General features: G+C 39.2%; 1 protein-coding gene across 3 annotated transcripts; it reads right to left on the bottom strand.

Annotated features, from left to right (window-relative positions):
* Positions 1-42566: 42566 nt before the first annotated feature.
* Positions 42567-137035, bottom strand: CA8 (carbonic anhydrase 8). Of its 3 annotated transcripts, XM_055286317.2 has the most exons (9): positions 136522-137025; positions 135189-135380; positions 120495-120619; positions 86661-86756; positions 81094-81156; positions 78711-78759; positions 76831-76943; positions 62939-63108; positions 42567-43940 (listed from the first exon to the last, which is right to left on the bottom strand). In XM_055286317.2, the coding sequence occupies exons 1-8, from the start codon at positions 136619-136621 to the stop codon at positions 62974-62976; spliced, it is 873 nt and encodes a 290-aa protein (XP_055142292.1). In that variant the 5' UTR covers positions 136622-137025; the 3' UTR covers positions 42567-43940; positions 62939-62973. The 3 variants fall into 3 exon arrangements, with proteins under 3 accessions (XP_055142292.1, XP_055142293.1, XP_055142295.1); XM_055286318.2 differs by lacking the exon at positions 86661-86756 and having other exon boundaries at positions 136522-137035; XM_055286320.2 differs by lacking the exons at positions 42567-43940; positions 62939-63108 and adding an exon at positions 76483-76539 and having other exon boundaries at positions 136522-137029.
* Between the last annotated feature and the right edge of the window lie 7144 nt (positions 137036-144179).

Here is a 144179-nt window from a genome sequence, read left to right as displayed (position 1 = left end):
GAAACAGTACCCTTCATACCAGTAGACTCAAACTTCTTTTGCATAAGGACATCTAAAAGATGGTAAACATGCAGTTGCCAACCAAATTCCTAAGCATTTGATTCAGGGAGTCTACAATTTTAATGTGTACTCTTTGGACCATACTTTAAGAAATATCATTTAGACATCGATATTGTTCAATGTCCTTCAAATATTTTACCCATTAAAGACTGCTAAAGTGAGGTTGTAAGGTTTTGGTAAAGTCTCATTAAATATTTATAAAGATACTGCCCTCCCTCCAGAAGACATCTACTCACTATCTCTCTCTGGCCAAACCACACTAACTTTGCTTACTCTTTAAGCTAGGTACGAATGTGGCTACATTTCACTAAGGCTAATGAAGAATTCTGAGATGAGCTTAGAAGAGCAAAATTCACACACCTTAAGGTATTCTTTCCCCACAAACCATGCTTTGAGAAGTGGACATGTTTAATATAACAACATTTAAGAGGGACAGACATAAACATTTCATTTCATTACATTTCACATTTTATTACTACCTTATCATTGTATCAAAAAAAGTTATCAGGTTTATATGACCATTGATTTGTTCTTAATAAACCCTATATAAGCCTATATCTCAATTCATTTGACTGTAAAATCCTGAATAGACTATAAAAACAAATTTCTAGAGTTAATGAACTAAAAAATTACCGCTAATTGAAGTACAAGCATTTATTTCAATTAAAGAATGTCACAATATTTAGTTTACATCTCACAGCTACCACCATAAATCTAATCAATGGCATAATTTATACTGAAGAGCAATTTGAATAATTTAATACACTGTATTTAATGCTGGTCATTACACGTAATTGCAAATGTATACTATTATAAATGCAATATGTGCTGTAACATTGTTTATTCTGTTTATCTCCTGTCATATGACTTATTAATGTTACTATTTATGAAAAAAATATAGGAAACTATTCCTTTCTTATCAAATAGCCTCAGAGAAAGTTTAATCAGTTTAAGCCCCCTGGGCAAAATCCATCTTTCATAAATAAACTCATAAAAACAACAGACTTTATAAATATTTAACATGCAATTACTCAGGATTATTAAATAAACTCTATTATCTATATTCCAATTTCTCCTTTTGTGCCAATCAGCTTTTGTTAAAGTATTAGTCAATTTCTACAGAAGAAAAGTAAAAAGCAAATACATGATTGCAAATCTAAGATTTACCTAACACAGCCTATTTCAAACACTCCCTTCTTCTAGTAATGAAGGTTAAAGTTAAGGTTAATATCATCATTACCTATGATGACAGCATGTACCTTTTATATGATATGGTGAGAACGGCACTTCATCTCTGTGATCTTCCTCAAACCACAAGCCCAGCCAAACCATAAGGAAAACATTAGACAAAGCCAAATTGAGGGACATTATATGAAACAGCTGACCAGTACTCCTCAAAATTGTCAAGGTCACTAAAAACAAGGAAAATCTGCTCTCTAACTCTCATCTGAAGACTGTTCCAGAAGAGCTCTGGTTATATCTAGAATACTGAATGCTTTGGTTGGAGGGAATTATTGTGCAAGTAATTTTGCAGCACTAAAGGATCCAGAAGAGAGGCTGCAAAAAATAAGGCTATATGAGTATAAAGCACAGCTATTTTCTGTTTAGTTAATACAGAAAATTTAGATACACAGATGCTTCTGTATTATTTCTTAAAACATTTACCAAATGCCTACTGTGTACAAGATACTTTACTAGGTGATATGCTGAATACAAAGTTATATATTATGTAATCAGGTGGGATAGGTACATGTTGGAACTTGAAGCAATTCCAGCAGTTATACAGTGTTTGGGCTGTCTCTTTTTGCCTGAAAATCCTCAATGGCTTATTCAGAAAACACAGACTCAGAAGGCCTAAAGAATTTTATCTCAGATGCATGGTAACCAGACCACTGATGAGGAATATGACAGCATCATAAACAACATTGAAGAAGAGGAAAAAAGAGTTTGGCTCAGCTGAACCTGTGATTTTCAGAATGCTGAGTTACCCCCCAATTTGCAGAGCTTTAATTGTAGATTGTGACCTACAAATTTCCCAATAGTTCTCGAACATTGATACCATCATGCGAACCCAGATGTTGGAGTTATTAGGCAACTACTTTAAAGCCCCTATTATAACTACGCTCAAAGAGACATAAGGTAATTTGTTTGTAATAAATTAAGAGATAGAGAATCTCAGAACAAAAATAGAAACTATGAAGAAGAACCAAATGCACGTTTTACAACTGAAAATAGAATTCCAGAACTAGAAAGTGTACTGAATGTGCTAAATAGCAGAATGAAAACAATAGAAATCTTTCAGTCTGAAAAAGAGAGAGAAAAAAGGTATTTTTTAATGAAGAAAGCCTTAGAACATGTGAGACAATTTCAAAATGTCCAATACATAGGTAAATGGAGACCCAGATGAAGAGGAGCAAGATAATGAAGGAGAAAATAATTCAAGAAATAATGACAGAAACTTCTCAAATTAGGTGGAAGAAACATACGGACAGATTTATAGATTCAACAACCTCATCAATCTACAAACAGGATAAATTTGGAAAAATGGATGCCTGAGCACATTATATTCAAATTGGTAAAAATAAAAATAAAAAGATTTAGTCATGAAAATAACCAGAGAAAAAGATACATTACAGAGGAACAATAATTTGGAAAACTACATAGTTTTATAAGAAATCATGGAGGCCCAAGACTGTGGAACATCTGTTTAGTGCTGAACAAAAGAAAGATTTTTTTAAAAACCTGTCAACCCAGAAGTGTATATTCAATGATAATAACCTTTAAGAATGAAGGTGCATTTAAAACATATTCATATAAAGGAAAACTAAGAATATGCACCACCAGTCTTGCACTACAAAATATGCTAAAGGAGATTCTTTCTGATGAAGGGAAATAATACTGGGGGAAATTCAGAGCTTTAGGAATTGAAAAGAGCACTAAACATGGTAGAAATGTCTAAGTATACATAAAAGACTGGTTATTTTGATTTAAAAATTGCAACACTGTTTGAAGCATAATTATAATACCATCATGGAAAAAATACAATATAATATGACAACTATAACATGAAGAACAATAAATGTAAATGAGCATATATATACTGAAGTTCTTACATTTTATAAGTGGTAAAATATTATAATACAAAAAGTTAAGATTTGATATATATTAATTCTTAGAACAATTATTTAAAAATAATACCACAAGGTATAGCTAAAAAGCCAATAGATAAATTAAAATGGAATTTCAAAATGCACTCAACTATTGAAAAAGAAGGTAATAAGATTGAAACAAAAGAACAAAAACCAGAGGGAACAAACTGAAAATAGGTGTGGTCACATCAATAATTACATTAAAGGTCAATGGAATAAACACCCCAGGAGTCAGGGAGAAGACCTTACAAGCTTCCAGAAATGGAGAAAAAAAGTCATGTCACAAAGGATCAGAATGACATTAGACCTCTCAAAAACAACACTGGAGGCTGTGAAACATGGAACATTGTCTTCAAACTTCTTTTTAGAAAATAGTTATTTTTTCCTAGAACTTTACATATATCCCAAACTATTGATCAGATTTGAAGGTAGAACACAGATGTTTTCAGATATGCAAAACTTAAGAAATACTTCTCACGAAGCTTTTCTCAGGACAGTCCTGGAGGATACATTCCTCCAGAAAGAGAAAGGAAGCCAAGAGAAAGAGAAATGTAGCAGGGAAGAAACAAGGGATCCAATATAGCAATGGAGTAAAGGCAAAGTCTAGGACAACCAGCGAAGAAGGCAGCGTATGTAACAGATGGTTTCTGAAGATTCTTCTTGAGGAAGATGACAATAATAAAGCTCTTGATGAATGAAGGTTTTTAGTTAACTGACAAAGAATTCAAGGTTGAATTAGTGGTAAGTATGTAGAAAACTAAGCAAACAAAACAAAAGGCAATTATCCCCTCAATGGGGTGGGGAGGAAGTTGCATAAGAAAGGATAGTAATGTTGGTACAATATAAGACTCAATTGCCATTATCTTTGACATATTTGAATTATTTAGAAATACTGACTCTTGGCATAACTGAAATTACAATATACTAGTACTAAGAGTATGAGAAGGTACCTGTTGGACAGTGGCAAGGAGTAGTAACCGAGAGCTAAATCCTAATCTTCTCAGGGGGGTAATTATTAGAAACTGCTAAAACTTTTTTTGAAAAGCACCCACATAGATGCAGACATAGAGGTAAATAAAAATGAAAGGAAAGTGGCAGTGGCCTCAAAAATAGGTAAGAAGTGATGTAGGGAACTAGCATTACCAGGTACTTATATGGCTTTTTTAATAGTAAAAACCAAAATTGATATAAAAGTGATTAAGGAATAAGAAGTTATAAAGTTCCTGAACCTTAACTTGTAAGCTTTTGAACATTTCTTTACCTTCACTTGAAAATTAAGATAATTATTTTATTTAATAAGTTTTTAAAGCAGGTGGGTGAAAAGTATTGATATATTGCCATTACATATTATAATAATTTAATATATGATAAATAATAATTTATCATATGCATGTAGGACACTTGACTTATTCATTCCTGTGGTATGCTGTATGTCATCTCCCTAATATATATGAGGATATAAATAAATACTGAACAATGATAAAAGAAAAAAAGTCTCAGTACATGTCACAGTTGAGAGGAGGCTAAGGAAACTTGATGACTAAATGTAACTTGATATTCTGAATGAAATTCTGGAACAGAAAAAGGATGCTAGAAAAAGTTAATAAAATGTAATTAAGCATGAACTTTCATTAATAATAATGTAGTATTGATATTGGTTCATTTATTGTGACAAAGGTACCACAATAATGAAAAATGTTAACAATAGGAGAAACTGGGTGAGGGGTGTATAGGAACTCTCTGTACTACCTTTACAACTTTTCTGTAAACCAAGCAGTATTTTAAAATGAAATAATGATTTCAAGTTGGAAAAAACCAATAATATCAAGTGATAATCTGGAAGAAAATATTTGCAACATAATAGGCAAATGATTTGTGTCCAGAATGTAGCCTACAAATTGACTAGAAAAAAGACCAGAAAAAAATAGAAAAGTGGGAAAAGCACTAGGACAGGCTGACATAAATACAAATATCCAGTAAACATAAAATTATAGTAAGCCTCGGTAGTGATCAAGGAAACAAAATTTAAATGACCACCTTTTATCCATCATGTTAGCAAATGTAAATTGACTACATCAAAGTCAAAATTAGAGAAACTGCACTGCTGGTAGAGCTGTAAATTATTACAGCCTCTTTGGAAAGCAATTTGACAGTATATATTAAAATTATAAATGCTTATACACTCAGACCCAGAAATTCCTAATATTAATATCATTATTTACTTTCGATGCACAGTGGCACGAAGGCAGGTACAGAAACATCCACTGCTGCATTGTTTGTAGTGGCAAAAAATTTAAAACTATGCACACATTCATGAATAGAGCAACTGTTACACAAATTAACCTACATGATAGTATATGTACATCATATGTATGAAATATGGAATATTATAGTTTTTAAAGTGAGGCAGATATGAGCTAACATAGATCTCTAAGATTTTGCTGAGGGAGTAACAAAGCAAGCTATAAATCGACAAGTTTATGGTGACATTTTAAAAAATAAAGGGAAAAAATTGCTAACAATGTTAAATGTTTTATTGGGAACCCCAAAATAAATGTAATACACAGGAGGTGACATAGGAGATGCACACAAGCTTGATGGTAAATCTTGGGAGTGGCAGGGCTGGACGAGCATTCTAGTCCGAGAAGAACCCAGCCTAAGGTTGCTGATAAAGCTTTAGCCACCTGCTCTCCCTTGGCTGTGTCTGCTGATTTCTGGGGAGTAAATACACCAACTGTAGATGACTTAATGGCTCATAAAATACCTAAAATTTTAACAACCGTATTTTCCAAGCCATACAAGAAGACTCCAGCACTTCACTGACTCTAGTCTTACTCCTGTTTTTAAAACTTGTGTAGTTAGAAATATTTTTTAAACTTAAAAAAATACTTTATCTGAATGATTCTGGAGTACTCCAGAGGAAGAAATCTCCCAAATTGTATTAAAATCTTGAAATGCCACTAAGAGCTTCCGGTGTCACTTAAATGTCTATGTCAGCAATTGCAGTTCCAGGATCCTGAATAGTACATGCTGTCTTTCTGAAAATAGGTATAAATAAACTTAAAATAATTTTAAACAAATGCTTTGTCTACTTTGTCAGCATTGGCTTCATGATCCAGCTGAATGAAGGGAGAGATTAATGAAGGATGTTTGTATTAGTTCTCTCTTCCATTCCTGCTGCAACGAATGACCACAAACTTAGCGGCTTAAAACAAGCAAATGCATTATCTTATAGTTCTGTAATTCACAAGTCCAAAAGGGTATCACTGGGCTGAAATCGAGGTGTCAGCTGAGCTGAATTCCTTTCTGGAAGTTCCAGAGTAGAATCCACTGCCTTGCCTTTCCCAGCTTTGAGAATCCACCCCCATTCCTTGACTGTGGCCTGCTTCCTCCATCCTCAGAGCTACAGCAGTAAATGGAGCACAGATGGCCCACTGTATCTATGCTATGCTGACTGGGACTAGGGTTGGGCAATGGAGTTCTTTGGCCAACGAAGTGTTGAAGCCTGTGCATCTCTTGCCTGTTAACTATTCTCTAACACACTAGAAAGAAGGAATACTTTGTCCAGACTTGAGTACCAAAGGCATTACAGTGGCAATAACAATGGATCCCACAAAGGCAAATGTTATACAACAAAAGCTCTAATGGCACTAAGTGAGAAATCAGTGATGTGTTTATGAAAAAACTGAGGGGAACAGATATAATTAAAGGTTCCCAAATTCTTTCAGTACCAATATGATGAATACACATTGACGTGTATGGATAATAGGTAGGATACAGGAAGGTTAATCAAGTCAGAAGGAAAACAAAGGACTAATATTATTCCTTCCACATACAGAAGGAACTTGGCTCTGTTGTGGGGTGGGGGGAGGGGGGAGGATAGCATTAGGAGATATAACTAATGCTAAATGACGCGTTAATGGGTGCAGCACACCAACATGGCACATGGATACATATGTAACAAACCTGCACGTGTGCACATGTACCCTAAAACTTAAAGTATAATTTAAAAAATACTATCTTGTGTTTCTAGTTCATTGCTATAGATACAATAATAAAATCTAAGCCAATGGATGAGGATCTTTTGTATCTTATATAGTTGGCTAATAGTCCGGCTAAAGTACTCAAAGAGTTTCAAGTTTGTGAGTTATAGAATTTGTAAGTGAGGACCAGATCATAAACCCAGGAGTTGAGTTTCTCACGGTGTTAAGGCTCAGCTGCCTGACATAGCATCTGGAATCCGGACCTAAGGCTCTAGGTCTGGCTCTAGCTGGAAACTTCACTGGACCTTAGGGAGTCAGAGATCTTCCGAGGCATAATGAAGTATAATCACAGCCCCCTGGTTAGATGGCTTAGACAGATACCTCCTTCTTTCATTCCTCCTCTTTTTTATACCCCTGTGACCTTTCCAGGGATTCTTGTTTCATGAAAAGACAAAAGTATTAAAATGATCTGAAATAAAAACTTTACAGAAGACAAAAACTCTTTAAATTTTTGAGAACACTAATAAAAATGACTATTTCTGTTTCCAAAAAACACCAAAGTGAGAAATTACTACTCTGTTCTACCAACAAGAAAGTACAATCAAAGGAAAGCTAAATTACTTTCTCCCCAAAGTAGGCCAAAATACAGGGCTTTTTAATGTATGCATGAAGGAAAAAAACATTCCTGCATCTACTCTTTCCTTTTTGTTTTATTTTGTTTCAATACAGAGTCATTATGAGGAGGAGCTAGTATGATAAAGAGGTATGGAGTGGAAAGGAAGATAATAGATTCAAAATAATTTTAATTCCCTCATGTATATATATTCTGCTCTTATATTTAAAGCTTGGATATGATTTTGTCCCCTGTGGAAAAAAGAGAAATATATCTGATGATCCATTTATGAAGACACAATATTTGTTCTTATGTTTCAAAACAAATAAATTTTAAGTAAACTCATATATATACTACTGATTTGTGTAATATTATATTTCTAATTCTGGAAGCACTTGGAAAAATGGCATAATTCAAAGCCTCTTTTTCCCCAAAGGAATGAGGTTACAATCAGAAGCATAAATGTAAAATGCTCACGGTTAGATGTAATAAAGCTGAAGAAAGACTTAGAATAGAATAGGATGCCAGACTGGCAAGAAATGGGAGTGAGAAGGAAAGAGGAATTTTTATGACTTACTTCAATTTGGCTTTATCTTTTTATTGGAATGAATATTGAATTCAAGAAGGAACAATTACCAGCAGCTCTTAGAAAAGGTATGAGTTCAATGCTTGATGATTAATAAACTTAAATTATTTCAAAGTAACTTCCAAAAGTTATTTCTTTTATCTAGAGCTTTCCGTGATATCAGGCAGGCAGATATTGGAGAGATTCTCTAGGGGACTACATCACTGTGGTCAAAATCTCTCTAATTCTATAAGATTCCATCAATATAATCAGGACAAATTAGAGAGTAGTATCTGTATGGCTGTATTTTGCAAAATTATTATTACTGTCCCATTAGTTTCACTGTCAATTATCTTCTAAAGTAGTGGGAACAAATAAAAATCACATATAAACTTTTTTTAAAATGACATGGTTTTTAAACTCAGACATATAAATACATTTACTAACTAATTAAAACAAAAAGCCATGTGACCCAGATTGTTAAATACGGAATGTTTTTAAAGTGCTTGCAGTATACAAGAAGCCAGAATGTTAATTAAATCCATTTTAATCAAATACGCAAAAAACGAAATATTAATGTCTTATTTTAAGGTAGCTATTAGAACAAGTTAGCTTCCCCAAGTTAAGGAATGTAATGATATAAATAGATAGATTAAGGCAAATCTATGCATACATTTCTCAACAATACAATAGAATCTCATTAATTTGTAGCTCACTAATCAACTCACATAGATTCTACAGTATTTTATTAGAAGCCATAAAGCTATTCAAAAGAGGATTATATCATCTGCAGTCTCAAATTATTCCTATAATTTCAATGTCCAACAGGGTCAGAGATAACCAAGCACACAAGGAAACAAGATCTTATGAACAAGGATTTGGAGAAATAACAGAAAACAGAAATAAACCCACAGGAACTCTAGATGGTGAAATTATTGAACAGCCTGTGGAACAACTATTATATTTGAGGAAATAAAAACCACACTTAAAATTATCAGCAGTGAGATAGAAACTATTAAAAAGTGAAATACATGATTTGGAGAAGATCCAAATAGAAATTATACAACTAAAAAAATTCAATAACTAATATTAAAAACTCAATGAAAGGGTTTAGCAGATTATACCCAGTTGAAAAGAGAGTTAATGAACCAGAAGACAGGTTAGAAGGAATTAGCTGAATAAAACATGGAGAACCAAAAAGGTAACAATTTGTTTAAATATAGAACATATATACAGTAAGAAGGTCTATCACATGCTTAATTAGAAACCCAGAAGGAGAGAACAAAGAGAATGAAACAGACAGTATTAGGATAAACAATGGCTAAACATTTTCTAGAAATGATGAAGGATATCAATTTCTATATTTGTGAAACCTAATGAATACTGAGCAGAAAAATGTAAAAAGAAATACACACTTACAGCGAAACTGCAGAAAATTTTTTTTAAATGTACAATTTTAAAAAGAACCAGTGAATAAAGGGTAAGTTTACCTTAAATGACACAAAAAAATAAAGAAAGACTCTCATCTTGTTTTTATTGGTCTGAAAAAGTCTTCATTTTGCCGTTATTTTTGAAAAATATTTTGCTAGGTATAGAGTTTAGCACTGGTTCTTAAGGGGACAATGCTTTCATCAAGGGACACAATAAGATGTCACTGAAATTTCTACCTAGTCATTCTGGTCTTCTTAAGCCTCTGAACCAATAGATTTTCTTTAAAGTTTTAGTCTGTTGGCTGGAGTGATTGATCCCAATTACCAGACAAAACTGGATTGCTACTATAAAATGGAGGCAAAGAGAACTCTAGTATCCAGAGGACCCTTGGAAATGCCCTTTAGCACTTCCATACTAATATTCCATGCCCAACAGTAAAAGTTATTTTAAAACTACAATAAAAGCAAAATGACTGAGGTCTCACACCATTCAGGAATGAATGCTTAGTAACCTTCCCCAGATAAAGAGCCTAAAGTAACTGAGGTTCTGAATGAAAGCAAGGAAAATATTTAGAACAAGCCCTTGAAAAAGGATGTCACAGATATTAACTACAACCTCATTATCCATTACAGAGATGAGGACTGTATTAGCTTGGCATATTTTCTGTTTGTTATGTGCATCATATGCTTGTTGGTATAACCTAGCCACCTTCCTTTTTCTTCCCATTTTTATTTCATATAGAAATTATTAGAAGTTAACTTTAACCTTTACCTTTAGGTAACAAAATATTCAACGGGTCTGTGACTGAATTTGAGGAGGAATTAATGTGGTCAGCACTGAATACAATGACTATTGGGACTGTGTTTCTTCTTTTTGGGTAATAGCTACTTACAGCTTCCTGTTATCTGTAGAGTTCTCTTCACTTCTTACTAGCCAATTCCCCATTACAATGAATAATCCTTTGTATTAAATTTTCCTGTTCAAATTGTGGTGTGGCTTCTCTCTTTTAACTGGACCCTGACTGAAATACTCTGCTTTTCTTTATTCTTATTTTTCTTGGTGATTTTGTCGATTTTCTTGGATCTTAAAATATTTTTTTCTGTAAAACTAACTCTTTCTCCTCTAACTCTGAGACTCTTATTAAATATATGTTAGACTGCTTGACATTATACTATAAGAAGTCACAGAGATTTTGTTTTTTTCTTACTTTTTACCTCTATGCACTTCATTTTGAATAATTTCCATTATTTTTTCTTCAAGTTCATTGCTCTTTTATTCTGTTGTGTCTAATTTGTTAATCTTATTCAGTCCATTTTCCTTTGTGGATGTTGCATTTTTCATCTCTCAATGTTGTATTTGGTTCTTTATCAGGTCTAGCATTTCTTGTATCATGTCCATGTTTTCTTTCATATCCTTGAACATATTTGTTATTTTAGGAACTTTGTCTCCTTAATTACTTCATCTCTGTCTTTTATGGTTCTTTTTTTATTTTTTTTGAGACAGAGTCTCACTCTGTCACCCAGGCTGGAGTGCAATGGCACAATCTCAGCTCACTGCAGCTTCCGCCTCCTGGGTTCAAGAGATTCTCCTGCCTCAGCCTCCCAAGTAGCCGTAGCTGGGACTATAGGCCCACACCACCACACCCAGCTTTTTTTTTGTATTTTTAGCAGAGATGGGGTTTCACCATGTTGACTAGGCTGGTCTTGAACTCCTAACCTCAGGTGATCCACCCACCTTGGCCTCCCAAAGTGCTGGGATTACAAGCATGAGCCACTGCACCTGGTCTTTTCTGGTTCTTTTATGTGATTTGACTTTCATCCTGATCATTGAGAAAATTTTCCTTCTCATTTGCAAGCAGAGTTATTTTTATCATTTATTGGCCTTTGTGAATTTTATGTGATTGAGTGTTAAGTTCAGTTGTTTACTTTTAATGTGTATTTGGCATTGTTATGGCACTTTTACTGGCACATCATATTGACCCATTCAAGGCTTGCCGTTAAGCTTTATCAGGGTAGGTCCAAAGCCAACTTCACTCTAGGGCTAACTTAGTCCTATAGATACCCCACACAGCACAAGATTTCTCCATTCAGTGTAGCAAGAATGTTAATCATCCCCAGTCCTATTGTGTCAGGAACTGGTGGGTTCTTGGTCTCACTGACTTCAAGAATGAAGCCGTGGACCCTTGCGGTGAGTGTTACAGTTCTTAAAGACAGCGTGTCCAGAGTTTGTTCCTTCTGATGTTCAGATGTGTTCGGAGTTTCTTCCTTCTGGTGAGTTCGTGGTCTCACTGGCTCAGGAGTGAAGCTGCAGACCTTAGCGGTGAGTGTTACAGCTCTTAAGGCAGTCTGGACCCAAACAGTGTGCAACAGCAAGATTTATTGCAAAGAGCAAAAGAACAAAGCTTCCACACTGTGGAAGGGGACCCAAGCAGGTTGCCACTGCTGGCTCGTGCAACCTGCTTTTATTCTCTTATCTGGGCCCACCCACATCCTGATGATTGGTCCATTTTACAGGGAGCTGATTGGTCTGTTTTACAGAGAGCTAATTGGTCCGTTTTGACAGGGTGCTGATTGGTGCCTTTACAATCCCTGAGCTAGACACAAAAGTTCTCCATGTCCCCACTAGATTAGCTAGATACAGAGTGCTGATTGGTGCATTCACAAACCCTGAGCAAGACACAGGGTGTTGATTGGTGTGTTTACAAACTTTGAGCTAGATACAGAGTGCCTATTGCTGTATTCATAATCCCTTAGCTAGACATAAAGATTCTCCAAGTCCCCACCAGACTCAGGTGCCCAGCTGGCTTCACCCAGTGGATCCCGCACCAGGGCCGCTGGTGGAGCTGCCTGCCAGTCCCACACCATGTGCCCGCACTCCTCAGCCCTTGGGTGGTCTATGGGACTGGGCGCCCTGGAGCAGGGGGCCGTGCTTGTCAGGGAGGCTCAGGCTGCGCAAGAGCCCAAGGTGGTGGTGGGGGGCGGGGTGGGGGGAGGGGGGAGCGGGGTGGGGGCTGGGGGAGGGGGGTGCTGCAGATCCCAAGCCCTGCCCGGCAGGGAGGCAGCTAAGGCCCAGCGAGAAATCAAGTACAGCAGCTGCTGGCCCAGGTGCTAAGCTCCTCAATGCCCGGGGCTTGCGGCCGGCCCACTGCTCCCCCTGCCAGGCCCACAGAGCTCATGCCCACCCAGAACTCGCACTGGCCTGCAAGCACCGCATGCAGCCCCAGTTCCTGCTGGCATCTCTCCCTCCACACCTCCCTGCAAGCAGAGGGAGTCAGCTCCAGCCTCAGCCAGCCCAGAAAGGGGCTCCCACAGTTCAGCGGTGGGCTGAAGGGCTCCTCAAGTGTGGCAAGAGTGGGCGCCAAGGCCTAGGAGGTGCCAAAAGCGAGCAAGGGCTGTGAGGGCTGCCAGCACGCTGTCACCTTTCACTATGTGAGTTCTGGGAATTGTTTGGCTCGCTGCCTTGTAGTAGTGTTTCCCTTAGCCTGAGAAGGTTTATCCCCTCTGTGTGCAGATGAATATTTAGCCAAAGACTAAAAGGGGACCATCTGCAGATATCTAGAACTTTCTGTCTCTGCAGCTGTCTGTCCCTCCCCTCTGGTACTCTGGCCACAAATATTGACTGCTTCTGCCTCCCCAAACTACAACTTCTGTCTCTACAAGTCACAAACCCACTGACGCCATTTGGATTCTCCCTGTGCAGCAAACTGGAAACTGCCCCTCAGTGGTAAACTGGGGCAATTATACTGCCCACTCCATTTTTTATTTCTCTCAGAGATCACAGTCCCTAGGTTTTCTAGGTTTTATGGAAGGAAAACAATTTCCAACGCATTTCTTCCTTCGTGGGCAGAAGTGGAAGTATTGAAATGTCTTTTTCTAATGTTTTCTTAGTAATTAATAGTGCAAGTGTTCTCTATGTTTAAAACTATTTAAACAGCATATGCCAACAAGTATTTATTTCCAAGACTTTAATAGCCACAAACAATTGTTTTCATTTTAGCAAAGCGTCTCTTCAAGAGATATTAACAGTACACTGTTATTTGTGCAAATGCATTCTTTGGAATTAATATGTCTGACTTTCTTTTCAAATATCCTAGTAGAAGAGCTTTGTGTTCGTTCACCCAACCACTGCCTTTCTAAATAGCATTAACTTTTATGTCTGAAACTTCAATCAGTATATTTGCTACCTGTTGAAGTTCTGGAAGGAAAAAGAGACAGAAAAAAGGAAATTGATGTTTGACTGTGGCAAAATGTGAGGATTTCCCTGCAGATTTCATATGTGTATAATAATAGCTAACTTTACTGATAGGAACATAGGGGTGGGTACTTGGCCAAAGTCTCATAACTAATGAGAGGCCATTGTGATTCTGACTGCAAGTTCAAATCCTTCAAGCCACTATACTGCCTATACTGACCACCCTGCTCATTGCAATGACATTTAGCACCTACAACAGGAAGAGAAAAGTAAATTCTTTGTTTTCACTGCCTCAACTACTTCACTGACTGATGATCCACCCTCAGAGTCATACATACTCCCCATACAATGGGGAGAGCAGCTGACATGCACTGAAATACCATCTTGCTACTGGTGAGATCTGTGTGGACTCATGCATACCTCAGCTTCCTCTTCACACACTAGATAGAGACAGAGTAGTGAAATTTAAAAGTTAAGTAGAGATACAAATATAAATACCTTGCTTATTTGTGTATGAGAGTTTTAATCCAATCAAATTCTATGACAAAAACTGAAGCATCCAAGGCTTTCTCCCACCTCCCTACCCTGTCACTCATCACTATTACCTCTTTTGCTCCTTCAAATATTTGCTTAACTACCTGGCTACCATCATAAAATATTCAATGAGAGGTCTGACACATGGTGGAATGAATGTGTGTTGTATGCAGTAGGCTGCCTGCTGCCCCCATTTAGGAAGTAATTAGGAAATCTTATCTGCCATGGTCTGGATGGTCAGGTGTTAAAGATTAGCAATTCTGTTTCCAAATGACAATACATTACTTGTCACTTCCTGAATCAAAGTCATTCATATCAGCCTGATAGTTGACATTTTAAAGAATAGATCTTTCTCTGTGATTTTTTCCATGAAATTTATTTCTGCTATTTTTGAGGAAAGCGTCACGGGAATGCAATATGTATGTTTATCTTCTGAATAACCATTCTGGTGAAGGCTCTAATGGAATGGGATGTGAGCTATGAGTAGACCCATTGTGGGAGGGGTTAGGGACACATGGAAGAGTAGGGGGAATTGAGGGGAAAGGCCACAAAAGAAACTTTGAAAACTTAGCAAAACAAAACACCATCAATGCCAAAACACTGAAGAGAATTTTAGCATCAATATAACACTACCACAGAAGGAATTCTAAAATTTTAACATTGTGTCATAATCTTTCCTATAATACAAAATTTTGAAATATTATATGTCAGGAAAATTTTCATACAAGGGCAAAGATGTATATTATGACATGTTTGGATGGAGGCAATCTAAATGACCTCAATTAAGGAATAAATAAATTGTGGCAATAAAATACTGAGATTCTCTGAAGGAAGCAGACTGCTCCTACAGGACCCGGGAGACACCCTCGAAACTGTGAGTGCCCCAACTGAGGAAGTGGGAAAGGGAGACCCTCCTTTCCCGAACACACACCCCCCACTGGAGAAGCTGAAGGTCTGTTTGTGGGAGAAGTTTCTGACTTTACCTGGAGCTGAGTCAATTTGGAGAACTCAGCTAAATACGGGGTAAAGGAAGCAGCAGAAAGCTCACTGGGAGCTCACTGGGTCCCCTATCAGGTCATTCCTGCTTGGCACCACACGGATCTAAGAGGAGAGGAGCTGGGGGGTGAAACTCCACAGTAAGAAGGAAATCTATAGCTGAACACTGTAACAATTTGAACAGGTTAAGAAGCCTTCTAGCCAGAACTCCACAGACTCCACAGGCGGGGGAAGAACCAAGCCCTTTTCCTTCACAGCTGGGAGGCAGGTAGCCTGGGGCAGGTTTTCAAGGCCATATAACTCTCCACCTAGAAACGGTCTGGGAGCTGTTGGGAGGGGCACAGTGAGAGTGAGACCAGCCCTTCTGTTTGCATGGGAGCTGGTTGAGGCCTGTGACTGCCAGCTTTCCCCCACTTCCCTGCATGACAACCTGCATGACACAGCAGAGGCAGCCATAATCCTCCTAGGTACACAACTCCAGTAACCTGGGAATCTCACTCCCATCCCCCACAGCAGCCACAGCAGGACCCGCCCAAGAAGAGTCTGAGCTCAGATACACCTAGCCACGCCCCCACCTGATGGTCCTTCCCTATCCACCCTGGTAGCAGAAGAAAAAAGACATATAATCCTGGGAGTTCTAGGGCCTCGCCCACCACCGGTTCCTCCCTATGCTACCACAACTGATGCTTTCTGGAAAGCGCCACCTTCTGGCAGGAGGTCAACCAGCACCAGCACAAAAACAATATTAAACCACCAAACCACCAAAGCTAAGTACCTTCATGGAGTCCATTGCCCTCCCCCCACCACCCCCATCACCTCCACCAGAACAAGTGCTGGTATCCATGGCTGAGAGACACATAGATGGTTCACATCACAAGACTCTGTGCAGACAACCCACAGTACCAGCCCAGAGCCGGGTAGACTCACTGGGTGGCTAGACCCAGAAGAGAGACAACAATCACTACAGTTCGGCTCACAAGAAGCCACATCCATAGGAAAAGGGGGAGAGTAATACATAAGAGGGAACATTCTGTGGGAAAAAATAATCTGAACAACAGCCTTCAGCCCTGGACCTTTCCTCTGACAGAGACTCCCCAAATGAGAAGGACCCAGAAAACCAACCCTAGTAATATGATAAAACAAGGCTCTTCAGTACCCCCCAAAAATCACACTAGTTCACCAGCAATGGATCCAAACCAAGAAGAAATCCCTGATTTACCTGAAAAAGAATTCAGGAGGTTAGTTATTAAGCTAATCAGGGAGTGACCAGAGAAAGGAGATGCCCAATGCAAGGAGATCCAAAATATTATACAAGAAGTGGCAGGAGAAATATTAAAGGAAATAGATAGCTTAAAGAAAAAACAATAATTCAGGAAACTTTGGACACACTTTTAGAAATGCAAATGCTCTGGAAAGTCTCAGCAATAGAATTGAACAAATAGAAGAAAGAAATTCAGAGCTCAAAGACAAAGTCTTCAAATCAACCCAATCCAACAAAGACAAATAAAAAAGAATAAGAAAATATGAACAAAGCCTCCAAGAAGTCTGGGATTATGTTAAATGACCAAGCCTAAAAATAATCGGTGTTCCCGAGGAAGGAGCAAATTCTGAAAGCTTAGAAATCATATTTGGAGGAATGATCAAGGAAAACTTCCTGGCCTTGCTAGAGACCTAGACATGCAAATACAAGAAGCACAAAGAACACCCAGGAAATTCATCACAAACCACTCATCAACCACATTGTCATCAGGTTATCCAAAGTTAAGACAAAGGAAAGGATCTTAAGACCTGTGAGACAGAAACACCAGGAAACATATAAAGGAAAACCTATCAGATTAATAGCAGATTTCTCAGCAGAAACCCTACAAGCTAGAAGGGATTGGTATCTTATCTTCAGCCTTCTCAAACAAAACAATTATTAGCCAAGAATTTTGTATCCAGAAAAACAAAGCATCATATATGAAGGGAAGATACATTCTTTTTCAGACAAACAAATGCTAAGAGAATTTGCCATTACCAAACCACCACTACAAGAACTGCTAAAAGGAGCTCTAAATCTTGAAACAAATCCTGGAAACACATCAAAACAGAACCTCTTTAAAGTATAAATCAACAGGAGCCATAAAACAAAAATACAAGTTAAAAAGCAAAAACAGAAAACAAAACCAAACTACCTAGGCAACAAAGAGCACAATGAAAGCAATAGAACCTCACATTTCAATACTAACATTGAATGCAAATGGCCTAAATGCTCTACTTAAAAGATACAGAATCATAGAATGGATAAGAACTCACCAACCAACTATCTTCTGCCTTCAGGAGACTCACCTAGCACATAAGGGCTCACATAAACTTAAAGTAAAGGTGTGGAAAAAGGCATTCATGCAAATGGACACCAAAAGCAAGCAGGGGTAGCTATTCTTATATCAAACAAAACAAACTTTGAAGCAACAGCAGTTAAAAGAGAAAAAGAGGGACAGCATATAATGGCAAAAGCCTTGTCCAACAGGAAAATATCACAATTCCAAACATATATGCACCTAACACTGGAGATCCCAAATTTATAAAACAATTACTAGTAGACCTAAGAAATGAGATAGACAGCAACACTCTAATAGTGGGGGACTTCAGTCCTCCACTGACAGCACTAGACAAGTCATCAAGACAGGAAATCATCAAGACAGGAAGTCAACAAAGATACAATGGATTTAAAATATACCTTGGAACAAACGGACTTAACAGATACATACAGAACATTTCACCCAACAACTGCAGAATACACATTCTGTTCAACAGCACATCTCCAAGAAATGGAGATGTGATAAGCCATGTGATAAGCCATAAAACACACAATAAATTTAAGAAAATTGGAATTATGTCAAGCACTCTCTCAGACCACAGTGGAATAAAATTGGAAATCAACTCCAAAAAGAACCTTCAAAACCATGCAAATACATGGAAATTAAATAACTTGCCCCTGAATGAGCACTGGGTCAAAAATGAAATCAAGATGGAAATTTAAAAATTATTCAAACTTGATGATGACAATAACACAACCTATCAAAACCTCTGGGATACAGCAAAGGCAGTGCTAAGAGGAAAGTTCATAGCCCTAAATGCCTACATCAAAAAGACTGAAAGAGCACAAACTGACATTCTAAGGTCACACCTCAAGGAACTAGAGAAATAAGAACAAACCAAACCCAAACCCAGCAGAAGAAAGGAAAGAATCAAGATCAGAGCAGAACTAATGAAACTGAAATAAGCAAACAAAAAATACAAAAGACAAATGAAAGAAAACCTGGTTCTTTGAAAAGATACAGTTGATAGATCATTGGCAAGATTGACCAAGAAAAGATGAGAGAAAATCCAAATAACCTCACTAAGAAACAAAACAGGAGATATTACAATTGACACCACTAAAATACAAAAGATCATTCAAGGCTACTATGAAAACCTTTACACACATAAACTAGAAAACCTAGAAGAGATTGATAAATTCCTGGAAAAATGCAACCCTCCTAGCTTAAATCAGGAAGAATTAGATACCCTGAACAGGCCAATAACAAGCAGTGAGATTGAAATTGTAATTTAAAAATTACCAACCAAAAAAGTCCAGGACCAGGCAGATTCACAGATAGCTCTTATTATTTTGAGATACGTCCCATCAATACCTAATTTATTGAGAGTTTTTAGCATGAAGCATTGTTGAATTTTGTCAAAGGCCTTTTCTGCATCTATTGAGATAATCATGTGGTTTTTGTCTTTGGTTCTGTTTATATGCTGGATTACATTTATTGATTTGTGTATGTTGAACCAGCCTTGCATCCCAGGGATGAAGCCCACTTGATCATGGTGGATAAGCTTTTTGATGTGTTGCTGGATTCGGTTTGCCAGTATTTTATTGAGGATTTTTGCATCAATGTTCATCAAGGATATTGGTCTGAAATTCTCTTTTTTGGTTGTGTCTCTGCCAGGCTTTGGTATCAGGATGATGCTGGCCTCATAAAATGTGTTAGGGAGGATTCCCTCTTTTTCTATCAATTGGAATAGTTTCAGAAGGAATGGTACCAGTTCCTCCTTGTACCTCTGGTAGAATTTGGCTGTGAATCCATCAGGTCCTGGACTCTTTTTGGTTGGTAAGCTATTGATTATTGCCACAATTTCAGAGCCTGTTATTGGTCTATTCAAAGATTCAACTTCTTCCTGGTTTAGTCTTGGGAGGGTGTATTTGTCGAGGAATTTATCCATTTCTTCTAGATTTTCTAGTTTATTTGCATAGAGATGTTTGTAGTATTCTCTGATGGTAGGTTGTATTTCTGTGGGATCAGTGGTGATATCCCCTTTATCATTTTTTATTGCATCTATTTGATTCTTCTCTCTTTTCTTCTTTATCAGTCTTGCTAGCGGTCTATCAATTTTGTTGATCTTTTCAAAAAACCAGCTCCTGGATTCATTAATTTTTTGAAGGGTTTTTTGTGTCTCTATTTCCTTCAGTTCTGTTCTGATTTTAGTTATTTCTTGCCTTCTGCTAGCTTTTGAATGTGTTTGCTCTTGCTTTTCTAGTTCTTTTAATTGTGATGTTAGGGTGTCAATTTTGGATCTTTCCTGCTTTCTCTTGTGGGCATTTAGTGCTATAAATTTCCCTCTACACACTGCTTTAAATGTGTCCCAGAGATTCTGGTATGTTGTGTCTTTGTTCTCGTTGGTTTCAAAGAACATCTTTATTTCTGCCTTCATTTCATTATGTACCCAATAGTCATTCAGGAGCAGGTTGTTCAGTTTCCGTGTAGTTGAGCGGTTTTGAGTGAGTTTCTTAATCCTGAGTTCTAGTTTGATTGCACTGTGGTCTGAGAGACAGTTTGTTATAATTTCTGTTCTTTTACATTTGCTGAGGAGAGCTTTACTTCCAACTATGTGGTCAATTTTGGAATAGGTGTGGTGTGGTGCTGAAAAAAATGTATATTCTGTTGATTTGCGGTGGAGAGCTCTGTAGATGTCTATTAGGTGGGCTTGGTGCAGAGCTGAGTTCAATTCCTGTGTATCCTTGTTAACTTTCTGTCTCGTTGATCTGTCTAATGTTGACAGTGGGGTGTTAAAATCTCCCATTATTATTGTGTGGGAGTTTAAGTGTCTTTGCAGGTCACTCAAGACTTGCTTTATGAATCTGGATGCTCCTGTATTGGGTGCATATATATTTAGGATAGTTAGCTCTTCTTGTTGAATTGATCCCTTTACCATTATGTAATGGCCTTGTTTGTCTCTTTTGATCTTTGTTGGTTTAAAGTCTATTTTATCAGAGACTAGGATTGCAACCCCTGCTTTTTTTTGTTTTCCATTTGCTTGGTAGATCTTCCTCCATCCCTTTATTTTGAGTCTATGTGTGTCTCTGCATGTGAGATGGGTTTCCTGAATACAGCACACTGATGGGTCTTGACTCCTTATCCAATTTGCCAGTCTGTGTCTTTTAATTGGAGCATTTAGTCCTTTTACACTTAAAGTTAATATTGTTATGTGTGAATTTGATCCTGTCATTATGATGTTAGTTGGTTATTTTGCTCATTAGTTGATGCAGTTTCTTCCTAGCCTTGATGGTCTTTACAATTTGGCATGTTTTTGCAGTGGCTGGTACCGGTTTTTCCTTTCCATGTTTAGTGCTTCCCTCAGGAGCTCTTTTAGGGCAGGCCTGGTGGTGACAAAATCACTTAGCATTTGCTTGTCTGTAAAGTATTTTATTTCTCCTTCACTTACAAAGCTTAGTTTGGCTGGATATGAGATTCTGGGTTGAAAATTCTTTTCTTTAAGAATGTTGAATATCGGCCCCCACTCTCTTCTGGCTTGTAGAGTTTCTGCCGAGAGATCAGCTGTTAGTCTGATGGGCTTCCCTTTGTGGGTAACCCGACCTTTCTCTCTGGCCGCCCTTAACATTTTTTCCTTCATTTCAACTTTGGTGAATCTGACAATTATGTGTCTTGGAGTTGCTCTTCTTGAGGAGTATCTTTGTGGCGTTCTCTGTATTTCCTGAATCTGAATGTTGGCCTGCCTTGCTAGATTGGGGAAGTTCTCCTGGATAATATCTTGCAGAGTGTTTTCCAACTTGGTTCCATTCTCCCCGTCACTTTCAGGTACACCAATCAGACGTAGGTTTGGTCTTTTCACATAGTCCCATATTTCTTGGAGGTTTTGTTCGTTTCTTTTTATTCTTTTTTCTCTAAACTTCTCTTCTTGCTTCATTTCATTCATTTCATCTTCCATCGCTGATACCCTTTCTTCCAGTTGATCGCATCAGCTACCGAGGCTTCTGCAATCTTCACGTAGTTCTCGAAACTTGGCTTTCAGCTCCATCAGCTCCTTTAAGCCCTTCTCTACGTTAGTTATCTTAGTTATACATTCATCAATCTTTTTTTCAAAGTTTTTAACTTCTTTGCCATAGGTTTGAATTTCCTCCCATAGCTCGGAGTAGTTTGATCGTCTGAAGCCTTCTTCTGTCAACTCGTCAAAGTCATTCTCCGTCCAGCTTTGTTCCGTTGCTGGTGAGGAACTGCATTCCTTTGGAGGAGGTGAGGTGCTCTGCTTTTTAGAATTTCCAGTTTTTCTACTCTGTTTTTTCCCCATCTTTGTGGTTTTATCTACTTTTTGTCTTTGATGATGGTGATGTACAGATGGGTTTTTGGTGTGGGTGTCCTTTCTGTTTGTTAGTTTTCATTCTACCAGACAGGACCCTCAGCTGCAGGTCCGTTGGAGTTTGCTAGAGGTCTACTCCAGACCCTGTTTTGCTGGGTGTCAGCAGTGGTGGCTGCAGAACAGTGGATTTTCATGGACCGCAAATTCAGCTGTCTGATTGTTCCTCTCGAAGTTTTGTCTCAGAGGAGTACCTGGCCGAGTGAGGTGTCAGTCTGTCCCTACTCGGGGGTGCCTACCAGTTAGGCTGCTCGGGGGTCAGGGACCAACTTTAGGAGGCAGTCTGCCCGTTCTCAGATCTCCAGCTGCGTGCTGGGAGAACCACTACTCTCTTCAAAGCTGTCAGACAGGGACATTTAAGACTGCAGAGGTTCCTGCTGTCTTTTTGTTTGTCTGTGCCCTGCCCCCAGAGATGGAGCCTACAGAGATAGGCAGGCCTCCTTGAGCTGTGGTGGGCTCCACCCAGTTTGAGCTTCCTGGCTGCTTTGTTTACCTAAGCAAGCCTGGGCAACGGCGGGCACCCCTCCCCCAGCCTTGCTGCCGCCTTGCGGTTTGACCTCAGACTGCTGTGCTAGCAATCAGCGAGACTCCGTGGGTGTAGGACCCTCCGAGCCAGGTGCAGGACACAATCTCCTGGTGTGCCATTTTCCAAGCCCTTTTGAAAAGCGCAGTATTAGGGTGGGAGTGACCCGATTTTCCAGGTGCCGTCTGTTACTCCTTTCTTTGACTAGGAAAGGGAACTCCCTGACCCCTTGTGCTTCCCAAGTGAGGCAATGCCTCCCCCTGCTTTGGCTTGTGCACGGTGCTTTGCGCCGACTGTCCTGCACCCACTGTTTGGCACTCCCTAGTGAGATGAACCTGGTACCTCAGATGAAAATGCAGAAATCACCCGTCTTCTGCGTCGCTCTTGCTGGGAGCTGTAGACCAGAGCTGTTCCTATTGGGCCATCTTGGCTCCACCCCCAAAAAACTGAGATATTTCTAAACGAGTTTTATTTAGTTATTGAAAATTTTATTTAGTTATTGAAAGAAAGAAATATATACATATTTGAAAAATAATGTAGCATACAATGTGTGTGTATGTATATATATATATATATATATATATATATGAGGCATTATTTAGTTAGTTTATAAGTAATATTTGAAATATCTCTGATTCTGTGAACCCTTTATAATAATCTGTGGACCCACCCTCCTCCCATCAGGTTATGGCAAAATAGAGAATTTTTCACTTTGGGTGTAAGATGACTGGAATAAATGGAAAAACAATAACCCTACAGAAATTGGTAGCATAAGTTCAGGAAAGTCTTCTAAAGACATAAAAATAGATAAAGCTTATTTTCCAAATGGTAAGTGGTAGAGCAAGGACTCAGATTGATCTGTTTGGATCAAAAACTTGCACTTTTTCTACTGAACATACCACTTGCTTTTTGAACACCACATTCTCCACACAATGCTAGGATGAGTAAAACAGGTTGAAGCCAAACTCAACACAAGCCCTAAAGCAAAGATTTAAACTTTAGTTAAATCAGCTGATGCATTATGTTGGTAGAGGGTTATTTTTCATTATTCCAAGAAACATCTTTCTGGTAGTATGAGGGGAAGCAACCTAGTGCATTTAATGTGGCAACCTGGCAATGAGCAGGGGGCAATGCTAAGCGCACAATGTTCTTATCTGTCTTGCTGTCTCTGCATTAGTGGATGCCTCTGTCATGGATCCTGAGGCCGTCTGTAAAATCTCCCCTCCCATTTTGCCAAATTTATTTATTTTCATGATTTTAACCACCTCAGCCAATAATTCACCTAGCTTTCATGCTTACCTTTCATGAAGTGTTTTTATTTCTTAATAACATATTAAATTGACTCCTACTATTCTAGAAGGAAGTTCAATTTGAGATACATGATATTTTTGCTGCTCCCTTAATTTTGAAGAATGCACATTCTGGAAAGGAGAAATACAGAAATAGAAGACCAAGAAAAGATAGTTTCCCTACATTTTGGTTAATTTTATGTTCACTCTTAGTCTTTTTTCAAACAGTATGGTTTGTTAAGGTCCTGATTATATGAATTCTTTCTGAAACAGTCATTAACTTTGGATACATTTATATTAGTGAGGCAGATTATTTACATTTATATATGTATACATGTATGTATTGCATTTTTTCTTGCTCCCTTTACTCTCTGTATGACATTATTTTCTCAAAAGTGATATAAAATTGGAGACTCCATTCATATTCAAATATACACAGTTTAAAATGTGGATTCACGAAATTATCATGCTCATGGGTTCTATTTCCTAGGGACAAGTGAATGAATGAAATTGGGTTGAGTTAAATATATGTGGACATGATAACTGTATCAGAAGAAAATCTGAAGTTTAGATATATACACATACACACACATATATACACAACATATATATACACAACATATATATACACACAACATATATATGCATATATATGTTGATGTATTATTATACTGGTAGAAGGTGGTTTTTCATTATCCCAACCAAGATCCTTGCTAACTCCTCATTTCAGGAAGCTTCAGCAAAATTCCTGGATTGGCCTAGTTTGGGTCATGTGCCCATCCCAAACTAATCACTATGGCCACTTGGCCACTATGTATATAGAGTATTTAGATTGCCTTGCCTGAGTCATATTATGAAGGAGGTATTCTATGATTCAAATATCCCCTCCAAAATCCATATTGAAGTGTAATTGCCATCATGGTGGTATTAAAAGGTGGGATATTTAAGAGACAAATAGGCCATAAGGGTTCTGCCCTCATGAAGGAATTAGTGTTATCACAAAAGTGCATTAGTTGTCCTGGGAGCAAGCTCGTTATAAAAGCGAGTTTGGCCCCCTCTTGCACTCAGGTTGTCACACACTCTTGCCCCTCTGCCTTCTTCCATAGGATAATGCAGCATGAAGGCCCTTGCCAGATGCTGACCCCTTGATATTGGACTTCCCAGTCTCCAGAACCATGAAAACTAAATTTCTTTTCTTTATAAACTATCCATTCTGTGGCACTCTGTTCTGGCAACACAAAGCAGACTAAGACAAATACACACATTTTAGAGATAGAGTCTCACTCTGTCACCTAGGCTGGAGTGCAGTGGCATAATCATAACTCACTGCAGCCTTGAACTTCTGGGCTCGAGTGATCCTGCCATCTCAGACTCCCAAATAGCTTGAACTATAGGCATGTGCCACCATGCCCAGCTAATTGTTTTTATTTTTGTAGAAACAGAGTCTTGTTATGGGAGCTCTCAGCCTCCCACAGCACTGGGATTACAGGTGCGAGCCATCACACCTGGCCACAAGGTAAGATATTAACAACCTTGCTAAGTTCCAAACACAAAATTCCATAGCCAGTAGGAAGCTGAACACTTGAGTTCATAGCACATAAATATTTGCTGAAAAAATAAACTTGAGCCTGTGTTCTGAATCCCAAAACCCATGCTCTTTCTGCTACAATGTGCAGCCTCCCCATTTGAGCAAAATGTTAAACTACCCCAAAATTCTCAAAGTGAATGGGATTTACCAGGTGGACTGACATAAAACATTAAAACATAAAATGATAATTCTTGTAAGAGCAATGTTCCATGATACTTCCCTATTGTCAGACACTTTCTATTACTCTTGGTTGTAAGGATTTAGTAATTGATATCACTAATACTTTGAAAATGAAGCATTTTCTGTGCACTCAGCCCACCAACATCAGAGACAGTTTAGCTCAATAAGAATGATAGAATAGGCTTCCTTAAGAGATGAGGAACAGGACCATTATGCTGCTACTATTTCGGTGTCTTTCATCTATTGTGTTTCATCTCCTCTGGTTCCTCAGATTCTATCCTATAAGGACTCTTGATTTGAATTAGTGAGAAAATTAGTGGATAGTGTATGTAAAACATTTTTAAAATCTGTTTTATCTTTTTAAAGTCAAAATGACTTTTACTTTCCCTTTAAAGTGAAAAAGAGAGAGACAAATCTGAAAAGTATCAAGCACAGATGGAGACATTTGCATTTATTCTCTGACAATAAGGTATTTTTCTAGTGTCAACAAATGGAGAGCTTTATTTTAAATGTTGCCAGGTCCTTCCTCAGCTCCATTTTTCCATCCTGGCCAACTACAAAAAGTAAAGCCCAGACACTCTTTTCATTCTTAAAAAAATAATGTAGGATTCCTGGGGAAAGACTGAGGCATCTTTTCTGGCTTTGAGGTAAATGTGTGACTTTCATTAACATTAATGGGAGTTCTTCCCACTGGAAGAACAGACTCCATGTTTTTAAATGCTTGAGTAAAGATTCACACAAAGCTGGAAAAAAAAGCTTTTTTGTTTTACGCAGCTATGCCCACTGTTGCAGTACTAGGATTATGAATCGCAGTAGGCTGTCCTTTTAAGACAGTTCATCCATCCAGTCATTTCAGAAGGCCTGTGAAGAAAAAGATGGCATGACAAAGCAGGGCAACATGAAGAGAGAAGGCTTTCAGGCAACCCTCTCGTTACAACCATTTTTGTAAAAAGTCTAAGCTAATTGAAAAACTACTTGGGGCTCTATCTTTTCTCGGATAGGTTCAAAGTAAAAGAATAATAATAGCATTGCTCTTGGCATTTGCAAAGACTGAAGAAAACTCACCGAAACATGTAGACACAACAAACTAATCCTGTCAATTTTTTATCCTGAATTTAACACATAAACAGAATAAGTTTCTTTTTTATGTTCACTTCCAAATAAAAAATATAACTTCATAAATTTTAAGTAAAATAATTATGGAACAGGATGAAATATTTTTTAAAGATCTAATGAATCATCTAAATTGTCTTTCAAAGTTCCGTCTGTGTGAGTTGCTAAAGATATGAAGAGAAGAAGAAATGATTGAAATTAATTCTGAAGACAAATCCCCATCAAAATGAGAAAAAGCGCGCTAGCTTACATTAAATGAAAAATCACTCATGTGGCATAAAGCAGGTAGAATAAATCAATTTTTTAAGAAGAATACAAGTATTCAACAGGAGTGCTGTTTTAAAAACGAAGGAAAGGGTTGAAGACTGCAACACTGACAAGGCAGCGGGTCGGCCGGGGCAGTGCACAGGGAGGGCTTGCTAACAACTCTCGTGGGCTTGCCCTGAGTCTCGCGAGTACCAGCATCGCCCCGCCCCTGGATGGGCTCCTGCTTCCCAGCGTCCCAGCGTCCCAGCGTCCCACCGTCCTACCACCGTCCCGGTGTCCCAGCGCTTCTATTAAACCAGCTGCTCTCGCCAGCTTGCCCCATGCCGCCCCCTCACCTTTGCCCTCTGCATGCCTTTCTCCAAAGTCCTCTTAAATTCGTCTTACACTGCATGGATAAGACTGCATGGGCCTGGAGAAAATGGAGCCCTACACGGTTACAGCATGCCAGGAAGAGCTGAGGACGGCCCTGGGTGGGGCAGCTGACCCATGCAGCCTCTTAGTGAATGCTTAGAAACCAGAAATAACGCTCAGAAGCTAACAGGACAACCACATATCCGTTAGGTTTTATCAAGAAGACACTCCCATCCTGAGTGTATGACCTGAACAGCTGTGTTGTTAGCAAGTTGGAAAGAAAAAGGTTGCTACGGCTTTAGGATCATATTAAAGGCCATGAAGCCGCTGAGTACTTTCCATATTACAAGCATTTGTACCATGAAATCATGGATTCAGCAACGACTGCTGAGAAAAGATGGGAAAATGTACACACAGAGACAGGTCATAGTTTACATTTCCACAAAATAAGTAAATTTTTATTTAGTTGTTACTGAGGTTTGTTTGTTTCTGGTAATAAGTTCGGAATCTTTTATCTCGTTAGGAAATCTACCAGGGAACAAAGGTGTATGGGGGAACCATATGCTGTGGGAATTACCGAAGAGATCAAAAGCACAGTGCTGGAGGTGCTTAAGCACTACCTGAGAGAATCAGACATGGTCACAAAGTTTTTAAAGGACAATTTACAAGCAAGGTATTAAAGATAAGAAGATGTTTTTGTATTTCTTGGAGCCTAAAGAGAAATGAAAAACATTGCAATTAACTAAATAACTCCCCCAAAAAAGTAAGCTGAGAATCAGCAGCTTACTCATGTCTGGACTTAATCTGTTAGAGGAGTGACTTAGAAGAAAGGCTTGGGATGAGGGGAAGGAGGCAGCCTCATACACAGCTGTCAGCCCTGGAAGTGAAGCAGGCACCGTCCTACCTTGTTTGTTTCTTCCATTTCGCTTCCACCTGCCCACACACCTCTGGGAGTTAGGATTGCCTGCCTTCCATTTTTCCCCATTGCAGTCCACCATGAATAATGTGTGGGGCTAACCTCCAGAAAACATCAGTTCTGTTAAAATTCTGCCAGGTCTTCTCAGTGCTTTTATTTGAGGTTAAATGGCAGGGTCTTATTTATCCTCAAATATCTCACTGTCTATTATAATGTCTGCTACTTAAGTGCTCAGTCTTTAACTTGTAAAATGGATCCATTATCTTCTATAGGTAGGTGAAGGTCCAGTTTCGTAATTTAGTTCTCAAAGCACTGTTTGATTCCTTCATCCTGTCTTTTATTGTCACCTCTCTCCACCTTCTTGTATATATTTAGATTCAGTCCGTCCACCAGCTCTCTGTTGGGTTTCCTGTCTCCCCCTCACACCTTTCCTCCAGCTAGTCTACACACCTGAATCCCTTCTCCTCACCTGCCCTCTCCAACCTTAAAGTCATATGTCACCTTCCCTGATCACCTCAGCATATTCTTTGTTCTTCTTTGAACCCACACATGTGGCATCCACTCACATAATTCAGAGCACAAGATACTCTGAATTATAATTAGGTGTGTGTAGGGCAAGGATTGCATTTTCCTTAGCCCCAATGCAGTAATTACACATAATAAGAATTCAATAAGCATTTGTTGAATAAATATATGACAGCATAGCTTACTGTCCCCCTCGCTGCCAAGAAAGAAATATCACAATGTTAGCAATCATGTGTAACTTACAACAATAGAAAAGGAAGAAGAGAGGCAAGTCAGATGGGGGAGCTTAATGACTGCACTTGGCTTTACCCATTTTTCCATACCATCCACAGCCATCCCTCACATACCCTTCTCTGTCCAACAGCCCCTGCACTGGTGGATACAGACACCTACTCACCAGACATAAAATGCACATCAGGATATGCAACATATTAAAGACAACAACAAAGTTTATGGCAAGGTCTAAGTGAAATCATCCTAATGGGTTTTCTGATCCCAAGCAGCCTGCAAATCTGATTTTATTCAATTTTTTGCCTCTAAGTGAGCTCGCCATCATTCCAGGAGGCATCTCAGTAAGCAGTAACGCTTACATGCTTGCATTTAGGGACGTCTGATAGTGGCACTATTCTTCAGAAATCTCAGAATTTCTAAAAAAGGACAATGCATTGATTCAATGCATTCTTAAAAATACTTTCTTCAGGAATTGTTTCAATTATTATATGGGGACATTTGTCGAGGATTTCTGATGGGCTGAAATTGAAAGGCAAAGAATATATTGCTACCTAAAAAAATTGCACTGGTCCTGACTGGAGGCTGGGTATGGAAATAAATGGAAGGTGTACACTGAGAAAACATCAGTGGTGACTAAATTGGGGTTTTGTGGCATAAGTGAATAAAGGAACATAAAATAAGGCAATAGTTCAATAGAGTGGTATTAATTAGGAATGTGGGGGAATAGAATTAAAGGGACTACTGTTAACTCACACTTATGTTCTGGATCACCTCCCACAAACCTACATCCTGTCCAAGAAAGGACTTGCCCATTGTGTAAGTGAATGAGAGTTTTAGTCCCTGAGTGACCCTCAAGTCTCCTTGTCACTTAATTCTGTACTCAATATGCCACTAGAACCCTGCCCATTTCCTAACTGTGCAATTCAATCATACAGTAATTGTTGATTTTTTAAGCAGTGAAAGAACCTTGTCTAAAATCTAGTTTAAATAAAACTATTAGCATTTTAATGTATTAATACTAGAACTAGATCAAATTCGTTAGTCTATCGTTTATATGAATCAAAAGACCATTTATTTATCTGCTTGAGGTTCTCTTGCTAGAGTGTTGTTACGTAGCTATGAAATGATTCCAAACACTAACATTGCTCCGTGAATGATGTATGTTTTGCCATAATAAGAACTTGGAGTGTATTCTTTCCTCCCTTTGAGAATGTGACCTCTTATCAGATCCCATATGTGAGAACTTGGAGTGAACTCCCCCTTCTCTTCAGGACTATGACTTCAGACCTTATCACACACCACATATGAGCCACTGACCCTGAACCACAAATCAGACTTCACTTTCCCCAGAAGTCTGCTTCTATCCTAATTGAGTAACTTGACTTTATAAAGTTTGAAGCCCATACCTATGTGGTTAATGCACCTCATCTATCCAGTGTGTTCCTGGTGAGGTTTCTTCATGTTATTCTCCCCCTCTTTAAGCATTATGAACCTAAGAAAAAAGTTTCTCTTTGACCAGATACCATGTGATTCATGAAATCATATCATACCTTGATCATCTCCCTATTTTAACCATACAGACCAAATGTTTTCAGGCAGAAACTGTGGAAGGCTCTGTTAATGTCATATATTTGCTTGGCGGCTGAAGGGCTGCTGAAAATCTGGCTGTGTGGGTTGAAGAGGTTTTTTGCACACACCAAGATGAAGCAAGTGGTCCATGCGTTGTCTTTGTTTGCCTTTGCAGCTCCATTATTATATATAAACAACAACAACAACAACAAATTTATGAAGGTAGATGGGCAATTGAGGAGCTTCCTTTCATTCAGCCATCTGGCCTTAAGAGATGCCTCTTTACTGTGGGCAATGAACAGGCCACAGATGAGATCTAAATGCTAACTCGACATTGGAAGTAAAAGCAATGAGTGGTGATATTTGGTGAATATAGGAACAACTCCATTTATCTCCACAGTGTTTTCAATTCCTTATCTAAGTGTGTCATGGAAACAATATTCTTTCTATTCCCATTAAAGATAGGAAAAGCTAGGAATTCTTAACCTAATAAATTTTTTCAACTTTCATGCAGGTTTGTTACATGAGTATACTGCGTGATGCTGAAGTTCGGGGTACAAATGATCCTGTCACCCAGGTGGTGAGCGCAGTACCCAATAGGAAGTTTTTCAGCCATTGCCCCCCTTCCTGTCTCCCCCTTCTTGTAGTCCCCAGTGTCTTTTGTTCCCATCTTTATGTCTGTGTATATCCAGTCTTGAGCTGCTGCTTATAAGTGAAACATGCAGTATTTGGTTTTCTGTTTCTGCATTGATTTGCATAACATAATGAACTCCAGCTGCATCTATGTTTCTGCAAAGAACATGATTTCATTCTTTTTTACTTAACCCGGTAATTCTGTAACACGTACAACACTTGGAATTAATTGATTAAAAAAGAAAGCCCACATCACCCACCCAGATTTAATGTTATTGCATAGGAAGTCTAGTGTGTTGTGAGGAAATATGGGAGATTATTCCAGTCAGATCCAAGCAGAAAATGACTCTTTCTAATCAAACAGGTGATAAGTGTTTCATCATCTATCATTACATTGTAAAGAAGGCTGGTGTCACTGTAGAGAAAGAAGCTGCTATAGAGAACAGTGATGCAGCCACAGGACAGAGAGAGGCAGAGAGTGGGGACTCCTGCAGCCATTTTCATCAACAAGTCCATGAGGCACCATCACCTCACAGAACATTCTGGTGGAAAGACATCTCCCGGAGAAATCTCTTGAAAAAGACTCAGGACTTCAAGACTGCACTTTGGGGCAAGTACATAAAAAAAGACCAAAGAATTATCTGTGATGAGAAAGACATTATCACGAGGAAAATTCAGAAGAGTTGGCTTGGAAGAGAACAATGTGCAGCACAAGGAGGGGCCCCAGAGGAAGCGCGTGTGTTTGCCTTCCACATGGCTCAAGGCCAGTGACACGACCTTGGTGAGGAAGAGCTGCAGATGTGCATCCAAACCCACTGCATCTTCTTTATAGTGTGTTGTATGTAAATAGAGGTCACACAGCTCTTACTTTTTTTAAATGAAGCACTTGTACCTCCACATATCCTTTTTAAATTATTTTGAAGAGACAGAGTCACTCTGTTGCCCATGCTGAAGTGCAGTGGTTCTATGATAGCTCACTGAAGTCTCAAGCTTTGCTCAAGTGATCCCCCGACCTCATCCTTCCGAGTAGCTAGGACTGCAGGCATGTGCGACCATACCCAACTAATTTTATTTTATGTAGAGATGGAGTCTCCCTATACTGCCCAGGCTAGTCTCAAACTCCTGGCCTCAAGTGATCCTCCTGCCTCAGTCTCCCAAAGTGCTGGATTACAGGTGTAGGCCAATGTGCCTGGCACACATACTCTTATTAATAGGAGGCCTAAGCACCCTCTTGGGGGGTCTCTCTCCCTAAGCTGTCCCCAGTCCCCTCTCCTGCCCCAGAAGACCTGCCCCTTCCTGTGAGTGCATTGCTTTGTCATGCCCTTCCCACGTAGTGAGCTCCCAAGGTTTTACTCATCCTTCATGAATTATTTCATCTTCCTTCAAGAATTCTGATATCCAGCACCTATTTTAGGTTGATCCTTCCTAAGCAGTGCAGTTACTTTTGATGCCTAGTGTGCAGAAAGAAAAAAAAAAACGGTGAGAGGCACCTCAGGTGTCTCTGCCTTGATGAGTTTGATATTCCTCTCCTGGTACCTGAGCATGTATCAATACAGGCATGGGCTGCAGAGAGCGATCCATGACTGTCTGTGCAGAGGGCTCCCGTGGAGCTGATGGGCCCTGGAATGATTATCCTTCCAAAAAGAAAAAGTGAGTGAGAAAGAAGAGAAGCAAGACAGTGGTTGTATCAGTGGGACCTTGGGCAGTTTGCACCAGCAGCCCAGGGCTCTTAGCCACTGGCATGTGGCAGTGCTTCCTCTATCTCTGAACATGTGGGCCTGCCAACAATCACTAGGGGAGCACAGAACCACAAGGCTGGTCCCTTCCATTCTCATGACAGAATTAATACAGGTCATAGAAGGTGAGGTAACGAAAGCACCACAAAATTCCTCAGTCTTTAGGCCCTACTTAAGGTCATGAGTTTTCATGTTTGCTGTTTTGTCATGTTACTATTAAAGATCAGAGAAAACCCACATTTTGGTGTTCTGACTGAAGAACGAGAAGCTGTAACTGGATGTCATCCTTGTCAATCATCTTGGATAGGAAATGAGATCTGGAAAGATAAAAGGGATCAGGCCCTTTGGTGCAGTGGAGCCTGGGATGCTGATAGGCTAAACACAGAAGAATGTGGTTTGTAAAGTTTCCAGGAAGAGTGCATAATGGGTTGGCGAGCCTAGGTCATCCAGGTAGCCTACCCACTTAAGGTCTATCAACCTCATGAGGGTAGAGATTACATCGGTCCCATTCATCCCTGTTACTCTTTCCTAGCACAGTGCCTGGAACTTTAAAAAATGCTCAATAAACAGTTGTGGAATCAGTATTTTTGTAAACTACTAAAGCATAACTGTAGGATAAAAGGGCTTTTCTAATGTTTTCGATATTCCTACGGATGATGAAGTAAAATAGCAAACACTTATTCAAATATATTCCCATGAGTACTAAAATACAAACATCTTAAGATTCATGTCTTGAGGTTAAAGATGAAGAAACTAAGGCCAAATAAATTAAGTACATTGCCCAAGGCACACATTGCTGGGAGGACTCAGAGCCAGGATTTAATACAAGGAGTCTGGCTCCAGTCTATGCCCTGAACCTCTATATTGCAGGCCCATAGGACCATATGACACAATGTGACCACATGACTGCATTACTTGGAGTTAGTCACAAAACTGTGTCCAGAGAACAGTGTTACAAATATCAACTGGATTCATTTAAAGTACTGACCTGTGTCTTTCCCAGTTGTTACTCCACTGGGGATCTGGCTGCATTGAAATCCTCTACTCCTTTTGTGACATCTCTCATCGCTCTTGCCGCTTTCATTTCTGCACCTACCCCAGGCACGTTCTCTTATAATACATCGGCTCCTGCTTAGAGGCACTGTTTGCCCTCCACTTGGTTGTGCTGAGGCACCCCTTTCACATTTCAGCTGGAGGAGATGTGCCACAGCTTCCTGTTACTGATTTTCCTGCCTCTCAAGGTGATGGGGGAACTGGTGATGTTGGGGGAAATTTGTTGTTGTTTTTTTTTTTAACCAGTATTGTGCAAGTCATAGGAAAGATCCTAAATGAATTCAAAATCTAAATAATTGTTCTTTGACAACAGACACCCTTAACACACTTTTCTTTCTGGTCAAAAGAAGTAGAAGATTTCCTTTGGCTAAATTAGAGGGAGTACAGAATTAAGAAATCCACATATCCATTAGAGAAATGCAAATCAAAACCACAGTGAGATAACCATCTCACCCCAGTCAGAATGGCTATTATTAAAAAGTCAAAAAACAACAGATACTGATGAGTTTGTGGAGAAAAAGGAATGCTTTTACACTGTTGGTGGGAATGTACTTTAACCATTGTGGAAGACAGTGTGGTGATTCCTCAAAGATCTAGAGGTAGAAATACCATTTGACCCAGCAATCCCATTACTGGGTATATACCCAAAGGAATATAAATCATTCTATTATAACGGTACGTGTATGTGTATGTATGTTCTTTGCAGCACTATTCACAATAGCAAAGACATGGAATCAAACTAAATGCCCATCAATGGTAGACTGGATAAAGAAACTGTGGTACATATACACCACAGAGTATTATGCAGCCATAGAAAGGATCGAGATCATGTCCTTTGCAGGGACACAGATGGAGTGGGAAGCCATTATCCTCAGCAAACTAACACAGGAAAAGAAAACCAAACACCACATGTTCTTACTTATAAGTTGGAGCTAAAGATAAGAACACATGGGCACAATGGCAGGGAACAACACACACTGGGACCTGGGGGCAGGTGGGGAGAACATCAGGAAGAATAGCTAATGGATGCGGGGCTTTATACCTAGGTGATGGGATGTTCTGTGCAGCAAACCACCATGGCACACATTTACCTGTGTAACAAACCTGCACATCCTGCACATGTACCCCTGAACTTAAAAGTTGAAGAAAAGCCTTGATTAATTCTGTCATCTTATCTGGCGAGTTTTTAAAAGACAATTTAGAAAGAAAGAAAAAAAACATTACTGGCTCACACATTGTCTTGTCTCCTTTGAACTCATTTCTACGGTATAATGATTTGATAATAAGCATGTATTTGACAAATACAAATGCATGTGATGGTAAACATAAGTAAGGCCTCCCAGGGTGGCACTGAAAATATGTGTTCTCTTTCCAAAGATGTGTAAGTTAGCAATAGACTTAAAAGCTTTCTCAGGGAGGCTCTGATACAGAGGAACACAAGGCTGGAGCCCGAGGGTCAGAACTACATTGAGAAATAGCAGGTGTAATCAATATCCATGAAATGCTTCTAATACATAGTTTTGTGCAAGCACTAACAGTAATAACAGTCCTAACCTAGGTGAGATGTACTGTTCCTTGAAGTTAACTGCTCACCTGCTACTCGTCTCTCCAGCAGAGTGCCACTTAGACATTACCTTATACCTGTATAAATGAGAAAGTCAGCCAGGGGTGGTGACTCACACCTGTAATCCCAGCAATTTGGAAAGCTGGGGAGGGAGGATTGCTTGAGGCCAGGAGTTCAAGACCAGCCTGGGCAACATAGCAAGACCCCATTTCTAAAAAGAACTTTTAAAATGTAGCCAGGTCTGGCAACACATGCCTATCGTCCTAGCCACTCAGGAAGCTAACATGAAGAATCTCTGGAACCCAGGAGTTCAAGGCTATAGTGAGCTATGATCATACCACTACACTGCAGAGTGGGAGACAAAGCAAGATACTAATTCTAAAAATAAAAATTTTTAAAAAGAGAAAAGAATCTCCTTGTGCACTAGAAGCATTAATTCCTCTTCCTGGGAAGACCAATTTACCCACAAGAACTGTGCTCACATTTCCTTTCTGTGGACTCAGAAAATAATCTTTGGAATTACAGGCTTCATATTTACTTCCTCCCTGTCTTTCTTAAACTTCTTCCTGTTTCTGAGTATGTACGAGGCTGAGCTTGGCTATCATGACTACAGAGCCTAAGAGCGGAGGCAGTTCCCTTTCTGCAAAACCATCATAAAAGACTTCACTAGACTTGAGCGTGATTTTTTAAATAGAGTTCCAAATATTTTTCTTGAGTATCTGGAACTATTTCATATGAAGATAATTTCCATAAGTGAGTAAAAAAATGAAAAAGAAATCATGTATATTATAGTTTCATATTAAGAGATTATTTCATTCAAGTGAGATTTGTTCAAAAAGCATTTGCAAGAAAATTTATTTAATATGACTAAAATTGCAAGGGGTCTGCTTTCATCCCAGTCTTGTGCTATAATACAATAGATTCCTGTATGCCATAAAGAAGTATCTTCATGTTATAATAGATAAAATGTTTTCATGCAATGTATAGACTTCGATCTGCATTTTTGAAAAGTCCCTTTGGGCCAGATTCTATTATATTTTCATAGGAAAATTCCTATTGAGGCTGATTGAATTCCAGTATAATTTGAAAGCAATTAAAGTCCATCAAAGGAATGGCAATACAGTTATCTTGGAAATGAATCAGTCCAAAAAGTGTAAAACAAGCCAGTCTAGATCTTTAGAGCAGCTCTAAGAATTTTCTTAAGTTTTACTGACTCACTACAGCCACTGTTCCAGTGCAGGAAAAAGCTGTATCACAGGCTCCACTCAAGTTTCAGAAATGGAAAAGTTTCTTCAAATTCAATAGCATCATTTCCAAATGGGCATTCTGTGTACCCTGAAGTATAAAACCTCTAGTATGCTTTATCAAAACTTGATCTAAATCTGATATAGCACAAGATTTCCAGTTAAAAACCTTTGCTTCTGTGTTGTTGTTTCCTAAAAGTGTTTGAAGGGTCAGTCACGTCTCACCATCTCACATCCTCAGTGAGTGCCAGGTAAGAGTTTCATACAAAAGTGCTACAGGAAAACAGCTCCACACAAAGGAAGGAAACATAAAAAAAAAGAAAAGACTATTTCCTTATACATATCCTTAGGGCTGCATTACATCATTGGTGGATAATGACTCATCTTCTTCATAATTCTTTATGACCCAAGATTATAAACTATATTTAATAGCCTGCTTTTCATCAATCAATATTTGCTATATTAATATGTTTTACTAGAAACAAATGGACAGCATTCTAAGGAAAATGAGGTTTTTCTAGGTATCTATTTTACAACTGTGCCATGTTGGAGTTGTTTGTGAAGACTTAAAAATCATTAATTGGCACACTCTAATTGTCTTTAGTTAAAATATAGAAATAAAATTTCAGAGTAATTAACTCAATAAGTTAACGACTAATATTAGGTTATGTCAACTTCATTTTCATATTAAGAAACATTCCCTTTTAAACTTTAAGCTATCAAAAAGCATGAGCCCACCCTTAATTATAATACGATACAAAATTTTGAGAAATATGCTTACTCAAGAGAAAATTCCAAAAAAGGACTGATAGCCTGACATTTTGAGTATCGTACTATCTTAACTGACAGAAAACTACATCCGGGATAGCTGTGTGAGGATCTCCACAGACTTGCTCTCCAGTGAAAAAAACTGTGGAAATTAAAATAAATAAATGTCTGAAAACTGTCCTAAGGATATATAGCAAATGGAAAAACATTTACTCAAGAAAATCTACTAAATCTCAGTAGGAAAAGTGAGAGTATTTGATTTGAAATTTGAGCCACAAATTCACTGCCTCTCTTCTTCTACCCCAGCTTAGTATGATTAAAACTCCACTCTTTGGGAAATATGATCAAGAAGATGGGGCTCCCTCTTCCCTCAGCTCCCAGTCAAGGGATACTAATAGGTTGCAGAGGTTAAATCTCTTGGGGTTATGACCCAGAGGTCATAAGCCCTTTTCCTTTACCCAGTCCCCACTAACAGAGCAGAAGTTCTATGTCTAATCCTGCAAAAGGGCCCAAATATAATTGAATCAGATGTGGAGCAATTTATGTCCCATGGCATTGCCAAAAACAATAGAATAATTAGCTAGCAATTAGTGAAACCTAACAAGTAGGTGTAATACCAATGGAAGCAAAGAGCCAGGCAGAGAAATCAAGGAAAGATACAGAGAGAGCCCTACTAACTTACTGTCATCCCAGAGTGACTGTGTACATGCTCAGGGCAGTGCTCTCTGAGAAACCACATTATAGGGTTCACACTACAAGAGTAACAGATTCAATTAAAATAGTACAGCCGCTGGGCGTGGTGGCTCACGCCTTCAATCCCAGCACTTTGGGAGGCCAAGGTGGGTGGATCACGAGGTCAGGAGTTCAAGACCAGCCTGGCCAACATGGTGAAATCACATCTCTACTAAAAATACAAAAATATTAGCTAGGCGTGATGGCAGACACCTGTAATCCCAGCTACTCGAGAGGCTGAGGCAGGAGAAAACCCAGGTAGAGGAGGTTGCAGTGAGCCGACATCCCGCCACTGCACTCTAGCCTGGGCAACAAAGTGAGACTCTGTCTCAAAAATAAATAAATAAATAAATAAAATAAAACAGTACAGCCAAGTCACTGAACAAATAAACAATCAAAAACAACAAAAGCCCCAGAGGGGTGGTGTAAGATGGGGCAAAAATGAACAGAAGATCAGGGAAATATGAGACTCTATTAAGTGCATTAATACATGCATAATGGCAGTACCAGAAGAAAAGGAGAGAGAGAAAGAAGTAGAAATGAATATTCAACGAAATAATGGCTCAAACATCCCAAATTTAATTTTTTTCTAAAAAAAAATCATTCATCTACATACCCAAGAAGCTCAACAAATTACAAGCAGAATAAACACAGACTCACACCCAGATACATCATAGTACGAATTCTGGGGTGGGGAAAACATTTTTTTTTTGAAAGCAGAAACAGAAAAAAGGATTTGCCTTGTAGGAGGAAACCTCATTAAGCTTTATAGCTGGCATTTCAGCAAATGCTGAGAAAACAAAAATAAAAAAAGAAACTTTTCACTAGGAGTTTTAGATTTAGCAAAACTATCTCAAATAAGGTAAAATAAAGACAGTCCATATAAACTAAAGATTTGTCCCTGTCAGATTTGCCTTATATAAAAATATACTAAAAAAAAAAAGGACTTCTGCCTGGAATGAAGTGACCCCAGATATTAATTTGAATCCATTCCAAAAAAAATAAATAAATAAAGGGCACTGGCAAATGTAATTATGTAATTATAAAAGACAGTATAAATGCATTTCTTCCTTCTCTTAAAGAGCAATTGTATAAAATATCATGTAATTACGCTTTAGACCCAGAACATATACAAATGTGACATATTTGACAATGACAACACAAAGGAGGTAAATAAGAACAAAGAAGTACTGGAGTAAGAAATGACACCAGATGGTAACTCAAATTTACAAGACAAAATGAACATAACCAGAAATGGTAAATTAAAAGCTTACTAGAAGAAACTCTATAAATATAATTTGTTCTCCTTTCTTTGCTTGCTTCTTTAATATACATACAATTATATAAAAATTATAACAATGTATTGTTGGGCTTACAGCATGTATATATGTAACATGTATAACAATAATGGCACACAAAGGGAGAAGAGAGTTCAGAGCTATTTAGTAGTAACTAAATAACTCACTGTAATAGTTATTATAAATCTGAACTAGATTCTGATAAATTAACAAGTATATGATATGCCCTTTAGCAACCACTATGAAAATAAACTCAAAAAAGTGAAAAAAATCATTAAAGCAATTGAAATATACTAGAAAATATTCACCTAATTCAAAAAAAAAAGCAATAGAGGAGGAATAAAGGAACAACACCAAAAAGACACAAGACATGTAGAAAACAAAAAGTAAAATGGCAGACACAAATCCAACTATATCAACAATAACATTAAATGTAAATGTGTTAAATAATCCAATTAAAAGGCAGAGAGACTGTCAGACTGGATTTCAAAAAAACAAAAACAAGATCCAACTAAAAGCTGGAGACACATTTTAGATTCAAAAATATAAATAAGTTGAAAGTGAAAAGATGAAAAAAGCTACATCATACAAATAGCAACTATAAGAAAGCTGGGGCAGCTATATTAATAGCTGACAAAGTATATATTAAAATAAAAAATGTTACTAGAGATAAAGATGGACAAGAGTCCCAAAATGAATGTAGAAAAAAACTGACAGAATTGAAGGAAGAGATCATTCAACAACAGTCAGAGAATTCAATACACTACTTTCATAATAGACGGAAATAGGCATATCAACAAGGAAACAGAAGACCTGAACAACACAACAGGCCAACACTATAGACCTAACAGCCATCTACAGAACATAGCATCCAACAGCACAATACATACTCTTAAGTACACATGGAATATTCTGCAGGATAAACCATATGCTAAGCCAGAAAGAAAACCTCAATAAATTTAAGACTGATATCATATAAAGTATGTTTTCTGACCACAACAGAAAAAAATTATAAATCAGTAACAAATTTGGGAATTCATAAATATGTGCAAATTAAACAATGTACTCCTAAATAACCATTGCATCAAAAAGAAATTAAAAGGCAAAGTATTTTCTAATACCTTGAGATGAATGAAAAAAACATGGCATACTAAAACTTATTGGATGCAGCTAAAGAAATGCTCAGAGGAAAATTTATAACTGTTAATGCCTTTATTCAAAAAAGAATTCAAATCAATAACCTAACCTTCCACCTTAATATACTGGAAAAGACACAAACTAAATACAAAGCAAGCAGAAGTTAGAAAATAGTAAGATTTGAGCAGAGTTTGATGACATAGAGAATAGAAACACAATAGAGAAGACCCCAAAATCCACTTTGGTTCCTTGAAAAAGTCAATAAAATTGACAAGCCTTTAGCTAAACTGACCAACAAAAAAAGAGTAAACTCAAATTATCTTAATTGGCAAATCTTCTGACAACAGTGTTACTTTATATATCATCAGGTACATTAGTTACCATGAATCAGAGGCACTTACATGTGTATAAGCTACATGAAAAATCATTTCAGTTTGCTGCCTTATTAAATTGTTTCATAAACAAAACGAACCCTAAATTAAATTTCAAGATCTATGACATTTGTCACTAATTCTCCCCTACTTTTTCTTTGGGATATTCCTGCCCCAATTACAGGGTCCATCACATAGGTTTTATTTTCTTTCCTATCACACCATCAAAACAGATTTGAGATTAGTTGTTGTGCTTTTGTTTACTGACAAACTACCTTTCAAATTCATCCCTACAAAAGCATATTATAAACAGTATTCATATTCTGAATCTGAGGTAACTAACTGTGGAATTAAAAGATTTTCCATATAAAGAATATTAAGCCTCCGAACAATCTCACCAATGGACACCATGATCTGAACCAAGTAGTTCATTTCAGTCTTTTACTCAGAAAATATACAGTAAGTAAATTCAAACTGCTTCAATATACAGACATAAACACACATACACACACAAACACACACACACACACACCTGTGAAGGGTGAAGCCTGAACAACTAGATGTTATCCTGAAAGTCATTTAATTACTATTTGTTATTGTATTTGTTTATTTTGTGTATTTCAGAGAAAGATGAAACTGCAAGAAGCATCAGAAGTCTAGTTCAAGAACAATCCCTGACTGTTCAGCACCAACCCGGTCACGAGTGGCGAGGCTGGTACCTGTGCAGTGTTTTGTTCCAGGAATGCCATATGAATGGCCTCTCATTCATGGAAGGCTTCAGATCTAGTCTTTTGATGTTAATTACAAATAAGGCTACACATGTGCAGCCAAAGTTTGGCATGTGAGTGGTAACTGCTAGATGTAAATATTTTTGTCACAGTTTTGTAACCCTGCTTCACCATTTCCTCATTGTTGGACACTAGGAACTGTTATACACAAGGGAAGTCCAGGACCTCTCTCCACTTTCAGAGGCACTGCCTGGTGCTGACCCCATGTGATCCAGGGCTACCAACAGATCTCAACCCTTAGCAAGCCCCAACTTTTCCTCACATTGCCATAACCCTAGTCCTTTCTCTTGCTGCCCAAGACTAGATGATGAACTTTCTTTGCTTCAATTTCAGGGATATCTGGTGTGATTTTCATTTGTATTTAATGCTTCCATTATTACCATCTCTACTCAACACATCTAAAAACTCTGAACATATACTTATTCCACCTGTCTTCCATTTCTATAACTTAGATATTCTGCATCACAAAATCCCTCGAAACTGGGACTGTGTTTTTGAAGTCATTCATTTTACAATTTTAACAACAATAACAATAATATTTATTGTTTGCTTTGTGCCAGGCACTGTACTGCTTTACATAAATTATCTCATTCTGTCACATCTAATGGCAACTAAGTATACGCTTACATCTGCTAGTAGCACCTAAAATAAGGATATTGTTGGTCATCTTTAAAGAAATGTCTTAACATACCAAGAAGTGGAATCAATGGAATAAAATATTTAAGTCTTACAAAATGTACGACACTAAAGTAATACAGGATACCATTAAATTTATATTTCTATTTATGGAAAGTAAAGCTATTCCTGGTACATGGTGCTGACCTTCTTTTTATCCTATTTCTTACACCTTTCGCAAATTCCTATTAAACCACAGCTTCCAATATGTCAAATAAATATAATTGGATCCACACATTCAGTTAAATCCTTTAACTATGTAGTAATACCTAAAGTGAGTATTATGTTGCTGCATTAACGCCAAAAAATGTTTCCCATGGCAATCCAGCCTAATATTAATTGTGGTAGCGGTGCTGAAAAAATAAAATGAGACATAATTTTACTAATCATTCACTTTGCATTTTGAAGCTCTATGCTGTTCTTAATCAAAACTCTTATTTTAGGCCGGGCACGGTGGTTCACGCCTGTAATCCCAGCACTTTGGGAGGCCGAGGTGGGCAGATCACGAGGTCAGGAGATCGAGACCATCCTGGCTAACACGGTGAAACCCCATCTCTGCTAAAAAATATAAAAAAAATTAGCCGGGCGAGGTGGCGGGCGCCTGTAGTCCCAGCTACGCGGGAGGCTGAGGCAGGAGAATGGCGTGAACCCTGGGGGACGGAGCCTGCAGTGAGCCGAGATCGCGCCACTGCACTCCAGCCTGGGTGAAAGAGCGAGACACCTTCTCAAAAAAAAAAAAAAAAAAAAGAAAAACAAAAAAACTCTTATTTTATTATCAAGAATTACACTAGTTCTAAAATGAGTGAATTTTCTGTTGGAGACAGGAAATGAAGTACTACTAACACGGGGAATGTATTTTTCCTTTCTCAATATTAACACATGATATATATTCATATTAATAACAACTCTGGAAACTAGTTTCATTCCTTCTACACATAAGCAATAAACAGTATGTGCAAATATGAATCCTAGCAGCAGTAATGTGGATATACAATATAGGGTTTCTTTGGAATATACAGCCATTTCTAATATTTCATTTCAGCAAGTGTACAGGCAACCATCACAGATGTCCATCAAAGCTGGATTAGATGAAGACAAACAACGCAGGCTTTGAGGATAAACTGAAGGTGCAGCTCAAAAGTTTCCTTTTCTTATCCAAGGGCATTATAGGACCATTGTCTTCCTCCTTTAGGCAAAAAAAAAAAAAAAAAAAGAATCGATTATTACTGATATTCTTCCACAGCAGACTGAAAAGTCTTTTTACAGTACAAGAGATAGTAAAAACTAAAAATTTCATAAGAAAACGTGGAAATTTCAAAAATATCTTTGTGCTCACGTTTGTTATCTCTGCAATTTTTCCACAAAGTTTACCATAATTTTATTTCTATGGGAGACCTATTAATGCAGGATTTCAAAGAAGCAAATACTTTTATCCAAAATAACGCTTGAACTATTTTACAAACAAAAAAATATGTATATCATGTCAAATAATAAAAATAAAGCTTTAAGTTCTTGTCATTCATTTCACATATAATAATCGGATGGTAACTCAAGAGCACACAGACCCCTTCATTCCTAATTCCCAAATGACTTACAATTCTATTAAATAAATAAATAATAAATGCAGAATATATATATATATATATATATATATATATGACAATAGTACTTGTTTGAGATAACAAATAATGTGCTTCTCATATAGGAAAACAACATCAGCTAAGATTTTAGTTCAATGATACCGAACTTTTTGATGTTGAACTAGCATTGCCAGCAATGGCAGTGGGCAACTTGCAGTCTTATTAGTTGCCTAAGGTAGGTAATAAATCTCTATTAAAATTTAGAACACATATACTTTTGGACTTGGAATTCTAGGAACTTATAACAGACATATAATTATCCAATCATACAAAGAGTCTATGTGTAAGGATATTCACTGCAAAAAGAAACTGGAAACAAACTAAATGGCCTCCTTCTGGGCAATGTCCTTTGGAAAAAAAGAAAAAATAATAAAATAGCCTCCTTTCCTTAATAAATTATATTACTATGCAGTATTTCAGAATTATGCATATATAGCATATATGTATCTGTGGACACACCTGCACACACACACACACTATATATATATATACATTTCTATATATGCATACATATATAAACATAGATACATACAAATATATAGAATGTCTGGAAAAATTTATTAGAAAATATTTATAATGCTGGGTTATGTATTTCCAAACTATATTTTTTTTTCTGCTCCCACTCTACCAGGACCAAACTACATTTCAAATATGATAGTCACAATAAAATCTTTTTAAATTTTTTAATCTTTTTAAATTGACAGAAAATATTGTAGATATTTATCATGTCAACAAAATGTTTTAAAATATGTACACATTGTGAAGTGGCTAAATTGAGCTAATTAGCATGTGTATTACCTGACATAGTTAAAAATATACTTTTAGCACTTTTCAAGAAAGTGACATGAAACTGATTATCAAACTGTAAAATCACACCAATTCAGAGTTAACGGGGCCTAAAGGTCACAATGTATGAATTTTCTGCAAAAGGAAATAACCTAGGGTCCAGTGTTTCCCAAACTGTGTTCCATAAAAAACTACAAGCTGGTTGAAAAAACGAATCCATGTTAAAAAATACTGTATCAACTCTGTTAAAATATGGTTCTTTAATTCAAAGCCATTTCAGAGGCTCTAACATGCTGATGTGCATTGCAAATCTCCAAAAGGAGGATATTATTACGTCCAGGATTCTCCAGATATATGTGAACAGTCACCTCTTGATTTAACACACATTTTGGAGGACCAGTGCGCTGCAGAACTCATTTAGGAGAGGCTGGTCTAGAAGCATATATCGTAAGTTTATGAAATTTCATTATAAAGAATATATCCAGCCTTCTAAATATTAAGCTACCATTGCCCAAAACATGAAATAAAATATGGGTAGGTAAATACACAGTCATTCTAATCATACGAGGTCAGGTCTCAAGCCAAAGCAGAATTTAACATTTAGTATACATCCACAGTGCAACAGATGCACATACATGTTGGTGTCCTATTCATTTTTGAAGCTCTCAGGGCATGATTCAGGAGGTTCTTGGTAAATGCTGAATGAATTCTAATTTACCTACATGTAGAATCTGCTGGTGAATTTGCATACTCACTCAGTTCAAATCTCCCTCACATGGGGAAACTCAATACCCTATGCTATTGAGCTTTTCTTACTTATATATTTTTCAAAGAAATGACACCTACCTATGCCAAGGCTCTCTGAAGATGATCTTTATATTAGCTTTACCTGCCTCAAAAACGTACACTTGATCTTGTTTACTGCAAATACCAGATTAACTGAAAAAAATGTTTCAATCAATCACAATCTGGGGTACGGATTTGGAATGACGGAGAACCAAGTCCAAATCCCAGCTCTTCTATCCAATTTGCTGTAAGATTTTAGGCAATTTACTTGCCCCTTCTGAGACTCAGGTAATATCTACTTCTTAGGGAATGTGTGGGACTGTAATGACAGCAGGTATCATGTGCTGAGCATAGTACTGTGAGTAATAATTTTGGTTAATTTTAAAATCATCTCACTAGCTAAAAATTAAACTACAATACTGTGCTCCAACATAAATGTGAAGTATGGCCCATTATTTTTATGCCATGTGTTAGAAGTTTACTTTTCAGTGTTTTAGAGAAAGTTTGCAAGGATAAAGTAATGCTTGGTCTCATCTGCTCTGTATTCCCAAGCTCCAGCCCAACACCTGACCCAAAGCACTCAGAAAATGTGTGCGTGCATGCATAAATAAGCGCAACAAAATGACAGCAGCAATTGCTAATTTTATTTGTATCAAAATTATGCATGCATATAAAGACTTAAAGTTTTTAAATGTTTGTTATGAAACTATCAGTCCCTTGTCCTATGTGTCACCAATTTCCTCCTCCTTAACTCTTTTAGCTGATTATTTTAACACTGGAGAGCTAAATGGCATGATTGTATTGCTACCTTTCAATTTTATTTCGGTATTATGTATAAGTTTTTCCTTTGGAGAATGAAGATTTGACCCTCTTTCCTCCTGTCAACATCATGCACACACACACACACACACACACACACCACCCCATATGAACCCTTCCCATCTTCCCATCACCCCATCCTCCAAATATGGCTACATAGTAAATTTGGTTGAATCAATTATGCAACTTCCATTACTGTAATGATGTAAAAGTATTCAGAGGTGAGATACATGTGTTAATTTTTCTTTCCTGCACAACAATTTGTTTTTTCTGGAGTGATAAATACCTTGGGTTTTTCCACCTAAGTATTCTATGTGCTCATAACTGATTCAATGCACAAATACCTACCCATTGCCTAACTCTCAAGAAGTGAAGATACACCATGCATTGTATCAACTTCACCATTCCTGAAGAAAGCTCATCTAGAACCTTCTCACCTGCTCACATCTGGACTGACTGCCTGCTTTGCCTATGATCTCATTCCACTGCCATTCTGGGCATTTATTCATCCCCTTGGTTTTTCTCCTTTGCTGGGTCTCCTGTTTCCTGGATCCCACATCTTTTTCCTTAGCTTACTCCATTTTGGTGTGGCATTATCCAGTAGCTTCTGGGAAATAAATTTGTGGTGGCTTTGATATCTAAAAATGACTACTGTAACCACACACTGGGTTAAAAGTTTGACTAGGTAAGGAATTTGGTGGGTTGTAATTTTCCCTCAGAATTCTGAAGGTCATGCTCACTGCCTTAGCTTCCAGCGTTGCTTTTGAGAAGTCTGGTATTCGAATTCCAGATTCCTTGATTTTGACATGTTTGTTGCTTTGGTTTTTGCCATTCTGGAATTTCTCCCTCCATGTTCTGAAGTTTCACAATGATGGTGTCTTGGTGTGAGTGTGTTTTGATCTACTTTGCTGGGAATTCAATGGATTCTTTCCATTTGTAACTTTATGCTCACGAGTTCTGGGGAAATGCTTTGGATAATTTTGTTGCTTGATTCCTCTCCTCCACTTTCTCTGTTCTCTCTCTAGCTTATTATGTAGATGACAGACCTCTTAAACTGGTCCTCTAATTTGCTTACATTACTCTATTTTTCATCTTTTTGCCTTTTGCTGTAATTTCTGAGAATTTTCAATTCTGCCTTCTGATTCATCTGTAGAAGTTCTCATTCCTGCTATTATGCTTTCAGTTTCCAAAAGCTGTTTTCTAAATATTCCTTTTCTTAATAGCACCGTTTTTTTGTGAATGCAATTTCTTTCCTTACCTCTCCAAATATATGAGTGACAACTTCTTGACAGTTTTTCTCTTCTTACAAAGTATTTATGTCTTTTAACTCACTTTATTGTCTGATTTGGGTTCTTTCATTTACAGTTCTTCTTCAAATATCTATAACTCTTCATATCTGGGACTGGCAAACAACCACTACAACAAAACCAGAGTGGAGGCGGAGGGCACAGTGGAGGCCTCCTTATTACACCACCACCACTGGATGAGCCCGTTGGTCCACTTCTGCAGAGAAGTCACCTGGGCTGGTCAGACCCTCCCCAGAAGATACTTCCAGCTTCATCTGGAGAGTAGGGGCCTTTCTGCCAGTGTATGGGAGGATGACATGAGGTCTCAGGATGTTATTTACTCCCTCAATTGTGTCTGTGTCCCCAAGTACAGAGTCTCTCTCTTAATCATCTCCAGAAGACATGTATCTCCAGTCCGCCAAGGCTTTGGAGGGGGCTGAGAAATTAAGTGCTTCTTAAATAGCTTTCAACCAATACAGATGTCTTTAGCCTCCTTTTACTCCAGCCTCCAGATGATGTCTGTTGCCACCAATTCCTGGGAATTTGAGAGATTCTATCATGCAAACGGGTTTGCTCCTCACATCTGCTAAATCTGTTACAAGACCATCTGCTTCCAGCTTCCAAAGTATTGTGGCTGTTTTCTCCTCTCTTGCTTTCTGTATCCTTGAGAGGCAATGCACTTAAAAAAAATCTCTTTCCTGTTATTTTAATGCAGTCTGTGGTGGAAACAAAATTAATTGCCTATCTTCAATTGATGGTCGTTATTTGAAACAGAAGTTCATTTTTATGCCTTTGTGTATTTTCTAAAGTTCCTACAATAACTACATTACTTAGTAATCAGAATACAAATTTATTTGGTAAAACAACCTAAAGAAGTAATACTTTGAATATATAAAGTTAAGGCTGACCTCCTCCCTTTGGGATTTTCTCCAAATATTCATTTATCTACATCTAAATAATACGGAAGCTTACTCATAAAGAGAAATTTTCTATTATACAATGATCATTGTTCATAATGATGACCTCAAAGTATGGCCACATCCTAAGGAGTCTTCTAAATCATCAGCTATTTCAATATAATTATAGCAGATGCCATCTTTCACATGACTTTTTCTTAACCTTGAATTATCTTTTATGAAGAGGCCCAAGGGAATGAGTGCAAAGCAAATCACTACCGGAGAATTTCCTGAAAAGCTACCAAAAATTTAAAAATCACGTGTTCACACATATCTTACTCCTGAGAGGTTGCTGCAGGTCACAGTACTGATGTAAGTTCCAGTGATTTTGGCTCAGCTCATTGATAACTAACTAAAGTATCCCTCTTTAAGTACAGTAATTCAGTGTGACATCTCCGAAATAGAGTCTTTTAAGAAACAGCAATATGCTAGAAATAAGAACTCTCCTCTTCAGAGGGGGCTCTTTGTCCTGTACACTAGTGGAACACTTCCTCAGGCAGTTTGTACATGCTGCTCTGACCTGGAGTTAGCTGTGTGTCTGATTTACCCATGACACTAGGCTGTGAGCTATGTCAGGGGAGAGCTGATCTCTGGTTATGTTTATTTTTCACTCAGCCCCTAGAATACTGCCATACACCAAACAGAAGGTTAAAAATAAATGCCCTTCCATTACAAGCAACGGCATATAGACACCTTCTTTTTCAACATTCTCACTCATGACGCCATCAGGTCATGAGAGAAGGAAACAGAGGAAGAGGTCAGGAGTGTCAAACACTTTTGAAGATTCAAAAGAGAAGAGGGAAACATGCCACTGGATTTGGAAATAGAAATCCAAGCACATGAGACATTTTTAAAAGGGTGCCAGATATTACTGTTAATTATTTAACATTATTCTGGAGTACTAGATAATGAAATGAAATAAAATCAGAAAGAAGGAGATAAAACTGTCATGATCGTTGGGTGTTATCAGTGTCTATCTGGAAAACTCAAAATAATCAGTGGAAATCTTACTGAAAACTATATAAAGGTTAATAAGCAAGCTAGGGACAAATCTAATCCATTGTTTTTTCAATAAAAAAATTAACCAATGGAAAAATCTATAGCTTGTCAAAATCTATAATGATAATAATAGTAATTGCTCACATTTAATGCTAATCCTCCACAAAGCACTGCGATGTGCATTTTACCACAGCTCATGAAATCCTCACAACATCCCTAAGAGGTTATAACTCTTACTATATCCACTTCATAGATGAGGAAACTAGGGCTGAGAGAGAATCAAGTTTGCCCAAGTTGTGGAACAGCAAATAGAGGTGCTGTGTTCCCCAACAAGCCATACTCAAGCTGACTCCAGAGCCCAAATACGAAAGTTGGAGTAAATATTGTGAGAGTAGAGAATTATAAAACGCATGACAGACATAAAAAACCTTAATAAGCATAGACCTATGCATTTTTCCTTGATATAAAGATTCAATATTGTAAGGTATTAATTCTCCTTAATCACTCTATAAAATATAATGCAAATTAAAAATCCTAATAGGATTCCTTTTTCTCTTTTATTTTTGTCTTTCATTTTCTTTTTCTCAACCTCTCTTTTCCTCTTTATTTCTATCCTTCTGATAGAACGACTTTATGGTTTATCTGAAAAAATGAAACATGTAAAAATAGCCAGAAAAATCCTGCAGAAGATACCAGTACAGAGGGTCTTGTCTGGTCAAACACTGAAATATACACTGATGCCACATACATTGTAGTCGATGCACATGAATAGACAGATAAATGGAACAGAATAGGGAAATCAAGAATAGAACCAAGTATTTACAGGACATGATATAATGTAAGGAGCCATTTTTAATGAGATTGGCAAGGATGAAAAATTTAAAATATTCAACACTGGTGAAGGAGAAAAGTGTAATCTGACACATAGTTACTGGGAACATAAACAGAACTCTTGGGAAAAGCAATCTGCATATGGATTACAATAAAACTCTTTGACCTAGTAATCTCATTTCTAAGAAGTTTTTAAGGAAATGGGTAAGTTAACCACAGTATTATTGATGACAGCTCATCAAATTTTGGCATATACTTAAAAGCAATGTATGTAAAACCATTTTTAAAATAACTATTCAATGACATGAAAAGATATATCATCAAGCTGATTGAAAAATAGCATGCACAGTATAATCTCATAAGGAACATTACATATCTACGTAACCATATGAGACACATATATAAAGAGAGGTCAATGGACAATCATAATGATAAAGGTAACATTTTTGAATCCTTACACTGTGGACAAAAAAAATGTTAAGCACTTTAATTGCATTATCTCATTGTTATCTTCACAACCACCCTATGAGGTAAATATCACTACAGCCTTCTTTTAAGTGACGAAACAAGAGACAGTTATCAGTTAACATTTTCAAGGTCACACAACTAATTACTGGTGGAATCTGAATGGAACCTGAGCCATCCCTGCTGTGCTCCAGAGCCTCCATATCCATCACAACCCCCAGTGCTGGGGATGCTATCACTAAGAGGAGAGTTTGAGAGACGTTTGCTGCTGCTCCATTTTATTCTGTACTGTTTGAATATTCTGCTATGAACATGTGCTATATGTGGAGACAAGGAAACAAAAAAGCAACCAGAGAAATCAAAGGTGACCTTTGCCACAACAATTTCAATAGGTAGGAGATGTAAACTGAAGAATAAAAAGATGAGAAAGAGATGTAGAGTATATTGAACGATTGGTTAAAAAAAAAAAAAAGGCAAAAATGCCTTCTATAAAATCCCCAATCAACAGTGCAAGCACAAATTAGCATAACCCTTGTAGTTGTAGAGGGTACTTCAGCAAATATGTTATGAAAAAATGAAAACATATGTGTTTCTTCCCAGGAATGTCATTCCTAGGAATTTATCTACAAGAGATAAGAAGGCAAAGATAAACACAGTGCATAATGTTCTGCACTTTGCTGTTGTGAAATGTGGTGTCATGAAAAGAGCTCAGCATTGGGAGTGGGGCCCACTTGGGTCTGAATTCTTGCTCTGCACTTTACTGGCTGTGACCTTCAGCAAGTTACTCAATGCCTCTCAGCCTCAGTTTCTTTATCTCTAAAATGAAAAATAAAAATACGGGCCTCACAGGATTGTTATGAGGATTAAATGAGACAAAATACAGCATCATGTCTGAAATATAAAAAAGCATTTGTTCTTTTTGTTCCCATCACTCACTAATATGTGTAACTTAGAATGAATAAATAAGCTTTGATCAAAACTCAAGGATAAATCATAAAAGTTGGTAATATTATAAAACACTAAACTTAGCTTTTAAAGTTATTCAGAAGTAAATCTGTGTTAGGATACTTTGACACTTTCTCCATCTCAATTAGCACTAATTAGCAAAACTGTTTTACACACTACAATGAGTCACATTTTTCTTCCTTCTTCTGTAATCCCTGGTGTGTTGTAAGGGTGATTGACTATCTAATTATTTCTTAATTGAATGCACATATTACACATTTTTCACTAGTTCAAGCTTAATATTTTTAGTCCAGAAATCAAAGTCAATGAAATTAAGTTGAATTGGGATTTGGGCAACTATTATAATGAGAGAAGGTTTGTATTACATCTAATTGTAAGTAAATGTGTGTTTTAGCCTTATTTCCTATGGAAATATTTCAGGTACAGGAATGTTCCATACACAACTAATTTAGATGATTAATAACACTGTTATTCTTATTTACCATTCTTTATTCCTCGTTACGATGATTTTATTGCTAAGATCCACTAAATATAATTATTGTTTAAAGAAAAGATGCCATTAGAGAAACATTGGTTGTATACATACTAAAATCCGAATGAACATTCATACCTGCAAAAAACTGCATTAAGTTTCTCTGCAACACAAAGGTTGTAGGAATTTTCACAGGCTGCTAACAAAAGGAAAACAAAAATCTTGGAATGCTTCAAATACAACCAGTTACATTCATGAAAAAATGTTTATTTAGAAAAAAACTAAAAATATTACCAACAAAATAGTACTCCAACTCAGTTAACACTTTACAGGTAGACTATCTCATAAAAGATTTTTTTTCCCTTTGGGTATTAGGCAGGAGTAAATGCTGAAGGAGATATTATCAGACAACAAAGGTTTATTGCTTCGGTTTTTTTCTAGGTATGCGGAGTAACCATCTGGAATAATTTAGTTGAAGACCTCTTCAGGCAAAAACTAGATTAAAGAACTTCTTGAGATACAATTCCACTCCATGCTCCTAAGATGTCTCTGAAAATATGTTCTCTGGACAAGCCCTAAAGACATTTATGAGTTCCTAATAAAACTCATAAAAGAATGAGCAATAAGAATTCAGAGCAATAACAGCAGTAAGAACTCAAGAGATTCTGAAGGGGTTTTAAGAAGCACTGAAATGGAGAACAGACCCATCTGAAACCAATGTGGTTTTATAGTTTTAACAATTAATTTATTACCTGGTGCTACCTGGTGGCAAACTTCTTGATGGAGAAATCTCCATATTATCCAATAAATATTTCAGATTCTGGGCATTATCTAGATTATTTTAGATAATCTGGGCATTATCTAGTACTGGGCATTATCTAGATTATTTTAGCTTTGCATGTAATGAAAACAAGTTTTAACTGCAATGTTTAAGTAAAACTGAAGTAGCCCAAAGGATGAGGCCAATCTATATGTACCAACATAAAAATATCTCAAAGACCTTTAGTTAAAATGAAAATTTTTGTTTCTAGTATATTCTTGTTAAAAATATTTTTAAATATCATGTTTCTCACCTTTCTGAGGGTTGTCAGTGTTTACCTTTCTCTTACACGGTTTCTTCTCTAACCAGAACTCCTATGTTAAAATCTTAACCACTAAGGTGATGAGGTGAGGCCTTAGAGAGGTGATTATATCGATCACGAGGGCTCTGCCCACATGATTGGGATTACTGCCCTTATAAAAGAGACCCCAGAAAACCAGGAGGCCCCTTCTACCATGTGAGGACACAGTGAGAAGGCACCATTCTACAAAACAAGGAGTGGGCCCTCACCAGATACCAAACCTGCTGGTGCCTTGACCTTGGACTTCCTAGCCTCTAGAACTGTGAGAAATAAATTTCTGTTGCTTAGATGCTAGTTTACGGTATTTTGTTATAGAGGACCAAATGGAAGACATGTAACCCTTTCCCTTCTTCGGGAGATGGCTTCTACCCCCAATAAGGGGGTCTGGGCAAATTACTCCACACTACCATAATCCTTTCCTCACCCTTATGTAATTTCATTTCCATGCTGAGATTTTAGATTCTCTAGTTTTTGCCGTATGTAAGCAATTTGCCATACATAAGCATCAGAACCATAACCTATATATAAATGAGGTAAAATAATAACAAGAAGGTAAATCAGGAGATGTCAGTAATTTTATCATGTTTCTGTGTTTCCTCAATAATTGCTAACAGCTAGCTACATATCAGTAGATCTAATGTAGCTCAGTTTTCCAGGGCCCATTTTTAAAAGACTTCATATAAATAGCTCAGATATTTAAATCAAATGCCAATAATACTACCTTATTTTGTGGATGACAATAACGAACCACCACACTCCTCCCCAGCAATTCTATCACTCCCACTGTGCTCAGATGTGGATTCAGATCCTTCTCAACACTCTCCAGACAACTGGTACCAATCAACCAGAGCTGGCATGCAAGGTTGAGTGCTATATGTCTTCTTGTCTTTTATTATTTTACATATTTTTTATTTAATCTCGTATTTAATCTTGTATTTATTATCTTGTATTTAATCTTGCCATAACAGTACTATGTAGAAGAGAGGGGAGATACTCTTGCAACAGTCATGAGGAGATGATGCTAACTTTATGGGTTGTGATGACAAAGATGGAAACACATAGATGGCTTTGAGAGCTATCAGAAGGCAAATCTGCAGAACTTGACGATAAATTGGAAATATGGGGTAAGGTAAAGAAGAGAGGTGTCATGCACGACTCAGGTTTCAAAGAAAACTGGAAAAGAGGCAAGTCTGTGAAGGAAGACAATAAATTCCATATTGTATATGTTGAGTTTGAGATGTCTTTGACACATCTAAAAGAAAAGTTCTACAGACAGTTGGGCATTCCATTCTAGAAGTTAATTAAGAGACCTAGTCTAGGAATGTAAATGAGTCATATGTTGCTAGTGGTGACAAGCTGTGAGAATGGATGAGTTCACCTACAGAGACAGCCCCAAAGGCTGAACTATGAGGACTCCAACATTAAGTAGCCTCCTAAAAGAACATTCGTGCAGCATGCAGAGTATGAAAGGTGATGCAGGTAGAAAGAAAACTGGGTATATGGACACCAAAATAAGAACGTAGCAAGAAGGCAGGCAGTATCAGAAGCTGCTGAGAGATCCAGTAAAATGAGGTCTAAAAATGCCCCCTTAAAAGTTACTGCCCTTAAAAAATTTATCATTTTTTGGTGAGGAAAAAAAATGAACATTCCTTTTGTCGCATCACTATATAACAATAAAATATCTAAAATATGTAAAAGACAACCTACAGTCATACTTTCATAATTTACAAATAATTCCAAGATAAATATGAAGTTCACAGAAGTAAGTAAATACTTTCATTTAATTGACAAATATTTATTTGTAAGGTATTAGATGAGGCTCTAGATTGGTCAACTAGGTTTACTTCAATATTTCCTAACCTAGAAGTTTTAAATTTCATGTTGTACTTTAATGCAACTATAATCATCTCCTTGAAAGCTGAAAGCTGTTCAGAATCAGAACTGACAAATATAACAAAATAAATATCTGAATTTTTAAGGGCATTATTTTTAAAAGACTGTTTCCATCAGTTTCATTGGTTGTATAATTTGATAGCTTTATGTACTTTGGGAAGACAAACTTTCTGGGACTCAGTTTCTTTTTTTTTTTTTTTTGAGACGGAGTCTCGCTCTGTCGCCCAGATTGGAGTGCAGTGGCGTGATCTCAGATCACTGCAAACTCCACCTCCAGGGTTCACGCCATTTTCCTGCCTCAGCTGTCTGAGTAGCTGGGACTACCGGCGCCTGCCACCATTCCCGGCTAATTTTTTTTTTTTTTTTTTTGTATTTTTAGTAGAGACAGGGTTTCACCATGGCCAGGATGGTCTTATCTCCTGACCCCATGATCTGCCTGCCTCAGCCTCCCAAAGTGTTGGGATTACAGGCATGAGCCACCATGACTGGCCAGGACTCAGTTTCTTTATTGATAAAATTTTCAAAAAGCAATGTCCATCTTGAAGAGTTGTCCTGAGGTGAAATGAGACATACATGAACCGCCTCTCATAGTTCTTGGCACACTATGGCACACTACAATTTATTACAAACAAATTATTATTACTACTGGAGGGTTACCATTAAGGGTTTGTTAGCCTTTAACTCAAGTATAAAATTTAAAAACTATTTTTTAATTTATGCTTACTTCATGCTGTGTCTAAGATAGCTTAACAAGATCTCAGCACACATCTAGGATTCAAGCTCCCATCCCTAAAGGGCATGTGGAGGAGAGGCCGGGGCATCTATGGGCTCTGGCCCCCACCTGTAGACTCTACCATACTCCCTGTTTTAGGTCCCCCAAGATCACAACAAATGCTTTGGATCATTCCAAAGAACTTACCAAAACATATTCTGCAGTCTCGTATTGTTCTCTGGTTAAATAAATTTGTGAAATGCTGTATACTATACCATACCCTCTTGGAGCTCACATAGGTCCCTGTCATATTAAAGGTTCTCAGAAGTCTTGCATGAAGAAAACCTGCTTAATGAAGTATGTTACAAACTTGTTTGACTCTACTGCATAGACATTTATAGTCTGGTGGAGTAAGTGAAACTAAAACTGCTAAGTGCAGTAGAAAGCAAAAAAATAATAATAATTTAAAACTAAACTAACATGGTACTAAACTCAGAAAGCAAAGAAAGATTAGTAAGGCCAGTTTACTTGGGAAAAAGACTTCATGGAGTTAAAACCTGGTCCTTCAAATATCAACAGCATTTAAATAGAGAACAGAGAGGAGAACATTCTAGACTTTAGGTTAGTAGATTTCTAGGAGTGACCCAAAAAAGGCAGACAACTAAAACAAATTGTCAAGGTGCTAAGAGTAGAGATACAAAAAAGAAAAATGAGATGCTTACAAACAAAGCTGAAGGTCAGGTAAAATTTTACAGAAAGAAAAACTTCCCTGATTGTCATTACTCTTACAGTCTAATATGAACTCTTTGTAACTGCCTAGTAACAATCTAGTTTTTAATAGAGGTTCGATTCCTTAACCCCTTATTTTAATCTGAATGAGGTAGACTTTTAGGCAATGCTCTCCGTTTTTCCAATTGAAAAAATAGTAATCTCAGTATAAATCCTATTTTGATTCTATTTTCCCTCTATTTTTAAGATTTTTAATCATAATGAAATGCTGACATAAAAGCTTTGATACTACTGCTTCTATAATACCCTCTTTTAAGAGGTACAGAAAATATTAAAACAAATTTATTCAATGTTTTTTTTAAAAAGTATCTCCTTATACTCCTGATTAAAGTATAGGTGATTTCCAATGATTTCTGCACTTGTTTTTTTAGCATTTTTAGTAATTTCTTCAGATGAATTTTTAAGCTTTATGTTTCCAGTTGGAGACTTACTAACAAAACCTCATTCATAAAAAACATTCATTTCATTTTCCTCCTCATTTACCTGCTTCCTGTTCTCTCTGGTTTCTCTTTTCCATGATAAATTTAATAGAGACACAGGGAAGCACATTCATCATAAACCAGGGAACTATAATATCCAGTGCTCGAAGGGCCCTTGTGAGGTCTGTTGGAACATTTCCCCAATCCCTGTCCAGGCAGGTTCCCACCTAAACCACCTAGGAGCCTCAAGTATTTAATGCCTTAGTCTTCCTCGAAAACCCACTCAAGATTTAAACCACCTACTTACAGGAAAGGTCTTTCTTGTAGCCTCTAGAAATAAATTCTTTCCTTAGCTAATTCAAAGCCTTTTGCTGATACTTAAAAGCCATTTTTTTATGTCTGCTTTTGAGTATCCATGAGGTAAAAGGCATGAAAGAACATGTTTAGATGACAAACCGGTCACAGTGATTTCCTTATGGAAAAATATATTCTTTAGGTTTAAAATCATGAAATCTACTGTATCTAGGGTATCAGAACATATTAACATTCAACATACAAGTTGGCCCATGACTGCAAAACATTCTTCCTCCCAAACACAATTTTGTTTTAATTCATAGTGGGAGGAAAAAATCATTCTGAAATTTTTATCCATGATAAATTATTAACATTTCTAAAACATAAAAAGGAAGAGACATATTTTAAAGCAGGAGTTATTCTCTTTGTTTAGTAATCTTGAAGAGAGCTCATACAGCTCTTGTATTTTTCATTGGTGGGTTAATAATTTTTATATCACATAATCAAAACATAACAGGTATTCTGAGCATCCTTGGTGTTTTGGCATTTTACTGAAACCATTTTGAGATCTGGTAGGAAATCCATTCCAGTTGGAGGAAATTCTATGAGATATAATAAATAGAAAACAGCTACATCTACAGAGCCTTCAATTCTCACCCTAACACTGTGCATCACGTTAAATTATCAGAGGAGAGTCAAAGTTCTACTGACTGAAAATATGGCTTTGAGCTTCCATTTAATCTGGAAGGATAATAGCTTTCAAATATTTGGTCATTCAGAGTGAACATTCTCACTTTCCTCACACAGGCACCCCCTTCTCTATAATGCCTTATCCTTTTCTAACCTATAACTCTTTAAGGTTATCAAAGAAGACTAATATGAAATTGATACTTGTATAGCTTTATTAAAGCTAAGAAGACAATATTATTAACTGCAAAAGTACAAGCAGGGAAGAGTTCCACAGTTGAGGATAACTTCAAAGATCCCAAAAGAAAAATAAGGGCAAGTTTGACAATGGGACTATTTGGAGATGCTTGCTGAATAACCCCATTTTTCTGGCTTTGTTTCTTTTTTAACGTATTTAGGGCATTCTTATTTTTCACCTTTAAGGCAGAAAAAAAGAGAAACTAAAGAGCCATATGACATTGCTTTTTACAGAAAATAATCATAATTCATTATAGTTACTGTAAACATGTATACAGCTTAACAATATTTAGGTCACAAGCGAGACAGTTTTGAGCAGTCAGAATAGCTTTTTAAAAATGGGCTAACACTTTATGAAATAAAAAGGCAAATAATCAAATAATCATGTTTGCTGGAAGATGAGTACCAATGTCATGATACCAAAAGTAACAAGTAAACTGGATCTTAAACTTGTTATATCATTTGTTCATTGTTATTAAAATACATTTAGTTCTCCTGCATCATATAGAAAATTCAATGGGTAAAGGATCATTTAATATCAATAGGCACCCATAAATCTGAACTAGCACCGCTGAACCAAAGAATTTCCGGCACCTGGATGAATTACATACTAATTCTTTAAACAAGTATAATACAAAATCATAGTTCATACTTCTTAAATGGTAATATAAAGTCACAGATTACTCATGGGAATAATAAAGCTTGGTTATCAAAGTCTTCCAGGTGCCCAGACATGTCATTTTTTAAAAAATCTGTCATTTTCAGTCTAAAAACTAAAGTTATTTCAATAAAACATAGCTAAAATAAATCTGAATTATTTTAAACATTTTTTAGAGAACAGCTACCAGAGAAATGTCTTTTCCTTTTTAGTTCCAAGAGCTTAAATGAAACATTCATGCATTAAATTCAAAGTCTGACTGTCAAATCATTTCACTTTAATAAAAATTTGAATTACCTGCCTTAGGGCATTATTAAATATCAAATAAAAAGTACACACACATAAGTCTGATTCCCAATATAATTTTTACATAGAACTCTTGACTAGATTTGTATTACACATTTCAAGATAAAAGGATAAAAACAGCATTCATGAAAAAATGAAATAAGAATTCATCACCTTAGAATTCCTGTACCATTCTTAGGAATCTGGGAGCAAATTACCCCTTTAAGTAATCTCAGCCACCAAGATAAGGACACAAATATATTTTCCTTTTAGAAATAGTACCTAAATTGTAATTAACTCAAAATTTTGAAAAACTACACATTATTCATCTATCATATAAAGAATATGAAGTATGTGAAATATACAAAACCTCATAAACAACGTTTCTCTCTCTCTCTGTGTGTGTGTGTGCGTGTGTGTAAAAGAGAGAGAGAAAATAATAATAGTCATTTAGATATTTAGAGAATGGCAACTCTGGTCTAGGACCAGATACAAACCAAACATTCAAGGGAATAATCTCCCTTCATTAAAAGTATCATTTATGCCGGGCGCGGTGGCTCACGCTTGTAATCCCAGCACTTTGGGACGCGGAGGTGGGCGGATCACGAGGTCAGGAAATCGAGACCACAGTGAAACCCCGTCTCTATTAAAAATACAAAAAATTAGCCGGGCGTGGTGGCGGGCGCCTGTAGTCCCAGCTACTCGGAGAGCTGAGGCAGGAGAATGGCGTGAACCCGGGAGGCAGAGATTGCAGTGAGCTGAGATTGTGCCACTGCACTCCAGCCTGGGCGACAGAGCGAGACTCCGTCTCAAAAGAAAAAAAAGTATCATTTACAGGTATTGACATTCACAGGGAGTATACTAACTAAACCTAGACTGGAGAAATGCATAAATTCATGCTTTGCAACCCTCATCCCACCCCCACTGCCTCTTGGCCTCTCCTGTGAACACATCCTTCCCTTTTCCTCTGCTCCTAACCCATCTTTGCTGCTGCTGTCCCGCTCCTAGCTCCTGCCCCATTCATCATTAAATGATAAGAGCAAGTCATGGGTACACAGCAGCTCTAAACCACCACACCTCCTTCTTTCTTCCTTCCCAGTGCAGCACAGAGAGTGCCCATCCTCTCAGCAAAAGCCAGGCTCCCTGTGTGCTTGGGATTTCATCCCTTTCAACTTTTCAGACTTCACTACTCCAGCTCCTCCCAGAAGCAGTACCTTCAGCCTCTCTCCATCTACTTGCTCCTTTCCCACACCCAGTATATAGACAAGTTCTATTTCTTTTGTTTAAAAAAAAAAAAAAGATTTCCTCAATCCCACCCCCTCTTTGTTGCTGCAGCCTCCTGCCCCACCTCAGCCCACCAAGGTGGCTGCAACCTGGAGTCTCCAGCTCCTCCCTTCCTATGGGCTTCAGCCTGCTGCAACTGCATCCCTCCTTGATGTGTCACTCGACCGCCAGTGTGGCGAAACTCTTTAACCTCTGCCCATGTCGTGGTGAAGAAAAAGCGCTCTGCCAGTCAAGCTGCCTGGATCTCCTTCGGCTCCACTGCTCAATAACTGTATTACTTTGGGCCATAACCTAACTTCTCTGTGTCTTGGCTAACTTGTCTGTAAAGCCTCCCACAAGATTTTATGCACACTTGATTAAGTAACCCCATTAGATCCATCAGAACATTATACGAACATATACAATGTCTACACCCAATACGTCCCTATTTCAACCCAGACTTGTTTTCTCTTCTCTACTCTTGAAATGCTAATGACCTTCATGACCAGGGTCCGCTATTGCAGTTTGTGGTTGACAGGCATCTCTCACTCACTGTGCTGCAACTCAACTCTTTATCTTCAACCAAACAGGGCCTCCCTGCAGCTTTCCCACTGCCACTCAGTGGCACTCCATCCAGGGTTTCCAAAGTGTAAAACCCCAGAAGTTATCTTTCACACTTCCATCTCCCTCCACCCCTCATCCAATTCATCACTAGCTTGTAACCTGCGATTTTTATTTCACATACATCAACTTCTCTCCACCTCCACTGTTCCTATTCTAGTGTCCAAGCCTCCACGTCTATCACCTTGGCTACCTGGCAGACTTCTTCGTTTTTTTGTTTTGTTTCATTTTGTTTGAGACACGGTCTCAATCTGTCACCCAGGTTGGAGAGCAGTGGTGCAATCTCAGCTGACTGCAGCCTCCACCTTCCAGGCTCAAGTGATCCTCCCACCTCAGCCTCCTGAATAGCTGGGACTACAAGTGTATGCCACCACACCCAGCTAATTTTTAAATTGTTTATAGAGATGAGATTTTGCTGCTTCCCTAGGTTCTATTCCAACAGATGCTTTCCCCTTGGGAAGCTGTGGTTCGCCGGTGATGTACAATGACCTATGCACTTAGGCAATTTACAAGGTAAATAATCCAATATATAGTCTTTTTTATATTGTATCTCTTCCATGTTTGTGATATTTTATTGTTAGTTCCTTAAGAGTAAGGAATACATACATTGAATTCGATATATTAAAATACATAGATTATGTTTCAACCCTTAGTGTATCATATTCAGATAATTAGTAAGTGCTTCTCAATTTATCATATAAAAGGCACTTCCATAGAAGAAGTATTTCAATGTATGCCAGATATGCTCCCTACCCTGAGAAACAAGAAGATCAATTCTGCAAGAGACAAGTAGGGTCCACACTAAGGCTCACACGCTCCCCAAGTCCCCTCCTATGTGCTCCTTGGTCACTGGGACATGACTGGTGCTGCTTCAGGGGGACAACATGGTAAGTTACTAAAGAGGTATGCATGTCACTTTTTCAGGGCCTGAGGGTGTCTCCTTATGAAAGCCACCAAAACTTGGAATTAAAGGCCACTCTGATAGGAAAATATAATTTTAGTTTTTCTTCAATGCTGCATAAAATTAAAATAACTACTTGACCTGTAATTAACAGAGCTCAAGAATGTGTCATAAATTTTATCAAGATGAAGTACATATGCTTTTATTACTAAATTACCAGGATCACAATAAGTGTACCTTTGGTATGCTAGGTTTAAGTAGCTGTGCACCTCATTTTCCTTACTTAATCTAGACATACCCTCATGAAGACAGACTTGTTCCTGTCCCCTTTGGCTACTGAAATGCAGCTCTAATGACTCTGTCACTAAGAGGCTGAGTGGGCCGAAAGTTGTCTCCCAAAATCCCATCACAGCCTTCCACAAGTTCTGCCCCCTTAACATGTGTCCTCAGCCTTCGAAATTCTTCTATCTGAAAATAAAAGCAGAAGAAAATAGATTAATCAATTATCAGACATTAACAAGATTGGAGTTTCATAAATGACATGCATAAAATACGTATAAATTACAAGAATTATTAAAGAGAAAATTAAAATTAAGCTTCAAAAAGAAAAAAAAAACAGATTTAATTCTTCCAGACCTAAGACATTTGACAGGACCCTTTCAAGAGATGACAACAGATGTAGACATATCAAGGTCTCTGAACAACTCAAATAGATAAAGAAATCTGCTCCATTTGTTAATGTAAAAATGATACAGGCCGGGCACAGTGGCTCACACCTGTAATCCCATCCCTTTGGGTGGCCAAGGTGGGCAGGTCACAAGGTCAAGAGTTCAAGACCAGCCTGACCAACATGGTGAAACCCTGTCTCTACTAAAAATACAAAAATTAGCCAGGCATGGTGGTGCACGCCTGTAATCCCAGCTACTCAAGAGGCTGAGGCAGGAGAATCACTTGAACCCATGAGGCAGAGGTTGCAGTGAGCTGAGATCGCACCACTGCACTCCAGCCTGAGTGACAGAGCCAGACTCCATCTCAAAAAAACAATGATACAAACCTCTCCCAAAAAGGTTTTATGCCTATCTATAGCATAATAAGAAAAAGTAAACAAACGAATGTTCTCTTAAATGCTTTCCAAGTACATTTTAATTAATGGATTCTTATGTTACTGTATGTAATCACTGATTAGATCTTAGATTTATCAGAGAGATTCGAGGTTTCCTTTCATCAAAAGACTTCTGCCACTTTTCTAGCCCTCTGGGGAGCACAGGTCTAAAAAAATGATTTTCCGCAAGTCTGAGCCCAACTTCCTGTCTTTACAATATTGACTTTCAAGTTCATTTCCCTTTCTTGGGTGGGCTCTCCAGGTCCCATGGCTTCCCCACTGTAAGTGAAGAGGTTCTCAGAGTCCTCAGGGACCTTGCCCATCAGCCACCCTACAGTTTCCCTAAGAACCCAGAGCCTGCCAGACATGACTCTCTGGGAAATATTAATGTTTAAGCAACAAGCAAAAGTGATGAGTGTTCCCCAGGCTTATTCCCATCTATCGATTTAACTACAGAGTTCATTGTTAATTCACTTAAGTGCCACAAAGTCACCTGACACATTCTTCATTCCGTATACAGAAGGGGAAACTGAGGCTGGAACAGTTTTGAAAATTACCAGATTAGCTAGTGGGTAAGTCTGACAATTCCAAGTCTACCTGCTCTTTTCTCAGCTCCACAGCCATCTCTTTAGGAATTCTAGTCAATTCAATATAATCTGTCTCCTTCACATACCCCAGGGTATTGAGCAAATGTGATTTGGGCAGCATCAATCCACCAAAAGTTCACCGTCTGTGTATCAAGGGATTATATCCACAAAGATCCTTAATATGACACAGCTGTAGAATTCTGCCATTCATAAAGAGAAATGAAACACGACAGCAACTAATTCAGGGGTTTCCACAAAGTCAAGAGACACCTAGAGACTTTAGGGGGGCCACGAAAGCCCTGAATGATATGCAAATTTTTACATGTGCATTTTCCTCAGGAGAGGCTCCCTGACTCCAAGAGTTGAATCCCACAACATTCTAATTCAATACACTCATATACAGAGTTGGAAAAAAATTAAACGGCTAGTTCGATTAGAATCCGGGTCAGAAAGCCAGCTTCTTTTCTGTGGGTTTTTTGTTTAATTCTCTGTACTTACATGCGCTTCGAATGTCTTATTTTTCCATGTCACCGAATACTGATTGATTTCCCTTAATGAGATTAAGTCTGACCCAACTGGGACTGTCCTGTTTAGTTTTTTATTATATCTATATGTTGTATTTACATAGAGGAGCCAGTCAGATAAGCAATCAGCTGTTTAATCTACTTGATGGTTTTTCGCTAGATCTTCTTCAGGTATTAGAATGAAAATACGAGTAGCATCTATTGCTTGTTGCATCTGAAAAACTTCTGGAGACGAAGCTGCATGAGAATCCCTTATTATTTGCTTTCACCTTAAAGTTTTCCCTAAGTACAGTGTGTAAAGGAACCTCGTCAGTGACAGAATCTTATGCTTTTTCAAAAAGAAGAATATCACGGTGAGGGCAGTGGACTCTGTACCCAAAGGCCAATTCTTGTCCTGCTCTGCCACCTAAGACCCAAACGATCAAATGACTTCACCTCTTCAAGCCTCAGTTTCCACATATGTATAACAGAGATAATAATAACAGTATTCACAAGGATAGCCTAGGAAATAAGAAAGAACATTCATGAAAATCACTCAGCATAGTTCCAAGCACATAGGAAGTGTCTGACAAATACTAGCACTTCTATTGCACAACTTCTTTTGAAGTGAAACCTTTAGCATTTTGAGATAAACATTTAGCTACAGTTTTATATGCAGAAAGTATTTATAATAAACCAATAATTCACTGAGGAAATTTAAAGTCATCTCTCCTAGCATTCACTTTCCATGTAATCATACTTAATACCTGCAACCTGAACCTATGAAGCATGCACAGGTCACTGAGGAGCAATGTGGGCTAGGAACTTTACTGCCTCAACATATGAAAGAATCCATTTTTTATTGACTTTGAAGATTATTTTAAAGCTGGGTTAATTTTATATTTATGCATTCTGAACTGGAGATAAACCTTTCAAGCCCCAGGCCTCACCCTGAAGCACATTCTGTGAAAACAACTTCTTCCAGAAGAGATGATCTGAATCAACAGCCAGCCAGTCTCAAATCACTATACTCTCAGAGAAAACTATTTCACAAGAAATGTTTTTCTCTGATCACAGCAACACTTTGAAGACTTCAAACATCAACAGAGATGGAGGGGAAAATGTGTCTTTCTGAAATGCCAATTTTTCTAAAGCAACCACCCACAAAACCCTTTAGTCACTTCAAATGGTTTCAAGTACATACTGCATCAGCCACACTGAAATGAGAGATTGTGATAAATGAACAGAATAATAGAATAATATTTCGGGATAGAAATCTTTAATGAAACTCAAATGTCAAGGCCTTCCAGAAACCATTATTATCACATATATCTGAATGTATGACTGCATCTATTGTTAATGCTACTCCACTTAAACATGGTATTTATTTTTAATGAATTTAAGAGAAAACTGAATGCGGGGCACCAACATCGAACATTTCATGGAGAAGTCCCCATCTTCTGCAGGTATTAGATTCAACAGCCACTGTTCTTTGAACTACAGGTGCACTCCAACTGGTCTAAGATATTTATTCCAATCTTCGCTGCCTCACAAACCAAATTATCCACTAAAAGTTCAGCTTTAAAACTGTGTCTTTATTAATGCATTCAAAGCGCTAATTTCCAGGGTTTGCAGTTTAGTACTACTTAACTTTCAGGAGTTCTCAAGTTCTAATAGATTTATTTTGACTTGCATTTCATGTGTCATCATGTTAAAAGAGAAATACAACACATAAAAGTCAGTATGCTCTATCCATTTACCCATCTATGGACATTTATGTGGTTTCCCTGTCTTGGCTTAATGAACATGGGAGTGCAGATATCTCTTCAAGATACTGACTTCAATTTGTTTCAATCTATATCCAGAAGTGGAAATCAACCAGACATGGAAACACAAGTATTGTATGAACTTACTTATATGTGGAATCTAAAACAATCAAACTCTTAGAAGCAGAGAGAAGAATTGCAGCTGCCAAGAGCTGGCAGGAAGCGGAAATGGGGATGTAACGCTTAAAGGGTACAAAATTTCAGTTATGCAAGATATATAAGTCCTCGAAGTCTTCTATACAGCACAGTGCCTATAGTTAACAATACTGCATTGTACACTTTAAATTGCTAAGATGGTAGATCTTATGTTAAGCGTTCTGACCCAGTAAAATATTTTAACAACAAAGGACATGGGAGGAAACTTTGGGAGGTGACAGATATTTACAACCTTGATAAAATGGTTCTTTATAAAAGTCAGTGCTCTCATTTTCTTTTATTATCAGTAACAAGAGTCAGAATAACACAATTCCAAATGGTACCAATCAAATTAAAAAGTCAAAAGCAAATTGTACTTAAACAGTCCATATATGTATACAGAGACAGATATGGACAAACAGAGAGAGAGGACTCTCCACCTTTCATGTACTGCAACCTTGTTTTTGCCTCATTTCTCTTCTACCCCATTATATAATGTTCTATCTAAAACCAATGCTCCCTCTTCCTTACTGACTTCTCATTCATAAACCAACTCTCACTCTGTCATGACTCCTTAATCGATCTTTTCCATTTTTTTGAGGAAGAGAGTAGGAAGAACATTCACTCCCTGGTAACACCGACGTCAATGGTGCTGATGCCATCCCATCCTAAAGGAGCCCCAGCCTTGGCCGCGGTCAGCCCTCATCACCTCAAGAGAGTTTCTGAGCCACACAGATTTAAACATACTAAAGAATTACAGATTAGAGAGCTCACAATCACAGGGAAAGTGCTGCCTATCAGTTAAGACACCGAGAAAATACATATAAAATCTCTACAAGCAATTAAAAATAACCCATTTTAAGAAAGGGAAGAAAGAGTCTCCCTAGAGAGAAGATCCTTGATTTGCACTGTCCAGGATGGCAGCCACCAGGCCCACATGGCCACCAAGCACTTGAAATTTGGCTTGTCCAATCTGAGATGTGCTGGAAGTGCAGAATACACACTGCAAGCCAAAGACTCAGTATGAAAATAAGGAGAGAAATCTCATCAATAACTTTTTACTTTGACTACATGCTAAAATGATAGTATTTTGCAAGTATTGGGTTAAATACACCATTTGAATTAATTTCTTAATTTCGCCTGTTTCTTTTTTTTTTTTTTTTTTTTTTTTTTTACCATGGCTACTAGAAAGTTTAATATGTGGATCACATCATGTTCCCACTGAACAGGGCTGGCCTAGCGCTGCCCTTCACACACATCTTCAGGACCTCGGCATTCTCAGGTTACAGCGCTGATCTCAATTACATGTAAAGACGAATGCAGGTACATATGAAACAGTGGTTCTCAAAGTATCCTCCCAGAATAAAAGTGTAAGTTGTCAGCAACTACCCCAGACCTACTGAATCAGCAACACAGGGGTGGAACCCAGCAATCTGTGCTTCAACAAGCCTTCCAGGGGATCTGACACATGCTCAAGTCTGAGAACCATGGATGTCTTCATCTGTTTTGTGCTGTTATAACAGAATACCTGCGACTGGATGATATATAAAGAACAGAAATGTATTTTCTCACAGTTCTGGAGGCTGGAAGCACACGATCAAGACATGTGGCATTTGGTGAGGGCATTCTTCATTCGTCCTCATGTAGCAGAAGGCAGAAGGACAAGCGAGCCAACAAGAAAATGCTGTGTGAAGCCTCTTTCTTAAGGGCCTTAATCCATTAACAAGGGAAGGACCCTCATGGCCTAAACACCTCTTAAAGGTCCCACGTCTTAATACATCACGTTGGCAACACCTGAATTTTGGAGGGGACCCATTCAAACCATAGCAATGGGCACAGAAGAAAATCTCCAACAAATGATCCCAATCATTAAAAATCTACAACAAATGTTCCCAATCATTTGAAGTGATTGTCAAACATAACCATGCTGTGGCCCTATGGCAACCTGGACTTCAGGGAAACAGCCCCTTCGATTCCATATGGAGCATGAAGACCCCTGAGAAAGACTTGCTGCTTCATGAATGGGGTCAGACTTCCTCGACTGTCCAGGGCCAGATGTGCTTCTAGATCCCACAGGCTGAACACATGCCAGGCACTAACTCGGGCTGTCAGGATGTAAAGAATCCTACTTCCCAACTCACAGGAAACACGGAATGCAGAGGGAATGAAGAGGAGGAAAGACTGAAGAAAAGAACATTTAAAGCAGTTTTCAATAATCTAGAACACATATCATGTATCCACAGGGTGAAAAAACAATAAACACATTCATATTCCTTCATTTCACTGGTGTTATTTTAAGTTGAAAGAGAAAGGAAAAAACAAAGACATTTAATATGAAAATGTAGATAAACTAAGAAATAGATAAGTAGGGAGGGAATGCAGAAAAAAGGAGGAAGAAAAGGGCAGGAAAATGACAGCAAAACTTAATTATCAACCCATTTCTGTATGTGTACATACATATTTACACAGATGGCACTATACCATAATACCATGTTCTATCAATTCTAAGATTAATATGTATTCACATTTTAATGACTCTGTGAAATTAGAATATGTCTTAAAATTTCTGTTGTTAGATTTGGTAATGTTTTGGTATTTGTATTCTGTCCTTGGAATCTCATTTCCAAACACGACAATCCAGCTGATTGGCTTCCGAATGCTTAGACCGTCATTTATATTACAGTTATTTAATGGTTAAAATGTCCATAATCAATGAGTGGATAAAAAAACCGTGGTGTGTGTGTGTATATACACACACACACACACACACACACACACCCCGAGTCCCCACTTTGGGGACTCAGGGGGAAAGGGTGGGAAGGGGGTGAGAGATAAAAGACTACAAATTGGGTTCAGTATATACTGCTCGGGTGATGGGTCCACCAAAATCTCACAAATCACCACTAAAGAACTTACTCATGTAACCAAATACCACCTGTTCCCTAAAAACGTATGGAAATAAAAAAATTTTAATAAAGTTATTTAATGGTTAGAGATAATTTTTAAAAAAGAAATATATACTCATTCAGATCCATCCAATTGTGTTTTTTCTCCCTACATAAGGCATGCTAACCAGGAATAATATGAAAAATTCAACTAAGAAGGGGCTTCCAATTCTAGAATTCCTATTCTAGAATTCCTATTAATAGTACTCAGGACAATGTATGATGGGCTTAACAGTCCACACTACACTTCAGCTGAAGTCTACACCTCCCTGAATCACAGCTACTATGCATTTAACAGGAAACCATTATGATTTAGAACTTCTTCAACGTTGCTAGTGCCAATACTATTATCCTATGGCAGATGATGCATGTCAAGATACCAATTCTTTCCACAATAATATTCAGCAGCTTAATTACAACATAAACCTTATGATATAGAAGAAAACACTGCTCTTTAATTTAATGCAAATTTTTTAATTTCTCAATATAATCAGCTATGTGGAAACTCCACCTGCCATTCATTGTTCCTTCTGCTATTTTATATGTCAAGCATCTCTCCCCTCCCCTTCTCAATTTTTAAGGCTTCTCAGTTTTTCTTGGTTTAACTCCTAGGATCACATCCTCTTCTTTTGATTCCTCTCACTTTCGCTGCCTTCTTTGGACCTTTTCCATTTTTGCTCTGCTTCCTGTGAAATTCTATGAGCAGCACCAAGTAAAACATTCAAGGACAGACTGATTTATATTCCCCTAAGATTATAACTTTTTTCTAAATCACTCTAAATTGCATTTTAATATACGTAAATGTGTGTCTGTGTGTGTCTACATTTTAACTCTGCTGCCCTCTGAACAGATGCTATGATGGAGCTCTGTGCTAATAGCACCTAAATCTTTTCCTTGAGAAGTACAGCTAATTGAAAAGTCATCTATTTTCAAGGGCAGTTGAGATTATTCCTTCTAATATGCATTCATTCAGCTTCGGCTCCCCTGTGGTAAGATATGGTTTATCTCCCATAAACCAGGGAGCATGAATTCAGTAGGTTAGGGTTAGACTTTGTCACTAGCCTATTTCAAGGAAAAATACAAAGTTAGGTTCCCTTTGAAGCCAGATAAGGCATAATGGTCTGTCTCTGGATCTTAGCATAATACACTGGCCAATATAGTAGTAAAATATTGTATCATATCTACAGGATCAGTTAACATTCTCAATATAGTTCAGCATTAACATTGTGAATGCTGGCAAGGGAATCCTTAAAGGAATTCTAGTGGAAATGGAAATGTTGGGCACTCAACAAGTCTAAACCTTTCAATAAATTAAGATTTCTTGTGATTATAAAGAACATTTTTTTTTTTGAGAGGAGTTTCGTTCTTGTTGCCCAGGCTGGAGTGGAGTGGTACAGTCTCGGTTCACTGCAACTTCCGCCTCCCAGGTTCAAGTGATTCTCCTGCCTCAGCCTCCCAAGTAGCTGGGATTACAGGCGCCTGCCACCACACCTGGCTAATTTTTCTATCTTTAGTAGAGACAAGGTTTCACCACGTTGGCCAGGCTGGTCTCAAACTCCTGACCTCAGGTGATCCGTCCACCTCAGCCTCCCGAAGTGCTCGGATTACAGGCGTGAGCCACTGCACCTGGCCAAGAAAAAAAAGTTTCACTAAAAGATCTGATCTATTTTTAGGAAATTACCCTCGATAAAGGAGTGCTGAACAAATGTGACTGTAGACACCCAGCTGGTCTACTTTGTTCTCAAGTCTATAATCTCTCCTTGTGGCTAAATCCAGTTAACACTTTTTAGTCCTTAACCGAATGTGTGTACAGAATCTGACACTCATGATCTCTCTAAAACTCGCCTCTCCCATGGCTTCTCTAACCATCACGAGTCTCCTGACTTTTTCCACTTCTCAAGACATTCCCTGGGGACACTCTTACAGTACAAACCTCTGGTTACACATCCTTCGTTCTCTGAATCACTTCTTTTCTCTCCCTAAATGATTTCTTCTTCTACACTAACAGCTTCCCCCACCACCTGTATACCATACCCCTTTCTTGGATGTCTTAAAGGCATCTCAAACACTCAATATGCAACCATAAACTTGGCATCTTCTCCATGAAGGCTGCTCTTCCTCCTTGATTCCCTATCATGGTAGAAAGCAACACCTTACACTTGCCAGTCAACCAAGCCAAATCCAGGGGAGGTCCAGTGACAAGGCGGTCTTTCCTTCCCAAAATCCTTCCTATGTCATCAGCCACCAGGTTCTGCTTCTACTTCTTTATTATTTCTAAAGTTACTCCCTTCCCTTCATCTCATTGCCATGTGACCCACATCTTCATACTGCAGCTACAGAGCATGCTTCTCGAATTCAAACTTGGTCATATCTCTCTCCTCCTTACAACATTTCTGTGATTCTTTGCCACCTTCAGGAGAAAACCCTACCTCCATGGCACAGCCCTGAGGCTCACTGAAGAAGTCTCCTGCTCCCCTCTCCAATCCCCTCATGTCACAGGCTCTCCAACACTTATCGCGAGCATTCCCCAAATGCACTCTGCTCTCTGGCCTCCCTGCCAGACACAAGCACACAGACACTTTTCTCCTGTTGGCAATTCCCACGAATACTCAGACAACACCTCTTGACCTGGCTTGGGGAAGGCCTTCTAGATAACTAACTGTCATCCAGGCACCTTTCCTATGTGCTACCTCAAGACTACGTCCATACCATCCCATAGCGCGGGACATAGCAAATGACTGAGTTTTTGTTTTTTGTTTTTTTATGTACACCTATGTATCAGCCGGCCTTTCCTCCTAGATGGTGAGTTCTTTGAGAGTGTCTTTTTGATCTCCCCTTGTCAGTACTGATTACAGTAACTGGTACATAGCAAATGTCGAATAATTGCCAAATAAATGAAGGAATGAATGCATGCATTCCTTCAGACTCCACATCAGTCTCAAAGGAGCAATTTCACATGCTAAAAACTGCCTATGAAAAGGATAAAGAAAAGGAAGCTAGGACTATGACATAATTACCTTACTGTATCAATACACTGCTTGTATTAACAGGGTCAATGACAAGTAAAAGCAAATGAATGTATCCCAGTATCATAAAACGTGCTATATGTTAAGTTGGGGCTTTGAAATTTGGGCATCTAAGATTTTGGGCTATCTGCAACAACAGCAAAAAAAATGTGTATGTATTCTCGAGACAAATTGTAGGAAAAGTAAATGCAGAGGAAAGTTTGATGTTTTACACGTATCATTCACAGAACAACAGTGACTATATGACCCATGGCCCCTGCTCGGGTTGCAGTCCCTGAGTCTGACCTGGATGGGGCGGCCGGCAGTGAGCATGGTCCTCACATGCCTGCTAACCCTAGACCCCTTCTCTGCTTCAGAAATACAAAGTCAGCAAGAGAAGGGACCTGGAGCAACCAGATGGCAAACAGAAAAGAGTGAATTGCACGGGGTCCTACCAGTTTAGAAGAGTCTTAGGAAGGGTACCTCAGGAAGTATCAGCCTCAGGAAAGTGCCTCAGGGAACTGTATCCTCCCATCCTCACTACTTGACTCTTCTCTGTCCATATTCTTTTCTTGGGTGTCTCATTTCTTTTGTTATTCTGCCTTTTTATTTTTTTTTGAGACGGAGTCTCACTCTGTTGCCCAGCCTGGAGTGCAGTGGCACAATCTTGGCTCACTGCAACCTCTGCCACCAGGGTTCAAGCAATTCTCCTGCCTCAACCTCCTGAGTAGCTGGGATTACAGGCGCCCACCACCACACCCGACTAATTTTGTATTTTTAGTAGAGATGAGGGTTCACCATATTGGCCAGGCTCGTCTCGAACTCCTGACCTTGTGATCTGCCCGCCTGGCCCTCCCAAAGTGCTAGGATTACAGGCATGAGCCACCGTGCCCGGCCTATTCTGCTCTTTTTTTGATGCTAAGGATCCCTAAATCTGCACATTAGGCCTCAGTCTCTGAAGTTCTTGTTATGTGTTTCCAACTGTCTGAGAGAAACAAAAGTCCTCCAACTGGGGATACAGAACATAACGACAGAAAAGGCAGAAACCTCCTCCAACACTGCTGGGGGCTTCCTGAGAAGGCCTCATGTAGAAAGAAGGTCTCAAACAAACTGCAGTGTTGAAGAGGGCACACCAAAAGGGGCAGTAGTTAAGCACCCAGCACTGACATCACACATGACTGGCTGGATCCCCAAATCCACCCTTACTACCTGTGTCAACCAGGCAAAGGTTTCTTAACCTCCCTAGGCCTCAATCACCTCATCTGAAACCTGAGAATGATAACGGCAGTCACCATATCAAGGGATCAACTGTTCTATTCACAGATTATTTTCAATATGCCTACAAAACCTCTAGTATTTCCTAAATCTTAATTTAAAAAAACAAAACAAAACAAGAAACACTTGACTATTCTCTAAACGTTGTCCCTAAATCCCTCCTTGCCTTTCCCATAAAACTTCTAGAAAGATGGTCTATATATGGTCCATATTTACGCTTGGTCCCTCTACATTCAGCTCAACATTCTACGGAAACATCTCCTTTGGGTTAACAATGGCCTAACTGGCGATTATAGCTCTTGTTCATGAATCTTGCTTGCAATGATGAGGCAAATCAGAAAAGAAAAGCCTTTCATCATGGTAGGGGCCTCAAGGTAAACTGCTTAGATGGGCTAAGGTGTTTACTTACCCGGAGGAACCAGAAACAGCACAGTGGAAGGGATGGAGGAGGAATGGTATTGCAGAAGGGAAGCCAAAACTCAGCAACAGAGGAGGATACTAAAACCAGAATCAAGCAGTGAGCATGCCTGGCCAGGGAAAACATTAGGTACCAGAGGACATGAACAAGGTGAGATCCAGAATTTTAGCCAGATGGAAGCCAGAAGTTCAGAACTCCGAGCACCTGGGCCCATTTTTAAAAGGTGCTGTAGTTATTTGATGCTTGGGTTGGCAGCACTTGTCCACAGCATTTCTCAGTATTAACCCTCTCCTCCTCCACATCTTGGCAACACTCCCTCCCTGCTCTTCTCAAGACCCCTGGTCCTTAGTTCCTAAGAAGGCATCATCTCCCCCATCTCCACTGCAGTGCTGCACTCAGCGGGGGCTATCTTCTTGTCTTCCTACTCAGCTTGAGCTATGGTGCCAGGAATTCTAGCTCATCTGATCACTGAATCTGTTTTTTTCTTCTTCTTGGGCATGAAGCTAGAATGCACTTCCCAGCTTCCCCCGCAGTTAGAGTAGTTATGTGACCAGTTCTAGCTAACAGAAAGTAAGTACAAGTGGAGCTCCCTGTTTCTACTACTGGCCCTCAAAAGATCCCTGTTGAGATCCTTCACCCTATTTTCATTGAGGGCAACCGTGGGAGGAGGGCAGTGAAGATGGAAGTGTTTCTTTCTATACAGAATGACTGTGAATGACTACACAGAGAAAAGCCTTCACTGCGAATCAGAAACGCATATGTTGGATTTTATGTGAGCATGAAATAAATTTCTACTGTGTTAAGCCACTGACATTTTGAGGTTTATCTGTTATAGCAGCCATCATCTTCGCTGTTAAGTCCCAAATCTAGATATCGTGAGTCCAAAACTCTAGGCTTAACATTAGACCCAAATTTCTAACTTCTTTCCTGTCCTTCACCGGACTAACTTCTAATATTTTGCAGAAATTATGCCCTAAACCTCTTGGACTGGGTTGGGTTTCCTCCATATGTGTTTCCAGAGCACCTTACTTATTATCATGTTAATTGTTTAGTCATCTGCCTCCCCAACTCTATGGTGAACTTTTTGAGAGTAGACTGTGTTTTAATCTTGTTATCCTCTGTGTCCAGTTGGCATTCAGGAAGAGTTTCCTTTTGTTCTTCATTTTTAAATTAAAAGCAAAGTGCATTTAGTGGTACTAAGAAACAAGAACACATCACCAGTGGTAAGTGAGTATTGGCAGCATATACCCCTGTTCAGTGTGATGAGAAGAGCCCTTCACCTCCACAGTTGTTTTTCTCAAATCCATACCCCTAGTCTAATCATGTGGAGAACAGTCTCTTGTAAAAACAAATAGATGAATGACTAAATATAAGAATTAGGATTTGTCATAAAAATATGAAGGTTCAAAAGTGATATGATCAAAGTTCATAAAATAATGAAGGGTATGGGGAGGAGAGGCTGAGTAGGGAAATTTTTTAATTAATCCCTAGCAAAACAGAAATAAAGAGAAACTATTAAATGTTGGAAGAAGGATTTTTTTTTAAGATTTAAGGACAAAATAAAGAAAGCTTTACTGAGAAGTTAGTGAACTTGAGCTTTTTAACTTCAAGAATTAATGGCAAATATTTAAAAGCTACCAAAGAAAACTTGGTTTGCTGAGAGTATTTCCCAAGCCTTTTGAGGTTGATCATGGAAGAAACAATATAGCTTTCCAGAATATATCCATCCCTTACACAGATCCCTGAAAGACAGGAGATATTTAAAGCCCCTTTTGTAATATCAAAATCATGGTTTAAATACATTCGAGTGACGCTGCCTCACGTTTCACCAGCTAACATCCCAGTGACAATTCACTTAGATGCTCCCACCCACTGTGCAGTAGCATTTAGGGCACCTGTGAAGAGCCCAAGGCTGGGGGTAGGCGACCAAAAGTGGAGCTAGAAAACAATCCAGAATTTTCTAGGGCACTCCTTCTGGTCCTTCACCCAGCAGATGCAGAATTTTCCTGTACATACCAAGGCAAAACTATTTCAAAGCCTATTAGTGACTTACAGAAATAACTAGCATCCCCACTTTACTTCCAGACTTTCTATTCTCCACACCTGGGGAAATTCACATAAGGAAATAACTAGACTAATAAAAAGTTTTGCTCTTTGAGTGATTTCTATTAACTCTCTAAAAACTAACTTTTAAAATATAGACCATAAATTAGTGTTGGATTCTGTCCATCCTTGACCTTTCAATCACTTTCACTAGTTCAAGCCATTTAACATTCATCTGGAAAGGTATGACTGATCTAAAGGAAGCTAAAACATAAAACAGACATTTTCCTTTCTCAGAAACAATGTTTAACTCAGAACTTCACTCTGAAAGATTCAAAGTAGCACACTCACCTGTAGCTGGGATATAGTTAAAGGGTACCGGAATAATATCCAGGTGACACCTTCACTGCAAGGTGGGATGGTAAGAGAGCCTTCATACACCCAGTAATCCCGCAGCAGAGGGTCTGCACGGCCAAGTGGACATGTCATGGAAAAGGCAAGTGAATTAACAACAATCCTGATGACTCCAACAATTTCCAAAATTACAAACTGTCCAAATGACGCTTCTAAGATGGATGTCATTTTTAAACTAGAGCCCCACAGTCTTATACTACTCATTGTGGAGAAAATAATTGATAAAAAGCATGATGAATTCTCTATTATTTACAGTGATTTCAATCAAAGGATTACTATATATACCTGTCAAGTTTAATCACTTTAGAAGTGTTATCTATATTTTGGGTTTTTTCACTTTATTAAAGGATTTACCTATTTCATATCTAATATTTATTGAATGCTTACGACATGCCAACAATTTACTTTAATTCATTTAACCTTCACAACAAACCAGTGAGACAGGTAGTAATAGTAATGTTACATTTCAGATGGGGAAACAGAATCTCAAAAGAGTAGTAGTTTGCCTAAGGTCACTCAGCTAATAATCACTGGCAGAGCCAGGATTCGAATTCAGTCTGGCTTCATAACCTGTATTTTTTTTTTCTTAAGAGACAGGGTCTGGCTCTATCACCCAGGCTGCTGGAGTGTGGTGGTGTGATCATGAATCACTGCAGCCTCAAACTCCTGGGCTCAAATGATCATCTCACCTCAGCCTCCCAAGCAGCTGAGACTATGGGTGCACACCACCACAGCCAGCAATTATTTCTTCTTTTTTTGAGAGCGAGGTCTGGCTATGGCTAGTCTCAAACTCTTGGCCTCAAGCAATCCTCTTGCATCAGTCTCCCAAAGTGTTGGGATTACATAGGTATGAGCATGTCTGTCTGAAAGCCTGTATTTTTAACCATTCAGCTCTAACTACCACTATACTGTTTCTGCAAGAGCAAAATACTAAAATCATATTACAATAGAACAAAATGAGTCATTCTTATGAAATGCTTTAGCTCTGCATTAGAGGAATTTATGACTAATATGATGGATAAATGTTTAACATGATAGAAATCAGTTTGTTATAGAGCAATTAAATGTAGAAAATAGAAGATACAATGCATCAACTGGTTTTGTTTAAAACACTAAGAGACAGCACATAATTTGGGCAGAGAAATGTGAAGATCAAAATTTTATATACAACAACCTTTAAATCATATTCTGGGTATTTAACGCATAATTGTTACCTGTACAGAAATACAATTGGAATAATATATAATAATAGTATTACTGCAGAGAGATAACCTTATAAAATTAGACACAAAGTTTATTTTACTCTAAAGATTAAGAACTCCACTGATCAATCTTAGAAGTACATGAAGGCTTTTTCTTTGTTTGTTCGTTTGTTTGTTTGAGACAGAGTTTCACTCTGTCGCCCAGGCTGGAGAGCAGTCACGTGATCTCGGCTCACTGCAATCTCCGCCTCCTGGGTTCAAGGGATTCTCCTGCTTCAGCCTCCTGAGTAGCTGGGATTACAGGCATGAGCCACCACACCCAGCCAAAGTTATTTTATTATACTGGTGCTTTACACAGAGGTAGCAATTTTTACAAATGACAACCCTACGAAAGCTCTTCATGGATCAATGGAACTAGCAGCAAAGTGTCTCTTTATTATTTCAAAAGGTTTACTTCCATATTTAGAGTAATCTGGAAATGGTATCTGCTAAAGAGAATATAAATTGCAAATAAATTTTATCAATTAACAATATATAGTTTTACATAGTCTGAAGAAAACAATGTGACTATAGCCACAGTTAAAATTCATTTTATGCAATCAGATAAATACTCACCTGGTAATAAAGTGTTAGGATTAAAGCAAGGTATTGTTTTGGACTTCCCCTGAAAAAGAAAAAAATATTTACCCAACGTTAATGTAATATTTCTAGATTTTAGAATAAAAAATCCATTAGAACTAAAAAATTAGAACGAAGTCTTTTCTGAATGGCCTTATCAGGTCCCACAGACTTGTGGGTATCTCCTTCCACCTTCTCATTGGAGTAACATTGTCTGGTTCCTGCTCTAATTCTATGGCTATTTCCTTTGCTACCACAGTTCAATTCTCCCTGTAAGTCCTGGTGTGGAACCTACACTTGGTGCCCCATCTGCCCCATGCCAGTTACCTTTTCTGCTCTGAGCACATTCATACCAGAGACTTGGGCTAAATTCTCATTGTAAAATGCCTGAACCCTGGATGGGGGAATTTTCAAAATGCCTTTCCTCCTGCTTGCTTTCATTTCAGCTCCTAACCTTTTTGGCATTACAACCTGGCTTGCAACTTCTTGTTTTGTCCTATTTGGATTTGGTAACTCAGTTCTGGGATCTATGCTAGACGCTCTCCTCATCTGGAAAGGGAGATCTGAAACAGATGGAAATATTCTGTTGCGATCAGTGTTTATCAAAGCTAGATATAAATTTCAAGGGAATCATTTGTGCCCTTATTCAACAATTCACATTTAAGATCATCATTTCAAATCATGTCATTTAAGTTGCTTATACTTTAGAGGCAAATAGTCCTGTCACGTGAATCAGATGTTTCTTAAAAGATTTTTCTCTATTGATACAGATGCAATAGGGAAAGTTATTGCATAATGTCCAAGTCCCTTCCTGACTCCCTGGGACTATTTCAAACATTAAAGAATCTAGCTTACTTGCCTCCCCAATCCCCCTGAATTCCATAATGACTGGTGTCCTATTAAATGATGAAATAAAGGAAATTTTCTCAGTCCACTGCAGTTGTACAAATATAAGTCAAAATGTGCCCTTATTGTCTTTTTATCAGTTTCTTTTATCTGGACTGGGCATCCCTTGGAAGCTGGGTTCCTTCCAAACCTACTCAGGAGATCTTCAGTGGAGGTTCTGCCTGGTTCAGGATACCCTGGGCTGTGCTAGTATAAAGCTAATCAAACTTGATTCCCAAATTGATCTTTCTTAAAACTGGCTTTGGGTCTCTGGATCTCCTGTAATTAAACAAGTTCAATTTCTGCTCTGTATCACCAGCAGCCCTATAAGACTAGACTACTTCCCCTCCCCAAGGCCACTCACATTCAGCTGAGTAAGTGTGAGCCAAGAAGGCACTGCTTATAAGAGACTGGCATTGGGCCGGGCACGGTGGCTCACACCTGTAATCCCAGCACTTTGCAAGGCTGAGGTGGGTGGATCATGAGGTCAACAGATCAAGACCACCCTGGCCAAAATGGTGAAACCCTGTCTCTACTAAAAATACAAAAATTAGCTGGGCGTGGTGGTGGCATTGGCTTCCTAGCAATGTTAGGCCATATCATTGCAGGGTCATGTGGATCACCTTCTCTTGGATATTATCTTACCACATATGTGTACTTGTTTTGTTTTTTTAAATTTATTTAACATAAATAATTTATTTATAAATACTTTATAAATAAAGTATTTATTTAACATAAATACTTTGAAATATGATTCCCCAAATTTTTATTTGTTTCATTTATACAACTTTCCTATAGCATGCAGGTAGGAAAGGGTTAACTCAGCAGGCCTGAGTTGCTCAAACCCTGCACATCCCAGATAAAGGCCTGTCTTCAGGACTAACTCTTTGCTCTTGGGATATAACCTCTGAGCTTGGAATATTCTACCTGATAAGACTGTTTCTGTGTGCCTGCAGCCTTGGGCCATGCTGTATTTATGGTGAACTCCTGTTGTTATATGTCTGAGGCCTTGAGACATACTGTACCAATCGGAACAGACAAGCTGATGCTGACAATGTGACTTATGGCAAAGAGGGTAGGGAGACAGTTGCTGCTAGCGAAGGAGTAGCTGAGGTCAGTTATGTTGCATGCATTTAGTGCTTGCATGATTGATCCCTAATAAATCTCTGGACACTAAGGCTAGAGTGAGCTTCCGTAGTTGTCAACACTTCACACATGTTGTGACACATCATTGCTAGGAGAATTAGGGGCATCCTCAACGTAACTCCACTGGGAGGGGACACCTGGAAGCTTGTGCCTGGTTTCCCCTGGACTTCATTCCATGCACCTTTCCCTCTGCTTTTTGATCTGTTTCTTTTCACTGTAATAAATCATAACCACAAGGATAGCAGCTTTTATGAGATCTGTGAGTCCTAACACAGCATCGAGCCCGCAGGTGGTCACAGGGATCTCCTACACAACCAGTATTTCTATATTACTTTAAATAATGACTTACCTTATACTGAATATCTTGGAGGATCTCAGTCACAGCCTTCAAGCCAACATGTTCCTTTCCTATCTGAAAAATATAAAGCATAAACCACAACCACAACATTTTTCAGTGTTTAGCTTTAACTAAAAAAAAACTAACAGCGCCAAGTGTGGTGGCTCATGCCTGTAATCCCAGCACTTCGGGAGGCAGAGTTGGGTGGATCATGAGGTTAAGAGATCAAGGCCATCCTGGCTAACACGGTGAAACCCTGTCTCTACTAAAAATGCAAAAAATTAGCTGGGCATGGTGGCACATGCCTGAAGTCCCAGCTACTCAGGAGGATGAGGAAGAAGAATCGCTTGAGCCCAGGAGCCGGAGAGGTTGCAGTGAGCCAAGATCATGCCACTGCACTCCAGCAAGACTCTGTCTCAAAAAAAAAAAAAAAAAAAAAAAAAAAAAAAACTAACAGAACTCGGTTCTAGTCCATCTGAATGTTCTTTTTGAGGAATAATTAAATGGCCTTTTATTAATAGCTAGGTGAATGTCTACTAAAGGTAATTAAAGTTGTAACAAAGCTAGTATAATAAAGTATTAGTTATGTAAATGTCCAAGAACTCATTCTAAATTCCTTTTACTATATATAGAGATCACTCACTTTGCTATATGTAGTATATCAAATTATAAAATACTGTTATATAAAAATATCAAGGATATTTTTGAATTAAAATTACTCAATACATGTTCAAACCCTTCCATGTTTAACTCTGGCACTTATAGATCATTGCCAAAAAGATTTTAACAATACTGAAAAATTATATTAACTTAGAAAAGCAGGTGTGTGATTTTGTATGTTAAATTCACCAAAATCAAGACCTTTCTTGATTGCTACTAGACATAATTTTATAACTACCTTTCTATTGTTAAATAAATAAGAATGTGCTTTTTATGGCCTTCTTTTTAAAAACATATCACTATATATTATTAGCGTATAAAATGCTCCCAAAAAATGGAGACAAAAAAATTCTAATATTTAATATTCTTGACTTTGGCTTTAAAACTTTTAAGTGAAATCTGACCAATTTCTAATGGTCCATGATAATGGAGGAGAGTAATGGAGGTCATTTAGAACCTCAAATAAATAATCATTGCTTTTGTCAGTTTTTCTCCTTCCACATAGATATTTGGAGAATGATCTAAGAGACGCGAGTAGCTGTCGATATGTTCACATTCTCTGTTTCTCCCAATGTTAACTAACTGTAAAACATGCAGATGAAAGAGCATCCAAAGGGACGGCAGAGAGGCAAGAAACGCTCCACCTAAGATAGGCCAGTCAGCTCTAAACAATCAAGACGTGAACTACTTTCCAAGAGTCTACAGTTATTCCTGAGATAGGCCCTAAAAACAGAAAATAAATTTTCTAAAGTTAAAAACAAAAAAAAAATTTAAACCTAATGCATATGTACCTGTGGCAGCAGCCTGAATTTTTAGGCAGAAATCATTACCCATTCTTCAGGAGAAATGGACTTCTCTTTTGTCTCACTGATTTAACCATGCTATAGCACTGGGAGGCCTATGTCAGCACTTGGAGTCTGTTTTCATCTCAGGCATCTCCTGTCAGGTTGTAAACTCTCTGAAGAGTCCACATATGAACACTAAGGCCACTCAATGTGGCAGCTCAGGAACAGGCTCACTTTGCACTGGACTGCCTGGATTCCAATCCTGACTCTGCCACCTCTTAGTTGTGTGGCTTTATGCAAGTGTAGTTAACCTCTACATCCTTCCGCTTCCTCAGCTATTGGCTGGGGAGGATAAAAATGATAGAGCTGAAGATAAGATTAAATCAAACAAAGACTGTGGAACAGGCTCGGATCATCATAATTCACTTAATGTCCATTATTATTCTTAATCTGGACGCCCTACAGCATCAAATATAGCTTTTCCATATAGTAGCGCTTAACGACTATTACTAGCTCTTTCTATCTATAAAGACTCCATGGGCAAAACTTCCTATCTTGCAAATTCTATAAACTCTGCTATTACGCCATCTCTTTCTTTTCCTTCCTTGCCAAATTTGTGTATAAAGAAATGATGACCAGCGAAAAGCAAGTACTGATGATAATCTCCACACCCCAGCTGCTAAAACCGTGCAAGCGACTTTTCAGATAACACAACCTGGTACCAAGAGTCCACCAGGAACCTTGAGAACAACTCATTTCTCACCTCTCACCTTTGCCGTCTTTCACCATCACTGGAAATGCAGATCACTTTGGTCCGTTCTCCTTGCCTGGCATCTCAGCCCTGAACCACCTGTTTGTTTGTTTGTTTGTTTGTTTTTTTACTCCTAACTCAATCTCTCCTTATCTTCCACTGCACTCTCTAGAACAGAACAACTCTGCATTTCTGCCAATACCTCCCACCACTTCCTGATCTACCTGAACCCCTCGAGTCTGCCCAAGGGCACAGCTCTTTTGCAGGCCTTTCAAGTGGATGCCATGCAGTCCCCCAGGGAGACAGACTGGGGTCCATGGTCAGTGCACTCTTGCTCCCTTCAGGGTGGAACTCTCTGACCCACGTGCTTGAGCCAGCCTCCCGAGGGGACCATCCTCTAAGGCTATCATGCCCTCCTTCTTTCTCCTTTACTGACCCACTAGTCAATCTCTCCCAGGCATCACCTCCTGCTGCCACCCTGGACAACTTCAGCATCCAGGGGGTGACCCATCCCCTCCCTGGCCTAAGTCTCTTCACCCCTCAGTCCGTGGCGTTCTGCCCCATTCCACCTCAGCAAACCAACCCTGAGGACACTCCTGGTACGTGCTCTCATTCTGAAAACTTCAACTCTGAAAGACTGGCCTCTCTGACTAGATGCCCCGGCCATCCAGCTCTCCTGCTCTTTCCTCTCTCCCCTTCACTGATCAGCAGGTGCCAAGGCTGGCAGGTCCTTGTGGCTTCTCCTTCCCCCTCCTGCCTAGACATGGTGTGGGACTGGCCAGACAGAATGATATCTCTCCAACCACTCTCCATTCTTTAATCCTTTTACCTCCTAAATCATTTGCTCTGTGATGGATCAACACAACAACTTACTAGAACTCTCTACTCCTTTACCCGGATAAAGAACAACCCACCATACCCTGTCCTGTATGATCTGGGGTGTCCAATCCCAAGGGGGTTTCCCTCAGTGACTGCCAAGTCTATTATCATCCCCCATAAACAAAGGCCCCACAGGCATAATTAAGCCTTTGGAAGATCTGTAGCAATGGAGAAAAGATGGCTGAGGTGACAGAGTTGCTGGAAGATATGAACTGGTTCTAGGAAAGCAGTTAATTAGCATGGGAGTGGCCACTGGTCTATTTCAAGACTCAATCCCACACCCACGTTTTCTTTGCTCTATAAATAATTTTGCTTTGTGTGTCTCAGAGATAATGAAGGTTGTCAGCCATGAACTCCCTCAATGTCCTGCCTTTCTCCACCTACAAATCGGCCCCATGTGTGCCCACCCTTTCCTCCTGGCCCTCTGTTTTGGAGAAGGGGTGGGTCTGCTCCTTTCTGAGATTAATCCACCTGCATAAGCTCTCCATGCCATGCCCTCTTGCCTCCTCCAGGACTTTTCCACATCAGTGACACCCTCTCTTTCCAGTATTTTTAATCTCTATGTCTGCAATACCTCTTACCGCTCAGGGAAAAAAAAAAAAAAAACTACAGGCAGATCTCAGATCTCAAAAGATTCACTGGACATCGTCGCTAGTTATTGCCCCATCTGTCCTTCCTTCCTTTGGCCAAGCTTCTTGGAAGGAAAGTCTACTCAATGTCTCCGACTTCCTCCCTCCAAATTTCTCTCCTCCAGCCTGAGGACTCGACCTCCCGGATGGATTTCAGCCCATCCCTCCCTTCCCCTCTCCTTCCCTCCTTCCCTCCTTCCTTCCTTCCTTCCTGAAATTTTGCTGTCAGTTCTGCGATTTCACTCTCTCCTGAGAATTTGCATACAGATAACCTGAATTTTTCATCACAGAAACTTATGAAAAGTTAGAAAAAGTGTGCTTGCTCTCCAGGCTTTCCCTTGCCTGCAATAATGCAGCTTGCTCTTGGAAATACTCGCATTAGTTCTAAGGGGCTGGGTTTTCAGTCCGGGGCTCTACGAATCCAGGTCACCTGTTACATGCTACGAATCAGGAAGTGAAAATACTAAGTTATCACACCTAATTCCATCCACAAATATTTATTGAGTACCAATTCCAAAGATGAAACTGACATGTTCCTTTCCCTTCTATATATGAATATGTGGTTATTTGTATTCTTATTTTTATTTTACTATTTTTTATTCTTACTTTTAATAATGAGATAGTACCTTCTACTGTCTCAGTTTCTCAAATTTGGATACTTTATTAACTTTTCTGGGTTATAAGAGTAGTCTTTCATAACTGTTACTTCAATATACTAAAAATTATCAAAATATATTTGTATAATGAAAAAATTTTTCATTAATATTTTGTGATTTCTTTCTAGTTATATAATGCCATTAAAAAATACAAGGAATATAGGTCCCCGCCTGTGACACCATGAAATAAATAGTAAGAGGACTCACTGAAAAATGTAAGGATTTCCTTTAAATTTCTATGACGTGTCATATTTGCAAGATGCTGATTTTAAAATATTAAGAGCCTAAACTGGATGTCTACTTTCAAACATCAATAAAGAAATATCTAGGAGATACGGATTAAAAATTATTGCAATTAATTTTTGATATATACGCCATAAAAAAACAAGTTTAAAAGGGCCCATTATCGAACTCTCTTTGGAAAATTAAGTTTCTGAAGAGCACTGTGCTAACATGCCCTAATCCCAGGTTATCCAACAGGCAGCCCAGAGCCACACAGAGCTGGAACTCTGGTTTCTGGTCCTGATGGCAGCTTTAAAGCTAAAATTTCCAGGTACTCTTTCACCTCTAAATCTTTTACGATGTCAAATAGGTAATAAGACAAAATTTAGAAGATTCTCCTTAAAAACTGAATTAAGTTTTTACCTCTGAAAGCACGTGGCCTGCTTTCATATGTTTGGGTAAGTTTACATACTCTCCTTTGCCTACCAGAGAGCTCAAATCCAAATGTTATATTGACTATATCTGCCAAGGTCTTTGCCAGTCTGATTTTTATCAGTGTTTCCTATAAGGCATTTCAAGTCATTTCAGAGTGAAAGTTGTTAATAAAGAAGGGCTAAAGTAATCTACTACATACTTCTATTATTGTTACTGGTTTTTTTTGTAGATTTTTCTGTAAACCAGTGTCTAAAGACATTTTCTGAAATCCTTTTTCATAAAATAAACTCTACCTTCAGGAGTCATTTTCTAAATCATTTCTCCAAAGACCCTGAATGCTACTCTGAAGAAAATTTCTAATAAATAAAGGAACTATTTTCTACCAATGAATATGGCTGAACTCCGATAAACCATAAGGATCAAGTTTTCTGTTTTAATCAGGTGTTCTCTGTATGTGTGTAATTTCATCTCTAAGTAATAAAATTGAGAATAAAAAAATTTTACAAAATGATTTAGAAATTAGCATCTCTAAACAATATGATAACCACAGCAGACCGTTTACCTGAACAAACAGAGCAATGATGGCGATTCCGTGCGGCTTCCCCACAGCCTCATCAATGCTGCCAAACAGAGTGGAGTTCCAGTGGATCAGATGGAGCTGAGTGAGTGGCAACAGACAGACCACATCATTTAATGTGCTACTTCTAGTCATAAAAGCAAAGATACAGCCATTTCTTTACTATTTCTATATGGTATCACATACCACAAGAGGATCACAAGTAGACACAAATAAACTACTGGCTTAATACGAGTTCTCTGTATGAATTCCTTCCTTCTTATTTCTGAACAGAAGCAGTGCTTAGTGGATCGCTGCCTCCTAAGTCCAGTTTTCGTCCTGATGAGGAAGAAGACAACTGGAGGGACTCACAGACTTCACATTGATTCAGTTATCTTTCCTTGGATGTCATCCTTTTGAATCCCCATGAAACAAAACTCCAGGTCTGGGCACAAACACTACAACTCATTCAAAGGATGAATACCTGCATAATCAAATACTGCATCACCCAGTATTTCCATCAGGAGAGGTACAAAGCCAGTTTCTAGTTCTAGTAAATTATTTCAACTTTCTAAGAATATTCAGAGACAGCATCCTGGAAAAAAAAAAAGCTGCATATTTAAAGCCATGGTAAAATAATAAGTGCTGATGTAAATCTCTGAAAGAAGGCGATTTCCTGCACTGGCGATAAAATTTTATCTGTGAAGAAATGACAAACAATGCTCAGAGGCCTCCCTCACTCCTAGCCTCATAAAGCTTTGCAGCTTTCAAGTTTATCTAGAATATGCACTTGCTCCTACAGCACTGATAAAATGCTCGCAAGAAGCCAAACTCAATTCCTGATTAAAAACCAAATGTCCACTGAGGTTGTTAGTATAATAGTAGGCAGGTAAACCTTCTGACTAGAATATTACCTTCATCACTATGGCTTTTCATCAAGTTATAATTACTTACCGCCTTTCAACATTGCCTCATTTTAAAATTAGTTCTAACACCAAAAGACATAGCTAAAATTCAACCACTATTTATTTTAGCATTTATATTAAAATATTCAGGAAAATTATCATAAGGATGGCCACAAATTGGATTTTTCCACTGCTGAATTTATCCAGGTAGAATCTGATATTATAAAACTGACCACTAGGGGGAGGTAATGAAGTCCTCTACCAATAATAGAACAGGTAACTAGGAAAAGACTGTACCCATGGCCCACTCAGCCAGGTCACGCTGTGAGGCTGTGAAAAACTCACAGAGACTGTGACTACCCAGTAAATGCAACTGAAAGGCACTGCTTTTAAGAAAACCATGTTCTATAATCTCTCAATAATAAAACACAATTTTAATCTTCCTTTCTCCGGCTGCAACAACAGCATAGGAGTCCTAGTGGTAGAGGTAAGAACTGATTGCCTTAATTAAACCACCAACAAAGAAGGTCTAGGCCCAAGGTTAAAATAAGTTTTTATTCCACAAATTACAAAATTCCAACTGGCATTTTTCTTACTTCTCACAGCAATATTTTGGGGCATTTTTTTAAACAAAACATTAATAAACCACAAAAGCATGGGTTTTTCTTTTTCCCTTACTCCCCACAATTCAGCAACATCATCACTCACACCTGCCCTTCAAAAGCTGCTGCATATTTTTTGTGTGTTTAAAAAGCTGAGGGTCCCCACTCCTTAAGTGTGCACTGTGAGTGGTGACTTTGTTTCAAAGAGTAAAGTATGGAACAGGGATAAAAATAGTGACTTTACAGTGGATAAACCTAACAAACACTATCTGATCAAGGTCAACATCAACAGTGATTAGTCATGTTGACAGGGTGTCTGTATCCCTATATGTGATGAGCACTTTACTGCTGCATTTTCTCTCAATGACCCATAACCCAGTCTAGCCACAAGAAAAACATCAGACACATCTCAGTAAGAGACACCCCACAAAATAGCTCACCAGTAAGTACTCCTCAAAATGGTCAAGGTCATCAGAAACAAGGAAAGCCTGAGAAAAATGTCACAGCCAAAAGAAGCCTAAGAAGACATGAGAACTAAACGTAATATGGTGTATGGTGTCATAGGTGAGATCCCAGAACAGAAGAAGGACATTAGGTAAATACTAAGGAAATCCAAATAAAATGTGGATTAGTAACATAGCAGTATTGGTCCATTAATTGTAACAAATGTAACCATGCTAATGTAAAATGTTACTAATAGAAGAAACTGGGTTTGGGGTATATGGGAATTTTCTGTACTGTCTTTATAATTTTTCTATAAATGTTAAACTGCTCTAAAAAATATTCTTTTTAACAAAAGATAAAAATTAAGAGAAATGCTGGCACTTCAGCCAACCCAAGCTAACAAGGATAACAGAAGGTTGCTATGACCCCCGCATGTCCAGCAAAATAACACGAAATGAAAGCAGCAACAGCAGCTCTCCCACGCATCCTTCACTCTACCTTCTGGGTCTTCAATAATCACCTGAGTCTTGTGGTTCCAGGGCAGGAGAGATTCTCTCCTCACAATAACAAGGGACCCAAGCTTTAAAAAACAAAGCTCTGTCCTGCTTCTGATAAACCTTCTTCTCTTGAAGGTCCTTTCTCTCATTTTCAGACCAAACAAATCATGACAGACCCCCTTTCTACACCAGTAGAGGTTGGCTAATTCAAGTACCAGGCAAATGTCCAACCCATTCTGGAACTTGGCCAACCTTCAGCTGTAACCTAGTAGTGGTAACCTAGATGCATGGCCCCCAGACACAGCACTCTGCACCTGCGCTGCCTCTCAAGTTAGCTCACTCTGCTCCCCATGCACCTTTCCTCTCCATCTGTATGAGTCTGCTAGGGCTGTCATCACAAAGTGGCACTGACTGGGTGGCTTAAACAACAGACATTTATTTTCTCACGTTTCTGGAGGGTGGAAGTCTGAGATCAAGGTGTGGGCAGGGCTGGTTCCTTTTTAGCCCTGTCTCCTTGGCTTACAGATGGCCACCTTCTCCCTTTGTCTTCACACGGTCTTGCCTCTCTTGGAGTCTGTGTCCAAATTTCCTCTTCTTATAAGAACACCAGGCACAGTGGATTAGGGCATGCCTAATGACCGCCTTTCAACCTAATTATCTCTGTAATGACCCTATGTCCAAATACAGTCACAGTCTGATGTGCTAGGAATTGGCACTTCAACATGAATTTGGCAGGGACACAATTCTGCCCATGACACCAGCTATCTCACCCTTTGCTTTCTGCTCACCATAAGAAAGTCTTTTCAAATCTGAAAAGCTTGAATTATTCACATTGACATCTGTTCTGCCACTGCCCCTTCTTTATTCCAATAATTTTATCATATTGTGCCTTATTAATTAGTGCTGGTTCTGTTCCACAAAGCAAAGTCACAGAGGCAGGAAAATTATAAGTGCTTTTGAAGGACTAACAGTACCTTGGTGGGTAGCTAGAGGGTACCTAAGTCTGGCAATGACAAGAGGTGAGGCTAGAGAGCTAGAGGGGTCAGACAGCACAGAGCTTTAAATGTTACCATAGCTGTATTCTAGAAAACACTAAAGCAATATATTATTGCAATGAATATTATTATTATGTATGCAGTCTGGAATCAAACTCCCCCATAATAACCTCTTTCTTTCAAAGGTCTTTTTGACAGTACAGGAGCCGGACTGGAAGTAGCAGACATTGAAAGCTGGAATATAAGCCAGGAGGATACCACAAAAGTCCCAGCCAAAAAATTATAACAGGAGTGCAGGACAGTTAATTTTATGTGTCAACTTGGCTAGGCTATGGTGCCCAATTGTTTGATCAGACACCAGTCTAGATGTTGCAGCAAAGGTGCTTTTTAGATGTGATTAACATTTAAATCAACAGACTTTGAGTAAAGCTGAATGCCTCCATTATATGAGTAGGCCTCATACAATCAGTTAAAGGGCTTAAAAGCACAGACTGAGGTCCCCCAAGGGAGAAGGAATTGTGCCTCCAGAACTCTGGATAAAAATCGGCCTGCGTTTCCAGCCTTGAAACTCAAGTTGCAACATCAACTCCTGCATGAATTTCCAGCTTTCAGCCTACCTCGCAGATTTCAGATTTGCCAGCCCCCACAACTACATGAACCAGTCCCTTAAATTAAATCCCAATCTCTTCTTTCTCCCTCTGCTTCTCTCTCTTTCTCCCTCTCCCTGTTTCTCTGGAGAACCCTGACTAATACAGATCATGCAAACAAACAAAAAAAAAGTATGGCAACCTATTGAAGTTAAATCTGATGACGACTAATACCAATGGGAATAAAGAAAAATGACCCTAACAATTAAAGTGACAACATTTGGGATTTATTCTTCTAAGACAAAACATGATCCCTTTGGGGAGGGGGGATGAAGTGACAAAACAATCCTCTGATGGTCATAAATATTAAAACTTGTACTTATATTTATTTTTATCAAATGCCTTTTCATTTCAAATTTTTCTATGCTTCATAAAATACATAATACAAATACATATTAGTGCATGAATATAATTTATTAACAAATACATATATTATGGATACATGCTCCGAAGTTTGTTCTAATGCAGTGTGGTTAAAGACATCTGGAGACAAACAGGTCTGAAATGGAAAAGCATATGATACTACAGATATGGCTTAGGAAATGAAGGGCCCTGCAGTACATCTTATGAACTGGCTTATTAAGGTCCAAGTAGACAGCTATTATCAGCAGAGAGGACTCACAAGACTCACTTCAAAGCCTAACAGCCCAGATATGCTCTGGGGTGTGTCTGGTCTATGGAGAGAGCAGGATACAGAGGCGGCAACCCTGTGCACTTCTCCAACTCCATTATTCTGAGAGGCAACGTGCTCCCATAAAAGACCTCCACTAGGAATCTCATCTTAGATTCTTGTTTCAGTTCTACAACTCTTCAGCTCTGTGAACTTCACTAGTCACTAACTTCTTTCAGCATCAGTCTCTCTGTAACACAGGAGACTGTATCTTAAAAGCTTGGATTATTCACGCCTTTCTCTGTCTTCCCATAGTACTCTTTTTCCTATATTCTTATCACATTTTACTGTTATTAGCATTAGTTATATATAGCCAGCAAAGGCAGGGAAGCAGGATGATAGATTTTGACAAAGAACAGCCAACTGGATTACAGTTTAGACCAAGTATGTAAATGCCACTTACCATTTCTAAGGAGAGCAAGGGTCGGCAGCATCAGCACTGCATCTGTTTAGAAGTAGACGGGCCACTGCATAGGGTCACTTACTCCTTCAGGGTCCACTGGACTAAAGATGGCTCCAGGCAGGACCCTGCCCCAAAGGCCTTCGAGAGCCTGGACCTGCTCTGCCTGGTAAACACACTGCAAAGCAGGTGGCTGAGGGGCTGCCTCTTGCAGCCTGAACCCAAGGTCTACCAGGGCTAGCAACAACAATAGCAGAATCCCTCCTGCTCAAAGAATCTGCCTCCAGGCTCCCTTCAGCCATTCTCCCTCCAAAGGCAAAAGGTTTGGCCTCCTCCTACACCTGGGCATGTCAGGGTAGAAGAAAGTGGTTTTCTGTAACAATTAAAGCTGAGTCCTTCGTCACTCCTTATAACTCTTCCCCCCAGCCCACCAACAGGAGGCAAGTGTTACAAAGACATAAAACAGCCAAGATCCATTATTACTCTGGCAGCAGGATGACCATTATGTCTTCTGTTAAAAAATCGGACCACAGGAAAACAACCATGACGCATCCTTTTACAGCTTCAGGGAAAATCTTGGACCGAGCTTTTGCTACAGGACTCACAACTTCATACTCCCGCAACTGATTATGCTGCCTTACCATCGGCACCTGTGAAACGTTCAAAACGTTCATCCTAATGTACTTAACTCACAGAATAGATAAATTTGTCCAAAGTTAAGAAATTGCGACATGTCACAGCCTTATCATCATTTGTCACTGAGAAAAATAAGTTTGAAGACTTCATGGCAGCTTAACAGAAAGCTATCTTCACGACAAATGAGGTTTATTACTAACATAAATAATACGACGGCAGCAAAATACCAAAGAATGAATCATGAGGAATGGAAAAAGTAGTAAACACTGAAAAGGCAATTATGACTCACAAATTTCCTTTTCCCCAGCCCTGGGCACTCACACAAATTCTATGACATCTCCTAACTGCAAATGCAGGGACCTTTCCTTTCAGATGTCTTCTTGACACCTCAAGGTGAACATTTCTACAACTGACATCAACCCTCTTCAAAGGAGCTTCCCACCCACACACTCTTCATAGAACTCCCCTCCCACCCTGCTTGCCAGGCTTGAGACCTGGGACCCCCGCGCCTTTATCTCCAGAGCTCATCTAGACCTCTCCTGGGCCCTGGCATTTACATTACAAAGCCCAACTAATCTCTTTTTAACACAACTTTCACCACATTTCCTCTGTTGAAAATCTCTGATTTCCTTTATTTTCTATCCATATCAGGCTTACATTTCTCAAACCACATCCTTCCCCACCCTAACTCTCCCCACATGCTCAAACCAAGCGTCACCCTGACTCCTCACAACAGCCTCCCCATTCTGCTTATGCCCACTCACCTGGAATACCTTTCCCCAATCTGCCCTGACACTCACCCAAATCCTACCTGTCCTCCTAGGCACTGACGGGCATTTGACAGAAAGATGGAGGCTGGAGATGCCAGAAATAAAGGGTGCAGGGAGGAGGGTGGACACTGGGAAGGGAGCCAGAGACAGAGAACTTCAACCAACAGGAAGAAAAAGGAAGAGAAAGAGGGGAGATAACTGGGATTTCTACCAAAATCATTTTATCAAAAAGGGAGATAAATTCAGGGGTGTTTTGAGGGTTTGGTTTTTGCAAGAGATGGGGTCTTGCTGTCATCCAGGCTGCAGTGCAGTGACAAAATCACAGCTTACCGCAGCCTTGAACTCCTGGGCTCAGGTGATCCTTTCACCTCAGCCTCCAGGGGAGCTGGAATTACAGGTGTGAGCCACAACTGAATTCAGTTTTAGATAGGAGTGTAAACCCACATCAGAACAATCAAACTAGTGCCCCATTAGTGAGAGGTGCAGAACTCCTGCTGCCTTGAGAAAGGGCTAAAGGTACAGGGAGCAGATACCCCTAGAGCAGGAGTGTTCAATCTTTCGGCTTCCCTGGGCCACACTGGAAGAAGAAGAAATGTATTGGGCCACACAGAAAATATACTAACACTAACAACAGCGGATGACAAAAAAACAATTGCAAGAAAATCTCATGTTTTAAGAAAATTTACAAATTTGTGTTGGGCCACATTCAAAGCCATCCTGGGCTGCATGTGGCCCACAGGCCATGGGTTGGACAAGCCTGCCCTAGAGAAATGTGACCTTGTAGAGTTGGTTCACTCATGGATTGATATGGTTTGGCTGTGTCCCCACCCAAATCTCATCTTGAATTGTAGCTCCCATAATTCTCACATGTTGTGGGAGGAACCCTATGGAAGATAATCAAATCTTGGGGGCAGTTCCCCCCATATTGTCCTCATGGTAGTGAATAAATCTCACGAGATCTGATGATTTTATAAGGGGTTTCTTCTTTCACTTGGCTCTCACTCTCTCTCTTACCTGCCGCCATGTAAGACGTGCCTTTCACCTTCCACTACGATTGTGAGGCCTCCTCAGCCACGTGGAACTGTGAGTCCAGTAAACCTCTTTTTCTTTATAAATTACCCAGTGTTGGCTATGTCTTTATCAGCAGCATGAAAACTGACTATACATGGATCAAATCTTGAGAGAAACTGACGGGGGACCAAAGACTGAGCTTTGGAAAATGGTGAGATAACGAAAGAGGGACTATCAAATATGCAAGAGAGAACTCAGAAAATTCCAAAGTGCCATTAAAAGAGAACAGACTTTCTAGAAGACAGTGTGGGCATCAATAGTGTCAAGGAGATACTAGCAGCAAAGCTATGACAGCTGCAAAGAAACAAGGAAAAATGAGAACAGAAGGAGACTTTGGACCTATTGTTTTTTAGATTACTGAGATGAGATGGCAGTTTCAAGACAGTGAAAGGCACAGAGGCAGAACACAGAGACATCAGGATAAAACAAGTGGAGCAAGGCCAATCAGCCTATAAGGTGGGCAGGATTATCAGAAAACAGACATTAGAAGTCAGCTGAAATCACTGAGAGTAAGCAAAGTTCACCTTTCACTTTTTAATATTCTTATCTATTTTCTTAATGGTTAAAAGTAAAACTGGAGAGAAATAACAGGCTGCTGTTAAGTTTTGACGAATAATATTCAATGCAGCCCATGAACTCAGATGTAACTGGACCTGAAAACCACTTTCTACCCAATGTATAGTCACTAAGAACTTTCCTCTGAGCTGGGACACTATAGAGTATAGCTTCACAGAGGGAAAAAATCATCAAGAACAGATCTTCATTTCTGTGTCCTGATTTTGCTTAATTGCCTTCCTCAGCCCCCAAAAAATCCAACTATAGAAAACTGTAGCAGGTCCCAATAGATTCTGAGTTCCAGAAGCCAAGTATCTCACCCATCCATGCTCTACCACACTCAAAACAGCCCTTCTCAGAGCACTCAGAGGGGGCTATAAAATTTTGAAAAAGAAAAAAAAAAGGTTATATCTCAGCTGTTCTTATGATACTGGAAATTGAAAGAAAGAAGATAGTAAGCACTGGAAAAAGAAGGAAAAAAGGGGAAAAGGAAACAGGAAGTGAAACATTTGAGTCACAAAATGGGTCATTAAATAACTGAAAAATAGTTAACAGAGAAAGCACCATCTCTCTCCAAATCCACTCATAATTATATGAAGCAGCCCATTCATCAGCAGATAAATCAAGATTTAGTGTGTATTATTCTCAGATGCTGCTATGCTTTAAGTCATCATTGTCAATATATATGCGGTTATTATTCAGAGAAGGACATTCCAGGTGTAGATAGATATAACAGTGACAAAATACTGTAAAGCATGGAATGGAACATAAATTATTCAAAATTCTATCTCTAGCTATCACCTACTTGCTAGGTCTGCCGAAACCGAACTACGTCTTGTATACAGATAGGTAGAAGAGAAATAGGGGAATGTGACAGAGGGCTTCAGAGCAACTTCCCCCATGAAGACATTAATATCAAAAGATATTTATAGTGTTCTTAGGATTCAGAATCTTCCATTTAAAAGGCACTAGTACTATGTAATTTATAAAAAGAAGATCTTATTTCAAAGCAGAATGACTGCCTCTTTAAATGCTGACTGATTTCCTGCCTTCTTAGGAACAGGGCATCATAACACCATTGGACTCTTCTCCCAGAAATGAAGCTTCCTTTATGAAATTCACTATAAAAGATTGGGAAAAGCTTGTCGGTGCAGGCATACATCAAAGAAAAGAAAAACTGCATCATTTTTATGTTTTATATTTAATGTAAAATCAGAAGCAATTAAAACTGATTCTTCAACACTGGTTTCTTGATTTCCAGGAAATATCCTACATTTTATTTTCTAAAAAAAAAAAAAAAAAAAAAAAAAACCTGAATTGTAGGCTATAGCTGCAATTAAATTGCTGTAACTTCCCTACTTCATTTATTATTTTGTAAAATAAAGAAAGCAAAGAGACTGCCAAAGGGTCTTGTTATAGAATGTGAGTCATTTATAGATTACATCTGTTCATTCTATACAGTGAATCAGTGACTAATGGCTGCAATCCTCTCCCTGCTCATCCCTGAATGAGAGCCACAATGATGAAAGAGTTCTGAAATAATGGCAGCATTTATCTCAACATTTATTGAGCACCGACAGTATCTAGGGTTTTAGTGTTCACTGCTTCTGACACTGGAAATGCAAAGACTCAAATCTTGTTATAAAAGAATCCAGGGTGTAAATAAACAAAAATATGAAATTTGTAGCCCAATAGAATAAAAGGATGAGTGAAAAGGATTAGTGCACAATCAAAATGTTAAAGGATGCTGTGGGTATTTTTATTGATTTAATAGGCACTGATGTTATATTTTCTGCCAAGAACTGTTCTTTACAAATATTCCTTTATTCCATCCTCATTAGCATCTTTATAATAATAGATTCTATGACCACCATCAACACCCCAATTTAACAAGAAGGAAATGGAGGCACAGAAGGTGAAGTAACCTGCCCAGGATTATACAGCAAACAAGTGACAGAGCCAGACTGTGGACACAAGGAGTGTGGCTCTACCACCTATGCCACCTCTGATCCCAAGAGGGAGGGTTGGAAAAGACTGAGTGGGGTAGACTGCACAGTGTGAGTATTCACACAAAGCATGGAGGAATGGCAAGGTTATCTGCAGACAAGAAAAACTAGGGAAAGGAAGGGAGAGTGTGCCACCCAAGGCACTGCTAGCATGCCAGCCACACACTTGGTGTCAGTGAGCACTCTCACTCCAGCTCCTGGGAAAGCTACCTGAGCTGAGTTTCCTTTGTAAAAGGGAGACCAGACTGTCTATCGTGTGATGCCCTTACAAGGGCAAGGAATAGTCTCTGGAAAAGTTTTAGAAAATACAGAGCAAGTGCTGGCTAGAGCAGAATCCGAGTCAGAGAAGCGGGAGGTTCTCTGGTGACAGAAAGGTCGGCAGCACTGAAAGGTCTAGCATCCCACTTTAGAAAACACAGCATGTATGGTTGCTTACCTTCAGCAGGGCTATCTTCTCATTATGCTGCCTAAACTCACCTACTTACTTTCTTACAGTTTAAAGATAACTAATAATGTGTTCCATTATAGAAAGCCAGATCACCACCATAGAGCCCCAACGTCAAATGTGTCCAGAAGTGAGGACAGCAGACCTGTGAAAAACTGAAGAATTGGGGCCATGCCTCCAAGTGTTTAAACTCCACAATTTATGAAACACAGTGCCAGCTGGAGCCATCCTTAAATCCAGCCCAGAGGCCCACCAGTCAGCATCCCTGCATACACATCATTAATATTCTAACACCAACGTCACCTGCCTCCCAGAGAAAATAAAACCATCAGAAGGAACTGTCTATGCTTCCTGCCGGGACCTCCTGCCAGTCTTTCCTCCCTCCTCCTCTTTTCCAGGAGTAAACATCTGCTCCTTTCTGCCACACCACTCAAGGGTCTTTCATCCACCAGCTCTTTTCTGAGCCTTTAATCTCTCTCTCCTTAGCTCCTTCTCACACCATTTAATATGCATAGATTTTTCTCCTCTCAAAAAAAAAAAAACTTCCTTGACCTCACATACCCTCCTACTTTCTCTTCACAGCAAATTTTTTAAAAAATTATCTCCACTCCCATCACCACCTCCTCCCTGCCCATTTCCTCTGCAATCTACTCAAATCTGTCTCTTGTCCCATCAGTTTAGTGAAACTGCTCACCATGTTCCCCACTAAATCACGTTTTGGCCTGGGAGACCAGATCACCTGCTCTGCAGCAGCCGGTAGCCTTGCCTGTCCTTCTCACACTGCCCCTTCCCCTGGGTTTCATGGTGCCATGCTCTCCTGGTCTCCTTCTTCTCCGACAGCGGTTCCATCGCAGGCTCCATTACTGGTTCTCTTCCCCTGACACGGTTCCACCCTAACACCTCTTCTCTCTGAGCATGTTCTTGATGGCTGTTCTTATCTACTCACATGTCTTCAATCCTCACCTGGATGCTCATGACTACAAAACCAGCATTTTAAATCAAAATTTCTGTCCCGAGACTATATCCCTTTATTAAACTGCCCAGTGTAATATCTCCAGTGGGATATTTTTTTTTTTTTTGAGACGGAGTCTCGCTCTGTTGCCCAGGCTGGAGTGCAGTGGCGCAATCTCGGCTCACTGCAAGCTCTGCCTCCCGGGTTCACCCCATTCTCCTGCCTCAGCCTCTCCAAGTAGCTGGGACTACAGGCGCCCGCCACCACGCCCGGCTAATTTTTCTTTTTGTATTTTTAGTAGAGATGGGGTTTCACCGTGGTCTCGATCTCCTGACCTCGTGATCTGCCCACCTCGGCCTCCCAAAGTGCTGGGATTACAAGCGTGAGCCACCGCGCCCGGCCTCCAGTGGGATATTTTAAAGTTGGCATTTAACAGCTGAGTTCCCTCCACCGCCCCTCAGACTGTGTCTTTGTCTTCATTTCCCACCTCTGGTGATGGAACCCAAGCCAGAAATCTCTTCCATCATCCTCTTCCCTTACAAACAACGAAGAGCTATGTCCTGCCCTTTCCACCTCTCAAAAATCTCCCAAATGCATCCACTTGGCTGATTCCCATCACCAGTGCCTTAGTTTCAAGATTCATAATCTATAGATAGACTTATGCCCGTCTCCATGCCTCCAAAGCTGGCTTCGATTCATTCTCTACCCTGCAATTATATACTGCAAGCCTGCTCATCAGGTGCTCCTATCCGTCCACGAGGTACAGTCCAACCTCCTTCACATGCAATGCACTCACTAAATGAATATATCTTTTTACAATCTTGGTAAGTATGACAAATTTCGTTTATTCTGTATTTATTTCAGGTGTGTTGGTGATAATAATTAGAGTAATAAGCTCTTTTTAGTAATAAGCATGCACATAGAGCAATTTTAATTGGGTTTAAAATTCAGCACTATTTCATTTCTCTTTCATTTGTCTGCGAAATACCACTGTCAATTTTCACGATCCAACTTTACATAGCTAATAGATTGTCTAATAACTCAGTTTTCAGAAAGAGTATTTTTTAAATCCAATTACAATTCAAACTATTACAATTTACAATAAAATGCATTTATCTGAAAATGTTTTTAAAAGCCACTCTATTTTAATTCCCACTACACCTGAAAAGGTACTTGTCTGTTAACATTGCTTACTCAGGGTCTTTCACTTTTTGAATTGCAATTATCTAAAGCAAAAATCAGAACCTGTTTATTAGAAATAGGGGAAGGCATACACTGTATAGCGATGAGAATGGTAGTTGGTCCAAGTCTCAGCCATTACCTAAGTGACCTTGGGCAACTAATGTCTCATGACCTGATTATTCAGCTGAAAAACAGACATAACATCTACCTTTAAGGGATATTTTAATGATGAAATAAGATATGGCATGTGCCTGGCAAACAGCCTTCATAAGCATTCCCACCATTCCCTGTGGATTATGGTGCAGTGCATCTTGTATTAACTCCACAGCCATGAGACAACGCAAAGAACACAAAACTTTCCAACATTATAAACACCATATATCTTCAAAATATTGTGAGAAAAGTAAATTCTGACAGGCTAAAAAAACAAATATATACATAGAGGCACATGTAACCAGAATTCTACAAAAAAAAATTCTCTGAAGTGGAGGAATTTTTCTTGCTCTACAACTAAATGAAACTGCCCTAATCTGACAGACAAACAGCCCTGTGAAAATCTACACCTATGCTTTTCCCATAAAGTACTTCCTTATTTATATAAGTTTTGTAATTTACTTTAAAATCATAACAAACTAATCCAACTCACTTGTTGCTCAAGGGAGTTGCACAAAGAACCATTCTTTAGCAAACTCATCATAAACCACATTATTTCTAGTGCTAATTAAAGGGAATTATGCTTCACTGAGATTTGTGTAAGACTCTCCTGTTAATACAGTAACAGTGCGATAGGCAATCAACTTATTTTAAAGGACATTCTAGAAAACTGACTTTTAACACACTAGTGACCTGAAATACAGAGCCCAAGTTCCCTTTCAATGTTGTAACAAGGTGAAGTATCACTTTCCTTGACTGAGGTGGAACTTGTACCAAAACAGCTTGTGAGGTTTTTAAAAAGGTCAGTTAGGAACAGGAAAGGCATCAATGGGTGTGAACCAAAAAAGCACAACAATTCAGATAGGAAATTTTACCTATGTTTACAAGGCAATGCACTTTAGTTCAGTACAGCTCATACTGACTGGGCCGGGTGCAGCAGGAGGGGACGGGGGGCAATTTTTAAAACAAGATTATTACATTTTGAACATAATCCAAAGTGAACAATCATCAATGGCCAAAGTGCTTTTAAATGTTGAGAGCAGATATGGGAGCTCCAGTTAGGCAGTGAGGACTTCCCTTACACCCAATCTTACCTAACCGTGAGCCTCTTTCTCCAGGACTGACTAGAGACTCGACTTCCCAGCACTGCTCATTCCCCTGGTCTGCATAGTGACAGGTGCCTAACAAGTACTTACACTGTACTGCTCAATGCCTTTATCATCCTAGCCATCCAAAGCATTCTCAAAAACCTATGTAAATTCAAATAACAAAAACAAAATTATTTTTTCTAAAAGTTTTTATTATGAATAATGCATTTCTCGGGGGGTTTGAGTTTGTTTTGCTTTGTTTTGAGACAGTCTTACTCTGCTGCTTAGGCTAGAATGCAGTGGTATGATCTCGGCTCACTGTAGCCTCCGCATCTCGGGTTCAAGCAATTCTTGTGCCTCAGGCACCTGAGTAGCTGGGATTACAGGTGTGCACGACCATGTCTGGCTAATTTTTTTTGTACTTTTAGTAGAGATGGGTTTCGCCATGTTGCTCAGGCTGGTCTCGAACTCCTGGCCTCAAGTGATCCACCTGCTTTGGCCTCCCAAAATGCTGGGATTGCAGATGTGAGCCACTGTGCCCGGCCACACATTTGTGATGGAAATAACATCAATTAAAAGACTTTATTTGTATATGTATATGTACTTACTGAGAAAGTCCCCTTAAAAATGCCAAGGACCATCTTTGCTGTACATAATGTAACTCAGAAGAAAATCTTACTATGTAAAGTTATTACAGAGGTACAGTTATTATCTTTGCTTTTATATAAAAGTATTCGATATTTTTAATTAATTTCCTATTAAGCCTTTAAAAGGATAGAAAGTGTAATAAAAACATTGTTTCTGTGGGAAAAAATAATAACCACTTTTACAGTGACCATTTCATGGCATATTTTCTTTTTTTCTTTTAAGTTCCGGGATACATACGCAGAATGTGCAGGATTGTTACATAGGTATACATATGCCATGGTGGTTTGCTGCACCTATCAACCCATAATCTAGGTTTTAAGCCCCAGATGCATTAGGTATTTGTCCTAATGCTCTCCCTCCCCTTCCGCTCCACCCCCCAACAGGCCGTGGTGTGTGTTGTTCCCCTCCCTGTATCTATGTGTTCTCATCGTTCAACTTCCACTTGTGAGTGAGAACATGCAGTGTTTGGTTTTCTGTTCCTGTGTTAGTTTGCTGAGAATGATGGTTTCCAGCTTCATCCATGTCCCTGCAGAGGACATGTTCTCATTCCTTTTTATGGTTGCATAGTGTTCCATGGTATATATGTACCACGGTATATATGTACCACATTTTCTTTATCCAGTCTTTCACTGATGGGCATTTGGGTTCGTTCCATGTCTTCACCATTGTGAATTGTGCTGTAATAAACATACGTGTGCATGTGTCTTTATAGTCAAATGATTTATATTCCTTTAGGTATATACCCAGTAATGGGATTGCATGTCAAGTGGTATTTCTGGTTCTAGATCCTTGAGCAATCGCCACACTGTCTTCCACAATGGTTGAACTAATTTACATTCACACCAACAGCATAAAAGCATTCTTGTTTCTCCACAGACTCGCCAAAATCTATTGTTTCCTGACTTTTTAGTAATTGCCATTCTGACTGGTGTGAGACGGTATCTCATTATGGTTTTGATTTGCATTACTCTAATGATCAGTGCTGTTGAGCTTTTTTTCATATGTTTGTTGGTCACATAAATGTCTTCTTTTGAGAAGTGTCTGTTCATATACTTTGCCCACTTTTTGATTTTTTTTTTTCCTTGTTAAGTTCCTTGTAGATTCTGGATATTAGACCTTGTCAGATGGGTAGATTTCACAAATTTTCTCCCATTCTGTAGGCTGCCTGTTCACTCTGATGATACTTTCTTTTGCTGTACAGAAGTTCTTTAGTTTAATTAGATACCATTTGTCAATTTTTGCTTTTGTTGCAATTGCTTTTGTGTTTTCGTCATGAAATCTTTGCCCATGCCTATGTCCTGAATGGTACTGCCTCGGTTTTCTTCTAGGGATTTTATGGTTTTCAGTTTTACATTTAAGTCTTTAATCCATCTTGAGTTAATTTTTGTATAAAGTGTAAGGAAGGGGTCCAGTTTCAGTTTTCTGCACACGGCTAGCCAGTTTTCCCAGCACCATTTATTAAACAGGGAATCCTTTCCCCATTGCTTGTTTTTGTCAGGTTTGTCAAACATCAGGTGGCTGTAGATGTGTGGTGTTATTTCTGAGATCTCTGTTCCACTCCATCGGTCTATACACCTGTTTTGGTACCAGTACAATGTTGTTTTGATTACTGTAGTCTTGCAGCATAGTTTGAGGTCAGGTAGCATGATGTCTCTAGCTTTTTTCTTTTTGCTTAGAATTGTCTTGGCTATACAGGTTCTTTTTTGGTTCCATATGAAATTCAAAGTAGTTTTTCTAATTCTGTGAAGAATGTCAATGCTAGTTTAATGGGAATAGCATTGAATCTATAAATTACTTTGGGCAGTATGGCCATTTTCATGATATTGATTCTTCCTATTCATGAGCATGGAATGTTTTTCCATGTATTTGTATCCCCTCTTATTTCCTTGAGCAGTGGTTTGTAGTTGTCCTTGAAGAGGCCCTTCACTTCCCTTTTTAGCTGTCTTCCCAGCTATTTTATTCTCTTTGTAGCAATTGTGAATGGGAGTTTATTCAAGATTTGGTCCATTGACTAGCATACTTTAAATGAGTCAATGTTATGGTAAATTATATCTCAATAAAGCTTTGTTTTAATGCGAGAGAGTAAAATACCTCCCTTACATTTAACCATTAATTTGTGAGGATCTGATGCTTAGAGGTAACGTAGTCATCTGGCAATCATGAGTAAACAAAGCAAAGAGGAAAAGCTAAAATGTCTAAATAGCTTAGCAGAAAAAAGGAAAGAAATTGGCCTGTGGAAATATGGCTGAGCAGCCACATAAACCGACAGTGGCACAACCCTTCAGGAGTTCCTACAATGTGAGAGGAAATATTTCCTATTATTTCTTAGCTGTGTCTTCCATCGTTTACCTAAAACCAATGCACTCATACAATGGAGAAATAGGATATTGAGCAAAAACACTCCATTGGTTACTTATATCAAATCCTTTAGATGTAAGCATAGCAAACATAAATAAATAAAATAAAATTTTCATTGTGTATTTTCATTATAATCCAAATGTTGGCTTCTGACAGAAAAGTAATATTTCTTAAAAATAAAATTGTGTCTAAAGATAAATAAATTGAGCTTTTTGCTCTGATCTAGAGATTTTTCACACAAAAAAATCCAAAAGGTATTTTCTGTATCATTTTATAGTATCCCCAAAAATAAAGACATGAAGAATATAGACCAACTATGAATGATCATAAAATGTATTATCAGCTAAAGCAATTTTAAGAGTCTAAACCTAATCCCAAATCTCTTATTTTTGCATCAATATTTCCTAATAATCAAGCAGTAGATCTTATTAGTAGTAGTTTGTTATTGTGAGTAGCTCAATAAGTTTCAAGAATGGATTGATTATTGATGTGGATAAGGACAACATATGCTACTATTTTAGCAACAATCATAATATGCAAAGTGGGGGCATAAAATAGCCATTACCTAGCATCAGAAATATAATTTCCCTTTGGTGAAGTACTGCATGATTAGACTTGCTCAGAAACATTACATATTCCTGTAATACCAATAAGCATTGGTGATAGGATACCAAATTAAAATAGCAACTGTTACTCCATGACATTGGATAAAGAACAGATACTGTGTGTTCTTACATTAACTCATTTACTTAGAGCTAGACTATTTTTAAATAGATAAATAAGTAAATATCAGCTGCTGCAATAAATCTCACTCTCTGACCTCTCTTCTGAGTTACAGATACATTTTTCCAGCCCTTTCCTGGGCATTTCCACAGGATAAATGGCAACTGTCAAATTCAAAACATATCAAATTACATACCACAGTTTTCCAACAAAACAGTCCCTGTTTCTGACAATCCTTAGGAACTCTGCCATCCTTTCAGTTACCAAGACTCAAATCTTAGAGGAACCAAAAGCTCCTCTTTTCCCTGATCTCCAAACAAACTATCAAAGCTTGGTAAGCTCTCCACATTCTTCTCTCCCCACACTGGTTCCAACACTCGTTCTTTTTCTTTTTGTCAAGGCCATCATCCCATTTTAGGTCATTTGAACGTCAGATCTGATTTTTAGCCATGATTTCCTGAAGGGCATCACCTCTTATGACCAAAGTAATTGGTTACATTTCACTTCATTAGAAGGAAAAGTTTGTAAGGGAAGTGATTTCCGCATATTTTTTCACTAATGTGTTATCCTAATACCTAAAACTGCCTAGAGCATACATAGAAGATACTCAATAAATATTTAGTAAATAAAATAAATTTCATAACTGTGTACTGTTGAACAGTGATGCTCCACTGCTCTTGGTCAAATAACACATATACATCACACATCTGACCAACTCCATTCAAGAGCTTCCATTCTTTGTCCCCAACCTACCATTCTAAATTTACCTTAAATACTTAATTTCTAGATCCTCCAAACTCCAGCCAAAATAGACTATTATAAAACAGTTATATTTAATTTTATACATATATAGTATATATGTAATAATAGCTATACATATGTATATGTCATTAAGTTACTATAAAATGCTATGGAGAAAAACAGATTAGAGAAGGTGGACACAGGTTCCAAGCAGATTAAGGAGAGTTTAGGTTGGCCTCACAGATTATCTGGCATTTGAACAGAGATTCAAAGGTGCTAAAGAAGCAAGCCATGTGGCTATCTGGGGGCAAGGTGGGAGGAGGAAATCCTCTAGACACAGGACACAGCAAAGGCAAAGTCCCTTAGGTGGGAGAAGGACGTCTCTGTCCTCTTTACATACTCAACACCTGTCACTACGCCTAGAACCTTCTCATCTACTCTTTGCCCACCTTATGTACAGCCCACTATATGCCAGGAACTAAAATTCTATTAGAAGTCAAGCCAAACTTCCTAGAATTTAGCTTTGAGTTTAATTACATAAAAACCTCAACCACTCACGAATTCATCATGACCATATTTGACCTTGAGAACTTTCTCCCAATTCCCTTCCCCTCCTGGCACTGCCATGTCATTTAACAAAATACAGGTCTCCTGAGCCTCATGGTCAAAATCTCAGTTCATGCATAACACTATGTACACGCTCACTGAATATTCTGAAAAATAACATCGTATTTGGTCAGCCCAATTTCATACCTCCTATCTTTGTCCATACTCCAAATAAGAAGGTTAGAAGAGAAGGCCAAAGTCATCTGCCATACTTTCAAATCTTTGCCCAACCCTCCACCGCCTGCCATAAAACTCAATATTTATTCAATAATGCATTCAAAATGCTTCTGAAATTAGACTAGAGCAATCAAGTATAATTTTTCCTACAAGGAAGGCTCAAATTTAAATGGAATCAAGAAACAAAAGTCTAGTTGTCCCAAGGCTTTTTAGCTCCCTTCACATCAGTAATGCCAGCAGGACAAATCCTAATAATCTAAAATAGAATTATGTAGTGCTTAAACAATACTGGCTTTCACATCAATGTCAAAGTTAAGTCTCTATTAAAACTTAGATATGGGTAAATGTAAAATATCCATGTAATTTGATGCATCTTCATTTGTGGGTTTCATACTCAATATTCCTTATCTTTATATTCTATTTTAAAAAATTTATAAAGATATAGAAAGTTATAAGAGCCCCCAGGTGCACTGATGGGATATGTACATCTACACTGAAAAATAACACGAACAGTAAGAAGGGTGTGACAGAAAGGGAGAGATTTCAGGACCATCAGTTGACAACAGCAAGCTGTAGCGATTCCAAGGAGTGTAGATATCAAGACAAAGTCCCTCAAAAAGACACCCCCAAAAGGGGAGGTTCTGCTGGTGTTGCCTCGGAAACTCAGGCAGAGGCATATATTACCCTGTGAACATCAATACATTAAGACCATCAGACTTTAAATAGGGATAGAAATTCCAAAGCTGAATTCTTTCCCTTGAGAATACAAAGCAACTCCAATTAGCAATAAATAAATGCTAAAATCTACTAATCCTTAGTTTAATTCACTCTTCTGTTGTGGGGAGGGAGATCAGCACTGTTCTGAGTAGGACTCAAATTATATAAAGCGTAGTACAGCTTCAAACATTTTAATCTCCTCACCCTACCTAGAGCTAAGGATATATTTATAACTTTTCAAGGAACCGCGACCCCAACTACCACAGGTTGAGCATCCCAAATCCAAAAATCTCTACTCCAAAATATTCCAGTGAGCATTTCTTTTGAGTATCATGTTGGCATTAAAAAGTCTCAGATTTGGGAGCTTCTAGAGTTCAGATTTTCGGATTTGGGATGCTGAACTAGTGAATATATGAATATATTGCAAATATTCCCAACTATGAAAGAAATTCAAAATCCAAAATACTTCTGGTCCCAAGCATTCCAGATAAGGGATACTCAACCTATATTGTTCTTTAACTAATTTGAAAGTGGATGGAATTAAAAGTAACATGGCCCAGGGTGGTGGTTCACGCCTGTAATCCCCGCACTTTGGGAGGCTGAGGCAGGCAGACCACTTGAGGTCAGGAGTTCGAGACCAGCCTGGGCAACATGGAAAAACCCCATCTCTACACAAAAATGAAAAAAAAATTAGCCATGCATAGTGGCACGCACTTATAGTCCCAGCTACTCAGGAGACTGAGGTGGGAGGATGGCTTGAGCCCAACAGGCAGAGGCTGCAGTGAGCCAAGATCGCTTCACTGCACTCCAGTCTGAGTGACAGAGTAAGACCCTATCTCAAAAATAAAAATAAAAATAAAAACAATATGGATAGTAATGAAAGTCACACTATTGTTAAAATAGTTAAAATTCATCAGCTTCCTTCATAATGGTACCTCACTTTCCAACTCCCTTTTTTTTCCTATTAAGTGTACCACGATTATTCCAATAATTTCATTCCAATAATTTCATTCCAGTAATATTCCATTTCTCAAGTTTCATTTCTCAGCATCCTTTTGGCTTTTTCTGAACACTCCTCAAGCCGAATCCATTTATCCTCAACTGCATCTCTCACACCACCTCTTCTTTTGCCATCCACATCTTTTTTTCCCATTCACATTCCACCACCCTAGTCCACTCACTGACATCATCTACCTGCTTAAAAGTGCTAGTAGTTCTCGGTTGCCTCATCAAGGTAGCATCTCATTCTCAGGAAGGAGTTAGGCCCTCCTCAACTTGACTCCAGAACCCTCTGGGGTTACCTCTACTGCCCTTTCCCACACAGCGTGAGGAGCTCAGCATTTCTGCCCTGCCTCATGCTACTTTCCCATCCTGAAATGGTCTCCCCAGCCTTGTTTACCCAGCGAACTCCTACTCAGTCATCAAGGCCCAGCTCCAGCATCCATTCCCTTCTAGAGTATTCTCTGAGCCCAGTAAAAATCAGTTATTCTCTGATCTGTGTTCTTTATATCCCATTCCCTAGGGCTTTTTTCATACATAGTAGCCACAGTAGCTTCTAAATACGCCTGCCACACCACGGGAATGTGAACTGCTGGCCCAGATTCTCTCTCACGTTCATACCTTCAGCACCAGCCACAGTGGCAAACACACAGCAATGGCTTCCTGAGTGTGTTTTGAACTGATTTACATTGTCACTTAACCCTTTAATCGTTATCTTTTCACATGTTTCTGTCTTACTTCCACTTCTTTAAACCAGACTGTAGACTCATTAAACACAAATGTTGGTTTTTTTACATTCTGTATTTCTCACAGGGTTTGGCTTTAAACATAGACACTTAAAACTTGTTTGCTGAATGGTATATGCCACTCTACCATCTCCCTCCCTAACAGACTCAAAACTCAGTAAACAGCCTGTGGAAGAGAAAGAGCTACCACAGAACATCCCATTGCAGCTCAGCTGAGGAGAAGGTGATGGACCATGGCCAGCGGTACAGCCTTGATTCCGCTATGACCCACACCACTGCCTGTATGTAGACCCCTTTAATATAGTCAGGCTCTAGATCAGCTAGAATAGAAAACAGCAAGATTGGGAACACAGTTAAACCACGTCAGCCCTGGTAAGTTAATTAGGAACAATGCCCACTGATAAAAATCTGTAATATTTGTTCTCCATAACAAGTTGGATAAGTGATATCTGTTTTTAAAAATCACTGCAAAATATTTCCAGTGCTGTACAACACAAATTTGAAAGACGATTAGTGAGTTAAGCCCTGGACCAGGGTCACAGTCTTTGAAAAGTGAATCATCCATAAACCACCCTTAGTTATATCCATGGTTCAAATGGTGATCAGCTCAGGCCAAGATGGTAAATTGCACAAAAACCCACCCAAGTAAATTAGAAAAGAAAAAACGAATAAGCAAGCCCTGGGTGATTCAAAATCCCTGTTTACCAAATCCTACTCCTAAATTATTTTAGAAAGTAGAAAACTATGTTACTCTTGGATACAATGGAGCAAGCAAAAAGGGATGTACAAAATCCCAGATGGATAAAATGAACAAACCTGCAGTGCAAGGAAACATTTCCTTTACTGATTCCCAGAGCTTTGTCCTCTTGCTAGTGTCCAGTGCCAATGAGCTTTAAAGGGTAAGTGGGGAATTTGAGAGTCATCAGTCTTACTAATGGGACCGCTGCTTCCCTATTCCTGGTTTCCATAAGCAGGGGTTTTCCCTGAACAAAGCTGGCTTTCCTCTCCGCTCCTTCAACCAACTCCTCCTCCTTTATTCTGTTTCAACTGTTGTGAAATCTGAGCTACTCTTAGGGAGCAGACTCATAAATCCTACCTGGAACACCCCCAGCCCCCCACCGCCCTACTTTCCCGCCCCTGCCTAATTCTGGACAGATACTCTTCTCTCGAATTAAGCTATGTCTCCAGTATCGTTCTGGCCACAATAGAGGTGATGTTTTGTTCTCCATCTGATGACTCTAAGAATACCTTCTTTCCTAATTTGTTCAGAACTCAGGCTAAGGAGAAGGGATCTCTCTATTGAATCTCCTCTGAGAACTCACCAATTTATAGTTCCCAAGGAATATTCCTGGAAAATGCACTAACTCTGGAGCCAAATAAATTGGTTCCACTGAATAAACTCTCATCCAGAGGTTTAAGTGATTCATTAAGCTGAGTTTAGAGAATTTACTTGCCTTTGGGTTCCCAAGTGAAGACATTAATTGATGAAAAACGGTCTACCTTTCATTTGTCAGTCTTAGAATAAATGTCTTCCTTCTGTACTTAATGTTTATATTTCAACAACTTAAACTCAAGTTCTTCCATTCATTTCAGGTTTCTTAAAGAACAAAACTATACTGCCCTATGTTGGTACAACATTTACGTCCCATATACCTAATACTGCTCTTAAAATGTTTTTAGAAAGCACTTCAAGTGAATATCAGCTTTTGTTTAACAACATTTTCCACCACTACATGAGAAATTCAGTGCAAGGTGCTTCCAACGTTACACTATTAATTAATTTTTTTTTTTTGAGACAGAGTTTCATTCCTGTTGCCCAGGCTGGAGTGCAATGATGCGATCTCGGGCCACTGCAACCTCCGCCTCCCGGGTTCAAGCAATTCTCCTGCCTCAGCTTCCGTAGTAGCTGGGATTACAGGCACATGCCTATACGCCCAGCTAATTTTTTGTATCTTTTAGTAGAGACGGTGTTTCACCATGTTGGTCAGGCTGGTTTTGAACTCCTGACCTCAGGTGATCCGCCCACCTCAGCCTCCCAAAGTGCTGGGATTACAGGCATGAACCACCACACTCAGCCTCAACGATTAATTTTTATAGTTTCTTCCTGAGTTGTATAAGCGTAGGTAGAATTTTATTATCCTTATGTACTAATGAAGGAATTGAGGTTAAACAGTCAGAAAACAAATGTCATTGTGAACTGCAAGCAAAATGCCACTCTCTCTGACTAAGAATTTACATTGCCAGAGCAGGCTGCTGCCTAGGGAACCGTATCACAAAAAGGTCCAGCATCTCAGAGGACTCACGGTATGTTGTTCTAGGCTTCCGTCACGAATTTTGGGTGTGTAGAGCCCTACAAAGCTAAAAGGGAAAATGTATTCAAGCACAGCAAAGCAGTAGCAAGGACACAAATATCTTACTAACATCCCTGTGCCATTTTAGGCTGTCAATCTTAAATACCAGAAAAAAACATAAAAAGCAAAACATATGGTTTCTATACAGGTTAAAAACTTACAGAGTTAAAATCTCCTATCATCATTCAACTCAATTAGCAGTTTTATCATACTATTGCCCAATTATCTTTCTCAAGGCAATATTTATTTTCCTTGCAAAATACAGTGATAATACAAATTTTACTGGATATGCATGCATAATCATCATAATAAAAAGGTGTGTCAGGAAAAATGACCTGGAAATGTCATATTGATTAGACTTATAAAAACACAATATATTCAGCTAAACAGGGAAGAAGTTTTAAAGAAAAAAGACTTTTCTCCATTCATATTCTCCGCATTTCTTATTTATAGTAACAAAAATTTTTTTGTTTTACTTATTTTTATTTTTTATTTTTTTGGAGACATAGAGTCTTGCTCTGTCACCCAGATTGGAGTGCAGTGGCGCAATCTGGGCTCACTGCAACCTCCGCTTCCTAGGTTCAAGCGATATCGTGCCTTAGTCTCCGGTAGCTGGGACTACAGGGGCCTGCCACCATGCCCAGCTAATTTTTGTATTTTTAGTAGAGACAGGATTTTGCTATTTTGGCCAGGCTGGTCTCGAACTCCTAACCTCAGGTGATCTGCCTGCCTCAGCCTCCCAAAGTGCTGGGATTAAAAGCGTGAGCCTGGCCCGGTGCGGTGGCTCACGCTTGTAATCCCAGCACTTTGGGAGGCCGAGGCGGGCGGATCACGAGGTCAGGAGATCGAGACCACAGTGAAACCCCGTCTCTACTAAAAATACAAAAAAATTAGCCAGGCGTAGTGGCGGGCGCCTGTAGTCCCAGCTACTCGGAGAGGCTGAGGCAGGAGAATGGCGTGAACCCGGGAGGAGGAGCTTGCAGTGAGCCGAGATTGCGCCACTGCACTCCAGCCTAGGCAACAGAGCGAGACTCCGTCTCAAAAAAACAAAGAAAAAAAGCGTGAGCCACTGGCGCCCAGTCCAAAAAGCTTTTTGTGCATCCCCCTCAGGATGTTTTGACAAGATTTTTATCATCACAATCACAATCCCACCTTTGATGTTCCCCATCTCCTCCTAAAAATAGAAAACACAGCAGGGTTTACTCTTCGCTGACCTCTGAGCTAATGTCTAGCCCTTTTTCATAAATGAGTTTCATAGACAGGCTGGAAGAGGTTTACTAGCTTGCCTGAGATTGCAGAGGTTAGATGTAAATGTAGGTTGTTTTCAACTTTGGAGCCTAAATTCACCAACTACATCATTCAGACTTCCTCCCACACTGCCAGAGTCCTCAGGGAGGATGCCACAGGGGTCCCAGGTTCTCTAGTGTCTCTTCAGAACCTACACCTTTCTTAACTCTTCCCCATCAAGAACATTTTCCTACCCTGTGTCTCACTGATTCTCATTTTGTTGGGTTGCTTAAGTTAGTCTAGCCTACAGTGACCCATGACTGGTTATATCTAGCACAATGCCTTTCACATAGTAGTTGATAAATATTTTGTGTGGTTGACAGTCATTCACATCTCAAACAATGTATTTGCATTCTAAGAAATGTCTTCAAAAATCTTCCTCTAATTAGCTTCTGACGACCTGAATTTCCATACTGCACAGGCAGGTTAGGGGAGTGAGGTCTTTTCAATGTTACAGAAACACAGTTTTGCTTTCTGTGGTTTCAGTTAACTCTGGTCCAAAAATATTAAATGGAAAATTGCAGAAATAAACAGTTCATATGTTTTAAATTCTGAGTAGTGTGATGAAATCGCACACCATGCTGCTACATCTTGCCCAGGGCGTGAATCCTTCCTCTGTCCGGTGTCTCCACACTGTGCATGCTCCCTGCCCATCAGCCACTTAAGAGTCTTCTCAGAGATCAGATTCACTGTCACGGTACTGCAGTACTCATGTTTAGGTAACCTTTATTTTACTTAGTAATGGTCCTAAAGTGCAAAAGTAGTGATGTTGGCATATTGTTATAATTGTTCTGTTTTATTATTGGCTCTCGTTAATCTCTTACTGTGCCTAATATATAAATTAAACTTTATCACAGATACGTATATATAGGAAAAAACGAACTATTAATATATATAGGTTTGGTACTAGCTACAGTTTCAAGCACCTACTGGGAGTCTTGAAATATATCCTCCACAGTTAAGGGGGGACTACTGTGTCTTCTAAAGCAGCAGTGTCCCAACGTTTTTGGTATCAGGGACCAGTTTCATGGAAGACAATTTTTCCACAGACAGGGGGCAGCAGATGGTTTCGGGACGACTCAAGCACATTACATTTATTGTGCACTTTATTTCTATTATTATTACACTGTAATATATAAGGTAATAATTATACAACTCACCATAATGTAGAATCAGTGAGAGCCCTGAGCTTGTTTTCCTGCAACTAGATGGTCCCATCTGGGGGTGATGGGAGACAGTAACAGATCATCAGGCATTAGATTCTCATCAGGAGTGTGCAGTGTAGATCCCTCACATGCGCAGTTCACAATAGGGTTCATGCTCCTATGAAAATTTAATGCCACCGCTGATGCGACAGGAGGCGGACTCAGGAGGTAATGCTCACTGGCCCACCACTCACCTCGTGCTGTGCAGCCAGGTTCCTAACAGGCCAGGTACCAGTCCATGGCCCAGGACTTCAGGACCCCTGTTCTAAATACTTGCCCATTTAGAAAAAAAGTGAGTAGGAGAAAAATCACAAACTGCATTCGAACTCCCCCACTGTATGAAAAACTCCCTGAGTTGTCTATTGTACTCATAGCTGTCTCCTTAGCACTTAGTCCAGGGCCTGAATATGAAATACTTTGGATGGATGGATGGATGGATGGATGGATGGATGGATGGATGGATGGATGGACAAATAAAAGAATGAATGGATGGATATGAGTTATTTAGATGGCCACCCAGTTAGGGACTATATATTCAAATCAGAGGCTATTTATTACCTGAAAACATATTGACAGGAAATGTATTTTACTGCAGAATTTAGATCTGTCAGAACCCAACTGAAAATATTTTCTACCTGCAGTATCTACAACCTTACCCATACATTAATTACATATTATACTCATAGGAACTAATTTTTAGTTTTTCTACAAATTTGCCTTCTATCATAAAATCAGCTATAATATAAATGCCTGTTTCCAAATTTAGTTTGCCAAAACAACCTTTTGTATATCCTCAAACAATGGCAAAGAATGAACTACTAAAAGAAATACTAACAAATATAAAATCAAAGGTAGCTTCAAAGTGGCTTCTCAAAGGTCAAGTTGGCCTTATTCACTTCTAAGTGGGAATACAGCTAAAAGAACATTGCTGTTTGTTCAACATTGTAATTTATTTTCTACTCAGTAAACTGTGAGGTTTCTGCATGAAATGTAAAAATAAATATGCTGAATCAAAGCAGAAACCATGATTTTTATGAAGTAAAAATGCAAGTGTTCATTAGAATTCAGGAAACATAAAATTTGTTTGCTTTTTCTTTTTTTTTTTTTTTTTGGCCAAGATGTGAGAGGGAGATTCTGCAATCATGACTTCTGGAGAGGCCACTGCACAAGGCTCTAACGCCTTCATCTGTTTATACACAGGCTCAATCTGCTAGCTCTATAGGAGATTCCAGGATACCAAATCATCATCGTCATCATAATTATTACATTTAGAGATAAGCTGCTCCTTTTTTCTGGTCAAAATAATGAGACTTGCCAGAAAAGCTGAACATTCAAATTTCAAATCATTTCCTTTAGTGTCAGTCCTAACTCCTCTTAATACAAACCTTTCTTTTTACTCCCAAAGCAACCTCAATCCAAAGTATTAACTACAGATGCAAATAAAATTTCAAACTAGAGTTGATTTTCCTGATAACAACTGGCTGTGGAAGGTGAAAAAAAGCACTGCCTAGAGCAGAAGTCAGTTCATGGGCCATTTCTGAGGTTGTGGCCCTGAGCTAACCTCCCTCCTCCCCAGACCTCAGTGAGCATCTCTGTAAAGTGGGCAGGAGCAGGCTATCTACTAAATCCACCACCCCATTCTTGGAGGTAGCAGGGATTCCACCTTTGCAACACACACGCTTCCTCTGCTGTCACAAAGCCACTCTAACTTCACAGCCTGTAAGGCAGGGGCAGGGTGCCACAGCCTCACTACCACCCTCCTGTGGAAGGTGAAAGCAGTCCCCCTCTGAATGTGGGGTGCTTACAGACATCAAAACTCCTTATATTGGTAGAGGGTGCAAGGACAAAGCCCATTGTGTTTTCTCTCTGCAACTAAACCTAAGCAAAAAGAGCGCCATAGAGAATAATCCCTAAATGGAATATTTAATTAACCAGATGATACTCTTCTTCATCCAGGCCATACATATGGTTTCCTATAAATGATCCTGTGCAATTTAACCTTTTGAACTCTTAGATTTCTTCTTTGCTAAATAGGAGTTTGGACTAGATGACCGTGAAAGTTCCTTTTAAATCTGTATTTCTTTAGTGATATATCTTGTATCTAATCTTCAGAATGTTCACTCTAAAACTAAAGTCATCCCATTACAATGGAAATTCCTATTTTAGAAGAGGTTCAACAAACATGAAGCTCTATTTGAGATGTTCCTGAAAGTAAAATAACTTGAAAGGTCATAATTTCACTATTAACCAGGCAAACTCTTCCTGGGATCTCCTTAGAATAGTAAAATACATGAATAAAACTAAATTTTTCTGTGAGGTGAACATGCAAATGACTTGGGGAGCAGCAATCTTAAAGACCACTCACTTTTACTAAGAGAACACTAAATATTAGGTGCTACCATGTGCCGCCTGGAAAGAGAAGAAGAAATGTGGGATATCTGGCGGCCTGGTACAGGGGCCAAATATAGTTTAAGGATTAGCAATATATTATGAGATAAAGTCTTCAGAATATTTTTGTTGGCCTATTTTGCAACCAAGGCCTGGACTCTTCACAATTAAAGCATCCTGCTCTGTACAATGAATTTTTTTTCTATTTACCTAATGCACCCAACTTTCCATCAACAGCTGGTATGTGGCACAATCATCACTAAGTCCTTTCAGAGTACACAGAGCAACAGATGCTCTTTAAATACAATATAAAGAAAGATAAGGGTCCAACATACAATATGGCTAGACCTCCTTCTTGGCAATTCACTCTTCAATCACAGGCTTTTAGGCCCGAAAGGCAAGAAAGTCAGGCTCACCATACATGATCTCCTTCTAGTCTGTGGGCAGGATCAGTGCCTATCCCTGACAAAATTATCATTCATCTGTAGTGATGCAAGAAAAATTGAAATAATGTACATTTTTAAAAACCTAAATCTATTCAATTTATGGGTCCATGCCTTATTTTGAGATCACATCCTTCCTACATTTGGCTATTAAAGATCCTCTCTTTATAAAATGATGAAGACAGCAGAGAGTAATGTTCTTAATTGGAAAAATTTAAACTTGACACACTGTTGGTCTCTCCATCACTTTCGCCCAGGCTGGAGTGCAGTGGCACGATCTCCGCTCACTGCAAGCTCCGCCTCCCGGGTTCACGCCATTCTCCTGCCTCAGCCTCCCGAGTAGCTGGGACTACAGGCGCCCGTCACCACACCCGGCTAATTTTTGCATTTTTAGTAGAGACGGGGTTCCACCGTGTTAGCAAGGATGGTCTCGATCTCCTGACCTCGTGATCCACCCACCTCCGCCTCCCAAAGTGCTGGGATTACAGGTGTGAGCCACTGCACCCGGCCCCACTTTTTTGTAAATTGCACTGATCCAGAAAAATCTAAATGCCTGAGAAGCTGTCTTCCCTGGAATTATGAGAGTAGCTACTCATGTATAAAAATTCATCCTAATTTACCAAAAATTACACAGACCATCACAGAGTTAGGCTACTATGAAGCAGCAAAGATGGCAGTGTCCACAGACAAATGACACACATAGAATATACAGCCTGAAAGTAGAGTATGAACCTGTGAGCCTAAATACCCACGAGCCTTACATCTGTAACAGAAGTTAATGTGAAGGGAATAAACAGTTCCAGTGGAATGGTGAATGCGTGGAGTGTACTCATGTGTTTGCAAAATGGCAAAAAAAAAAAAAAAGTCATATAGCATTAAAGTTAGACTTCACAAGCTAAGACATCCAACAAAGTTCAAAGAAAATAAGGAGCTTTCCACAGCCACCAGAAGAACAAACGCACAAGAATTAATTTTAGTTGAACTCAAACTTGTCTTAAATCAACAATCTTCTACTCACATTAACGTCTTGACTGAGTATCACAACGCAAAACAGCCACACATTATGGAAAAGGATTCCAGCTGGTGCTGGGTGCAGTGGCGCACACCTATAGTCCCAGCTACTCAGGAAGCTGAGGCAGGAGGGTCCCTTGAGACCAGCTCAAATGTACTCTGGGCAACATAGTGAGACCCTTTCAGGTAACAGGAGGAAAAATGCAGCATGATTATATTGTTCTCTCGTTAAGGCACTGTCATTTAAGCATAAACCTGCAGTATTCACAATAGAATTCAGATTTACCAAATGAGGGCATGATAAGCAGTGTCAGATGGCTGTGGAAAGATATGTGTTTCTGAAACCTACAGGTATCAAGAAGGAAAAACACAAACACATCTTGCTTAGTGTAGAGAAGCAGTTTAAACCATTTAAAGTCCCAAATTGTGTTAAGTTTTGAAACCATGTCAGTACTGACTACTGGGAGTATCAAAAATCTCTTTAGGGCTGTTGTTATATTTATAATTTCTGAAAGGTGAGGGAAGACAGCTCGATGGATTTCTATTAAAAGCTGTTCCTGGCCGGGCACGGTGGCTCACACCTGTAATCCCAGCAATTTGGGAGGCTGAGACGGGCGGATCACCTGAGGTCAGAAGTTCGAGACCAGCCTGGTCAACGTGGTGAATTACAAAATTTAGCCTGGCATGGTGGCATGCACCTATTATCCCAGCTACCATGGAGGCTGAGGCACAGAATCACCTGAAACTGGGAGGCGGAGGCTGCAGTGAGCCGAGACTGTGCCACTGCATTCTAGCCTGGGTGACAGGGCAAGACTCCATCTTAAAAAAAAAAAAAAGGTAATTCCTGTGTGTTCCATGTAACAGACAGAGTAAGTATTTGCTTATAGTGTCTGTCTGTTTAACAAGCCAGCCATTTAATTTTCAATGAAATCAACAAAAAAGAAAAAGGTGCACGGATATGTGATTTTGAGAAAAAAAAAAGTCAGTCTTAAAATGTAAGTAAAATATGGAACGTGACCTCAAAAAAAAACAAAAAACAAAAAACACTGGAAAAAAAATCATGTTCCCAAAAGGGTACCTGGTCTTATTCTACACTGTGCTGCTGGCCACACCCCTGTGCTTGAGGTAGCCCTTGGTGGCAGTTCAGAACCAGGGGACCTATAGTCCCCTGTATGAGCCAATTCATCCCCAGTCCCAGGACGTTCTTTCACATGGAAACCCTCTCTCCTCTCTTTCACCATACCACAGGAGCCCTCTCCTCCTCAGAACCCACCTCAGTTTTCATAGTCTCCACAAAAATAAATAGATAAACAATCCTGGCTTGCAGAGATCTCCTTCTAGTTCTGCATAACCATAGCATTTACGCACTCAACAGGATAGAGCACTAAGCGGACACTGGATGACTGATACAAGTATTTTCTCTGGAATTGGATCAGGGATAATCTGGGATAAAAAAGAACATAAATATTATTCGCCACGTATTATGGAAAAATCATAGTCAGCAATTCCATTATCCTAAATACAAATATTTCTGCAGAAACAAAGCCTCACTACCAGGATTTAATCTTCATTCAAAACAAACCATTACCTGTGCTTAATGGACCGGAGCTGTTGAAACGCCACCAAGTAACCAGACCAGTCTGGACATTCGGTCCGGAAATGCTATCTGAGTACAGAGCAAAGAGCACAGCTCACTAATTACGCTTCCTACAGTTTTTAAGTTCTGCATGTCACAAGCAAAGCCATGGAATTCTCATCCAGAAGTTCTTGCCTCCCCATTTACAGCTACCTCTCCCCAGAGCTTTTGTTACTAGAGTCTGTCTTTGGGGGCTGAGATGAAACGATGAAATGGCCTTTCAAACCCAAAGAGGGAGCAGGGCAAAGGCGATGACAGTCCAGGGTGGTCCTGCCCCTCACTTTGTGACCCACGACCCAGTGGGGTTAACTGTCTTGGATTGTTTTGTGTCTTCTTTCCTTTTTGATGCATTCTGGTGTGAATTTTTCCTTGTCAGGTTGGCTGAGGATGGGAAAGGAGCGAGAGGTGACACAGAAGTGTCACAGGCAGTAGAAAGGAGAGGATGTCTATAGGCACTGCGCAAACAGCTCCCAGACAGGTAAGCTCTGGGGGCCTTCCCCATCAAGGCCTTTGAGAAAGTGCTTCTCCTCACTGTCCACAACACTGCACACCTCCTCCACTCTGCAACATGCTGGTTTGGTTTTTTTCTCTCCAGCCTTAAAAAATGGAACATTTCACTTCTAAGGTTCACGTCTTTTATTTTTAATGAAAGAGATATCCTGAGCTTCCAGAGATTTTTTTATTATAATTACAATAATGCTGTCACACCCTTCAACAGAATCCTCTAAAATACATGTATCACTGACATAAAATTATACAGCCATGATTTCCAGCCACTGAAGTGGTACTGGATATTGTATCTGGTCATGAGCAATTTTATATTTAATATTAAGCACATGCATAGTTGGGAATGTCAAAAAAAAGACTGGAAGACCAGCAGCCCCCAAAACATACTCTTACATGATACCAAAGGGCTATTTTCCGGGATAAACTGAGGTTCCTTCTAGAAATATCATCAAGACCTGGACTGAATCCAACATACCCTCACTTTCACCAGTGTGAACTGTCTGTCTCCACTGTGCCTGGCAGTGGGCAAATGATAGGAGTAAAAAGGGGGTGAGAGGGAGCTTCGGTCCTCAGGAGCTCACAGGCAGCAAGGAAGACGCTGTGGAGACTAAATGGTACAATCCATGGGGCCAGCACCGTGGCAGTGCCCTATCAAGCATACAGGGAGCAGAGAGAGAGAGAGATGAATTCTGCCTAGGGAAAAAACTAGAGAAAAGTCCCACAGAAGACATAAGATTTCCACTGGGTATCAAAGAAACAGCAGAAGTTAACTAAGAACGTAAGTCGGGGAGGGAATTCTTTGGACAAAAGAATCACTCTCAAAAAATCTCTCTTTCTCCCTCCCTCCTCCAGTGGCTTGGGGTGAATAAAACCAACCCACCAATTTTAAACTAGCAAACCTACACTTTTCATTACTGTTGAGGTTTCTCCAACAGTTGTTTGTCTTCAGCTCGTCACCTATCCAAAGCATGCACAAAAATGACCTACTGAATTTGCAGAGGCAGAATTTTTACAAGAATAGTAACACTAGGGTGAAATGTAATACTGTAGATTGCCTTTCTGGCCACGTGCTCATGCGCACACACCAAGCCACGAGAGTAGACGGGAGGTTTCATGTGCTGCCCTAGGCTTCCGTTGCATTAAGCATTTTTTAAATTTTAGTAAAAACTGATAAAATTCAAGAGCTATGCATCTACTTTTAAACTAAATCATTTTCAGTAAATCGTTGAATACTTTATTCAGAAAACAAGATTTTTACAAGATGATCTGTTATTCTTACCTCCATGGGAAAAGCTTTGAAATTAACCGTGTGCTCAGAACCACGCTGGTTTTCTCTTCCCCAGTGAAATCTCACTTCGTACAGTTCAAATTCATGCCCTTGAGGCAATGGTCCTCCCGAAAGAACTGAAAAAGAAAATATATGTTACTGAATTACATCACACATTTACCTCAGCATTATAAACATTAGAGACTTTTTTTTTCACCAAAACGCTCTCATGGGCTCTACAGATTAAATTCACAAAGCCAAAATGAGAAATTTATCACAACTGTGAGGTGAATTTAAACTATCTAGGCTTGGCTGAAATTCTTGTATTGGCCATTCAGACACAGAAGTTCAAAACCTCTGGAAAACTCGTAATGAGATGCATATTTTAATTTCCTGTGTGTTTTCAGTCTAGAAGTAGACTAGGAAAACAAATTCCTCCCTTAGAGATTTAAACTTAGCACTGATCAGGAGACAAAAATATGGTTTGACTCTCTGGACTGACCAATAATATTCTGTCGACGTCTAAATAAATTAAACCACATTTGCAGAGGTCCTTCTCGTCCCTTGTAAGTTGGATTCCTAGGTATTTTATTCTCTTTGAAGCAATTGTGAATGGGAGTTCACTCATGAGTTGGCTCTGTTTGTCTGTGATTGGTGTACAAGAATGCTTGTGATTTTTGTACATTGATTTTGTATCCTGAGACTTTGCTGAAGTTGCTAATCAGCTTAAGGAGATTTTGGGCTGAGACAATGGGGTTTTCTAGATATACAATCATGTCATCTGCAAACAGGGACAATTTGACTTCCTCTTTTCCTAATTGAATACCCTTTATTTCCTTCTCCTGCCTGATTGCCCTGGCCAGAACTTCCAACACTATGTTGAATAGGAGTGGTGAGAGAGGGCATCCCTGTCTTGTGCCAGTTTTCAAAGGGAATGCTTCCAGTTTTTGCCCATTCAGTATGATATTGGCTGTGGGTTTGTCATAGATAGCTCTTATTATTTTGAGATACGTCCCATCAATACCTAATTTATCGAGAGTTTTTAGCATGAAGGGTTGTTGAATTTTGTCAAAGGCCTTTTCTGCATCTATTGAGATAATCATGTGGTTTTTGTCTTTGGTTCTGTTTATATGCTGGATTACATTTATTGATTTGCGTATGTTGAACCAGGCTTGCATCCCAGGGATGAAGCCCACTCGATCATGGTGTATAAGCTTTTTGATGTGCTGCTGGATTCGGTTTGCCAGTATTTTATTGAGGATTTTTGCATCAATGTTCATCAAGGATATTGGTCTGAAATTCAACAACATCGCACATGGATACATATGTAACAAACCTGCACATTGTGCACATGTACCCTAAAAACTAAAGTATAATAATTAAAAAAATAAATAAATAAACCACATTTGCAGATCATCCACTTGTACTAGGAGGCTTCCAATTTAGAGAACAGGTGTGTGGACTAACAAAATTATCCATGAAGAGGATTAATTAGCATTAAGTCGATCAACAATGAAATCACACTTTAATAGCTGATGGACATTCATTACCACAAACGACACAAAATAAAACTGCGATAAAATATTAACAATACTCAAAATATTAACATCAGTCCCACAGGACCATGTCTCTTTTTCTCATTGCTGGATATGATCAAGACCTTTATCCCCAACTAGGGCACACTAAAGGATAATGAAAAATACATTTGCATGAGAACCTGTCTTAAAACAATAAAATTATTTAGTTAAAAATTCCCTGACAGCATAGGTACAAACTTGAAATAAAGTTTCCTACAAACAAATGGTTAATTTCAATACAAATAAAAGTTGTTTAACTCAGGGCATTTTTCTTCTAGCAACTCCCAATTCTGAACAGTATCAGCTACGAATTTTAGGTTATTTAGCTAACAAAATTCAACATCTTCACCTTTCCTAGAAGTAGACTTTTTGAAACAGATCGTCCTTCACACTTGGGTTGCCCTTGAGGAGGACATAACAGATTCCATACCTCTCTTGAGGAAGAGTTCTGTCATTCATCCTTACCCTAAAACTCAAAGGAGAAGAAAGCAAATTGGTGCAACAGTATTTACTTGTTTGGTTGGTTCTTCATCTAATGACTTGTTCCAAAAAGGATTCAAGGCTGCTTATGTCAAGCTACATACAATACAGTCAGACAGCATAAATTAGGGAGAAGAACAAGGGGAAGCAAAGAAAGAGGCAGAAAATAGATGGAGAAATGAGGCTATCAGACACAATGGAGGTCACGGAGTCCTTGATAAAGGTGCCCTACAAATCTACTCCCAAGCTTTCTACCAGCTCAAACAACGAAGACAAGGAACACCCAGAGCAAGAAGTAACTTTAATTTTTTGAGTGGATACACTTCACATCAACAGGAAAGGGAAGTGAGATTCGTGGCCCTTAGGATCACACTGTCATGCATGACTTTAGATTTTAGTGTTTGTCCTCATGCTTGGTCTGATTTAGGTCACACAACAAATCCAAAGGGACAGTGTTATCATCAACTCCACAGACAGGGCAGAAAAGCGGGATGAGAGGGGCTGAGTGTGACCTGCCACAGTCAGCCTCCTAGCAGGCTCCAGGACAGGATCTGGAACTCAAATCTTCTGACCCACAACCCAGGGTGAGGCAGGGATAGGGAAACTCAAATTTCAGTATCTCCATGAACTAAAAAACAATGAATTATCTAAGCCTAGATTTATAAACTGAAGTTGCTCCTTGGAGAACTGCACTTCATCCTATTTCCCAGAACAATCTAAAAAACTTTTAATACATGGATCAGAAAGGTTTGTAGATCTTCAGAACCACAGTGCAAGCTCACTTCACCTTCCTCTTCAATAAACATCCGTTCTGTGGATTTAAGAATGTATGAAATGTTTCTAAACAACCTCAAACTCATTCCTTTCTCTTGGCTGTCCAAATTTGGTCTTAAGAAAAACCAGGAAGGAGATCAGGAGTCTACCCACTGTGTACTTCACCTCCCAAACCAAAATGAAAAAAGAGAACGAGAAAATACACCCCTCACCACCCCCAGCAACAGTGGGACCCAAGGCCTCAACAGCTGAGCTCTACAACACCACCTCTAAAACAAAGCGATAAAACTGTCCTAGAAAAGGCTCAGCTCCACCTGGCTAAGGAAAAAGAAAGAGGAGTGTCATGAAATGAAGCACACGTGAAATGGGAAAGAGGATTCCTAAAACTCCTTCCCCAAAACCCCTTTATCACATACACTCAGAACACACACACACAAAGGCACACGGTATTTCTAAAACTGTTCTGTTACAGAGCAGTTTACTAGTTCTACTAGTAAACAGCAGTCTGCTAAGTACTGTCATATAGAAATGAATGATACAGCTTGTAGCTGGTCTTGACAGTGATTTCAGGGAACCATAAAGAGATCCATGCTTCAAAAATATACTCCCTGCATGACCAATGCTCAAAACTTCCTTAACAGCAATGAAGCCTTTCACTTAAACTTGGAGCCAGTTTAAGTGAAACACTGTGGAAATTCAAACTGCACAGACCCATGTTTCGATAGGGAGAACTTCAAAATCCAGGGAAGTTTACTAATCCTTCCAACAGGTATTGTTTTGATCATCTACTACCTTGTACCAGGTACTGTATTAAGTATTTAGAATACATTGATTTTGACAAAACAGACAAAATTCTCTGGCCTTGTACATCTTACATTCTATTATCCTGAAGTGTAAATTCATATATTTATCAAGATCATATTTTTTCTGAGTCCTATCTGGTTACTACATCACAGGTTTATTAACTGTCATGTCATGATAGTCAATACAATTACAATAAAGTAATTATATTCTATGGTATGAAAGGAACACTGAGAAGGGAAGTATTTTGCTCCAGCCTGGTTCTCCAGGAAGAGGTGACAAAGAGGTGGCTGTCAGCCAGGAACCAGGCTCTGGGTACCTTTCACTGTTGCTGCAGATGAATAATCCAAAGTTAAACCACACTAAAGTCACATAGCCACACAATGCCATAAAAAATGACAAAATTCTCAATTCAGAGTTTAATGAGGTACCAGGTAAGAGCATTACCTGTTCATCCCCCAAGAATGATTGTGTTTATGGACTAAAAAGAAATAGCAGCTCTATTTTATCCATCTGGTAACCCTCTTCCAGCATTATTCTCCCTTTTTACCGCTTACATTTTTCTAAATAAAAAAACAAATCATCTCAGAAGGGTAGCCTTTTCCTACATTCATAAAAATCAAATTTTGCTGAGTGATATTGGGTCACTACATGGCAAGTTTATTAGTTATGACATCATCTGGTTCCATAAAGTTACAATGAAAGAACATGAAACTCCTGCTGATGACATGCTGAATTTTTTTAGAAAAGGAACTTGTGAAAAGAATATAAAATAAACTGATGCCATTGCCACAGCCTCCATTTTCTTTAATGCTCTTTAATACGGTTGGCAATTGCATTTATAAGACATAAACAAGAGTTCCCTGAGGAAGCTTCTGTAAGATCTGAAAACCCTATAAAGACTTGATGTATATACATTTATCTAAATCTATCTAAGCTTCTACAATCCTTTGCTGAAAACAAATTTGCCAGATAATTCAAAGGCTAGTCCTCAAGCCTTATTCCTTCTCTTTTCATTTGACTTCAAAGCTAAGTTTTGAGATCAACTCGACACCTGGCCCTGTGCTGACCACTGAGTATATAAAGCGAGAAAGATCCAGCCTTGGTGTTAACTGGGCAGTCTCAGTGGTTAGGAGTAAACTGAATAGTCTAAATAGAATACATCAAGAGCAGGAAAGGGTAGCAGGAGGGCATCCAGCAAGGGACAAGCCAATAATAAGCATGAATCCTAAAGTCAGGGAAGATGTTCCCAAGAAGATACCAGCTCAACTGAGTCTTGAATAAGCTGAGAGATGAAAAGTGCATGCAGAGTAGATCAAAGAGCCTGAGAAATATTCTGAGACATGAAGCAGCTTAAGTGTGTTCTAGGAGAATAAAATCAAAAGTTAGCTACAGTCAAGGTGGGCATGAGGAGGAGACGTGCAGCCTATGCGTAGGAGCTGGGGTTTCTCCTGTCCAGAACCATCGAGAGCTTTTAATCAGGGGACTAACATGATCATATTTGCAATTTAAAGTATTATTCGTGCAGTATCTGCACAGAGGACAGAATAACAAAGGGTAAGCCTAACCAGTTAGAAAGCTGCTATCATGCCCAGTCACAGATGGTGTGGCCAGGAGATGGAGCCTGCAGAGCCACACCATCAACACAGGGGAAGCCCTCGTACACCACCCGAAGGATCCAAAGGATTCATTCTTATTTTATTTACTTACTTACCTACTTATTTATTTATATATGTATTTTTGAGATGGAGTCTTGCTCTGTCATCCAGGCTGGAGTGCAGTATCTCGGCTCACTGCAACCTCCGCCTCCCAGGTTCAAGTGATTCTCCTGCCTCAGTCTTCCTAGTAGCGGAGATTATAGGTGTGCACCACCATGCCTGACTAATTTTTGTATTTTTAGTAGAGACGGGGTTTCACCATGTTGGCCAGACTGGTCTTGAACTCCTGACCTCAAGTGAGCCACCACCTTGGCCTCCCAAAGTGCTCGGATTACAGGCATGAGCCACCATGCCCAGCCCCAAAGGGTTCATTCTTAATGGATTTAAAGACTTTATAACCTCAGAGTAACTTTTAAGAATTTCCAATTTTATCTCTAAAACTTCCCCAAAATAGTATTATTTAGTTCTTTTATAACATTTGAGGCCTTAAAAACAAAAATTTTTCAATATTTTTAAACTGTCTTTGGCCTTTAACCTATAGCTCTATTAAATATCTTCAGCTCTTAAGGGTAAAGATCATAACAATAGCACGGAGAGCAGGCCAGGCAAAGTGAAGCACATGCAAAATGATGCAGATGACAGCAACTAACCAGGTAATTCAAATGCACCAAAGTTAGCCAATAATAAATACAGTCATTAATCCAGCCAGGTACAGTGGCTCACACCTGTAATCCCGGTTCTAAGGGAAGCCAAGGCGGGAGGATCATTTGAGCCCAGGAGTTCACGACCAGCCTGGGTAACATAGCAAGACCCCTGTCTCTACCAAAAATTTAAAAATTAGCTGGGCATGGTGGCAGGGCTGTAGTCCCAGCTACCAGAGAGGCTGAGGTGGGCAGATTGCTTGAGCCGAGGACTTGGAGGCTGCAGTGAGCTATGACTGTACTCCAGCGTGGCCAACAGAATGAGAGCCTGAAAAAAAAAAGAAAGGAGAGAGACAGAGAGAAGGAAAAAGGAAGAAGAAATTCAGCCCTGACATTTCACATAAATAAAAAACACAGAGTCTCTTCTTCAGTGAAAATAATTTTTAAGATATTTTTGACAATTTCATCTTTAAATCAGCAAGGTTGCTGAGAAACACTGCTAAAAAGTTGTCATGTTTTGGGGGAAAAAGTAGGATTAATAATCATCATCATCTAAAATTAGTATTGAGAATTCAATATTAAAATTCCTAAAATTAGTATTGAGAATTATGAGACCCAGAAGTAAAATATTCTAATTAAAGTTTCTATAATAAGTAACAGTGAAGGGCACAAATGACCTATCTTGATTAGCAATTTCTCCCATAATGATGGTCCATTAAAAATGTCATTACCCTTAAGACATTGCTTGTAGTCAGCTGGAGTGACACTACTGCACAAGTGGGGGCAGTCTCACACATTTTCTCACTACTTAAGTATCAAGCCACTCAGGCTAGAAATCTGTAATTATTTTTTGTGCTTACAATCCTCTTTATACCACTGCAAAGATGTTTAATTTTAATTTGCCCGCGTACCTTAAATGTTAAGATTCCTGAGGGACAGTGACCCACTTGTCCTGCTGAGAAGCTAAATGATACATGTGGCAGCCTTAATAAAATTCTCCATACTCTAGGAGATAACAGGACCAATAGTCTGGTCGGATCACCCTGGAATGCGATGCTTGCTTCGACTCCATGTTAGGAGGGAGGCACTCTGCTACCTTGAAATTTGCCCAGAGCAGAGGTAGAATAGTGACAGGATCTGAAACCGGGGGCTCCATCCGAGCCATCTCTCTCCACTGATCTCCTCCACTCCCCTGCTCCACATAACTGACCCATGACATTCTGTAGATTGCATCGCAGAGATCACTCCTGTGTCTTCCCCTCCTTTTCCACTGACACTGCAATGCCTGTGGTTTTGGTTGAGTCTTTCGTACTAACCTTCAAACTGGCTCACACTCTCTCCCAGATCCCATCTCACTCAGTGCTGCCAGCTTGATTTTCTTAAAGCAATGTTCTAATTATGACTTTATCCTACAAAAAAAAAAAAAAAAGAAAGGTTCTACTCTTTAGCCTCTGTGCAGGGTCCCTCATGAATTTGCTCCAAAATACCCTCTCTATTCCGATTTCCTGTTAACCCCCTTTACCATGAATAAATCTCTTCCAGACATACTGAAGGATTAGCCTTTCCTCATACAACCTCTAGAACTTTCCATATCTTATCCTTTTTGCAAGCTGTCCCTTCTTCCCACACACCCCAGGCTCCCCATATCCAAATGCTACTCATCCTTCAAGGATTATTTCAAATGCTCTTTCCTCCACAAATCCTTCCCTAAGAATTTCCACCAAAAATAATCTCTCCCTGTATAGCTATAATATATTCTATGACCTACCATTGTATCCTCCTTAAAGGCAGGCTTTGGATCTGATTTATACTTACCTTATCCAAAGCATGTAACTGTTTGCAAAAGATGAAACAAAGATTGCCAACCTCACCCTGCAGGCCAGATGAAACCAGTGAACACATATGTTTAGTTCACAGGTGCACATCTCCAGTTTCTCCTGACACATTAAACATCTGGCAAACTAGGCCTGCTCTCTGCAGCTTGCCAGTTCCTGCAGTCCCCACCAGCCCCTACTGTCTTGTCTACTGACACTGCAGATGAAGCAGAGGGTCAGTAGCTATTTACAATCTCCTGCTCTCCTGATTGCTCTCATATATAGTATTATATCTGCCTGGGTCTAAAAGACAGTGAGTCTATAACTCCCATAGTAAATTATCAATAAGTAAGTATTAAGGGATGAAAGGCTGTCATGTGAGCAACAGCTGAAAGAACTAAGAATGTCTGAAAAGAAAAATGGCAACTGCATGTTATGGCTGTAGTATTTGAAAGTGGAAGTATAATTATATTTGTTCTAAATAGGTCCAGAGACCTAAAAGAGAAACAATGGCGGAGATCATAGAACTTTTTGACTTTTGGAATTGCTCAAAAGCAAAATGGGTTTTCTTGTGAGAAACAGACTTCCTTCCCTGAGCTATTCAAGCTGCCCACCCACCTGCCAGGGGTCTGAGATGGGAGGCTGCACTGGCCCATGCCACTCAGAGAGCCTATCACTGTGGCCCCTTTTCTAAGCTCCTTTGCTGTCTTATGGGGAAACAGAAGACGAACAAAGTAGCACACAGTCTATGCAGATGCACTGCTCATGGGGTACATGCAGGAGAAGAGAGTTCAGAAGGAAACCTTAAGAAACCCTGTTATTTAAGCACAGTGGAAGATGAAGCACCAGCAGAGAAAAGGCAGTCAAAATTAGGAAGTAGCGTTAGGGAACTGTGTGGCCCAGAGACTAACAGGAGAGAGAACTTCCAAAAATTCCATTTCCAATGCAGCAGAGTTAAAGTCCTGTAAGAATATAAAAATGCCCATTGGATTTAGGGGATGATGAGTTCATCAGCAATCTTGGCTTGAGAAGTTCCAGCAGAGAGGGATGGGGGCAGGGGCTCAGGCCCCTGAAAACCCTCAAATTTATATTAAGGCAGTAACTCCAGATGGGATTATATATACAGGAACAATATAATTACGATTATGTTAAAAGTTTTAGTTTGATCAGTCTAAGCATTTAAATTATACTACAACTGTTCTAAACCTTTTTGGCAATTCTTTATGATTTGTTAATATAAACAGAGCAAAAATAAAAAATAAAACAAAATAACTCAGGCCAAAGACAGCCTCAGGAAGGCCTGAGGTTTTAGCACAGGGGTGGTGTGAAGTCAGCTTTAATTTCTAAAAAGAACTGTGCTTCTTGTGTGGATTTTTTTTTTTTAATTTAAGAAGACAGCACGCTGTATTTGCAGGGGGTACCTCCAGTTAGACAAGGAAGATTGTACTCCTTGTACAATCTTGTATCTGCCCTCCCTCCTCAATTCTCACTAAATGAAGAGGGCACAACTTGCCAGAGCAACATGAACAAGACTGGAGAACAACAGCAAAGGAGAAATGCCCAAAAAATTGGGCGGTGGTAGGGGGGTGGTGATGGAAAGCAGACTGAAAGGTAGTGAGTGATTCAGCAAAACAGAGAAAGCTAAAAGCTAAGTAACTACAGGAAGAAGGCCACGAGAGGCAGGCAATTCTTACCACAGAACCCAGATGCTATGGTTTGAGTGCCTGCATCTCCCTCCAAAATCTATGTTGAAACTGAATCCCCAATGCAACAGTATAAGATGTCCAGGAGGTGATCAGGTAAACGGGATGACGGCTCTGCTCTAAGAATGGGATGAGGCTCTTGTAAAAGGGCTCCAGGGAGCCTGTTTGACCCTTCTGCCTCACACCACGTGAGGATATAGCACCAAAGCATCATGTACAGAGCAGAGGAAGAGCCCTCACCAGACACCAAATCTGTCAGCACCTTGATCTTGGACTTCCGAGTCTCTAGAACTAGGACAAATAAATTTCTATTATTTATAAATTACCCACTCCACAGTGTTTTACTATAGTAGCCAAACAGACTAAGACACCAGAAAAGACTCAGGAGGTGGAAGCATTAGAGATACTTCTGAATGTGGCAGTGCAGAGTAGGAAACTGAGAACAGAAAAACAGATTTAGTTTTTAAAAGGAGCAGTTAAACCTCATCATGCATGGTCAGGCATGATGACGAGATGCCTGGCAGAAAATGAAGGAAATGTGGACTTGCTAAATGGTGATAGTCTCCTATCTGTGCCAACAACCAGAAAGCTGGTGGCCAACTTGAGCCATCCCCAACCCCCAAACAAAAACACAAACAGGAAACAAGCATATTCCAGATAAACTGATATAAGCTACAAAGACTCCCCCAACAACATGGCCAGGTCCTTTCTTGATCATGGTACTGTGAAGCCCAACAGCCCTCAACCCCTGCCCAGGTGCAGAGAGCTTCTGATCTGCTTCCTAGACTCATTCTTAAACAGGAACAAAGAGCCAAAGATCACCGGACTTTCGAGGAGAACCTCCGAAATAAAAGAGGGATGCCAATATAAACAGAAAAAGAAACCCAGAGTAAAGAGAGACAGGCAGGGATAGAAAAGAAGCAATATGGAAAAGAATGAAGAAAGATCATACATTCATGAAAGAAATACTGGATGTTGTACTTTTTAAAAAAAAAAGGTTTTTAATTGCAGTATAAGTTCAATGTTTTCGAAATTAAAAACAAGAAAGCAGAAAGTAAGAGCTCAATCAAAAGACTAAATGATTAAAAATTGCGGAAATCTACTAGAAAGTAGAAGAGAAAGGGAAGAAGAAAGTGGGAGTTACCAAAAGAGAAGGAAAAAATAAAAATACAAAATTTATCAATGAAATAATATAAGAAATATAAGAAAATTACTAGTAAAAATTTATCAATGAAATAATATAAGAAATATAAGAAAATTACTAGTAAATAAAAGACACAATTATCTTGACTGGAAAAACCTACCAAGTGCCCAGCATATAGTGCAGAAACAATCCCACCAAGGCATACGGTTGTAACATTTCAAAACAACAGCAGTAAAGAAAACACTGTAAAAGGTTCCAGAAAAGGAAAAAGAGAAGAGACAAGAGGGAGTTGAGAAGCAGAATGGCGCTAGATCTTTCAACTGCAACACTGGAAGCTTCAGGCAATGTAATCATGATGTCAAACATCAAACGATGTCGAGAATACTTCCAACCCAGACTGCTACTCCAGGCTAACTCCAATCAAGTGTGAAGTATAATAAACACACTTAAGACACATAGGCATCCAAGCATGTAGCCCTCACTTGCCCCTTTTCTCAGGAAGTTCCTGGAACATGAACTGTAGAAGCAAATAAACCAAGAAATTCCCTGAGATGAGGGAGCAACTCAAAAAAGAGGATGGCACGGCATCCAGAAAATATCCGGTCTAACGCAGGAGACGAACGAGGGGACTTCCACGGCATCCAGGAAACATCCCATCTAACACAGGAGACAAACAAGGGGACTTCCCATGCGTGAGGTCCAAGGAGCTGCAGGAAGAGGCTGTAAGAGAGGCCTGGAGAGCAGAAAAGAAAAGCAGCCTCCACAGGGAAAAAGAAAGGACGAGGAGGAGCGAGGGAGGGAAGACAACCTGATGCACGCGAATGTCCTAAGAGAAGATCCGTCATATGTTAGAGAGTTTGGAAATTAATTACCAACAGATAAACAAAAAATTCAATTAACAAAAATGCATTAACTCCAGGAAAATACAAAACACTGTTTAATAAGTGAGACAAAATATAATCTCAGCTGGAAATAATAGTTGCAGTTGTAATAATAAAAATAATGAGTATTAATTTAAATAAAAGTTAATTTAAGTAGACTCCAGGGGAATGAGGCATGAGAAATTACATAATGGATACAATGTACACTGGGTGACAGTTACACTAAAAGCCCAGACTCCACCACTATGCAACATATCCAAGAAACAAAACTGCACTTGTACCCCCTAAATCTATACAGATTTTTAAAATTAATTTAAGTATACAGTGATAATAAGAGAGTGAAATCATAAGAAAGAGGGCAATAAAAAAACTCACCTTGTCCAGGCGCTGTGGCTCATACCTGTAATCCCAGCACTTTAGGAGGCCGAGGTGGGCAGATCACCTGAGGTCAGGAGTTTGAGACCAGCCTGACCAACATGGTGAAACCCCGTCTCTACTAAAAATACAAAAATTAGCTGGGTGTGGTGGCGGGCGCCTGTAATCCCAGCTACTCGGGAGGCTGAGGCAAGAGAATCACTTGAACCTGGGAGGCGGAGATTGCAGTGAGTCAAGACGCACCACTGCACTCCAGCCTGGGCAACAGAGTGAGACTCTGTCTCAAAAGAAAACAAAAAAAAGGAAAGAAAATTGGCCTCATCTTCAATAGTAGAGAGTTCACACATAGCTTACATATCAAAGCATAACAGCATTATTATATTCTTACATTCTTGGAGGTAACCACAGGAGAAACAGCTAGAAAGTTTCAAAGTAGTTGTCACTAGGGAACAGCAGCCATAGGTGGGGAAGAGTAGGGTATAACCACAGGCAGAAAGAGTATTAAGAGTATTATTCACCCTTTTTTTTTTTTTTTTTTTTTTTTGAGACAGAGGTTTGCTTTTGTTGCCCAGGCTGGAGTGCAATGGTGCAATCTCGGCTCACTACAATCTCCGCCTCCCAGGTTCAAGCGATTCTCCTGCCTCAGCCCCCCAAGTAGCTAGAATTACAGGCGTGTGCCACCATGCGCAGCTAATTTTTGGATTTTTTAGTAGAGATGGGGTTTCACCATGTTGGTCAGGCTGGTGTCGAACTCCTGACCTCCAGTGATCTGCCCATCTTGGCCTCCCAAAGTGCTGGGATTACAGGTGTGAGCCATCACACCCGGCCTATTCAACTATTTTGTTTATACTCTATTTTGATAAAGATAAAACATTATTTAAATAAGTGAATGACAGGGTATATAGAGCTTACAAACGATTCCTCTGAAGAGCTTAAATATCCTAGGGGAAAAAACAACTACTCAAGACATGGTTACTTTTCTTGAGTTGGCAGAAATATTGGAAGGGAAGGAACAATAAGGAGGAAATTATTACCATGACAGAGAGGAGAAGGGGAATCTGAAGGAGGAAGGTCTCCAGGGAGGCAGGAAAAAAGGGTTCTGGATCATGAGTATCCAAATCAGGCCTAGACAGAAATGCAGACAGTTCTTCTTCAATGGGCAGGGGTGGAAGAAGGAGGAAGAGAAAAGCACAAAATGCTAGGTGAGGAAGAAACACACTTCATGGTGAGAGGGCCCAGATGTTGGTCCATAATCTCTGTTTTAGAGTGAGGCAGAAGATTAAAGAAAATTGTGAGTGTTTGAGAAGGTAGTAGAAGAAAATTGTTAATTCAAATTAATGAAGTAAATTTGATCTCAGAGCAGGACTAGGCACACACAGATGCAGTGGAGTGTATGTGCTTAGTCATTCCTCTCTGCTCCCACAACCCTTTGTAACACTTGCCACAACAAGTGTACACTAGTACTTTAAAGAACTGGGTTTTCAGTAGGCTATGAATCCTCAAGAACTGTCTTATCCATTTATATGCAACCAATAGTCATCATGGCACTTGACACGAAATGCATTTTTGTTTTGTGGATATATAAACATTCATTTCCAGAAGTTCAAAGCATCTCAACACATCAACACACATGTACTTCTTTAAATTGCTTTTTATATGCCAGAACAGTCAGCATTCAATAATTTTACAATATCCTTTAAAAAATAATAAGTAATGTCCCATCAAAGCTAAACCCACACCCCTCAAAAAAATTGTAATTCAAACTGAAATTTACATCTTAAACTGACTCTAAGTACATATAATGCCCAGTAACTCTTTTGGGCAATGCTCAATGCTGACTAAACTGACAACAGTGAAGGACACTACGTGAATCTATGACTATCTCATGGATTCTAAATTAAAGCTTAGAAATATTTACAATGAATAAAATAAATCCATAGTTGGAAATCAACAGCTGCCTTGATTAATAACAAACCTAAAGATTTTATAGTTTGAGGTATCGACTTTATCGACTTGGAATTAATTTTTGAGCACAGTCTCTATCAAGTACGTCCTAATATTTCAACATACTTTAATTTTTCCCAAAAGAAAAAGATAGTTATTATTCACTATGAAATGCATGCTATTAATGCTACAATTTATAAAAAATCTGATTTCTTCTTTCCTACAACAAAGCCAAAAACTGATTTCCTTGGTAATTACCTAACACCTTTTCCACAGAACATTTCAGATCCCAAATAGGTTTGCAAGGGATAGGGGAGGTTTCATGGGATGGAACTTAAATAAATAAATAAATAAATAAATAAAAGCAAGAGGTTTGTTTACCATTTAAATCTCTGGCTGAGTTTAGAGGGTGTTTCTTATTGTTATTAGTTAAAATTATTTTTGGCAAATTAATACAGTAGAAAAAATTAACCTGAGAAGTCTACCTCACCTCAAATGCCACATTATGTCAATAAATTCTAATCTTTGGTTTCACAAAGTAGCAAAACAGAGAATTATGATTATCTAAGTGATTTAAGCTAATCAACAATTTTGGACAAAATGCAGATTAGTGCACCTGCATGTACCTGTCCTCATATTTCACAAGGTATAAGGTGATCAAACTAAGGTTTTTCCAGTAACATCATAAGAAGCAGAACAACCGACTGATAATCTTCATAATTTCACCCTTTTATCCTTTCAAAATTGTTTCAGAAGGTAATTCCCAAAAAATGCTTTATATTATAATACAAAGGTATCCTGAAAACAGAGATACGTCAGTTGTACTTTTTAAATTGTGCAAGTTAAATCACAGTTCAATAACTCCATGCTGACTTCTAGTTTAAAAGACCACACAAACATGTTTTCTAAAATACCTGATTTTGACTTCAGGATAACCTGAATGGTATGTCCATCATTGGTGACTTCACAATCTCGGCACACCACATAATTTGTGGAGAGGCGGACATCCAGCAGCGAGGGGTCATACCTAGCCTCTCTTGAGTTTAGGTTAATAGGAGACTGGTATTCCCCATTAGCATCAGGAAACACCAGACCCCACTCAACACCTAAGAACAAAATGAAATAAATTAAAAACAGGTTAAAAATAAATTACAGTAAAATTTAACATGTAAAAACTAAACACTTAGAACCCTTGATATTATGAAGAGAGTAATGATACCATCACTATACAGATGAAATATGGTAATTCTATTTGTTTTTGCATTCATTATTTGAATGGTCTGATATTATCAAATACCATATACAAAATCCCGAACTAGCAAAATATTCTATTTGTATTTGTCAACAAAGACATAATAATTTATGACTCTAGGAAATTTGGGTCATCTTTAAGTGATTAGAAAAAAAGAATACCAGAACAATTTCTTCTGTTCATTAGTTCAATTACGTTCAGTACCTGGAAATAGCTGTAACTTTCAACATACTTAGTGACAGTCAAAACCCTAACTCTCATGCTAGTGAACAGACGCCCCTTATCAGAAATGCAAGTGTAGTATTTTAAAGTGTGCATATGCATATATCTGTGTACATATTCCCATAGTCTTTCCAAATGTTTTACAATTAAAATTATATATTCTATATTGGTTTCAACATATGTAGTAAACATCAGCACTACTGGTTGGCTCTAATAGGAGCCCTAGGTCTTTAGGAATAAATCTAGGAAACTCGAGTTTTTCTGAAAGTCAACCGCTTCTCGCCAAACCCAATGATTCAGTCTGAAATTTAGGACATGTTTTAGAAAGACTTGAGCGTTGCTAGCAGGCTTCACGAAAAGACCAGAGGCAGACACACTTTCTCCCCAAAGTCTTCAAGCCAAAAACGAATTCTTAACACTAACACTGTCTTCCTCAGGTGTTGAGTAAGATGTACCGCTGTTCTTGATGACTCAAAAAACATAAAAGGTACAGCCACGGCTTGGAGGCTAGCCCGCCCTCCGGACCGCAGCAGGTGCGAACGCCAGCCCTGCGGAAGGCTCCCGGGCGAGAGCGCAGGCAGCGAGCACGCCTCCCTGGAGCGCCTCCCGCCCGAAACGCGCCAGGGGAGTGGGAAAGTGGCGGAGACCCCCGTGGGAAAGAGGGGACGTGGGGGTGCTCGGAGCGCGCGGCAGCAGCAGGACTCGAGTCCCGCGATCGGCGAGACACTGACGCCGCCGCGGGACCCCGGACACCCCGAGTCGCGGCCACTTACCTTCCTCGTAGCCCCACTCCACACCCTCCTCTTCTTCCTCCTCATCCTCTTCCTTCTCGGGGAAGGCGACGGTATCTTCGATGAAGCTCAGGTCCGCCATTGGAAGGCCGCGGGGCCCCTCGGCGCTCTCGGCGGCGGTGCCTGCGCCTTCGCGGGGCGCGGGGCTGGAGCGAGAGTGGAGCGCGCGTGGGGGAGCGTGAGCGCGCGTGAGCGGCAGTGTGGGTGCGAACGCGCCTGCGGGTGTGAACCGCAGTGTGAGTGCAGGCGGGCGTGCGTTCGGCCAGAGTGTTCCAGAGACCCGCGCGGGGAGCGCGTCCGGAGGCCCCAGCAGAGCGCGGGAGCTGCTGTGGCCTGGGGAGCGAGCGCCTGGCGAATTTTATACCCGACCGGGGCGTGTCTGGCACGCGAGGATCCGCCCCGTTCTCTCTCTGGCCGCGGGAGCCAGGGGAGCCGAAAGTTAGAATGCGCCTAGGGGCGAGCAGTCCCAAGTCACTGAAACATCGACGCATCCCCGTCCACCCGCCCTTCCCCCGGCGTCGCCCTCGCCGCCCCCTGGCGCTTCCTCGCGGCGGTGGCTCCTGCTCCGCCTCCTGCGCCTTCCTTCCAGAAGCCCGCAAGTCTCCCAAGGTCAGCCCTTGGGACCCCTGTGTGCCTGGCCTAGCCCACAGGCTGCTCACCTGTTTATTTTCATCCGTACTCCAGGAAATACCAAAAAGAAGGGGTCCCGGAGGAGAGAGATGGGCTGCCATGGGTAGGAGAAAGGAGAGGGCTGGGAGACCCCCTAACACAATACAGAGGCTCTCCAGCGGAATCTTCTTAGTATCTTCTGAGTATTTACTTTTTATATTGTCGGTTCAGCACAGTGGAAACGAGTATGGAAATTTTTCCAAGAAAGTTCTATTAATTCCTAAAAACGTTTAAGAAAAGAAAATGGTTGTAATCTAGAGAAGTAGATTTGATTTAGGGATTTTTTTTTTTTTTTTTTTTTTTTTTTTTTTTTTTTTTTTTTCAGAAAAAGGTATTATTTCAAAGCAGGGCTAGCAGAAGGCAGTAGACAGAGGGTGTTCACTGTCAGAGTCTGCGGCGCTGCTGCAGGCTCACCTGGCTGTGTACACAGCTCCCAGTCACCTAGTGAAATCGTGTAAATAATGAAGTGCACACATTGCTTAACAAACAGGAACTCTTCTGATCCAAAGAGGTGGCGTTGTTACCCTTAAACGTGCTTCTCAGTCTAGTGTTAACGACTTCAGCCCTCTGTTCCTGCGCCTTTTAAAAGCCACGGTCAGTAACCCCTAAGTAGGTTAACTCCACATTTTTAGAAGATATACGTGCACAACAAACTCGAGTTAGGACCTTAAGTACAATTTGTTTTTTATATGCTCTGGTCACTCATGAAGATGTCTATTTGCAGTTTGAATGACCTGTTCCTAAATCACACCAGCCTTATGAATACATAATTCCTCAAATAAGGATGGAAATGATCAGTTTGGGAATGTTTAGTTTCTGTGCTCATATCCTTTACTGCCTGCTAAGCACCTCCACTTTTTAAAAAGACATTTCATAGCCTTTAAAAAAAAAAAAAATTTTTACAAACTGCTCCAGAAAGTGCACTGAGATGGAAAGAAGTGGGGGGAACCCTCAACTCACTCAATTCTGCCACTTTCTGGAAGGTTTAACCAAATATATGGAAAACTACTGGCCAACATTAGCTTGGAGGATAACTGGTGGATTTAAGCATTCATATAATTTCTCTTTTCCTTAACTGTGCAGAGGACTGAACCAGTTTGAGAAACTAAATTCATTCTTCACTCACTGCATTCTAGGTGTTCTTTAGTGGACACTCATTTGTATCTTTGCAAGCCTGGGACTGGCAGAAGCAGAAGCCTACCCCAAAGCCAGATCTATTAAAAATAATAAGCACTACTGAAAATATTAACTACTTTTCACTGAAGGTCTCCTAAAAGGAACATTTATTTTTCCTTTCTTGAAAACTTTTTTGTAATCTTCTATTTAAGTTTCTTTTTAGAAGTATGTTCACACGTTAATTAAATGCCACAGCTAAGGAAGCCCATACAAAGGCTATGAAGGACTTGGATAATAAAAGCACTGCCACTCTGAGCTCATCAGAGCTTTTCTCCTCTGTCCCCCAAATGCGCCTAAGTGTGACATTGTAGCTATTGTGTGACCACCAACTGTGTTTAAAATATCAGGTGAATCATAGAGTTGTTTATCAAACCAGAGGATGGTACAATCGCCATGGTAAAAAACTGAATTTTCCGTGAATAAATAGTGTGCCATATTTACAAAAGGTGGGCTGAAAGATTGAATTATTAGTGTTTACTTTTACAGTAAAAAGACAATTTTGCATATAGCCAGCAATGTATTACTATTCAAATATGCAGTTGACTACTAGACAAACATACATTGGCCTATATTTGCTCTTTCTGAATTGTTCAGGATTATTTGTAGAATGGGACTCCTGTATGCAAGCCTAGGGTTCCCTGCCCAGCCACATATGAGCCCATCCTCTGAGCATCCAAATATTCAATTAACAGCCTTAATTGCTTTGAGACTGTGGGGTTCAGATTTTTGCTAATTAACAGCACCTTAAGACCTTCTCTTCTCAGGTCCCTGCACTATATTACCACCAAAGATGGAATTTCTATTTCTAGTTATTATAAGATGACTGTCACTAAAAAAATCTAAACACACAGATCAAAGATATAGGCCAATTCTTTGTTTTACAAAATAGAACAAGCACGTCTAAATCCAATACCAGAGAATCTAAAAATATTCATACTTTGTATTATGAATATAAGTCTTCCACATATTCCTCTATAATTTTTAATAGGCTTTCAGCCTAATATTATATTTGATCCCTTAAATTAACTTTATACTGCTCATATTTAGTGCTTGCATAGCTAAGACCAAACCATATTAGTAAAACAATTTATTAAAACTAAGACCTATATAACTAACTACCATTTGATACTAAGAGAATATAAATAGAAATGTCTAAAAGGGACAAACTAATCTAGATGTCAGAGGAACCAAAGTACTAAGGTCGCGTCCCAGAGTCCAGAACCTAGACAGCCCTCTCCTATCTTTCCTCACTGCTTGTCTACCATACCAAAGCTTTCTTGTATCGGTGAGTCTAGGCCCTAGAGTCATAAATATGACCTCCTCTTATGTGCACCTTATGCTCTGGGATCACCTCAAGGGTACAGCTAACATATGCATGTCACATGGCTCCTATACAGACTGTAATTCATAAACTTCAACAGCAATGAATTAGGTTCCTTCATGTGCGCTGCTCTGGACTATGCACTGTGGGAGAACCAAAAATAAAAAATAAAATACTTCTTCTGCTCTCAAGGAACTCATGGTTCTCTGGGGGGAGGAGAGGAGTAAATAATTATAATACAAGGCAATACGCAATATTAATATGTTAAATACAAATGCAGGTACAACTACATCTAAGGAAGACGGAATTTTCATACTAATGGGAATGATTTAGAAAAGTTGAACAAGATGGCATTTGGGGCAAACTAGAGGAAATGGGTAGAGTTTGGGTGGGCAGCATGTTGAGTAAATAACATTCCAGGTGTGAACAATGATGCCGAATCATGCAAGTGCTCACTGCGGATTTATTTGCTCCCTTAAGTGCCATCTGTGACTGCCAAAACCAATTCAGATACACTAAAAATAAGCACTTCTCTAGGCTTATGTCTCAAGTAAGGCACTTTTTCCTATGTTTGTTTAATTCCTTATGTCTAGTTTTTCTTTTGTCAGGAAAGACAGCAAAATTTTCTTCGTTATATGTATTTTGATTTCTGAAGGTTTCAAACTTTGTTGATAAAAAAATTTACTTCTTCCTTTTAAATTACTTTTTTCAACTAATTAATCTTTTATTTCACCTGCCTAAAGTTACATTTACAAGCCTCCTTTTTGTTTGACCTCTTCTTGGTCTTTTATCTTCAGAAACAAACGACTAGGGCTCCATGTAGTCATTGGAGATGACATCACTGTCTCTATCATTTGCTGCCACTTCACTGCTTGACCATGTGACTTCTTTGACCAATTAAATATGAGTAGAGGTGGCACGTGCCATTTCCTAGAAGAAAGATTTAGGCGTTATCAAAAGCAGACATAGTAGCCCATCAGGTAAAGGTGAGTTCAAGGATAATTTTTATTTGCTCAAATGCTGTTTTTGCCTTTATCTTTTTCTTCAAAGAAAAAAAAAGTACCTCTCTGGCCTGCAAAGAAACCAAACAGTCTAGTACAGTGCCCTTATCTTCACCTCGCAAATTTCTTGGACGTCCTAACCCCAGCTAGCGCCCTCACCCCTTCATGGCAGAATGAGAAAGCCCTTATCCATAGAAAATCCCCATCTTCTCTAAGGAACGTGGACCGCAGCTCTCTTCCCCTCTCTCAGACCATGCCAGTTATGCCTGAGGCCCTACCTGAATCCAGCACCGAAATGACTTATGCTGAAATAGGGATGTTTAAGATCATTACATTGGTGACTCCCACGTCACCAAAAGCTCTAGGGCACCTTCTGCCACACAAAACCCTTTATGTGTTTAAGTCATAGAGGTTAAAGTTACCTCTTCTTAGTGCTTTCAAGATGCCCTGTATAGAGCTCTAACCCTGAAGTTAAGATTATATTTTAAATATGTATTTTATGACCTTCTCCTCTAAACAATGAGCTCCCAAAGAGCAAGGCACTAGGCACTGTGGGAGAACCAAAAAAAAAAGAATAAAATACTGCTTCTGCTCTCAAGAAATTCACAGTTCTCTGGGGGAGGAGAAGAGTAAATAATTATAATTATTATAACTATAATGCAAGTAAATAATTATAACTATAATACAAGTAAATAATGATAATGCAAGAAATATATTAAACAGAAATGCAGGTACCACTACATTTAAGGAAGATGAGATTTTCATAGTAATGGGAATGATTCCGAAAAGTTTCTTGGAAAAGAAGGCATTTGAGGCAAACTAAAGGAAATGGGTATAATTTGGGTGGGCAGCATGTGAACAAATAACATTCCAGGTGTGAACAACGATGCTGCTTTGTGTGCCCCCATGTAGCACATGGTAGGCACTTAGGAATTCGTTTCCCTGTGCCGTCAGCCATACAGTGACCTGATTAGCCTGGATAAATATATTAGTGCAATAAAAGTTGTGGTTACTAAGGTGGAAGCTTTCAAGGCACAGTAGAGACACAAAAAAGGGAAGTGATCAAGTTTACCTGGTGGCAGATGTGTCAATAGGGGCTTCATAAGGGAAGTGACTTGGAAGCTGGGCCTTGGAAGATAAATAAGTGCTGCATTACCCTCAGAAACGGAAGGGGAGGAGGTAAAAAAACCAAAAAAAAATACATTCCTCAAAGCATGATGTAGACTGATGAGAAAAAAGAAGGGAAAAAAAGAAAGATATTCCAATAAAAGAAAAAACAAAAGCTCACATATAGACGCCAGTGTGGGTTCACTTTTTTGATCAAGTTAATTTTCTTTTTTCCATAGTATTAATAAAAGGGAAAATAACATATTGAAATAGTATGTATATGTTTTAGTGTTTTTTTTAAACATGTTTCAAAATAATAATGACATGAGATAAAATACAAAGCAGATGGAATGCTTAAGTCAGTGCCCGTTGTTGGCAGAACGGCAATACTGAAAATGTATTGGACCCTTGTCGACTTTAAGAGAAACTGTATTGGACCTTGTTGACTTTAAGAGAAGGTGCCAAGTTAGCATAGCCTCAAGGCCACACCTATATCTTAGTTCCCACAGCTCACCCTGCCCTACGCATGCTGTTGGCTGTCAAAGATGCTGCTATGCCTTTTAGGCAAGACAGCAAACCAAAGCACAGGAAAATAAAAACTTGAGCGCTATGGTCACCTCCAAAGATGGCTGCCGTAATTCCCGCTCTCAGTAGGCATGTGCTGTTCTTCCCGTTTACAGGGGAGACTATTTCCCCTTGAAGTGGAACCGCGGCTGGTTTTATGACTTGTTTCATCTCCATTGGACTGTCATAGAGTGACACTATGCCAGTTTGGGGCTGAGCCTTTAAGAGGGCTGGACAATTTCTCTTTGCTCTCAAAAACCAATCAACATGTAAGAAATCCTGAGACCACTATGCTGTGAGAAAACCCAACCTAAGCCAGCCACAGGGAGTGAGAAGACATGTGGAGGAACATGGAGGCACAGTCACGTGAGTAAAGCTCTCTCAGATCTTCCAACCCAGTTTAGCCACCAGCTGAATGCAGCTGACACTATGTGGATCAGATAAAATGTCCATCAGAGTGCTGCCTGAATTCCTGGCCCACAGAATCATGAGAAATAATAAATCAGTGTTTTAAGCCACTAAGCTTTGGAGTGGCTTATCATGCAGCATAAATAACAAAAGCAACACTTACTATGAACCAGATATCAGCCAGACCCTTCCCACGGATTATTCTCTTTCTCATAAGAAGCTCAATAATCTCATGCAGTGTTCAGATGAGAAAATGAAAGTTTAGATGCATCCACCACCACAAACAGAGGCAGTGAATGGTCTGAGAGGTCTGTCTCACTCCAGAATCCGTGCCCCTGGCCACCAAACCCTACTGCCTTCAGAGAGGGTGAATTCAGCGAAGGCACTCCATCTCTGCCAAACGCTGTTGGGAATCAAACACCAAATCCCATGCACACTCCAAGTCCACAATCCAATTGCATCCTTCCTGGGTAAACCATGAGATATGTTGGACCAGTCTTGGCTGCTATGGTTAGAAGGGTCCCAAAAGGAGGAATAAAGGAAGCTATGTTGGAAAACTACAAGAGAAAATTTTTTTTTTATTGGCAGACTTTGTTTTTCTTTTTTTTATTTTTATTTTTTATTGAGGCAGAGTCTTGCTCTGTCACCCACGCTGGACTGCAGGGCGCGACCTCAGCCCACTGCAACCTCCACCTCCTGGGTTTAAGTGATTCTCCTGTCTCGGCCTCCCGAGTAGCTGGGATTACAGGCACCCGCCACCACACCTGGCTAATTTTTGTATTTTTAGTAGAGATGGGTTTCACCATATTGGCAAGGCTGGTCTTGAACTCCTGACCTCAAGTGATCCACCTGCCTCGGCCTCCCAAAGTGCTGGGATTATGGGCATGAGCCACTGTGCCCAGCTGACTTTCTTTTTTTGAGCAGTTTCTTATTAAAGAAAAATTGAATGGAAAGTATGGAGTTCTCATACACCCCCACCCCTCACCCATTTCCCCTATTATTAACATTAGTGTCATACATTTGTTACAATTGATATAACAAATATTTATACATTATTATTAACTGAAGTCCATAGCTTACATTAAGGATCACTGTTTTGTGTTGTACATTCTTTTTTTTTTCTTTTTTTTTTTTTTTTTGAGACAGAGTCTCACTCTGTCACCAGGCTGGAGTGCAGTGGTGTGACCTCGACTCATCGCAACCTCTGCCTCCTGGGTTCAAGCGATTCTCCTGCCTCAGCCTCCTGAGAAGCTGGTACTACAGGCACACGCCACCACGCCTGGCTAATTTTTTTATATTTTAGTAGAGATGGGGTTTCACCATGTTGGTCACACCTATAATCCAAGCACTTTGGGAGGTCAAGGCAGGTGGATCACGAGGTCAGGAGATCGAGA

Source organism: Symphalangus syndactylus, chromosome 7 (assembly GCF_028878055.3).
Source record: "Symphalangus syndactylus isolate Jambi chromosome 7, NHGRI_mSymSyn1-v2.1_pri, whole genome shotgun sequence".
In the NCBI taxonomy this organism is placed as follows: Eukaryota; Metazoa; Chordata; class Mammalia; order Primates; family Hylobatidae; genus Symphalangus; species Symphalangus syndactylus.
This window is presented reverse-complemented; position numbering and strand designations above follow the sequence as displayed.

Bases quoted from the DNA above. Each gene is read 5' to 3' on its own strand.
- CA8 (XM_055286317.2), bottom strand. From the start codon at position 136,621: ATGGCGGACCTGAGCTTCATCGAAGATACCGTCGCCTTCCCCGAGAAG. The intron at 135,381-136,521 runs GTAAGTGGCCGC...TTTTGTTCTTAG, and splicing joins GGAGTGGGGCTACGAGGAAG to GTGTTGAGTGGGGTCTGGTG. The intron at 78,760-81,093 runs GTAAGTCATTAT...TTTCTTTTTCAG, and splicing joins TCCAAGATATTCAGTATAAG to GGGAAGTCCAAAACAATACC.